Raw genomic sequence first — 144,179 nt, 5'->3', positions numbered from 1 at the left:
TCTTGTTCTCCTGACCCTTTAGTGGAGAGTGGTGTCCTCTGTACCTAATGGTCCCCTACATTTGTACCTCTGATCAAGTACTTATATATTGCTTGCACTTTGAGGTCATTGTCCTCATTTGCTGCACATTTGTTCAAAGATTGTTTAAATTTTTAGTATGAAGTTTTAGTCTTTAAGCTAATAGGTATTAAGAATTATAGGTCAATAGTCATCCATGTTTGCCATACTTACAGTTAGACTAGTCGGGTTCTTTAGATGCATAGAGATTGTATTCCACATAGATAGGTAATCTTCAAACACTTCAAATAACTGTAGAATATGGCATTTAAATAATTTAATTCTGTTGGCATGAGACATGATTGCTCCTGGCAGCACCAATCTATTTCCGAGAGAATGCTGGGCACCAAAGACACCACACTTGGAGCTTGTTTTCTTCTTGGCAAAACAGGCCTTTGGGCAAAGAACTGCCCCTGCCTTGACTACTGACAAAATACACATTGTCCAAACTGGACAAGCAGGATACTAGTGAAAAGACTGCCAAATCTTGCCAAGATAGGGTAAGACAGTTTTTCAAATTTTCCTGCCTCTGAAAATGACCTATCAGATACTCTAGACCTTAGCGAAAGTTGGTTGCTACAACATTGCAAATGAGACTTTGGGTGATTGCCCAGGTAGCCTGTTGTCTCTGTCATTTCTTGCACCTTTTGGAAGATTGTACTTCCTGCTTACTCAGGTAATATTATTTCCCTTCTCAAGACTTTGATGGGGTTGAAGACTAGATAGTCATAGTTATTTTCCTCTCATGACTTAGCCAAGCCATTTTTAATGTAAGGGGAAGGTGTTGTGGGAACTCCTTCACTCAACAGCCTTTAAGATATCAGCCCACTTTGGCTTTGATCTCATGTAGTATAAAGGCAGACACAAAGCATGCATGGCTTTCTTTGCTGCTGGATTCAGTTCCAGTTTCCAGCACACACAGAGGACTGCAAATTGCTACCCTTACTGCGAGTTGATCCCCAAATAAATAGACCTTTGTTATACTCCATTCTGAGCTATTGTGGAACTCTCGGGTACACCCTCCATCACCTCTTGGAGCTTTCCTGGAGGTGCTTCCTTTACACTTAGGAAAGACTCAAACCCATAACAGTCCATCAAGCTTCACCCAGCCAGAAACTGACCATGCAGCTCTCAACCCATACCATGCCTGTTACAGCTGTGGAGATGATCTACCTTGTTGGTTTTCACATAGTCTGGTGAGTAGTTTCCACTAAAGGCCACTTTTTAGGCCAGGCCATTATACAGAAAAAATACCGAGTGCCTCTTTTTACTTATTTATTTATTTATTTATTTATTTATTTATTTATTTATTTATTTTTGTTTTTTTCCAGACAAGGTTTCTCTGTAGCTTTGGAGCTTGTCCCGAAACTAGCTCTTGAAGATCAGGCTGGCCTTGAACCCAGCCACAGAGATCCACCTGTCTCTGCTGGGATTAAAGGCATGTGCCACCATCGCCCAGCATCAGGGGCCCATAGTTTAAAGAGATTCCAATGGGTAAGGTCACAGTCTTCCAGAGGATCCTTTACATGATGACTACTCAACTGTAACACAAAATAACATATTTGGGGGTGTTTTCCTCTGGAGATACACTGATATGGGTATGGATACCTGTAACCCCTCCTTCCTCACTAGTGACCACAAAAGAAGGGGAGTTTATTCTTATCAATAAGACTTTTTAATACACTGTAACCTCAATGAATTCCTAATCATATCTTGCATGTATAAGATCCGCCATTCAAAATCCTCCACAATAAGCATTCTCTTTGACCCCTCTCTAAGGCCTTGGAGTGGGTAATTTCCCATCATTTAGAGAATATGGGATGTTCTTTATCCTTTGCCTGTTTCTGTTACAGGAACTGAAAGGTGTAAAAAAGGCATGTGTCTAGGGCATGACGGGGCAAAAACAAAGGGGGAAAGAATAGATAAAAACAAGCAAACAAACAAAACCAGGCTTGGAGACACTGTGCAGAAAGAGCAAACATTAAGGCAGGGAATCTGCTGAAACAGACACTTTCTGCTCGGGTGTTTCATAGGGGTCACGGGTCCTCCCTTTCCCCCATTGGTCCCATTTAGAAACCCACTCCCATGCCTTCTCACCATTTCTCCTTCCCATAGCTTCTGGAAACAAGAAGCCACCATCTCGGGGAGCTCACTTTCACTCTCTTTGTCCATCTATGTCCCCCTAACTCTCGTTAACAGCCATCTCTCCAGCCTCTATAATGGATTTTTTTTGTTTCACCATGAAACACAAACAAATAGACAGAAAACACTCAGCAAATAAGGTTGGGTTTACATAAACCTCAGACCAAAGCTTAAGGATGTATTAGCAGGCTTGCAAGAAACTGTCATGTGACTTACAAGTTGAAGCCAGCTGAGCAGTGAAGGAATTTCTTAACTACCCTCTAAATGCAGGGGGGATTCTGCTGTGGTAAGAGCCTTGCAAAAGCAGCTGAACTTGTAAACATGTAAGGGCTCTTGCAAAAGAAAGGATTCATAGCAGATTGCCAGTCATTGAACTGGTAGTGTCCTCACTAGGAGACTCCAGATCCATTAGCTTTGCTTTTGAACTAGAATAAGATGCAGAAAAAGAAGAAAGGGATAAAAGAAAGAGGGAGGGAGGGAGAAGAAAAGGAAGGAAGAAAAGGAAGGAAAGAAAAAGAGAGTGACAGGGAGGGAGGGAGAGAGGGAGGGAGGGGGAAGGAAGGAAAAGAAGGGAAAAAAGGAGAGTGGGAGGAAGGGAGGGAAAGAAGGAGGAAGGGAAGGAAATGAGGGAGGGAAGGAGGGAGAAAGGGAAGGAGGGAGGAAGGGAAGAAAAGGAGGGAGGGAAGGAGGGAAGGAGGGAGGGAAGGAGGGAGAAAGGGAGGGAAGGAGGGAGAAAGGGAGGGAGGGAGGGAGGGAGGGAGGGAGGGGAGGAGGGAGGGAGGGAGGAAGAAAGGAAGGCAAATCTATAAAAGATGGTTGGGGATCAGGATGGGGGGGGGAGGGATGTGGCTCATCTGGCAGAGAGCTTGCCTAGCATGAACAAAGCCCTGGGTTCAAGACCCTGCACTGCAGAAAGTGGTATAACAGGAGCACTCAGAAGGCAGAGGCCAAAGGATCAGAAGTTCAAGGTCAATCTGGTTTCCAACCTTGATGCAGATTAAGGAATAAGATGTTGACATCATCAGTGATCACTCCTCCTGCGTGTCCACTATAAAGATACAGTGAGTGGCTTAGCCTGTGTTAGGCCATATTAGGACCACTGACCGGGCTCAGTCATCTCTGTCTTCACTTTCTCCTGATGACTTGGTATGAGGGCCAGTTCTGGCCAGGGAAGTCGTGAGTATTTAAGTTCCACCGTTTGCGTTGTCTCGTTTTCTTCAAGTGCAACTCGGGGGGAGGCAGTTTCTAGGTTCATCCGTGCCTCCCAGGTGCCATCACCTTTTGCTCCCTTCATGAGCTAGGCAGCAGCACTGCTACCTGGAGTTAGGAAGAAATAAAAGCAAGGAATCCAAGGACTTTGTCTCCCCTGCCAACAGCGGTCAGGCTCAGAGGGAGGAAACCCTCATAGCAATAGTTTAGGGACAAAGCTTCTCTAATAAGGGAGAAATTTAGTACATGGCTTCAATAGAGAAGATCTCTCTCTCTCTCTCTCTCTCTCTCTCTCTCTCTGTGTGTGTGTGTGTGTGTGTGTTATTTTTAATTTGAACATCAAGTAAAAATAGAATTTCCTGTTGATCAGATAAGAAATTCCTGTTTTTCTAGCAGCAGGGCAACCTCTGTTGGCGGGCACAGACAGTGGGGGTTACCAAGTATTTCCGAGATGAAGAATTAAAGAAAGCAGAGGCTGGGTGGGCCCTGGCTCACATCTTTTTATTTTTTGAAGTGCAGAGACAGCTCGTAACACGGGGTGCAATGAATAATTTCCTACATGCGTTACACTGAGAACTCGGGCTGCCTTCGGAAAAGCTCACTCCACCGGTACCCTGGGGCCTGGATATTTTTAGTTGCTAGGTGCAGTTGGTTTCAGACTTCTGAGGCCTGAGCTGCTAGACCTGAGAATGGTGCGGTGTAAAACGAAAGCTTCTTACAGGGACATGCAGGTATGCTCCCTCCAACTTCCCAAGTCTTTTCTCTCCAACTTGGGCACATCTCTCCTGACTGGGTAGTCGGGTGCCCTACTCAGTGTACCAGCCTGTATTTGCTTCTGCGGAGGAGGCTTCAACAAGCACATCTCCAGTGGACCACCGGGGACTTTGGGAGCCTTGAGCATCTGTTTTCCTCTGAAAAGTAGCCCCCGATTTCAGCTAAGGCAATCACCTCTTCCTCAGTATGTAGTCAAGGCTTCTAAGTGTCTTCCTAGTTAAGCCTGCCCATCACTCATCCCTTCTCAAGGAAATTAGAGCTTTGGTGGAGTGATGCAGAGACAGAAAAAGGACCACAGCTTATCCACTACAGCAATCAGTGCTGCGCCTGGACCCGAGGCCTTGTTTTGTCCCTGCCCTTCTGGACCAACTATTCCTATCCACACCAATTTCTGTGACTTCTCGGTGGCCTTCTGGCAGATCTCCATTCTCCAACACCCACGAAAAAGCGCACTGACACCAGGTGACTCACAGGAAAGCCTGTTGCCATGAGTCAGTCAGAAGTGGCACCTATGTGACTCTTAACGGGATTGATAGTCACAGCACAAATGTGTGATCTTGTTACCGCTTGAGAAACACCCACACGTGTGACTGCGCCTTTGGCCCTGTTACAGCTCCGTGTGAGAAACAAGCATCCAGCCCCTTGGGAAGGAGGGGGAAGCAGGGATCTAGAAACCTACTTTGCAGCCTGAGATCTACAGCACTGTCTCTTAAACTCCAGGATATTTGCTGCTCCAATCCAGAAGGCTCTCAATCAGACCACACGCCTTCTCAGGCTACCAAAGCTTGAGCAAAACTTGAGTGAGTTCCCTGGCTTGAGGGTTATACAGTCTTTAGCCTATACTGTTTATGGAGATTCATGGCTCACCAAAATCTGAAGGTAGAGTCCTGACTGCTTATATGTTTCAGAAATTTTGGCTTGCCACAGCATCCAAGGAAGAAACTTAAAAAGACATGTGAACATTTAAATTTGTCTTTAAGATGTCACCAGGACAGAGTATATAAACACATATGTCCATCCTGACTATTTAAGTGGTCAAATGTAGAAATAGACCAAATGCCCATTAATCGGTCAATGAAATAGCCAAAATGTGGTATATCCACACATCAGAGTAGTTTTTGGCCGTGAAGGACAACGGAGTGTTGATGCAGACCATAAACTCCTTCTCAACCATGCCGTGCCATTGCCAAAGAAGACAGAGACTCAAACCTGCACATATTGTATGAGTCAATTAATATGTAATGTTCAGAATATGTCATAGAGATCAAAGACAAATGGGCAGTTCTCAGAGCCTGGAGGGAAGTATGAGTAGAGAAAATATGTAATGACAGAAGTTTTACTCTATGATAACATTTGGAACTAATAGTGGTAATGGTGGGCCTAACACTGTAGAAATACTGAATGTCATTGAACTGCTCACTGCAAAATGATTGATTTTATGTTATATGAATTTCACTTGCAATTGTGTGTGAGATTTAAATCAATGAATCATAAGACAAACTAAAAACAAGTCAAAAAGATGACATCAAGGTCTTTCCCTTAAAGTGTATAGAACATCTATCCAGGCCCTAAGTTAGGTGTTACTCTAACGGGGATGCCTTTAGAGGAGAGTTGGTCTTTTCACTTGAAGCTTTACTTTGTTTTGTATATTTAGTGACTTTAGAATTTCCTTTCTGGTCCTGTCTACTTGAAGTTCTGGACGCTTCTTATACCTTGATAGGCATCTCTTTTTATTTAGATTGGGAAACTTTTTCTCTATTATTTTGTTGAAAATATTTTCTATGCCTTTGGCCTGGGTTTCTTCTTCCTTTGGGGGGAAGGGCAAGGAAGGAGGAGGTTTTAAGACAGGGTTTCTCTGTGTAGCCCTGGCTGTCCTGGATCTCTGTAGACCAGGCTGGCCTCAAACCGAGAGATCCACCTGCCTCTGCCTCCAGAGTACTGGGATTATTCTCCTTCCTTTATATTTATTATTCTTATGGTCTGTCTTTTTATAGTGCCCCACATTCCTGGAATTATTTTTTACATTTACCATTTTCTTTAACTGAACTATTTCTTCCACTTTGTCTTCAACTTCTGAAATTCTCTCTTCCATATCTTTTAATCTGCTGGTGAGTTTTTGTTTGACATCCTGAGTTTTTCATTTCCAGGTTGGCAGTCACAGAGTCTAGAGATGAGCTAAAAGGAATGGCTGAAAAGGGCAGCAGGGGGACCTTGGGGCACCCCAGGACCACACACACCAAGAGGAAGTGCCTAGTGGATGGAGGTGGTCTGGGAGGAGGGGTCAAGACTATTTGTTTTAACTAACCATAATACTTACTTTCTGGTGAATGAACCTAGTCATAGATGGTCGAGAGGAGGAGACGAGGGGACCCCTCTGGACCAGGTAAGACATGACAGTGTTAATTGATGTGAATATGTCCCTCTTTTAAGAACTATGGGAATTAAGCTGTTCTGAATTCGGCACTTGTAGAGAAGGCTCTAGAACTAATTCTGTTCTGGAATCTTTCATGTTCCCTTCTGTGTTAGGTCTCCCTTGCCCAACATGTCTCCCAGAGGTAGCCTTTTGACTTTTGCTTTCACCATTCCTTAGTAGATATATAGTGTTATTCTTTCGATCCCGCCCTAGCCACGCCCACTCCTTTTTTTTTTACCTGTGACCTCCGCCTGCCTCTCTCTCTCTCTCTCTCTCTCTCTCTCTCTCTCTCTCTCTCTCTCTCTCTCTCTCTCCCCCTCAATAAATGTTTTATGGCTACCTTTTGTGTCTATGGGTCTGCTCACATGCGCCCGCTACATTGGGAATTCCACCGCGTGGCTCCCCACCGCTCGGACGGCACCCACCCGCCCCGCTGGCATCTGCCGGAGCTCGCTGCTGCTCCGTGAGCCCCAGGGGGACTCCCCCCACACACACACACATATTTTTCAAGAACAACATATAGGATTCATGTAGCTTGGTTTTCTGTGTGACCTGCTAAGACTGGACAATGACACGGGAACCAAGACACCAGGACAGTCACCTACCATAAGAACATAGCAGGGGTGATGTTGTGTTGTGTAGAAGCCAAGTGTCCTAAGAAAAGACAGAGTGAGTTCTCCCCATAACAAACCTTTCTGACTTGAAGAAAAAGATCCCAGGAGTAGACCAGCTTCCACTCCCCATTGCTGAACTGAGGGCATGCCTTAAGGGGTTGAGTAGTAAAGAGTTATTATGTAGTAAGGGGTTATTTGCATGTTATTTTTGAGGATGCTTGCCAGGCTGTTTCTTTTTCTCCCTGATTTGTGCACTATTTTTTGCGCATATAGCTTTAGGCCAGTCTGTAAAGTGCTCGGCTGTGGTTCACAGACAGTGTGAACTCAGTAAGAATTAAGATTCTATAGCCAGATTTCCAAGGATTATAGCTACTAAACATAGAAAAAGAAGAGAACATTTTAGTATTTATAGTAATCATGATTTGTTAGGTGGATAACCATCTCCATGGTACAAATGAAGAAATGGAGGCTAGAGATGACTCAGTGTAAAAAGCATGGCTGCTCTCACAGAGGACACGAGTTCAGTTCCTATCACCCACACAGCAGTTCACAACTGTCTGTAACTCCAGTTCCAGGGGATTTTCTGACTTTTGCTAGCACCAGAAACATATGCATGTATGTATGGTACACATACATACTCATAGGCAAAACATTCACACATAGAAAATAAAAATAATTTTTATTAAGTGAGGAAATAAAAGCATAGAAAATTCAGCAAAGTTTTCCAAGTCACATAGTAAGTAGATGGGGAATTAAAACTGAATCCAAAAGTCCTACTTCTCTCTCCACTCCGTCCTTAGTTTCTCTTCTCTCCTTTTAGTCTTCGTGAGTGATTGTGTGTGTGTGTGTGTGTATGTGTGCGTGCACGCAAATGCCCATAAGTGTAGGGAAAAATCATGTGTGTGCATGCATATGGAGGCTAGAGAATAACATTGGGTGTTATTTCATACTGTCCTCTTTGAGTTAGGGTCTCTCATCAGCAGGGACTTTGCTAAGCAGGCTGGACTGGCTGCCAATCATTGTACCCCAATGATCTTCTATTTCTGCCTCCCCAGCACTGGAATTTCAGAAGCACACCACTATGGCCAGCTTTTTATTTATATGGATTCTGGGAATCAAACTCAGGTCCTCCTGCTTATAAGGCAAGCACTCTAGTAGGTCAGCCACATCCCCAGTCTCCCTCTTCTCTCCCTTTTCTGGGAGCTCTTCTGAGAGTTATCTTGAATCTTCAAGGACAAAACAGACTTCTTGGGGAACACAGTTGTCCTGTTCCCTCTGTCCCAGCCTGGCCTCACAAAACTCTGGACAAAGAGAAAATAGCAAGAACATCACCCATTACTGTAACTGGGGGACTGAAACGGTTCTTAAAGGTGTTCTCATCGGAACTAAGCCACCTTTAGAAATTCCCCTAATGGTAAGAAGAGGCAGTGAACAAAGATATGTATTATTTCAGTGGACTTCATTCTGCCCAACCCTTTCTGCCTTTAGGTAGCATCTATAATTTCTTTAAAGATATGAAAAGAATCCATTCTTCAAGAGTTTGGGAATCTCACAGTTCCCGAGTTGATAAATACTCACTTGGAACTAACCTGAGGGGCATGCCACTATGCTTTTTTTAATGAAAAAATTTTATATACAATATATTTTGATCATATTCTTTCCCCTTACTCTTAACTTCTCCCAGAGACTGGGAATTCCAAAATCTTTATATTTTAGAGAGTAGATATGGTATATGTTTAACACATCCCATAATGACCCTAGCAACATCGATAGTAAGACGACTCAATTAACACTTCCACAGTGAAACATGTGTGCACTCGTGTTGCCTGGGATAAATGGAATCCCACTACAGCTATGTGCCAGAACAGGATTTTACTTCCAACCCCACAACTGACAAAGGTCTGATCTCCAAAATATATAAAGAACTCAAGAAACTAGACCGTAAAGGGCTAATCAACCCAATTAAAAAATGGGGCACTGAGCTGAACAGAGAATTCTCAACAGAAGAAGTTCGAACGGCCAAAAGACATTTAAGGTCATGCTCAACTTCCTTAGCGATCAGGGAAATGCAAATCAAGACAACCTTAAGATACCATCTTACACTTGTCAGAATGGCTAAAATAAAAAACACCAATGATAGCCTTTGCTGGAGAGGTTGTGGAGAAAGGGGCACACTCATCCATTGCTGGTGGGAATGCAAACTTGTGCAACCACTTTGGAAAGCAGTGTGGCGGTTTCTCACAAAATTCGGGATCAACCTACCCCTGGGCCCAGCAATACCACTCTTGGGAATATACCCAAGAAATGCCCTATCATACAACAAAAGTATATGCTCAACTATGTTCATAGCAGCATTGCTTGTAATAGCCAGAACCTGGAAACAACCTAGATGCCCTTCAATGGAAGAATGGATGAAGAAAGTATGGAATATATACATATTAGAGTACTACTCAGCAGTAAAAAACAATGACTTCCTGAATTTTGCATGCAAATGGACGGAAATATTTACTTATCTATTTTGAGACAACGTCTGTCACTGAACCTGGAGCACACTAGTTCAGCTAATCTGGTTAACCAACAAGCCCCAGGGACCTTGTCTCCCTCCCCCCTCCACCTGAGATTATAGACGAACCCTACTTGGCCTCTTGCATGCATGCTGGGGATGCTTTTCCTCTTGCATGCATGCTGGGGATGCTTTTCCTCTTGCATGCATGCTGGGGATGCAGCCTCAGGTTGCCATGCTGGTACAGCAAGCTCCTCACCAGCTGAGCCCTGGGTTTTACAAGCTCTTCAGCACTTGGGCACGCTGTACGATTTGAGTGAAGAACAGTCAGGAGTGGCCAGCACAGGCCGTGGAGGAGTGGCTCTTTCCTGGAGGTGGGTGGAGGATGTCTTCACCTACTCTCTGTTGCTGTAACAGAATACAGAAAGCTGGGAACTTACACAGAGAAGAGGCTGGAAAATCCAAAAACATGGCACCTGGATGTGCTTCGATTCTAGCAAAAGCTTTCTGTTACCCTAACTCCTGGCAGAATATGGAAAGGTGGGTGGGTATGTGTAGAAAATGGAAAATATAAAGGATTCCTGGCCCTGGACCATTCACTCTTTGGTGGCTAATGCAGTCCTGAAAGAGTGAGGATTTCAAATAGAAACCCAACAAAAACTTCATCAGCTCTTAAAGGCCCCACCTCCCAATACTGCCCCAGTGACAATCACATTTCAATACAAGTTTTAGAGGGATTAGTCACTCAGACTGGGACATGGTGAATTAAGCCAGCCTCCACAAAGACCTTGGGCTTAATCCTCTGCAGCTCACCAGCTCTAACACAGATGAAAAGGTCATTTCTCTTGTTGGTTCCTGCTCTTTTAAACTCTCATGGAGTGACTAACTGCCCGGGATTTTCCTTCCGAACTCCTGAGACTAAAGCAACTGTCATGGTGTCATGAAAAACCACCTTGGGCAGTCAAGATGACCCAACAAGGTTGTGTGTCTTCTGCCAGTATCTTCCCTGGAGGCTCCAGGATCACTCCTAGGACTGCTTGGGCCTGGGTTCAAATTATACATGATGCTCATGGAGTCACAGCATCCGTGGAGCCACAGCACCCGTGGAGCCTATATCTATTCCATAAACTCAGGGCCAGGACCAAGAACCAACTAAGAGGAACAGAAAGGATCCATGAGAGAGAGTATATGACTAATTCACCATTGTGTCTTCAAGAAATAAAAATGTTTGGTGAGCAATTTTGACCCTTAATCAACATTTCTTGAGTGAAATAAATGCAAAAAGACACATATCTTATGGACAAACCCGTGCATGGCTTCACTTCCTCTAAGGGGTACCCCAGACTTGTCCCACCCCATCCTGGCCTCAGATTCCTCCTGATCAGCCACAGAGTTCAACTGAGTCCCATGTCCCACCCCTGAGACAGAAGGGAGAATAAAGCCAGAGCAAGAACACACTGCCTCAACTGGTGACGGTTGGCTGTGATCTGTCATCTCCCGATTTCAAGCTCAAATGCCTGCTCTTGTTCCACAGACAGGAACCCCCCCCCCCCCATTAGGAGTGTTCCAGACCCAAACCAGCTGCAAAGGGCAGTAATTAAGTCAGCAGACCATGATGTGTGCTTTCAGCTCTTTTCACACCTGCCTGCCAAGAGCAGAATTACTGCAGAAAGAGGAGCTCTTGTCTGTGCCAGGACTGGTAAGCATCCTACAAAAATATCCGGATCTGGGGCCAGTGGGGAGGGAGGTGGTGGTCAGTCACATGTGGTCCTCCTTCTGAGAACCACACAGCAGCAGCACGCAGCAGCTTGCTGACATTTCTTCAGGGCTGCCATGTGGCCAGGGAGTGAGTACTTAAGATGATGAGGCCCTGGGATGTGGCTGGACTGCAGAGGAAAGTGGTGAATGTGTGGTCAGTAGCAGACTATGAATCGCTCTGAATAGCATTTACTTAGCGCTTTTTAGGTACTCCTATACGGCAGTCTTTTCCCATGTCCTTGTCTTAGACCCTTCTCATGTGGGTAGCAAGGATATCCAACCTTTTGATATCGTGACACAATGTTGTCATGTAAAAAAAATCTCACCCAAGAACTGTGTGATCAAGTTACAAAAAAAAATAATAATTCTCAAAAACCAAACTTCTCATAATGGTTTCTTTTTTTGAAATTTTTGTATGTGTGCTATGCACCCGCTTGCCTGTGTATGTAACCAGGAGACTTTCAGCACACAAGGGGGCTAGAAGAGGGCATTGGATCCCCTGGAACTAGAGTTACAGGCAATTGTGAGTGGCCTGATGCAGGTGCTGAGTGAATTTAAGTCCTCTACGAGAGTACTAAGTGCTCTTAGCTGCTAAGCCATCTCTCTGGCTGACCCCACGCCTTCAGTAACGTTTGAAGCCAGTATATATAATTTTGCGTTGGGTCGTATTCATAGCTACCCTGCAGGCTTTGCGCATTGATTTGAACATACCTGGAACTTGGAAAGTTCCCCTTGGTTGAAGACAGAACAGGAGTGCTCTAAAATGACGTTCTGAAAGTCTTGTGGAAGTGGGGGTGACATCCCAGAACTTATGGGAGACTCTGCTGCTGAGGTCCCCTTTCTCTACTGCAGCTTGGCCAACTCTTCAGCATCCTGGCTTAGGCAACAGACTGGAGGAGGCAGGAAGAAGTGTTCAGGTTCCTCAGAATGGAGGTCAGTATGGCCAAAGTCCATAGTTTACAGTAGGGCTCATGCTTGGAATTGTATAGCTGTATCTAACAACACAATCCGACATTACAGTCTTATATAGTTTTTTTCTGCCCTGAAACCCCTCCCCCACGTTGTTTGTCCTTTCCTGCCTCTGGGCCTCTGCTATTTGCTCATCTTCGTGTTGTCTCACAACTTTGCCTTTTCCAGAATGTCACATAGCTGGATCTTGGCCACATGCAGTCTTTTCAGATGAGTTCTGTTTATTTAGTGACATGCAGACAGCGTCTCTGTGTCCTTAATGGACTCATAGCTCCCTTCTTTACAGGGCTGGATGATATTACATCGTCTAGATGTATCATGGCTTCTTTACGCATTCACTTACTGAAGGCAACTTGAGTTGCTGCCAAGTTATAGCAATTGCTGATGTTTTGGCAAATATCACCATGCAGGCTTCTGTGTGGACCCAAGACTTCTTACTCGGTCAAACAGCAAACTGCCCAATTTCTCTATTACATGTACTGTAACTCTCCTGACCTCCATCTTCAGGAATGATAATAACCCTATAGGACAGTTCTGAAGCTGACTTTTCGATGCACATGAAGCTCTTAGCACAGCACCGAGCACTTAGGTGACCTGGATTCTGGCTGTGCACAGAAGAGAAAGCTGTTTTCCCTAAAGCAAGCATGGTGGAGATAAGGCCTGCAGTGCATATGACTCCATCTTGCTTAATTTCTGTTACTGTAAAATACTCTGACAAACGCCACTTAGGACATAAAGAGCTTGGCTTAGTTCATAATTCCTGCCTTAACTACCTCGCCATGTGACTCAGAAGCAGCTAGTTACATCTGAACTGAGAAGAATGCATGCGTGCATACATGTGTTCTACAGTAGTGTAGTCCATGATCGTATGCCTAGGGAGAGGGGCTGTCCACAAGGGACTGAGCTTCCCTACATTAATTAATTTAGTAATCAAAGCAATCCCCCCACAGACACGCCCACGGGCCAACCTGATCTAGACAGTCCCTTGCTTCCTTCTCACGCGATTCTAGATGGTGTCAAACCCACCAGGGAAACCACCACAAGCCCCAGCTCCTGTCAGAGGCTGTGGAAATGACTGAAGGTCACAAAGTTTTACCATCTAGAGCTATAGCTAGCAGGTGTGAGGGACCAACTCCTTGTGATCCAGGTCAGCTGTCTCTAGATTTGAGAAGAACATGGAGATTTGAGTCAGTTTACCTGGATTTCTGTCTTACTCAGCTCCTAACCAACCCATGCATGCTACCTGCCTCTTTGCCTATGCCTTTGCCCAGCAGACAGGAATGATGCTCAGATCATAATATTACTGTGAGATAAAGTTGCTCGTTTAAATACAAGGGTATTTGTGAGGTTTGAAAGATGTCGGTCAGGGGAATGATGGCGTGAAGGAGGAGAACAGTACTTGCTGTTGAAGAGCCTTCAGCTATGGGCACCTTCCTTGTTATCCTGTTAAGTGTAGTGACGATTTAAATGTAGGAACAATAAGCATGAGTATTGACTAAGGGGTGGAATATATGGAATATCATCACCACAGTTTATCTGTCCACACTCCACGAAGGCACAAGAGCTAAGAAAGGCTGTAAGATTGTCATGGTGCCCTGACTCTCCATAAGGTAAACTCAAGTGTCTCCTACAGACATAACTGAATCGTTCAGTCCTGAGCAGCCTGACCTAGGGAGGGGAAGTAGAGATACACCCAGTGTCACGCAGTGAAGCCTGTTAGTAAGACAAGAGGGCTGGTGTACCCCTGGGGGTACTTCCTCCTTTCACTGCGTGTTCATCTCCTCCCAGGGATGCCTCTCCTGCTCTTCTACTGCTTCCTCACGAGAAATAAAGTCATGCCCCATACCTGAAGCTCACAGGTGTGGAAAACCAGGCGGCAAACCTGTAACCATGGTGATGGTTAGATGGGAGGAGACAACAGAAAGATTCAGAGAAGCTTGTGGACTAGGTAGCCCGGCTTCTATAGCAACAGTCCAAGTCAATGAGAGACACTGCTTTAAAGGTAGAAATTCTTGTGGGCCAACACTTAAGGTTGACCTCTGACCTTCACACATTGCACTGTGCACATGTGCAGCCCCATGAACGTTCACGTGCACAATACAAACATATGTATGTGTATACATATATTAAAATTAATTGCCATCCAGCAAGATCGACAATTGAGCTCCTCAGTCACATTGGACATAATTCAACTGCTCGGTAGCCACATGTGCTGTGACCATGAGATTAGATGGCACAATACGGAATGTTTTCATCATTACAGAAAACTCTTTTGGACAGCAAAGTTCTGGAACATTCTTCCCCCGATTTCTTATCCATCCTTCAAGTCTCAGCTTAAATATCACATTCCCACAGAGTCCTTCACTGACCCTCCAGGCTAAATTAAGTCTCCCTACTTCCTTGCTCATACAGCCAGCAATTTCCCTCTTGAGATCTTACCACTGTTTGCCAAGTGAGGGTTGAGCCTCTGGTAATTTCCTATCCACATCCAGAGCATACTCCTCTGAGCGACTGCATCAGTCTCAGCCCCTGCCTCGGTGCCATTAGTAAGAGCTGACCAGATGGTGGGTAAGTGGAATAATGAACTTGCACATGGTGGACGAGTGATTACACATCAGTGTCTTCATTAGGAAGTGCCTGGTAAGAAGCAAAAGCTTGGGGACCGCATGCTGCTGGACTGTAGCCCTGACCTCCCTGCCTGAGTTAGCCTTTGGAAACCAGCACCTCCTTCTGTGGAGAGAGAGAGAATGTTCTCACCTATCCCTGACGAGCGTGGAATGAGTGCCAGAGATGTGTGCGTCCACCCCACACCTTGGTTTCCTCAGCCCTTCCGCCCTTCCCCCAAGGTCCATTCCATCCTCTCTGCATCTCTGGCTCTGCCTACCAAGTCTCATTCTTCATGCTTGCCTACCTCTAAAGGCCTTTCCTTCCTTTTAAGTTGCCACAATTGAAAGATCAAACCCAAAATTTCCCCAACACAGACAGCCCACTCACTCTGTCTAGACCCTATTCCTTTTGTGGCCTCCCTGTCACTATAGGAACCAGCCTAAGCCATTTTCTCACTCAGAATGGGCAGAGGCAACCTTCATCCATGGGCTTGTTCTTGGAACAGCCAGAGCCCACAGAACTTGGCCCAGTCTCCTTAGGCAGGTTCTTCAGTTTGTGTTTGTGAATACCCTGCATCAGCACCCCCACTAATGCTTCCTTAAAATGCAGCCCCCTGCCCCCTCCCCATAGACTCATTGGATCTGAATCTCAGTAACAAGACCCGGGAGCAATGTTTTCAACCATAAGCTCAGATGATTGGATTGCTCTCATCAAAGCTTCTCAGAATATACTTAGCCCCACAGAACGCTGAAGATTCCTTTAATAAACCACTGATCCTTCCTTAATTTTCATTAAAAGATCATTTACAAAATACCTCTCTAGTGAGTTTTCAAGTTTCTTTTTATTATTCAGAACTCACAGGCTCCAGGCTGGATATAGTCTTATCTCAAACATTCTCCAGAGGTTTGACCCCCAAAGCTGTGGCATTATGGAAAAAAATGTCAGAACTTTTTGAGGGGTGGGGGGCTAGTTGAAGAGAGTCCTTAATGGTATATCCTGGAAGGGATGCTAAGACCCTGGTGAGGGTCTTCCTTTATCACGTGACCCCAACACATATACACATACTTTGTAGCCACAGGCCCAGCTACTACGTACTGAAGCTATGAGCCAAAATTAGTCCTTCCCCTTCTAAGGATCTCAGATGTTTTGTCCCAGATAGAGACACAGACAGCATTGTACATGAGGAACTTAGCCAGGTTTACAGTGGACTCCAGCTTACTGCTAGAAAAGAAGGTAGCTGCGCAGTACCAGGCCTTTCTGTAACCGCCACGGAGACACATGCCAACAAAATTCACTGCAAGACCCCGTTTGCACTTAAAGGTCCCACTGCAGTGAGAGGGCCCTCACTATTGGTTTGGAACCTCCTTCCTTCACATTGCTGCGCTTCTTGGTGGGTTCTGATAACCTGTGGCTGGTTCCTCACTATGGATTCATGTTGCGGGAGGTCCTTCCACTCCTCCAGCCAATAGCCACTGAGATACCAGCCCATTGGGGCGTGGTCTCTTTCCCTTTAAAAAAGCGGCTACTTCCCTCCTTGCTCTCTTTACTTCCTGCTCCGGTTCCGGCGACTAGACTTCTTCCTAATTGCGCAGAGGGCTGTTGTCTGGGACGGTGATCTGTAAGTTTATTCCCCTTTAAATAAATACCATCCTATTAATCACAATTCCAAACTGGTGTGGGATTGTTTATGACTTGCGCCTTCAGATTCACAGTGGAGAGATAACACGATCACAGTAAGTGGATTGGAAGACAGCTTCCTCCTTGTCTTAGTTAGGGTTTCTATCGTTGTGACGAAACACCATGACCCAAAGCAAGTCGGGGGAGGAAAGGTTTATTCAGTTTACACTTCTGCATCATAATCCATCACTAAAGGAAGTCAAGTAGGGGAGGAACCTGGAGGCAGGAGGCCATGGAGAGGTGCTGCTTACTGGTTTGCTCCCCATGGCTTGTTCAGTTTGCTTTCTTATAGAACCCAAGACCACCAGTCCAGGGATGGCCCCACCCACAATGGATTGGGCCCTTTCCACATCAACCACTGATTAAGAAAATGCCCCACAGGCTGACCTACAGTCTGATCTTATGGAGGCATTTTCTCAATTGAGTGTCCCTCCTCTCCAGTGGCTCTAGCTTGGGCCAAGTTAACACAAAACTAGCCAGCAAAACTGACCCCTGTCAACTTGACATACAAACACATCACTATTAATCCACAACTTTTCCTTTCTTATTCACCCCCACAGATAGCATATTAATATAAACATAACAATATAAAATATTCCAAATTTTAAAAGTTCCACAGTCTTTAAAAATTCAGCCTCTTTAAAATTCAAATGTCTTTCAAAATTCAAAGTCTCTCAACTGTGGGCTCTTGTCAAATGAAAAATAAATTGAATACCCTCTTACTTCAAGAGGGAAGAACCAGAGCACAGTCACAATCAGAACAAAGCAAAACTCAACTCCAAAAGTGTAAATCACTCAATGCCCAGCTATCCATAATTTACCCACGATCTTCTGGGCTCCTCCAAGGGGCTGGGTCACTTCTCTGGCCCTGCACACACTGGTTGCCTTCTAGGCTCAGTCCAGCTCCTTTCCATACCTGTCACTTTTCTTGGTGGTTGTCCCATGACTCTGGCATCTCCAAAATGCTAGGCTGGTCCGCTGCAGCTGGGCTGCGCTTTCACCAATTGGTTCTCCTACACTCTCTCCAGGAACTCCAGCCCCGCCACATAGTGCCAAGCCTGTTCCCTATGATCTCCCCATGCCTTCAAAACTAGTACCACCCGGGTGACTCTTACACGTTATGAAGTTCATCTGTCAGCATGAGGCACCACTTTGGCCTCCTCTGGAACACAGCTTCTCTGGCCCTGAAGAAACAATTTCCAGAAGATTTTGCCTCAGTGATGCTTAGTTCCAGCTGACCAGCATCTATTGTCCCAGAAAAGCAAAGGTTTCACACTGGGGGCTCAGGTCTTGGTGATTCTTAAGCCCTGGCTCACCATAAACCTCAGATTCTCAACTCAAAATAACAAATGGTACTGACAGAGTTTTTAAGGGGCTCTCGAAACTTCCCTCTGAACTTCACAAGCCAGGCCTCCTTCGCCTACAGTGCCTTCAAGTTTTTATCTTCCAAACTCCTGCAGAATAGGTCATCAAGTTTTGAACACTCAATGAATTTTCTTGCCCAGAGTTCCAAAGTCCTCCCACAGTCTTCCCAAAAACACATGGTCAGGTGTGTCACACAGCATTGCTGTACTGTCCTTGTACCAACTTGTCTTAGGGTTACCACTGCTGGGCTGAAACACTAGGCCCAAAAGCAAGTTGGGGACGGAAAGGGTTTATGTGGCTTACACTTCTACATCATAGTTCATCATCAAAGGAAGTCAGGACAGGAACTCGAACAGGGCAGAAACCTGGAGGCAGGAGCCGATGCAGAGGCCATGAAGGAAAGTTGCTTACTGGCTCGCTCTCCATGGCTTGCTCAGTCTGCTTTCTTATAGAACCAAGAACCACCAGCCCAGTGACGACACCACCCATAAGGGGCTGGATCCTCCCCATCAATCGCTAATTAAGAAAACACCTTCTAGCCGGATCTTATGGAGGCGAGTTCTCAACTGAGGGTCCCTCCTTTCCAGAGACTCTACTTGTGTCAAGTTGACACAGAACTAGCCAGCGTCCTGCTCAAATACAAATAACACCAAAGCTGGAGCAAATGAGTGTGTACACAATCATTCCTAATTGGGCTTTGTATTTATATTCTTCACTTGTTATAGAAATCTGCCCATTTTCCACAGTGAACTCTAAAGTGGGGGAATGGAGGAAGTAGATAAAGACTCTTGAGTAGCCCTGAGTTGGGTTCTGGGTATAATTGTTGTCGCTCCTTTCTTTTATTGCCCTGGTGAAGCGGGGGATCCTTCCCTTGTACCTTAGGCCAAAGCTCTTCCTTCAGGATTGCCGACTCCATGCCCCCCGTCCTGTCTTTCAGAATCTTCCTATCATCTCTGCCCTCAGGCGCCACGTTGGACAGACACAGCCCACTGAACTGGTTGAGGTTTCTCTGATCCTCAGAAATAAGCAGCTTCTAGAAGTCCCAGCCCCTATCTCCTTTCCCTTCTTGCTAGGGCAAACCACAGAGTGCAGTGGCAGCCAACCACTGCCAGCACAGCTCCTGGAATGTTCCTTTAGGTCCTGACTAGCTGCCCTGTGTGGACTCCCCGTCCCTAGTCAGGTGGGCTTTCACACATGGAGCACCCCATGAATCTGCTCTCAGGCTCCACACTGGGCAGATACAGCCCACTGACCTGGTTGAGGTCTCTGGATGCAGGAGGGAACAGAGGCAGGAGCTGGAATAACGTGAAGTGGGAGGTACCGTCTCCAACTCTGCTGCAACACGGAAGCAAGAAGCCTTTAGTATTTGTTTATTTATTTTAGTGGGTCTGAAGACCAAAGCCACAACCTTGCACATCCTGAGCAAGTGCTTCGTCACTGAGCTTCACCCCAAGTCCTGCAAACAAGCCTATTGCCACTTCCTTTCATCCCAAAGGAAATAACCTTCCAGGACATCTTCTTGGCCACACCCTTCACCAGCTCAGCAGCCAGCCAGTCCCACACCTCGGGCTGTTCCCAACCTGAGCCCACTGTACTCTGCATCTGGCATAGTGATGCCTCTTCCTCCAAGGAGCCCTCCCCCAATGCCACAGCCTCAGCACCTTATCTTTGTATGCCAAGGTCCTGCAGGAGCCACTGGGTCAAGTTAACACAGAACATTACATGGTGGTTCTACCAAAAAGTCCTCTGCCCTATGCAGGTACAAGGCAAAGCACCCCTTGGCTGTGACTACAACAGGCCCCTCTCCACATTCCTGCTGAGGGTCTAATGACATCCTGCTTCACAGGTCTGTAAAAAGTCAACTTTGTTATGATCATCTCAGTCTTGTTGATATTACTAAGACAACTTGGGAGCAAGCCAAATGTCAACACTGGGAGAGTCCTTTAAATAAACTACAGTTCAAGCTGTACAATGGAAAATTACATGCCCATTAAAAATAACATCGAGGAAGGCTATAAATAGGCACGGAAAACTAGGGAGATACATTTTCAAGTTTTAAAGGCTTGTTACAAAACACCCAAGTGTTAACAGGCTTCCTCTCTGGAGATCAGCGTTGCGGGTCATCATCTCATTCATACGATAGGTTGTGCTTTATGCAAGGCGTGAGGAGTATCAAATGAAAGTTATTTAATGAAGGTGCCCAGCTTGATGCTATAAGAGCTGGAGGGAAGAGCAAGCGCAGAGTGTGGGAAATGTTACGACAGCAATCCCTGTGAAGAACTGACCCCAGTGTCCCCGTGAAGAACTGACCCCAGTGTCCCCGTGAAGAACTGACCCCAGTGTCCCCGTGCAGAATTGACCCCAGTGTCCCCATGAAGAACTGACCCTGGTGTCCCCGTGTGGATTTGACCCCAGTGTCCCTGTGAAGAACTGACCCTGGTAGTCCATGGTTGCCCGCGCCTCCTTCAGGTCTTTCGCTGCTCCAGGGCGCAGCTCATTCTTTGGAGGTTTGTATCCAGAGGAAGGCTGATTGTTCATTGCTTCTCAGATATGGCTTCTTGCTCCATGGTTTTATTTGGTCCCCCTCCCTTTCCCAAAGAGCCCTTCTTCATGACTCAGCAGACATAATCCACCCATCCATAGCAGGCAAGTCAAAAACTCCTCAGAGATGTTCCATCCCCAGTCCTCTGGGTCTAACTAGATTACACGGTTTCACAAAAGTGACTTTGCAGATGTGATTAAGGTGACAGACCCTCAACTGCTTGAGGCTCTTGGGATATGCTGATGGGTCTATAAGATGGAATCATGTGAGCACATGAAAGCACAGAACTTTGTCCAGCTGGAGTCGGGGAAGACACAGCAGTAGTCAGGGAACCATGAGAAAGACTGTCTCCCATTGGAGAGCCACAGGGCAAGTGTGAGGAGTGTGGGTAGCCGTAGGTGACAGGCAGCAAGGAGGTGGGGCCTTTAGTCCTAAAGCCACCAAGATGCAGCCAACAACCTGAATGGGCTCAGGAGCAGACGCAGAGTCGCTCACAGAGGAACACATCCTGCAGCTCCTTGATTTCAACCCTGTGAAAGCTTAAGAGAAGGACCAGCTGGGCCCCCACTGCATTCTCACTGCAGATAATAAGTAGGTATTGTGTTCATCTATAGTAATATGTTATGCTAATGATTAAAGGGGGAAAAACTTAATGCCCTTTGAAGGTTTAGGTCAGCATCCCCTAAAGCAACAGTTCTCAACCTTTGACCCTTGGGGGGGACAATGATCCTTTCACAGGGTTATCTAAAGCCATCAGAAAACACAGATAGTTATACTGTGATGCATGACATTAGCCAAATTGCAGGTGTGAAGTAGCAACGACAATAGTTTTATAGTTGAGGGTCACAACATGAGGAGCTGTATTAAAGGGTCACAGCATTAGGAAAGTTGAGAACCACTGCCCAAGAGGTCTGTGAAAGCTTCCTCCCCAAGGTAATGATATTAGAAGTTCTGTGGACCTTTAAAAGGTGTGTCCTGGAGGCTGAAGAGATAGCTCAGCAGTTAAGGACCCTTGGTACACAATTATGAGGATCCAAGTTTGGATCTCAACACCACCATTCAGCTTTTTATTTTACCAATCACAGCAATACATTTTCACATAGTGTACAAATATCTCACAACAAGTGCCCACAAGGATGTCACCAGCTAGGGGACACCTGGAAATAGGCTAGCTAGTGGGACCAGAGGAACGCAAACATGGGCCATTCAGCCCTTAGCCAAACAGGGACATGCCACTCAGACTCTCAAAAAGGCACTCCAGCAGGGAGAGTGGAGGTGGGAAGCTAGGAAGAGGGGAGGGAGTGGAAGCTTTGGCTAGAATGTAAAATAAGAATAGATAGATAGATAGATAGATAGATAGATAGATAGATAGATAGATAGATAGATAGATAGATAGATAGAAGAAAGGCACTCACTCTGGGATTGGGATCCTGGACTGATGCAGAAGTATGGCAGAACAAGAACAACTGTGTCCTAAGAAGAGAACCCTTGGTCTTGGTCCTTCACGGAGCATCAGGAGAGAAATCGCTGCTTCTTTCCCTCCATACTAAAGGGGGATGGGCTAGGAAGGGAAGACATCAAGTTGCGTCGGAGGACTCAGGACATTCCTCGTGGGCCACACTGGAGCAAGCGACCTCGTACAATGTTTCTTTTTCCCACTGGAGTGCCACTGAGTGTTCAGGTGGTCCTCTTGGGTGGCCCCACTCTACCATGGCCTACTGGTACCCTTGTGTGCCTCTGCAGGAGTGTTCCTCACCCCGGTCTTGTCCCTCTCGCTATCCTGATGCCTCAAGATGACCTGACCACAGCTTACCAAGCGGATCTTTTGATCTGGATCTCCAAATGATCCACATGGCTCTCCTCCCTCCCTTCCCAACACACACCCCCACATAAATGCACACCTACACATTCTCTCCTCTCTTTGTCAAGGACAATATACCCCCTTCTGGCTCCAAAAGAAACCTCTGTCCAACCTTTCAAATGTCACACTCAGCTACTTTATTCTTCTGATGTTGATGATGAGCTACAGGAGGCAAAAGTTTCCCACCATTCCTTCCATAAGAAGGAATGACAGTTTGGCCCCTTGCTTTTGGAATGAGATACTATTTCTACACTTCACGTTTTACTTCCCACTTGTGGCTTATGGAAGAGCTCTGTTTGAGCGTCTTATCCCAGCAACACAGGCACAGAGGCCCAGAAAGCAAATATCCCCTTAGCACAGTGCTCAGCTTGGGCTTTAACCTCCCTAACAGGGTAAACCAGATTTCTGTCACCTACCAGCTCTCTGAGTAAAAGCTGCAGAAGAGAAAACCCATCTGCCTAGCAGATGCATGGTTCTGTTGCAAAAGCGTGGACTGAGAGACTGTGTGGTAAGGCTGGCTCTACCGTTAAGGGGCTATGGGGAACGAGACAAAGCCAGTTACTGACTGTGAGCTCTCATTTTTCTTTTTTCTTTCTTTTTTTTTTGATTTTTTTCTTTTTATTGTTTATTTATTTATTAAAGATTTCTGCCTTTTCCCTGCCACCACCTCCCATTTCCCTCCCCCTCCCCCATCAAGTCCCCCTCCCTCATCATCCCTAAGAGTAATCCGGGTTCCCTGCCCTGTGGGAAGTCCAAGGACCACCCACCTCCATCCAGGTCTAGTAAGGTGAGCATCCAAACTGCCTAGGCTCCCACAAAGCCAGTACGTGCAGTAGGATCAAAAACCCATTGCCATTGTTCTTGAGTTCTCAGTAGTCCTCATTGTTCGCTATGTTCAGCGAGTCCGGCTTTATCCCATGCTCTTTCAGACCCAGGCCAGCTGGCCTTGGTGCAAATCATGAGCAGGAGACAGAGCACGAGCAAGGAACTTAGGACCGCGAGGGGGGCACCCACACACTGAGACAATGGGGAGGTTCTATCAGGAGCTCTCATTTTTCATCTCAATAACAAATGAGTTGAACTTGATGGTTCCCAAGATTTCTTCTAACTTTAGGATGCTGAGTTGGTCTGGGGGATTACGCAAGGCCAACGCCTTGGTAGTTCAAGGACAGAGATGACGTCAGAATCCCTTAGAAGAGAGGCTGCCACTTCCACCAGTGTCAGTGGCTGTTTTGTTTCAGGTGACAAATTGTCATGGGCCTGTCTTCTGACTTAGGGACATGTCCTTCTCTGACTCAAGATAGAGACGAAACAAAAGGGCAATTTCCTGGGTCTGGGGGGCATCAGGCTGATCTCAGGCCTCAGCCGTTGAAGGAAGCTGCAAGGCTCATCTGGGGATCCAAAATAGGCAGCAAAGGGACTGCTTTCCAAGTGCTCCCTCAGCTAAAGATAAAAATATCCCAGGCTCGGGGATGTTCCCAGTCATAAATCAATCAGCCAGAACTATTTCTGTTCATATCCTTTGCCCAGGATTCCCCTCCATATGACTTCCATCCTGTCCTCTCCACTCTGGCCCCAGTCACTATACCCCCGGTGTAGGATAAGGATTACAAGATTCTCTTACCACAGGTCACCATCTTGTCCGTGCCAGTATGGGAATCCTTACCTCGCCTACCGGTGAGTGGATAAAAATACTGGTCCCTCCAACGGCCTCCATCATTCTACACAATAAAAGGTCATTCTGACGGGCAGACTGATTTCTCCAGGGCATGCCAGATCTTTCGGCCTTCGAGGCAGAGGAGTTGCTCCTGGGTTGTGGTGGGTTTCTAGGAGTAAGCAATCTTGACTTTGCCCCCACCCCACCTCCGGCATAGCTAGAGTACTTACAGGGAATAGTGTCCCTACCCCTTAGGGCCACTTGGAAGATTAAATGAGGCTCTGTAGATAAAGCATTAAATTTGGCACACAGCATGTTGCAGATGTTCAAAAGACAAAAATTGCCTTCCCCTGCTAGCCTTCCATCTGGCTCTCATCCTCCCACGGTTGACCCACGTCTTGAAAAAGCTCCTTTGAGAAAATTTTGTCAGCCTGTCAGGTTCAAATCTAGCTCCTGGGGAGGCCCTTGAGGATATCTGATCTACTCCGAGATCCTAAATCAGTCTCCTAGTAATAATCACAGATGCCATGCTGCTGGGCCATCTGGAGACTCCTGCCTTATAGTCAATCTTTTACCGCCCTCTACAGGCTATAGTGATACACTGCAGGCCATGTGGGCTAGCCCCAAAGGACTGGCTGACCTCACTCTGTAGATCAGAGGCACTCTATGGATTAGGATAAAACAGGAGCAAAGCAAGCTATCTGAGGCAGTCAACACTTCAGAAGAAATCATGAAGATTTCTACTTCACAAATCACTTGCTGGGTGAGTTTCCATGGACACTCTGCTGTTGCCTCAAACCAAGTACACAAGGGAACCCAGTCATTCATTGCTCATTCGGTAAAACCTTATTAATGAGGGCTCGCTCCTACCTTATAACATTACAGACAATCATCTGAAACAGACCTGTGTAGTTCCCTGTAAATGCCATCTTGGGGACTAAAGTGTTGTCAACCTCATCCATGCTGTAAACAACGGCATTACCTATAACACACTGAATTGTGTTTGTAAAGCGAGGAGGTGGCCCCATTGGTCAAGTGTTTGCCTAGCATGCACAAAGCCCCAGGTTCCAGCCCAGTATTCCACAAATGGGACAAGGTGGCAAGTGCCAGAAACACTAGCAATTGGGGGATAGAGGCAGGAGGACCTGAAGTTCAAAGTTATGCTCAGCTACACAAGTTTGAGGCCAGGCTGGGACACTTGAGACCTAGTCTCAAAGAGGGGAGAGGAAGGGGGAGAAGGGATGAGGGAAAGAGGGAGGAAGGGAGGGGGGGAGACAGGCAGATGGGGAGGGAAGGAGATGGGAAAATGGAAAGAGAAGGAAAAAGAATGTGGTGTGTGTGTGTGTGTGTGTGAGAGAGAGAGAGAGAGAGAGAGAGAGAGAGGGAGGGAGGGAGGGAGGGAGGGAGGGAGGGAGGGAGGGGGAGGAGAGGATCGAATTACACAGTTTGGAAACAATGATTGGCTGCAATATGGAAGATGCTAGCATTTGACGTGATAACTCAGAAGCATCTTTTACATGCCAACCAACTGGCAGTTGTATTTGTTAGTATCATCAAACATAGCTGGGCTGCATCATTTCTGCCTATCCTTCCATGGGCAGAAACGCAGGCTCTGTCTGGCAGACCCCACCATACTGTCCACCCAGGACTATGTTGTGCTGGAACCTCCTGCCAGGACAATGAGAGGGGATGTTTGTCTTTTTCCTGTTCTCCCCACCAACTGCAAGCACGTGAGGGATTCTACACAGGGTTCATTAGGCTCAGACATTGCATAAGAGTGAAGGAAGCCAAGGCTTTGATAGCTGCAGCTCCGTTATGTAACTGGAGTTTTCGGGTCATATATTTATAGACTTAAGCTGGGAGATCTTAGTGATGACTGTAGTTGAACCCTTTCATTTCCCAATAAGATGAGGCACAGGAGGAAAAGATAACACTTGAAGGGCGCATAGCTGTCAGACTCGGGCTTTTCCCCTGGCTGATACTGATGTCAGTATCATCATTTCCAGGTGAAATTACTCCAAGGAAAGTTCTGAAGCCAAAGCTTTTATATATAGATGGGGAGGCGGGGAGAGACCTAGCACACTGTATGGACTGAATAATTGGAGTTTTGCATCAGAGAATAATCTTATTTTAATAGTCAATAATACTGGAGCTAAGCTCAAATTCATTTTATTCTTTATTATTGTCTTCCATGATCCAAAGTAGTCGGAGGTTTTAATCTCCTTCACTGTCTCACAGCAAAATAAGAGTGTGTGGCTCTGAGGTTACAATGTGGCATCCTCTGGTCTTAGGAAAAGCTTTCTGAAGACAGCATTTGGATCTGGAGAAACTTTGGTTTGAGCTGCAGGAGCTGTGTGAGAGTCCTTCGAAGGTGCTTAACTCACCACTTACACCCGGCATCTCTCCATTTGCTCATCATTTTGTTTGCAACTCTTATTTGGATCATGACTGTCTTAATGCATTCCATTTTCCTAAAAACGCCATCCCGCTGAATCAGCTCTCCCAGGCAGCAAATGGGAATCTGGATACTACTGTACGGAATTCCAGCTCCACGGAAGCCCCGCTGTAGTACAAAACACTGTTGAGGACTCTCTCTTCAGACCCTCACAGACCAGGGTTTACAGTTGTTTTCTGATGTCCCAGTGACACACTAGGGAGGAATAAGAGAATTCTCATTGACATTTTTTTTCATGGCGTCCCTCCCACTCCACCCATTACATGCCATCTCCTAGCACAGACAATACAACGCTAAGATCAAATCCCATTTTACAGTCTCATTCACAGAAAATACCCCCAGCACAGGACCTCTTAAAATCCTACTCCTTCACATATTTTAACTGAGTGCTCGCCAGGTGGCTACCATTCCAGCGGGCTCCGGGGAATGGCACTCGCAGTCCTTAGAAAGCACAGCTGACATGTGGAATCAGCTGTTCACGCAAGTCCACTGTAGGGGTTTAGCTACTGGGGTGTTGGTACAAAGAGTCTTGGTTCTAGGTTGGGGGCCTCTGCAGACATCTTTGAACAATTGACTTTTGCTTCCCATTCCTTGCAGGACACTGACTATGCAGCCTGTTCATAGGTACCACTCTTGTTAAAGATACAGAGCTTGGGTAACCATCGGCAGTGGGAATCATGGTGGGTTCTGGGTAACTGGAATGAAGCCGCACATCTGCAGGAACCTCGCACGTGCTTTGTGGTTCTTACCTCCTAGCTAAAGCTATCCGCAGGCACAGGAGCGGCCTGACTGGGAATCCTTCTCACTCAGTACTGAGATCTAGATGTCAGGTTCTCTTCCCTTGAGGACTTACCCTATCTATTCCTCATGCCTGGGATATTTGGAAGTAGTAAGTATTCACTTTACCTCTCAACCCAAAAGTTATGAAATTGCAAAACCTTACCTACCTGCTAATCAAACAGAGGTTTTGAGTACTACTAGAGATCTCTGTGTGTAGCTACTCTATTGCACAGCTCAGGCTGGGCTGGCTCTGAGATTCCATGGAGGAAAAGCATGTTCCTAGCATGTTCTCCTCTTGCCTGGCATCGCCCACCAAAACATAAAACAAGGGGACTTCCCAAAGGGATTCTGAGAACCATAGAATGCCTCTATTGCAGTGGTTCTCAACCTATGGGTCACGACCCCTTTGGGGGTCACTTATCAGCTATCCTGATCCTGCATATCAGATTGCGATTCATACATGTGACTCATAAGAGAAGCAAAATTACAGTTACGAAGTAACAATGAGATAATTTTATGGCTGGGGGTCACCACAATATACAGAACTATATTAAAGGCAGCAGCACAAGAAAGGTCAAGAACCACTGTTCCATCGCCTGTCCCGCCGGGCACCACATGGTCCAGTCATCTGGGTCCCAGAAGGCTGGGAAGTCCTTGAGGGTACCTATGGCCCCAGTGCCAGGAAGGCAAATGGTAACGTTGAGAGATTTGTCTTTAGCCTTCCCTTTCCCTCTCCACAGCACCTCACACGGTGTTTTTAACAGAGGAGTCCCCCAGATGACAGTGATTAGCATAAAAGACTGGGCTGTTTAGGAGATGTAGCCGTCACCTATAGCCAGCTGAAAGATGAAGTCTCTGGGTAACGGCTATACAACACGCAACCCTCCCGCTGCGAGAGCAGTCCATCTGCAAGCTGCAGCTTCAAAGCGGGTGTTCATTATTCTCTTGCAAAGCCAACTCGGTGTCCCAGATGGCTCAATGAAGGCAGTCCTTGACCCAAGGCTACCCGGGTAAAACAGACCCGTGGAACAAGTTTGCCAGTCGGCGCCTGTCCTCCCCTGGGTGACATGAGAATTTGGGGAAGTATCTTACCAGGGTGGTGAATTGATCCACGCAAGCATTTCGGATCTTCTCCGGGGTGGCAGGGCTGTCTAGCTGGAAAAGTTGTTTTGCGTTATCACCTCCGTGCTGAGCGCGAGCTGCACGGATAGCATCCTTGATGGCGAAGAAGATAGACGAAGCTAGGAAGAGAGGTGGCTCCCCAACAGCCTGAATGGGTAGGACGTAGAACAGGGAATCAGTCAGAGTGGTTCCGGACCCTGTGTCTTCCCACAGACTCTGGAGGCCAGACCACAGTCCCACACCAGGATGGCCATGGGTGCCCACGAAGAACTCCACCCAGTGCTAATGGAACCACGCCAACTAAGGCAAGAGGAGGCCGTCAAAACTAACAAAGGCCTGAGAAACTATTTCTTAAATGACTGAACTTCATAGTTCTGTTTTTTTGTTGTTTGTTTTAACTCATCCTATGTCATTTTCTCTGATGACAACAAAATACACATTAATTATATAATATACCTTTGAAGTTATAGTAAATGATTATTTTTATTACTCAGACAGGGTTTGGCTTTGAAACCCTGCCTGGTCTGGTACTCACTACGTAACCTCAGTTGTCCTTGAATTTGCAGCAATTTTCCTATCCCAGCCTCTAAAATGCCAAGATTACAGATGTACACCACCATGCCTGGCTACTGTTTTATAAATAAAACACTTGGCACGAGTCTTAGCCCCTTCTTCAGGTACTGGCCTAGGAGAATCGTCTGTCTGGAGCTCTGACAACAATGTTTAGCATGCACTGCAGTTACAAGTTCGGATTTCTAGAATTACAGGCACCTCCTAAAAGAGGTTGGCTTTTCTTCCCCATGGGGCAGAGATTGAAGACCACCTACATCAGAATCACCAAGGATACTTACTGTTAAAATGTAAGTGCTGATATTCTACATCCTGGAATTACAGGCTCAAAATTTCTGGGGTTATTTATTTTAATAATCTTTTTTATGTGTATTCATGGTTTGCCTACATGTATGTCTGTGTATGCATGTCAGATGCCCTAGAACTGGAGTTACAGACAGTTTTGAGTTACCATGTGGATGCTGGGAATTGAACCGGGGTCCTTCTGGAAGAGCAGAAGAGCAGGCCGTGTTCTTAACCACTGAGCCATCTCTTCAGCCCCAGTTTCTGGGGTTATGATCCTCAGAGATGGACTTTTCTCATGAGTCTCATGACCTTAACATATTGTCCTTTGTAAGAATCAACAGCTAAGGTCACGATGTATTCCAGACCCTACCTGCCCACATCAGCATAGCAAACCCTGACAGAAGCAAATATTTCATTGACTACAAGTCATGATTTTCCTTCCTTCAAAGATACAGGACTATGAGAATAAGCTATGTTGATCTTCAACCATGTTCTGCACTCCCTGAGGACAAGAATGAAGAACATTCTCTGTGTATAATTCCCTAGGCTTGTTAGTAAGGTTTTAAGGTTTTAACTAGAGGGGGTGATGAAGTATTGGAAGGTGGTCCACTCCTCTACATTGAGTGTGTTGGTTTTTATAAGAACATGGAGATGCTGGATTTATAAAAATCATCTCTGAGAACCAAGAACCATGGTGCATGACTGCAGACTGAGCATTGTTCAGAATTTGACCCTTGGGATTTGGTTAAGGAATCTCTCTGAGGCTCCCAGCAGGAGCTAGCTTCAGTTAAGAGCTCAAGCTGTGCCCTCGGCCACTTCCAATGTTTCTCAGCTCTGCTGCCTTCCCAGAGCCGGTGTCAATCCTCTTCCTTCTGTAGGAGTGCCTTGCAGACCCTCCAGGTGGGTCACCCACTGTGACCTCCCATCCCACGGGTGAGAAGGCAGTACAGACCCACAATCGCAGTACCTTGGAGGCATAGATGGCCTTCTTGTTGGGACAGTCACGGAGCAGCGACACTCTGAACTCAATGGGGATGCTGCCAAATGCAGGGATCTTGTAGGTACTGGGGCCAAGAGTGTGCAGCTTCCCCTCAGGAGAGTAATGTAGCTCCTCCATAGTGAAGAGACCAAGGCCCTGGACAAACGCCCCTTCTATCTATAGGACAAAAGGAGACCATGGTTACCACCTCATCTCTAGCTCCACTTCCCCCCAGGAGAGATACTGATAGCTACAACGGATGCAAAACCTGGCCTACATAGTGAGGCCTGGAAGGAGGCTAAAACAGCCTTCAACCGCCTGTCTGGCTCTTGCTTCAGTACAAAGGGGTCTCGAATAACATGTCACTAAACTTGGTCTTAAGACGAACAGAGACCCAGAACATGCCATCACAGTGGCAAGTACCGTTTCTCATCAAAACCTGCCACTGCGTAGATGAAGATGCTGTGTCCATGGCATCACTGGTGAGCTAACAGTGAGAAACAAGCAGGTAGGAGGGGTTTCTTGAGTAGCAAATTCTTAAAAATTTACCTCCAGCCTTGTTGGGTTTTCTCTCCTGCCTGTCTTCTGGAGGAAGTGTCCCCTCCAGGACTTAAATCTAAAGCACCCTCTACACTGTATGCTGGTCCCCATCGGCTCCCCATCCCCTATTCAGAAGAGTGATATGGATGCTGCCAAAGGCTGAACAAACACAACACCAGGCGTTGTCAATAATCTTTGCATCCATAGTACTTGATACAATGCCTGCCTACAGAGGATGTCCCCTAAGCAGGTGTGTGTGTGTGTGTGTGTGTGTGGTGTGTGTGTGTGTGTGCTGACTACAGAGTAGATTAGCCTTTTTCTTTTTAAAAATACACTCATATTTTCTATCAGATGTCACTATGTCTCAATCTCAAATTGTGATTTCTCCCCTCTGTCTTCTCCAGCTTGGCCTATTCTATTAATTCCATACTTTCCAAAAGTGTTTTTCATTGGGCCATCTTTTCTTCCTCTTGGTTGACCCCATGTCTTATGGTGAATTCCTCCACCCCTCTAGTCTCGGCACTGTTTACTACCTAGAAAGTAATTTATCCAATGTCCTGGGTCAGCAAGAAATGGGGAGACAGTCGGTACTTCTGACCTCAGGTCCCACTGCCTAGGACTCAATTCCAGTGTCTCTTTCCTTCCTACATTATGCTGATTTCCAGCTGCTCAGTCCCTCTCTCTCTTTCTCTCTCTCCCTCCCTCCCTCCCTTACTCTTTCTCTCCTTCCCTTCCTCTTCCTTCCCCATCTCCCCCCTTTCTCCCTGTGTGTGCCTGTGTGTGTGTATATCACATGTGAGCATCCAATGTCTTCTCATGGACCACACTGGTCTCTGGGGTGTGTGGCCGCCCTTCCTAAGTTCACTTAGATTTGCTTGTTTTCTGAGAGTTGGGTGGATGATCATCACTCTAACTCTTTCTTACTCAGAATGAGGGTCTCTAAGCACTGTGCTCTGGCCAGGTTAAAAATGACAACATGCTGTGTCAGTGGAGGCATTCCATAAACAGAGTGAGGGTGGGCACACACTTCTGACATATTCTGTCTCCACCCTGCTCCTCCCACAGACCTTACCTGTCCAATATCAATAGCAGGATTCAAGCTGGAACCGACATCCATGACGATATCTGTACGGAGATTCTGTGGATGGAAAACAGTTTGAGAAGAAATGCCTAGATTTACACAGGTGTGTCTTGATAACACTGAGTGTAAATCCCAATCCAAACAGCACTTTCTCAAGAGCCCTGAGCATGCTGAGACAGCGGTTTCCACCACATCTGACTGCCACTATGGATAGTTTGAGATCTTAGCAGCTAAGTAAGGGGTGGGCTGGAGACCTGACCTCACCACACATCCACCCATGGGCGGTAAGAGAGGGTCTCCAGGTACTGGGGCTTTGGACCTGAGTCTGGGTAAAGCATATGAGAAAGCAGTCAATAAACTGTATTGTGGCTGAATCCAAAGCATCCTGGGTTTGTAGATCCTATAAGGCAATAACTATATGATGGAGGAAGGTCATTGGTTAAAAAATAAAGAAACTGCTTGGCCCTCATAGGTTAGAACATAGGTGGGTGGAGTAAACAGAACAGAATGCTGGGAGGAAGAGGAAGTGAGCTCAGACTCGATAGCTCTCCGCCCTGGGGCAGATGCGATGAACCTCCGACCCAGGATGGACGTAGGCTAGAATCTTCCTGGTAAGCACATCTTGGGGTGCCACACACATTATTAGAAATGGGCTAGTCCAGGTGCAAGAGTTAGCCGAGAAGAGGCTAGATATAATGGGTCAAGCAGTGTTTAAAAGAATACAGTTTGTGTGTTGTTATTTCGGGGCATAAACTAGCCAGGTGACCAGGAGCTGGGGCAGCAGAAACAAACCCCGCAGCTCCCTACAACAAAATGGCCCCCAACGTGTGGACAACTATATCCACAGAAAGCCTGAGAAAGCTTGGGAAAGAATAGAGTACAGCATGGCTTCTTGGTAGCAGCAATCTCTTGGTTCTGCTCTGCTTGCCAGAGGCAAGCAAGCACTCTCATCTAAGAGAGGCTTCCTGTCTCAGCTTTAGCTGCAAAACCTTGCAGCTCTTTTGAGAGGTCCTGCCACGAAACACTTAAACGGTGTTGATGAAAAGCTGACTGCATGCTTGTTTGTTTTCCGCCGTAACAGGAAAAAAGTTGTGCTGTTTTAAAATGCTGGCTTTCTAGGCCGTCCTGCCAGGGCAAACTCTGACTCTTTCAGACAGGCAGGCCGAGTGTGGTCTGTGAACAGAATGCCGCAGCTTGCTTGCTGGCAGGGACATTGAAATGCCACAGAGTTGTGGTGATAAACATGGCTACAGCCGCCGGTACCTCCGCCATGAGGCTGGAAACCTAAGGAATGGGCTGCAAAGCCATGGCTTTAGTCCTACTGATATTGCTTAGTAATTCAAAGGCTCGTGTGGTCAGAAAAAGAGAAAATATACAGTAAAGAGAGATTCAAAGATAAAGAAAACCTTTAAATGATTTACAGTATGTTTAAAAATATATGCAGGCTAAAAGTTAAAGTTCTTAAAAGTAAAAAAAAGGAAGAAAGAAAGTAGTTGAGTGTGGTAGTACACACCTTTAATCCCAACACTTGGGAGGCAGAGAGAGATTGACCTCTGTGACTTCAAGGTGTGGTAGCACATGCCTTTAATCCCAAGGCCTGGGAGGCAGAGACAGAAAGATCTCTGAGAGTTCAAGGACAGTCTGGTCTACAGAGTTATTCCAAGACAAAGATATACAGAGAACCTGTCTCAAAAAGTCAAAAAAATATATAAAAATAAATGAAATAGAGTTAATATAAAGCTGTACAAAGATGGAAAATACACTGAGAATTTTGATACTGTATGCTATTATGCTCTCTTTGAATTGTTTGAATGCTGAGGAAAGAGCAACAGATGCTAAAAAATATTTGTTTAAATGCTGCTGAACTAATCCAACATAGATATTTGGAAAATACCTTGACTTCAGAATTTGGATCTAAGGATATGATACTTTGGAAAAGAGTTTCTTCTTTTGTTTTCACAGAGGATGAAACCCTGTGGATTGTTTCTATGACAATATGGTATGATGGACCATGCCCTCCCGAAAGGTTGCTGTGAACACCCTCAAAAAATTACTTCACTCAATTGACGACTGAGATGAACCTAGCACACAGGTTATACCCTGAAATATCTGATTAACAGCGCCCCCATTCAGCAGGAAGCAGTTTGGAGAGAAATAACTACGTCCATATTCCCAAATATTGTTTATAAATGTTCTTTTACATTTAAAGGGGGATATGATATAGGTATGAATAATTTGCATTGATATGGATTTTGCTTTAGTGATTTAAATTTAAGGTCAATTTTGTTATATGTATATGTATTTCTGATATTGATTAAGGTATTGTGATTGTGTAACTCATGTAAAAATGTTATGTATATAAGTTGTTAATGAATAGTTATCTATAATAGTCAAGTTTGTAGTCATGTTAGATTTTCTAGATGTACATAGATATATTTTAGATAGACATTCTTTATATCTTTCAAAGACTACGGAATATGCTATTTAATATTTTAATAACTTAGGACTTTTCATGACAATGAGACACTCTGCTCCTGGCAGCACCAATCTACTTCAAGAAGAAGATGGGCATCGAAGAGGATCCTTATGGAGTTTGATAGCCATTTGGGCAAGAAACTGCTCTTGCCTGGACTGTTGCATAAACTGGACACAAAGAACCTGCAGAGAGAGGACTGCTGAACTTGCCTAAAGGTGAGATGATCTTTCGGGGTTCCTGACCCATGAAATTGTCTGCGAGACATTCTGCAGGACACAGCAGATAGTGACTGAACTGCCTTTGAAATTTCCTGCTTCATGGAAATGCCTGCTGGAAATTATGGGCCTGTAGGCCAAAGATGGATGCCCCAATGGTACAGAAGAACTTTGGATGACTGTCAAGGCAGAGAGATGTCTCTGTCATTTCTAGAGTTTGAAAGTTGCTTATTTCTTGTTTGTTTAGGTAATATTGTATCTTTCTGGAGTCTTTGATGGAGTTGAAGAATAGTTAGTTATAGTTATAGTTTTCCTTAGTTATGATAAAGATAAAATAGATGTAAATATTGTAATTTTTACTTGATAACTGTTTTGTTATATGTAATTTTGCTATGTTAAAGTTAAAGCCTTCCTTTTTTTTCTGTTTAAACAGAAAAAGGGGAAATGATGGAAGAAGGTCATTAGTTAAAAAATAAAGAAACTGCTTGGCCCTCATAGGTTAGAACATAGGTGGGTGGAGTAAACAGAACAGAATGCTGGGAGGAAGAGGAAGTGAGCTCAGACTCGATAGCTCTCCGCCCTGGGGCAGATGCGATGAACCTCCGACCCAGGATGGACGTAGGCTAGAATCTTCCCGGTAAGCGCATCTTGGGGTGCTACACACAGTATTAGAAATGGGCTAGTCCAGGTGCAAGAGTTAGCCGAGAAGAGGCTAGATATAATGGGTCAAGCAGTGTTTAAAAGAATACAGTTTGTGTGTTGTTATTTCGGGGCATAAGCTAGCCAGGCGACCAGGAGCTGGGGCAGTAAGAACACAGCCCGCAGCTCCCACAACAACTATATTATTAAATAACTGGGGAGGGGACTTAGGGTATCACTTAGTTGGTAGAGTTCTGGCTTGTATGCGTGAGGTCCTGAGTTTACTCCCCCTAATAAAATATATATTAAAATAGATAAATGATTGAAATAATACAGGAAGAAGATTTTGTGGGGGGACAAATGATCCGCAATTTAAATCCAGTGTCCATTAGCAGCAGCTTGTGGAAGATGTCCCACTCCCACTCAGTGCTGCTTTCTCTACGGCAATGACCTTCACTGAGCGAGGGCTCAGGCAGAAACTACGTGGCTCATGGCCTAAGGTGGGTACTTGTTGGTCTTCATGGGCATTCCCCTGCCTCTGACGTCAGGCCTGTTTCCTCACCAGAGAACATGCCTCAACCAGCAACTCAGACGGCAGCAGTGCGGCTGTTTTTCTTCTCTTCCCTCTCAGGCTAAAGGTTTGCGCATGTCTTACCTTATGGTCCCCTGTTAAGCAGTCGATTTCTACTTCGGAGCAAGCCACCCCATAGCTGAAATAGTGGAAGGGATTCCCGGAGTTTGTCTCAAAGCTATAGCCAAGGTTAGGTGTCCTATACAAGAAAAGAGGAAAAGGCTTGTGTTAGGCAAACTCACCCCTCTCCATCCATACTTCCCACCCCATAAATCTGTAAATCCTAAAGGTCCTTTGTTTTCATTCAGCCATCCTCCCCAAAGCCCAGGCCTTTCAATAACTCTGAACTTTTAATGAAACCCAGATATTCTAGAGCATTTGACTTGTGTGTCATTTTTCCAAAAACCACAGTATAAGCATTCTGTACAACCTGGCAGCATTTAGCAGAAGCGTGTTGGTTTCTATGTGGTAGCGACAACAGTGACAGACATGCCTGGTCTCTTGAAGGGTGGGAAAATCACTTCCTCCAAGAGTGAGCCAGAATTCAAGGTCCTCAGCACCGCGACTCGGCCTGGGATGGTTCTGAACTGTTCTCACAAGTGCACCTGCTCACCTTCCTCCAGGTGAAAGGTCACATGATCAGGGCCTCAGAGCAGTCTGGGAGCAGCTTAAGCAGCCATTTCCCATCTCCTGGCCCCTTTGGAACTTCAATGAGTGATTTGAGAAAAATGTTATTGAGAGAAACAGATTTTGCATTATGTGTGTGTTTCCTTTGCAGAACCTGATTGTCCTGTACCATTGCCATAACATATGTGGGAACCACATGCATGCATATTTACCACCCCAGAGCTTAAAGTATACTGTCCCTACAGTATTCCAAATTGCACATATACTTACTATATAATGTATATTTATTTATATGATTATATGTTGTGGAATAATCTTGTTGTACACTGTGAAGATTTGTCATTTGGATTGGTTTAATAAAAAGCTGAATGGCCAAAAGCTAGGCAGGGTTTTCGCGAGAGAGAGAACTCTGGGAAGAAGAACAAAGATGCAGGGAGTCGCCAGCCAGATGGAGAGGAAGCAGGATGGGTATATAGAACAAAGGTAATAAATCCATGAGACAGCACGTAGATGGATAAAAATGGGTTAATTTAAGTTGTAAGAACTTGTTATCAGCAGAGCTTTCATACTAATAAGAAGTCTCTAAGTGGTTATTTGGGAGCTCGTAGGAGGGACCAAAAAAATCTGCCTACAATTATATAATGTAAGCACATAATACTTACACACACATATATATGTATACATAATAATGTACATATAATAATATATGTGAACTGACATGACTAGAACTCACCCTCAAACCAAAGCAACACAGGGCTGAGGGACAAGACTATTCCCCCAAGGAACTTCACTGTCTTTGAGCTCTGAAGTCACCTTGCTTATCTAGGTGGCCATTTAGAAACCCTACCTGTGCTAAAGAGTCAGAGGAAGTAGGAGGAATTAGTTTGCATTTGTGTGGGATCACTGGGGTGGATGGCCTTCGTTATCAGCAGCCTGAATGCATTAAAGTCACCCAGGAAACAGAGAAGCTCAAGTGAGGCAGGGAGCCCCTGTCTGAATGTGGACGCACTAGCCCATGGACTGGGGTCCAGGACCAAATAGAAAAGGAATGGAAAGGGTGAGCAGAGCAGCAGTGTGCAGCCCTTTGCCTCCTGACTCGGGCTGCAAGGGCTTTCTGTGCAGCCTCAGACTGTGAGACCCTTCCTTTCCCAGCTTGCCTTCTCTACAACAAAGAGAAAAGTAACCGATTCCTCTGTTATGAGCAAAGCATTTTATTCTCATATGAATATAAAGTGCTCATAATAACCACATATTCATCCAAGACATTTTAAAACAAACATGAGATGTTTTCAGTTAAATTTCCCAGAAACATTATGATGGACATTTGTGACATTTAATTTTAATTGTCAACTTGATATAATCTGGAATTGCCTGGGTAGTCTCAGTGAGGAGCTGCTTTGACTGGTCTGGCCTGTGGATACATCTATGAAGGGTTTTCTTGGTTGAGTTCTATGGAGGGGAAAACCCATCCTGAATGAGAACATCATCATGGCATGGGCTGGGCCCTGGACTGTGTCTGAGAGGAGGAGGTGAGCTGGGTGCAAGCATGCATTTCTTCTCTGCCTTTAACTGTGGATGCGCGGTGGCCCAGTAGCTCAAGCTCCTGCTACCACAATGATGGACTGTAACCTAGAACTATGGGATGAACCCTTTCTTCCAATTGTTTCTTTTATCAGGGAATTTTATCATAGCAACATAACAATCAATATAATCATACTTTTTTAATAACTTCAAAAACAGATGGGAGGGGTCTCCAGCTAATCACACTGTGACATACTTTTAAGACTGTAGAATGTGTGTGCTCTCTTCTATGTCCCTTCTTCTGTGCTCACTGCACTAATAAAAGTTACACCGTACTCTGTATGTTGTAAGAGACCCCTAAACCCTCCTGTTCTCCCAGGGGTGAGTCACTATGAAGAAACCCAATGACTTCACAAGGAAACACACAGGTTGCCCAAACACCTGTCATGGTGTGACTGAGCATCATATTCTGCAGAATCCAGGACAGGACTGTCCTCTCTTAGGAAATAGCACACTCAAAGGCCAGGACTAGAACTGGGGTCTTCTAATGCAGTGGCTCATACATAGTTGGTAATTGAATGTAACAAAGCCTCTTTAGACACAAGGCCCACTGACATAATGAGAGATTTAGGGACACTGCGTTTTTTTGGCTGTGGGATAACCAACCTTCAGAGCTGTTGGCACACAGAAATGGAAGGGAAAAGGATCATACTTACTTATAAAATCCAGTAGCAGACAAACTCACTGCACTCGTGTAGGCAGCCATGACCTTGAGGAAGACAATGGCCATCAGGAAGGTACAATAGTGGTTTCCAAAGACCCAGCCCACCACTAAGTTCTTCTTATTCCCATATTTCAGATGACAGAACTAAGGCTTAGAGAAAGCAGCCTTTTGACCTAGGATCTCACTAGACACATGATGCGTGTTGGTGTCATCCGCTCATGATGGATGCTGGACTACAAGGCTGGCGGCAGAGGACAAAGCTCAGAACAACAGGTTGAGTGGAAGGAAATTATTGTCAAGGCTATTGTGGAAATGTTACATTTGCCTGACAAATGCACAAGTGACCAGCATTAAGCCAGATTAGCGCTTATAGTACCTCATGCACGTGGAACTTAATGAGTGTGGGAAGGGAAGTTAAGATCACATAAGACATGGAAAGAGAGTAGATGGGACATGAGAGCTTGTTTTCTCTAAATCTGTTGACATGGGGCTATACTATCACATGGTTCATGGACAATCCCATTTTGTTACTTTTGCCTCCTTGTCCCCTCCCGTGTGTGTGTGTGTGTGTGTGTGTGTGTGATGCTAGAGCTGAACATAGGGCCTTGCCTACTCCAGGTAAATGTTCTATCACTGAGCTATATCCCTAGCTCAGGCTGGCAACTAATTCACAATCCCCCTGCCTAAACCGAGAAATACAGGCATGCAACACTTCTGAGAATTCTTAGCATGCAGACATCTAGTCTAGAATTCAGACAGCTAGGCTCATTCTTATTGGAAGTTTCTGTTTGATCACTCCTGGCGTCTAATGGGACATCTTCTAGGTCTCTCACAGATGACATAATGTTGGCCCCTAGATGCAAAAGTTGGGTTAGGGGAGAGGCTGCCAAGGAGACCCTCAGAGACATGGAGTTTTGAGAAGACACACCTCTTTTGGGCCTGCTGGACATATGTGTGGATCCATGCCTGAATGAGCCATGACATCACGAGGAGGTGCTTAAGGCACTCACTCCACCCTTCTAAGCTTGGAAGGCTGACCCCTAATCCAAACAAACATCAAGATCTTGGGTCAAAAATTTTCCTCAAGTCACTCCCCTCAAGGGCCCCATGAAGCATAAGCTTGTCCCTGCCCTGTGACTCAGGCATAGCTTCCTCTACTTGTGTGTGACTGAGTTGTCATCTACATGTGTTAGGTAGGGACAGAGGCACTACTGTTGTTGATATACTTCTTTGCAAAAAGTAGCATGAACCAGCTCAGACTTACCCAGTCTTCCCAGGAGCCTTCGGGTTTCTTTTTCTTGAAAGGTTCCAGCCTTTTCAGTATGACCTGGCAAGCTTCCTGGAGGAACCCCAACACACACCAGGCATGTCAGTGTTTTGCCCTCTGTAGCCCAGGTGACATTGTAAGCCACTTGTAAAACCCAATGCCCTGCAGCACTACCTCCAAGCTACCCTCTGACCCTGATAGTGGGCTGCCATTGGCCTTTGTCTAGAGAGTCCTCCTGATACTATGCCTAAACTACAGAGAGGGAACTGCTGAGGGAATCCCAGGGAGGCACCTTCTCCCATCATGCTCCTTGTTTGAGTATATCTCTCATGTGACAAAGAGGCAAGTAGCTGGAACTCAGCTGATCCCTATTAATTTCAGCCCATTATCTTGTGATAATCCTGGGTTCTAATCCTGGGTAGAGTGATTTCCCAGAAGCCCCTGCTTGCCTTCCTATCCCCCTCTCATTCTGTAGCCAATTCTCCTGGCTTTGGTAGAAACAGTGGTGCTGGAGTTTCTCTATTGGCTGGGTATATGGAGGGATGGCAGCCTCACGGGTAGCAGAGCGAAGTCATGACCACGGCCAAAGAGCCTACACGAATCTACTTTCTCTTGAGACCCCAAACTCAGAGCCCATTCTCAGACACGCAGGCTCCCCTAGGTGTGTCACTTACATAAACAGCCTGGCCGTTGATGTCAGCGCTGGCAGAGGCAGCCGTGGGAGAAGTGTTGGGGACAGTGTTGGTGCTCGTCTCGCTGATGTAAATCTTGGAGGTAGGGATTTTCAGAGCTCTGCTGGCCACCTGAAGCAAAGGAGACGCGACTCTGAGAAGGAGGTTATCACAGAGCAAGCTGCCTTCTTCCCAGGGCAAAGTTTTACTGTCTGAGGCAAGAAACAGTCTCCTACGCTTTATTATTTGGCCTGGAATGTTGTCTCACCTGACTGAGTTTGAAGGAGTACTTTTTAGTGGGGTCTGGTTGGCTTAGACATCCAGAAACCCCTGTGAGCAAATACTGGATTTTTTTTTTAACCCGGATAAACTTCAAGAGCCAAGCAGATATTCCGACTACAATCCAGCACCATTAGCCCAGCTCCCCTGAGAGGTCCAGCAGAGTGAGGGAAATGAGCTGTTCTCATACATACGATGAGCTCAGAGCCCAGCATGGCAGTGATGGACACTTCCTCAGAGATTGCATAGTCAAACATTTAGCCCAGATATGTAAAGAGACCAAGATGGGGAAGACTTGCCCAAGGCCATGTATAAATGTGCTCTCGGGCCTGTCACTCCTCCTGGAACATCACACTCCTCAACTTCCCCCAGCAACTTCCAGACTCCAGACATCCCAGACATGGTCCCCAGGCTTCTCACCTGAACCATCTTGGTGTGAAGACCTTGGCCCATCTCAGTACCCCCGTGTGTCAGCAGCACCGAACCATCAGTATACACATGGATCAGGGCACCTCCCTAAGGAAGAAGAAAGGCCAGACACAACATTTGGTAAATTCTGCTGCAGTTCAAGCTTTGAAACTGAAGGTACAGAGTCCAGGAAGGAGAGAACCATCAGCCAGGTTTTAGATAGAAACCCAGGCAAAACCACACAGCATAAACCTGGTTATTTAATTAAGTAGCCCTTCGGGAGTACGCAAAATGCTTTCCTCCCCGCCTCCCACCTTATGCTGAGAAGAAAGTAGGTCATTCCTCTCTGTACCAATGCTATACCTGAAGAAACAGAACGAAGAAACGGAGTATCTGTGTATAATCTTGCAGTCATAAAGGCCAGAACTAGAAGTCGCCCCCATCCCTGTCTCACTGCTCCTTCACACACTACACCAACGGGGTGTGCAAATTTCACTTTATTTCAACAGCAGAAGAGCCCTGGTCAGATCTGCAACCAGTGATGAGGGATGCCTCTTGTCACACCAGAGGATGTGGCCAAGTCATTTAAGTAATTACCTGGTTCAGAAAAGGAACTGTGAAGCTTATTCCAAACTTGGTTGGGATTATGCACAGTCCTCTCTTTTTCCAACAATTCTCCCTGGAGAGAAAAGAACATTCCAGATCTCATTCTGTGGACAGAGATCCACCTGCCTCTGCTTCCCAAGTGCTGGGATTATTTCAGTTAACATTTTTGTATTAAATCAGAACAGGACATCCTCGGAGCCATAAACATAGTCACTATCATAATTAGAGGCAGAAATCTAAGTTCTGGTCTTCCAGTGCAGGTGGTACAAACTTCAAAGTACTATAGACTATCCTCCCTAAGTGACTTTGCATTCAGACAGTGTACCCTAATGACCTTCGACTGTCCTTGTCCCAACGAGGATGATAATGATCCTTTCTCAATATATTTGTTCAAACAAGTAATTCTGTGAAGACGATAGAGCCAATATAATTATCCCGACTTTAGAGATAAGTTAACTGAGGCCCACTTCAGAGACATAGGATAACTGCCAATATCAAATGTATTTGCTAATGTCAAAGTTATCTGTGTTGGTCCCCAACCAATTCTTTCAATAATGTGGTACTCTCAGAAAGTGCACAAATCGATACAGATGAACCTCGATTGATGGACTCTGATGCTGAGTGAAAGCTGACAGTCCCTTGTTGCTGGGCTAAAAATCTTCATCTAATATCAAGGAGATAGTTATCAATGAGCTAATTGGTTCAGTAGCTTCAGAAGTTGTCCAATGAACCATCAGCTTGTTATTTGGGGATAAGTAGAAAGGCTGAACCACAGCCAAGCGAGAGCGCATCAGAACAGTAGACACCCCACCCTGCACCTACTTGTTGAACTTCTCCACTTCCTTCTTGCGAGCATAATACTGAGAGCTCTCTATGCATTCATCCCAGCACCTGGGCAAGGTGAACACCTCCAGCTTCTGGTTGAAATGAGTCAGGTCTCCTTCTTTGTACATGTTCTTCTTCCGTACCTTCCCAAGAAGAGAGACACTTAGGTCTTACAGCTTCCGGGTGCTTCCTGTTTATACTCCCTGCCCCAGGAGATGTCCTAGATAAGAGTCACACACACACACATACACACACACACACACACATACACACACCCCACCACCACCACAACAACAACAACGCCGCTGCCAAGAATAAGCTTAGGCTGTTAGGCCAGCTCACCTCCTCTGCGGGTAGTCCACAGGTCACGGCAACCTCACTCATCCAGTGTTCTGCGATTAGCATCCCCTGAGGACCCCCGAAGCCTCGGAAGGCTGTGTTGGAAGGCAGATTGGTCTTACATATCCTCCCAGTGCCCCGAATGTTGGGTATCTTATAGGTGTTGTCCATGTGGAATAGAGCTCGATCCATTATCTGAGGCAGAAGAAACCAAAGAGCATAGGAACTAGAAATCCACTGACTTCTCTCACGTGTCAGCACAGGAAATGAACTCATGACTGTGTTCCCTAGGCCAGCTGTGAACATCTCTGTTTCAGGCCGTGTTATTTCTCCTCTAGGTAACTTATCCTCCTATGCAGGTCTCCAACTGGTCTCCGTCATGGAAATCCTTCCCAGGACCTCCAGTTGGAACTGTTTGCTCCTTTCAAAAGTAAAAAGGTGATTTTTTTGGTCCACTGCAGGTTTGTTCTCTTTTAAAGATTTGAGGGTGTGAGCCTGCATGTGCCCATGTGAAGGCATGTATGCATGCGTGCATGTGCCTATAGAGGCCAGAAGAGGCTGCCAAAGCCCCCAAAACTAGAGTTGCAGGTGGTTAGAAGCCATTTGACACAGGTCTAGGAACTAAACATTGGTCCTCGGGAAGAACAAGTGCTCTTAACCCTGAACTATCTCTCTAGTCCTATAAAATTGTTTTATTTCCACTAAAATTGCACTATAAAGAGTCAATCCCTATGTAAGTCACGTTCTGTGAGCCAGCAGTCTCTTCCAAGGTTTTTCCTCTACATTCCTGAAGCAGCAAGGCACCTATAGTTTATAAAGCTGCTGCTTCTACGGGTTGGTTGGTCGGTCGCTCAGTAGGTCTAGTGTTTGTACATGTCTGTGTGTATACACATTTGTGCATGTGTGTATCTGCTTGTGGAGGCCAGCGGTCAATGCTGGACATCTTTCTCAATCATGCTTCTCCTTCTATTCTGAGACAGGGTTTCTCACTGAACCAGGAGCTCATGGATTTGTCTAGAATGGGTGATCAGGAAGTTCCAGGGACTCACCAGTCTCTGCTCACTCCCTGTCCCCAAACACTAGGACTGCAGGCAGGTGCTGTGGTATCTGGCTTTTATGTAGGTGCTGGGGTCAAACTCAAACCCTCATGTCTGTGCACCATGTCCCCAGCCCCTTTTCTCACATATTTAGGTCAGCTTCTTCATATTCATATCATATTTCAGGGTCCAGTTCCAGACTGTCTCTTTCTTTTTTTTTTTTTTTTTTTTTTTTTTTTTGGTTTTTCAAGACAGGGTTTCTTTGTATAACCCTGACTGTCCTAGAACTTGCTCTGTAGATCAGACTGGCCTTAAACTCACAGAGATTCACTTGCCTCTGCCTCTCAAGTGCTGGGATTAAAGGTGTGCCGCCACTACCCAGCTTAGACTTTCATAGTGCCTTCCCAATTTGGAAAGGGGAAGTTTTGTCCCTGCCTTGTCCCCTTTCCTCCCCAGACATACTAGCTTCCTATCTCTCAATATAGTTGTATTTTGGTCAAATCAAAATACTCAGTTTGCTATTATAAATCTGTACACATTACAGCTCAATCAGGAAGTTACTGTGTGATCTCTCCCTCTCTCTCTCTCTCTCTCTCTCTCTCTCTCTCTCTCTCACACACACACACACACACACACACACACATTTTCAGCTCAAAGATAATCATTAACTTTAGTTTTTCATTGGTTTTATTTTCTATGTATATATTACTAATCCTTGTAAAGTTTCTCTTAATCTTTTCAGTTTCATCAGATTTTTTTCATTTGTTTCATAGAAAAACAAGAAACTATTTCTGGAGCTGACTGACCTACTCTAGTTTAGCCCAGCAACCTGCTAAAGCCACTGTCCAGCTGCTGCCTGTGGTGTCACCTTCATACCCTCCCCGGTTCCCCTTGCCTCTATATTTTTCTGTTCCTGGAACTCCAGTGTTTCTCTTTCAGTTCCACTCACTCTTCTTTGGGTGCGTTTGTTAGCAATGCCTCAAGAGTGGGGGTACGTCTAAGCTCAGAGTCAGAGGAACAGGATGCTTGCTATGGGACTGCATCTCCTAGATACTTCTAAGATGCTACACCCCTGAAGTCTCTCCAGCATGGCTGCCTAAACAAGACCTAAACAACAACACTTACAGATGCGCTAATGTGGAAAATGGAAATCCCATGGAGCCTCAACCCTAGACCAAGCACTACAGGCAGCCAAGGGGCGCTGAGAGCAGAAGAAACAGTCTTCCCCAGGGAAGTGACCCACTTGACTATGTAACATAATAGAGACTAAGATGCATTGATGTATTTAGGAGTGTGTGTGTGTGTGTGTGTGTGTGTGTGTGTGTGTGTGTGTGTGAAACAATAATCTTTTAAAAAGAGGCCATGAATTTGAGAGAGAGCAAGGAAGGGGTTAAGGGGAAGAAAAGGAAATGATGTAACTATATTTTAATTTTTAAGAAAAGAATGACTATACACATTTACTGTGCTCTCACTCTTAACTGGCTCTAAATAAGAGTCTTCATTGTAAATTTACTCATTTCCCATTGTATATCAATACACATTGTATATTCTAATTCCCCAATACTGAGGAACAACAAAACACCTTCTCAACTCTGGAAAGAACTGTTTTTACTTTCCTAAACAACTCTAAAACTCAGTATCCAGTTTTCTAAATTTCATTGTGAGCCCATTTTCCTCTATTGCACTCGCTAAAGATGCTCTTTTTAAATCTTAAAACCTATGTCCATTAGTTTGGGGCTATATTTTTACATTGTTTCTTGATAGCGTCTTTCACTGTCTGTTCCCCTTCTTTGTTTTCTGAAACATCCATGATTTGCACTTCCCGGACTGCTCTGAGTTTTCTCGGTTCTTACCCCGCAGTGTTCTCTCTTCAGGGGACGGCCATCAGGTTTCCTTCAGCCTCTCTTACAGTTTTAATAAACAAGAGCTCATTTTCACTCTTGGACCAGCCTAGTGCTGCGCCGTGCTGCTCCCTCTCCACGGCGCAAAGCCCAATCTTCCTGAGGCGACAAATGCCGCCGTTCATTGCTTTTGCTGGTTTGTTTCATTTTGGTTCGAGTTTCGTTCCCCAAGTATAGTTTCATTTTTCCATGAATAAATTGCTTTTTGTGTCCTTCTTCTCAAGTCCATTTTGCTTCATTTTACAATCCTATTAACTCCTTCCTTTCTTTCCTTCCTTTGTTCCTTCTTTCCTTCTTTCGCTCCTTCCTTCCCTCTTTCCCTCCTTCCTTCCATCCTCTCTTTCTGTTTCTACCACCTACGGTTTCTTTGTGGCAGAAACAATGCCACCACCTAGAGCTCGGTGCTCAAAGCACATTTATGGGACTGAATCACAAGGTTTTACGACCTTTGGGGATAACTGCTGCTTGCTTGTCGTCTGATTTACCCTAAAACACCAAAACCTGTCACCCATGGCAAGAACATTAGAAATACTTTATGTTGTAAACACTTGTAATAGTAGGTAGGAAGTGTAACATTTTCTAACTGAAGTAATCAGCTCCTAGCACAGGGGGAGACCCCAAAGGGCATAACAGGAAACCTGTTTTTTCTGGATTGTTACTTTAAAAAATAGGAATCTATACAAGTATAGATATATAGTCTGGTCATAAAATTAGGATAATAACTTTTAGAAAGTACTACCAGCAAGGTACATTTATTAATTCTCACAGATGATTTCATTTCACATACTGCCCCTACTTTCTTTCTTTCTTTCTTTCTTTTTTTTTTCCTTTTTAAACTACAGTGATTGTTTTACTTGGGGGGGGCGTGTCACCGCTTGCATGAATAAGTCAAAGGACAACTTGTGAGAGGCAGCTCTCTCCACCGTTCCAGGATTAGACTCAGATCGCCAGGCTTGGTGCCACACACCTTTGCCCACTGAGCACCACCTGGCAGGCCCTATTTTATTTTTGGATTTTTCGAGACAGGGTTTCTACGTGGCTTTTGGTTCCTGTCCTGGAACTAGCTCTTGTAGACCAGGCTGGCCTCGAACTCACAGAGATCCGCCTGCCTCTGCCTCCTGAGTGCTGGGATTAAAGGCGTGCGCCACCACCGCCCGGCTGTTTATTTTATTTTAATGACCAAGTATTCCAAGCTCATCAGCCACTGTGGCAGCAGTAAGCCATGGCCATTTCTGCTGATCTTGTCCTTGCTTAATACAGAAACACCCAAGGACCATGTTCAACATTACTCAAAGTCCTATCCCGGGAGACAGAAAGCCAACACTGATATACAATATGAAGACTTCCCCCTCTCAACAGGCATTGCTAAGATACTACATAGATGTGTAGGTAGGATAAGGTAAGATATATAGATGTTCCAAGTAAACAGCAATGCCAGGGCATGTCCTTGATCTCCCAGTCACCCCTTAGGACATACTGATCCTACTTACACCCCGAGAGAGATCCTCAGTGTTCCCACCATTGCTGAAGTGAGCCACCTCCAGAGCCACTATTTTCCCAGTCTTCATGAAGCCAACCTGATGAAGAGAAAAGCATCCTCAATAGAACCCACATCTCTCTGTCTCTGATCCATGTCTGTCTGTCTCTGGTCCATCCCACCTGCTTACACTACCCACGGGAACAGAAGACCAAGAACCTTGTATTTAGCCAGGAAGGGATGTCTGCCACCAGTTATCAGCATGTCCTCATCACGGTCCAGCATGCAGCGCACAGGGCGGCCTGTCCTGGGACAGGGAGAGACCAAGAAGGTTAGAAACCTGTGAGCCTCCAGAAGCCCATGAGTCTCATGGATGCTAAACAGGAAGGAGTTCATCTTCGTCTGTGCATTGAGCTTTGCAATGAAGATACTGTGCTATGTAATACAAGGAGTGCCAGGCTGAGTCCTCTCCTCACTCCTAGGGAGATTACAGCCAACTATGGAAAATAAGACATGGACACACAGGTTCATGTGCAAAGAGACTAGTTAGGTTGCCCTTGCCTTTATGTCCAAGGATTCAAAACAGAAAGCTGAGAATTCAAAGCATCGACAATTACTTTCGGCAGGAGGAGAATCTAAAATGCCTTCCTGACCCAGCTGGCCTTATTCTACTTCCCAGAGACTCTAATTATGGTACAAGAAGAAAGCCTAAAAACTCACTTGTATGCGGCCAAGGCCACTGCCGTGGACAGCACAGTGCTCCGGGTCTCCTTCCCTCCAAAGCCTCCTCCCATTCTCTTCACTCGGACTACAATCCGGTTATCTGGAACGCCCAACATCTTTGCAACAAAGCTCTATGCAGAGGGGAAAATAAAGTATATAGCCTTGCATTGATGCGTCCTCTGACCTTTTTCCAGGGCTGACCTTAACCTACTCAACGTGCAAGGGCCTAAGCACGGCTATACATTCTAGTATTCCTGGCATAAAAATCCTCCTCACCTCCCAGTGCTGTCTGATGCCAGGGTCTAGCACTCACTGGTCACCTCATACCAAATCAGGCAACTCAACTCGCATACTTGCATTTAACCATTTAACCACATGGACAAGATCGCAGCATACTTTCAGAGCAAATCATCATCTCATCTGGCAAAGGCTTTTACATCAGAGAAGTAGGAGCAGATACCAAAAACTTTGGCAACTTCTATCATACTACAGGTCATCAAGAAAAATCCCAGCTGTGGCTGCTAAGTTAGCGGTCCCCATGACTATCACTTAACACCATACATGATTTTAAAAGATGAGAAATGTGGGCAGAATATGCCCTGGCCAAGGCCACGTAGCAATAAAATGATAAAAAAAAAAAACCCCGAAGACATAATAGGCTCTACTAAAAGTATTAAAATGTATCTAATTGATGCAATAACACTCACAAGCTCCTTACTCATGAGAAAACGGAAGCAGAAAAAGTTAAGCGATGAGTTCAATGCCACCTTGTTGGTGACAGGGTCTGTTCCCATGACTAATACTCATGCCCCTTTTAGCACCCGTATCTACTTCCTCCCATTCCCCGCCCTGTCCACCTAGTTTGCTAGGGGATCTCTTGTCACTGCCACGACTGCTCTGAGCTGACCTGGGTCTTCATGGTGTTCTGCGTGCCCACAAAGAGCTCCATCTCTCCTGACTCGCCTTTGGGGACAGCAATGGTGCAGTTGGTTTCCAGGTAGAAGTGCTCCTGGCCACCGATATACAATTCTCCTGGAAAAGCAACCAGAGACCCCTGATGAGCCCTGTGCTGTAGAGGGGTATGCCTGCTGTGATGGCTAATCTCAGTTGTCAGCTTGACACATCAGTTGGAGAACTCTCTCCATCAAGTTGTCTTGTGCACACATCTGTGGGGCATTTCCTTCATTGGTGATTGATAGAGGAGGCCGTCCCCGACTGTGGACAGTGCTGCTCCTGAGAAGGCGGGCCTGGGTTAGTTAAAGAAGGCCGCTGAGCAAGTCAAAGAAAGCATGCCAGTTAGCATCATCCCCACTTGGCTGCTTCCGTTCCTGCCTCTAGGCTCTCGTTGGCTTCCCTCGATAATGGACCTGTAATCCGAATAAACCCTTTCCTCCCAAGGTGTTTCTAATCAGTGTTTTACCACAGCAGCTGAGAAGCAAAGCAGAACATTTGCCCAAGGAAATATTCCACCAAGGAACCACCTGCTGGCAGGTGACCGCTGGGTTTCCCAACCGGATGCGGATGCCAAAGTATCTTAAAGCCCTAGCACTCTGGGAGTTACATCTGTTCCTCTAATCCTCCTCCCATCAATGAAGCCAGAAGAGCATTAACTACATCAGGCTCAGTCTTCTCACCGCAGCCACAGGGCATCTGGGATTTCTAAAATGATCGTTGTAAAATTTTTAGAAAAGGCGAGAAAAAATTGGCAGCTATGACTGAAAACATGACTATCTTTCAGAACAGAAGCAATCACTCTGTTGGAGACCTAGTGAGCCTGCTGGTGATTTAGCAATGCCCAATGGGTCAAAGTAGAAAGGTATTCTAAGGGAGCTAATGGGTAACCTTGCCTTGGGCTGGGATCTGGGATCTAATTGACAGAGTCAGAGTTCAGGAAAGAGAGGGAAGGGCAGAAGCTCACTGATGATGGGTAAGGAGCATTTTCAGGCATCTGGAGAGAGTCTGGAATTTGTCCCAAAGCTGGACACATCTGGGGCCATTGTCCTGGCTACACAGCCTTCCAAAGACATAATGTAGGATCACTTAGGTACATCCAGCATTAAGATGGGAGAAGGGAGATAAAAATGAGAAAGGCTCCATCCCTGCTAACTGCCTCCAATTTCATTCCAAACATCAGAGGGCATCTTATGTGAGAAAATCAATCACTTCCTTTCTCCAGGGCTCCATGTGTTTCTCTTGGATTTAACTGACAAACCAAGGTCCCCATCCCTTCTTCCACATGGTGCCACCATACCTGAGACCACGTTGTCAGCTTCAGAAAAGCCTTTCTTGAGATCACCTTTCTCAATTTTTATCTCAGAGCCATAGAAGGAGTTGTTCTTTATAGCATCCTGAGGGTCAGAAATGAAACTTCAGTAACAAGGCTTGGGCGGGGTGGGGGTGATGGGAAGATGATTCTGACCAGGAAGAGAGGGGCTTTCTGAAATGCTGCCTCTCTCTCCTCTCAAATTTGCCTCTATGTAGTTATTCATACTCTTTAAGTGTGTTCTACTGGAGCTTAGGGAATTGTGTTCTGTCTGTCACCTCAGTGGCAGATAACCAGCTGAGTTTTCTGGAAAAGAAAAGAATTCCAAGGAAAACCAACTGCATCTGAAATGTGGGGCAAGGGGAGCTCAGTTTGGCCTTTAGTGAACTGAACACAGGATGGTGAAAGGTGAGGTTTCTCTGGAGCATAAACTCTAGGACTGCAAGGAATTCTGAAGTCTGTTAATTTATGATAGGGTTACATCTCAATAAACCCATCATATTGAAAATATCATAGGCTAATGATTCAGTGTACCTAACACACCAAGTGAACAACATCGCTTCAACTAGCTGACCTTAAACAAAGTCTGAAAACCTCTATTAGCTCACAGTTGGGGAAAAGCCATCTATCACACACCTGGTTTTCACATGCAGCGTGGGCTATCGTATGTGATTCGAATACTGTACTGAAAGTGAGAATCTGTGCATTTGTGGGCTATGCTTGTACGCTGTTGGAAATCTGAAGAACTGATGTAATTTAAACATAACCAAGGGAAGCTGGGTGCGAGCTGTAGCCAAACACCCATGTGCTGATCAAATTGAATGTTCCATCTCTGCCAGGTCCTCCAAAGGAAGGCTAAGAGGGATAAGAGCTGACTCCTCTATAGGAGCAGCCCGTTCTCCATTACCTCGATTGTGATAATGGCCGGTAGGTCTTCATAGGTTATTTTCACCCCGTTAGCAGCTCTTTGAGCATGTTCTGGGGTGTCAGCAACCACAGCACCAATGATGTGCCCGACACAAGTAACCTAGGATCAGAGACAGGTTACTGAAGTTCATCAAGTTCCTCAGGAAGCAAATCTCCATGGATACTCTAACAAGGCAAAGGTGGTCCCCACCCTTCAGTCAGAGCACATTGTTGGGATGCTCTCATGCCTTTCCATTTCCTGACCCTCCTTCCTGAGGACATGAACCTCCTCACAAGACCACTGGTACCACGATAGAAAGAGATTTGAACTCAATGCCCAATTCTTATATTTTCACTCTGGTAGCTTATTGAGAAGCTGCATGGGAGAGAATGTGGACAACAGCTTTCCTTGTCTGCCATGAGCCAAACGGGAGGCATGGCCCCAGCAACTGTCTGTCAATGGACAGAGGGCTCAGTGATTACGAGCATGTGGCTCTCGGAGAGGACCTTTGCTCTATTCCCAGCACCCACATGGGCTCACATTCACCCACGAATCCAGTTCTAGGGGATCTTCTGATCTCTGCAGGCACCAGGTATGCATGTGGTACACAGACGTATATGCAGGCAAAACCCTCAGACACATAAAATAAAAATAAGTAAATTTAAAAAAAAATTAGAGATAAAGACAGATCCGGGAGACAACAGGATGATGACCAGATCACAGCTAACTAAATATTGATTCTCTCAGCTTCGGTATCTTCCCACCAGACGCCTTTCTTTTATGTCAAATCTTCTCAGAGTCTACCCTGCGTCTTATAATTTCATCTAGATCAGCAGTTCTCAACTGGGGGGTTTCGACCCCTTTTCTTGTATCCTGCGATCAGATAGCTATCTGCATTGTAATCCACAGCAATAGCAGTGAAATAATTTTTTGTGGTTGGGAGGTCACCACGACATGGGAACTGTATTAACGGGTCACAGCATGAGAAAGGCTGGAAACCACTGTTCTAGATGCTCCTAAGCTGCCATTTTGGCACGAAGTCTCCTATTATGCCAGAACAGCAATTATCAATTAAATAACCAAATAGCACATTCTGTCCCTTTGTGGGTTACCCTAAATACTGATCAATTACATGATGACCACAATATATGCATGATTAGGGATTTGGATCTATGAGCACAAATTAAATCTATGACATTTATTCCAGTTATTTCTGATGGCAAGTCTAAATATACCTTATCCTTTGCAAAGACAGTCTCGTCATTGAAAAGGCCAGTTACGTTACTGTGAGGAATATCTTCTTCAGTGAGAAAGCAAACAAACCCTGGCACCTTCTTGGCTTCTGAAGTGTCTATGTACCTGGAGAATGAGCAGAGTGAGAGGCCAGGTCAGCAAACTGTGACAGGAGACACATCATGCTTGCATAGCCCATCTCATCAAATTATCTTTCTCTACCTTCTGCCTTCTTCTATCCTGTCCTGAAAACAGTGATTGAATGCCTTCCACTGTGCTAAATACCGCTGGGGATATAGGATGGATAAAGGATCACTTATCAGATGTTAGTCCAGATAAAGTGGACTCCAAATACAGAAAGTCTTATCCAAGAGAGCAGCAGTAACTCTGGAGAACTCTGGTTAAAATATATCTAAAGCATTTTGGGACCTTTGCTATACCATGGATACAGTGGCCCTGGACATCTGCTCACAAACCAATTTCTCTTTATACAGCAATAGTGCCATGCCTATAGCAGGGAATCTTACACACAGTTAGGCAATGTTGGCCTAGAAAGAGGATGCTCAAGTTGATCAAGTTTAACAGACTACAGAGCAGAGGCAGCTCAGGGAAAGTTCTAGAAGTACCTTGAAGGAATCATCTTCAAAACAGTTAATCCTCATTTAAAAGAAAACAAAAAACAAAAGAATAATTACCATTATCTCCATGTTACAGTTAAATTTGGGGAAGTCAAGTAGCTTATCCAGTCTCCCAGCCAGAAAGCAGCACATCTGGGGTTAGAGCCAAGGGTAGCCATGGGGATACTAGGCAAGAAAGCTTCACCCTTCCGACCCACCCATTCACACATTGATGGGATGGAGGTTGCTGGAGTGTAGACAATGAGTCATGACACTGCTAACATGGGCTCAAGGAAAGGACCGAGGAAAAGGACTCACACTTAGCCCTAGCTGTCAATCAACCATTACAAACACTTCTCCCAAGGCCTAGGAAAGTTGATTACCTGGGTAGATATTTTGTCTCTAGCTCACCATGCTCAGAGCATTTCTCTAGGTTAGGAACCCCAGGAAGGGAAAGACTGATGGGGAGGGCTGGGTTTGCCCCAAGGCAGAGTGAGAGAGGAGAGAGAGAGAGAGAGAGAGAGAGAGAGAGAGAGAGAGAGAGAGAGAGAGATTGATTGATTCCCGGCTGTCCTGCTCAGTCAGCCACAGGTACTGTGTCCAGTGCTACTAGAGTCCAAAGCTCAAAGCTCAGTCTCTGGCTGTAAACATGCAAAGGTGTCGGGCCCAGTTCCTAATGCTCCCTGGCTTCAAACACAGTCCCTGCTACCTGCCAATCACATCACCTGGATCAGGCAGCTCCTCCTGCCTATGCCTTAGCTCCTCGGCTGCACCTGCCTACAGGGTTGTTGTAACGAAGAAATGAGGCAATATATGTAAAATGTGTGAAACTCGGTGGCATACACCAAGCGCTATGTTGAGTGTTAAGTATTATGCTCACCGCTACTGTGGCTATGGTGGTAATTCTTGCTGTTCGTCTCTTAGCATCTAACAGGTATGGATGACTGTTTTCTCTGCTAGGTGTGATGTTGCTACATTTGGGGACCCTCACAAACACCCTGATACAAAACTCCAGAGCAGGTACAGGTCTCAGCAGCTATGCCTGCCCTGTAGCTCTGCGAGGATTCGATCCCAGCTTTGTGAGGCTAAGGCTAGACTCTTTTCTGTAGTGCTAGCTAGCAGTTTTTGGGTTTTGTTGTTGTTGTTGTTGTTTGTTTGTTTGTTTTGTTTTGTTTTGTTTTTGATGTTCTGCATGTGTTCAGTCCGGTCTCTGAATGTACGTCCTACCTGGTCCTGTTAGGAGCTTATCACCGATACTCACAGGTTTTCAGGCCAAGAGTGACCTCCTTGCTCAACCCTCAAACTGTCCTCTTACCCTCCCACTGGAGAACTTCAGGTACCATGTGTGGAACCCAAGCCTTCCTGCTGCTCTCTGATGGGTTTGAGAGGATTTCCTACAAGCTTTGTTTTTCTATCCCATTCCCTCTGGATTCCCTGCTTAGCCTAGATATAATGGGGAGGGCCTTGGACCTTCCCCAAAACAATGTGCCTTATCCTCTCTGAGGAGTGGATGGGGGGTGGGGTAAGTGAAGGGAATGGGAGGAGGGAAGGGAGTGGGAACTGAGATTGGTATATAAAATGAAAAGAAGATAGTTTTTCTTTTTTTAAAAAAAAGAATATATGTATAGGGCTTCCTGACTCGGCCTATGATGGAGAATCCTCAAGCGGCCTTCATCTTCACTTCCAGCAGAGCGTGCTTCTCACTGACTCCTTGGGACACAATACTCACGTGATCTTAGCATGGGCCTTGGTGCTGGTGACCAGCTTGAGAGACAGCTCATTCTCATAGCGGGGAATGTCATCACAGTACACAGCCTGTCCTGATGCCTGCATCTCTGCAGCCAGGTGAGGCAGGGGCCGACCCACCATATCCTCCTCAGACTGATCCTTGGGCACCTCCTGAAACAGTATGTTCACCAGTTAGACTGAGCTTCTGAGGACAGACACTGATCCTCTATAGGCCCAGGGTATGTTGAGAACTAGGGAAAGCCAGAGGGCAATTAAGAAGTCACTGACAAGGTATTCATAGTATAAATATATCAAGAAACAAAAGAACCTAAATATACAATGAGCTACCAACTGGGTTATACTGTATTCATACAGTGGAATAGTATGCAACCTTTAAAACATAATTTTTAAGAATTTAAAGCAGAAGAAAGAATGCTAATATCAAGTATAAAACATTCTATATGTGTATGTTTATTAATTTTATATAAATAGCACATGCTACTAACATGCATGTGTATCCACATAAGCAAAAGAACGAAACAAAAATACAATGACTTTCTCTTGGAGGTGAGATTTTGAGAGACTTTTATTTCCCTGTTCATACTTCACTATAGTTCCCAAAGTGTTTTATTAATTTTATTATCAATTTCTTTCCTATGTATTTTTCAGAGTAGTAAAGTGTGTAATATTTACTGAGCACTTTTGTGAGCCACAGACTTAGAAGTGGTTTAATTTTAGTTTTGGTACTAGAGACGGATCGAGGCCTTACTGTTGCCAGGCCAGTGCTCTAGCACTGAACGCCAGTCCTCCCCCACTCTGTGAAACAAGTCACCATTGGCCACATGTGCAGAAGGGTCTAATCAACTTTCCTAAAAAGCTCAGTGGCGGTTTGTCCGAGGTTACAGAGTCAAAAAGAGATGGACTTTGGACTCTGATCAGGCAGCCGTGTCCTAGAGTTCATCCGTGGGCCACCAACTCAGGGCTCAGCAAACTGCTGCCCGTGCTTGGTTCTTTAAATAGTTACTGAACTTGTTCACTCAGATGATATGTTTTGTTTTTAGAGACAGAATCTCCTGTTTCCCAGGTGGTACTCAAATTTTCTATGTAGCGGAAGACAGGCTCAAACTCTTTCTGATTGCCCTGCTTCTACCTCCCAAGGGCTGGGATGATAAGGTTGCCCCTCCACGGCTCTTTTACGTGGTTCTGGTTCTGAATGTAGGGCTTCGTGCGTAAGTGAGCACTCTACCAGCTGAACAATAGCCCCAACCCATCATTATTTATATGTTTACAGCTGTTTTGTGCTTCAGCGGCTGAGCTTAGACATGACAATACACTGTATGAACCCCAATGGCAGTGTTGATGGGAAATGTGCTGACCTTGTACCTAGTGCACCCCAAAACTTGTTAGAATGATGTGTTTGTTTGCATATGCTCATCCGTGCGTACATCTTCAGGAAGATTTTTAGGCTGGCACATTAGGGGTCAGGAAGGACAAAATAGGTTTTTCTTTTCCTTAAGGAACAGGTGCAGTTTATCACCCAGTCCTAAGAGAGAAACAGGCGAACTAGGACAAGAAGCTGCATTGCAACAATGCGACCCTGGTGTTTTTCCCTGGATGTTCATGTATGGGACTTCAAGCATCTGCACACCATTTAGTCAGCCATTTGCCAAAGCTCAGCCTTGAGTCATCGTGTGTGGCCGCGGGGCCCCTGAAATTAAACATGCCTTGTGTACTCACTTGGAAAAGCTGGACGTTAGCCGGAGGGTCCTTCTGAAAGAGCAGAGTGGCACTGGCAAAGGTGGGGTCCAGCTTACCACACATCTGTGGAGGTGACAGAGGAGGCTAGGATTACTTCGTGTCACTTTCCGTCTTCCGTCCACGAGTAATAAAGACGATGCATCTCCTCCCATCTTGTCACCCCCATTCCCTTACCCCCATTCCTTACCCCCTCATCTCTCCATTCCCTCACCCCCACCCCCTCATTCCTCTATCTTCTCTTCCTAGCATTTTGAGTATGATGCTGCATCTGTCTCAAAATTCAAATGTGTGCTCTTGGGACTCAGTATCCAATAACCACACCAACTACATCCCCAGCCTCCTTGATCTTGTGCCCTGGATGCTAACTTCTTTCTCCAACACCCCTGGCTTTCCACATTCATGCAAGATGTTCTCTTTGTTGGAATACCACCCCTCACCACACCTTCCTTAAAGTCTTCCTTACTCCCTTTTACTCAGGAAGTATTTAAAGATACAGAAGGCAGTCACATGTAACCTCAAAAAGAACACGCTGGTGTATAAATCCCTTTACTCAGTGTGATTCCAAATCTGCCTAGAAAGTGAGACTTCCAGGCCCAAAGGCAGACATTGGTAGGTGAGGTGGGTGCACTATCCCCAGGTTTCCCCGACACCTGCTCTTTTATTCTCAAATGTTGAAAGGGGAGGAGCAACTTCCCGCCCAGCCCAACCTGCTGCGGCCCCAAACATGGTGCTCACATTCTCGAGGTTCGCTTTGCCCAGCTTCTGGAGGACTGTCAGGTAGAACTTGAAGAAGAAGCTGAGGGTCAGGGTCCGTCGGAACTGGATCATACCACCAGGGGCATTGGGGGCCAGGTGCAGCTCCTCTGCCAGGCCAGCACACACATCCTGCAGCAACTCCTCATTCCAGGACCTGGAAGAGGGCAGAGTGTGGGCTTGCTTCCCCCCATCCATTTCCATCACTCAGTGTGGGGCATAGCACCCAAGCCTCTGCCGAATAGGCAGGCAAAACTCGACCTTCTGGTACCTTAGTCCCTCATCTTTAAAAGCATATACAAAGATAGATAGATAGATAGATAGATAGATAGATAGATAGATAGATAGATACATAGATAGATACATAGATAGATACATAGATACATAGATAGATAGATAATACATACATACATGTATCTAGATATATAGCAATCTATATAAATAGAAAGATATCAATTTTTCTTATTTTAACTTTTGAGATTGTAATATAATTGCATTTTTTCTTTCCCTTTCCTCTCTTCAAACCCTCTCATATAGCCCTCCCCACTCTCCTTCAAATTTATAGCCCCCTTTTTCATTAATTTTTATTGCATGCACATATAGGTATGTGCATACATACATTTTCCTATATATAACCTGTTCTGTTTGTATAATGTTACTTGTACATATTTTTTTTAGCTCCAAATAGAATAGTTACTCTAGGTTCTTACAATATACTAGGCAATTGCCTAAGTACTTTATATGAGTTGCTAGTTTTCATTTAATTAAACACTGTGGTAGGGAGAAATCTGATGCCCATTCTAGCACTGAGAAATTTTGACATAGAGGGACAAAATAACATGATTCTGCCCCTCATCTGGTTAGCGGTGGAGCCAAGGAATCAGATTTCACAAGTTCATCTCTGTCTCTTTGATGTGGTCATTCTAAGGCTCACATAAGGTCATACCAGTGAAGCCCCCAGCACAACTGCTACCATGTGGTGGCCATCATTGTAGTGGTAGGATTAATAATAGAGATAGGAATAACAGTGGTGATGGCAACAGTAAAATAGTGGTAATGGTGGTGGTAGAAATAATGGTGACACCGCCACCAGCAGCAGCGGTCCTATTCATTGTAATGGTTCCAATGGCAGTGAGAAGCGCAGTGGTAATCATAGCAACGGTCACACTAGGCACAGACGCAGCAATAGTAGAAGCAGTGGCGTCAATAGGCAGGGCGCCAGAAAGCTGCTGCCACAGAGTTGGTAGTAGTGATGACAATAATGCTATCGTCGGTAGTAACAGCAGCAGCAGTTGCGACAGCTGTGTAGTAGGAGAGACAGTGATGGCAGAAAAGTGACCGTACTAACACGCTGCTAGCAGCAATGGTGCAACGGTGCTCATGGTTTGCACTGGTGCTGGCAGCACTAGCAGCAGTAAGAGGAGCAGCAGCAGGAATGCTGCTAAGATGACCCCTACAAGCGGGTGGTCAGTGTCTGTTCCTAGCCATAGTCAATGGGAGTCGCAGCAACAGTAGTAGGAGGTACCACCAGTGTTAGCTATGCAGTGATAGTAGAATGAATGAGAGCAGCTGCGGGACCAGCCGCAGCAGCAGTCAGAACTAACTACACTTAGAAGCATCGCCAGGAGGAGCGATGGGAACAGCAGCACCAGGAGCTGCGATGGTGACACCCCAGACGCCACTGCGGCAGTGCAGACAGCTTCCCGGTGCAGCCCGTGCTTACTTGGACGGCTGTCTTGAAGCGGTCTTGAGGGCTGAAATGGTTCTATCGGCCATCCCTCCGTAACAAAGGGACAGTTCCTGCACCTCGGTGGTCCCTGGCTTGAACAGGACTCTCATGCCGCTAGTCACCTTGGCAATGTCATCTTCTCTCCGGGAGGCCTGCTTGAAGGCTGAGAAAAACTCACCCTAAAGATAAAAAGAAAAAAAAAAAAAGAATTGGTCTTCCCCACAGTTCACAAGCATAGTGAATGGCCAGCATGAAGCATAAGGACTAGATAGGAGCAAGAGAATTGGGGAGGATGTGGCTGTGCCTTGGAAATTGGTGGGGAGCAAAGACAAGACATATTCTTAGACTACATTTTTATAAGTTCCAAGTCACATTCTCAGAAGCTGGAAAGAATCCAGACTTCATTGCCAGTCAGGTGACTCAGGGATGGGGTGGCGTCTACAGAGCGTACAACTGGAAGAAGAAAGATAATGCCACAAAAACTCCCAGAAAACCATCTTGGTGCCAGTATCAGAATCCACTGTCCCCTCCAAAGACCTCAGTGAGAACTCTTTGGCATGTTGCCTTTCTAGTTGGGACAGGATGATGTGGTACACCACCTCGCCTGTGGCTCCCAGATAACTGTAACGTGTTCCTCCCACCAGGGTACTGTGGATTGACACATCCTGGTTACTGTGAGCCTGCGTCCTGCTATTAGGCAACTGTTGCTTTATGCTAGAAGCAAGCTTCTCTCCTGGGCCTGAACCAGGTCTGTTTCTATGGAGAGGAGGGTAAAATGAATCACTTTCCAGGAAAGAATCATGTGACGTCTGCCTTCCATGTCACGTTGCTCCTCAGGTTTGTGGTCACCCTGGGTCTGCATATTTGTATTAACCCCAAAGGTCCTTTGTTCTGAAGGAGCCATGGGGATTCTCCCAGGCATCATTCTTGGGTGCTGACATGGTCTGGAGCACCTCACCCAGAGTTTTAACTGTTCTAAAGCAGGCAGTGGTTCCATGTGCTCCCTCCCAGGGTCACACTGTGCCACCAGCTATCAGGGTACCAGTGTCCTTTCTTGACAAAACTCTCTAGTTCCCAGCATAAAACCTCCTCTCTTTTATCAAATGATAGATTTGTTAAAGACCCTTTCTGAAAAATAAAAGCAGAGCCACATGAACCCTGTCCTACTCAATTAAAAAAAATAGTGATCTGTGAAATTCAGAATAATAAGACTCGCTGCTCAAAACAGTCTATAATCACAAGCTGGAAAATCATTAGGCGGCCATCTCAGGGGCATTGTTGCTTGAATTAAATTAGCATTCTCATTAAAGAGGTCAAAATCTGCCAGGACAAACTCAGTTCACGCTGACCAAGCACTTCCTGTAACCCGAGGCTGTCCTGACAGCTGTTTTGCTGGCCTCGCCCAGAACATTCTTGTAATGTGTCTATGGCATCTGTGTTCTCAACTGGTGACTGCTGAGAGAGAACTAGAGCCAGCCAAGCCCCGCAAGGCGCCACATCTGCCCAAACAGATGAGAAAGCCTGCTTGTGACGCCCACATCCAGCAGTGGCCAGCCAGAGTAAGGTCAGTGAGCCAGCACCTCAGCAAGCCCAAGGCCAGCCGTGAGGTCTCACCACAGCAGCTTCTTCACTCAGCCAGCAGGACTTAAACACTTGACTCTGGGAAAATAACATCACTGGCACAAGGCAGGAATACCCAACAAACAGGGATGCCCTTGGGACGGTGACGGCCACCACTGGCTTCCATACACCTATGAGTTCTGTTCTTCAGTCTTCCCTGCAGTCTCTACAGTGGGTAACACTGTGCCTGCTTTACAAAGAAGACACAGAGGCTCAGAAACGTGAGACTAGCCCTCTAGTCCCCTGTCAGACTGCTGAGTTCCATAGTCCATGAGCCACAACTTCTCCTTGTCCAGAAATGATAGAGTTGTTTCATCAAAGGCAATGTCAGAGAGAATGGATCCAGGTTAAAGTTGAGATTGTAGGTTGTAGTTGCTAACTACGATCCTGAAACTGTCTTTTGGCTTCTTATCTGCAGCCTGGTAGTGGTATAGTTTGGGCAGAGACTGAAGCAGCTCGCAGCCTCTTACCTCCCTACTGTAGGGGATCTCGATGGACAGCAGTATCTCCTCTGGGCTGAGCAGAGTCTTTCTGTAGCCAGGGAAGAAGGTGTGGTCCATCCGAACAGTCCTCTTGGTACCTACATGTAGACAATATGATGACAGTGACATGTGGGTGAGGCTGGTGATACTCTGAAAACAGGGGACAGTCACCAGTGGGACAAGTTCTTCTCTGCTCTCTGATGCCACGGTCAGAGGAACCAGCAGGCAAAACTGGAACTAAGTCCCTTTCTGAGGTCCTTAAATAACATGTGCGCATCAGTATCTGACAATCACCCTTTCTGAGGGAGGAACGACCTGGTCTGTGAAATGTGTCGTTTTATCGTATAAATACACTCACCACAGCCAAGCTCAAGCAGCCATGCAAAGGCACTGGGTGTGAAGTCAGAATAAGGGCAAGAAAGTTGTATCAATTCCTTTTCACTGTCCTCAGTCAAGAAAGCTAACAAGGATTGCCTTCGGGAAGCTGGCATCTGGGAACTAGATTGTAGGAGGATTCCTACCATTTCGGGAGTGTAGCATATGTAACTGGCGCCCAAGAAATCTTGGGTATTAAGTCTCTAACAAGCTTCTCTGGCAGACAGTAGTTCTCCCGTGTTTTCACAGTTCATTGCTGGGGGAATCGTCATATATCCTGGTCCCAACACACCCTCATCCACTTATCTAGTCCAACTGTGAATCCCCTAGAAAGACTATGGAGACCAATGTGGAGGTTTCAGGAGAATGGAGCTAGAACTACCATATGACCCAGCAATAGCCCTTCTAGCCAAATACCCAAAGGACCCCACAGTCCACGAAATTCAATGTTTATTGATGCTCATTTATAACAGCAAGGAAATGGAGCCAGCCTTGATGTCTATCAACGGATGAATGCTTAACAAAACTGTGATGCATGGAGAAAATGGAACTTTAATTGGCCAAAATGGAATTGTAAAACTTGTTGGAAAATGGATACAATCGGAAAGTATCCTATTAAGTGAGGCAATCCAGGCCCAGAAAGACAGACACTGCAAGTTCTCTCTCATCTGAAGCTCTGAGCTCCTGGTGTTACATATGTGAACTAAGTGTGGGTAGAGGCTAGGAAACCAGGAAGGGACCCATGATGAGGATCAAGGGGCTTTAAGAGGCATGGGTAAGAAGAGTAAAAGAAGACACACATGCGGTACAAAATAGAGGAGGAAATACTGGGGGTAAAAGGGCACAATGAGGACAGGGCGGGGTACAGGAAGATAGAGGGGAGGCCCAACCAAACTTAGTATGTCTAAAAATTCTGTAAGGAAACTTGCTACTTTGTATACTAATTAAAAGATTAAATTTGAAAAAGAAACAAAAAGAAAGAAAATGCTTAACTCTCTCAGCCTCTAACCTGGATTGATCCCCCTGCAACTTCTATGAATGCAAACCTTAAGCATTAGGGACCTCTGAATATGGGGCTTTGTTTGTCCAGAAAGTGATCTGGGTGGTAAAACGTTCCTCCCCGAAGTCATTCTTTATGAATCTCTGCCTCAGTTGCTCACCTCTAGACACGAGGGTCAGTTTGGCTCCGCTGGCCATGAACACAGGGTTGAGGTCAGAGATGGGGCTGGCGGTGATGATGTTCCCTCCGATGGACTGGTGAGAACAAGCAGAGAGTGAGAGCATGCAGGGCAGGAGGTGACAGCTGTGGCAGGGGCACTGGAGGACGTGACTGAGCAGCCCAGGGAGACATGGTCATTCCAGGAAACACAGAAGCCTGAAACCAAAATGCTTGGGACGGGTTCTTAGTTTGGAAGCATACGCATGTGTCTGCAAACTTTGGCAAGTTCTTCTGAATTGTTTTCCCTCAGCCAACCTTTTTTTCATTCTGAAAGGATCGAGGTGAGTTATCACCAGGGCATGAGGAGCCAGGAAAATGAAGCTCAAGATAGAGATCAAGGAAAAAGAGGACAACTCAGAGATGAACAATTGGTTCCTTTTGCAGCTGATCGTTCTGGCAATTCAACAAAGAAAGGAAATGGAACAAGAATCAGATAGAGGTTCTTGTTGCCGAAACCAAGGAGGAAAGGCAGTGTGAACTGGGAATGAAACTCTCTCAGAAGCACGCTTAGGAGAACTAGAGGACACAATGGCCTTTTCTGCCTCTGTGTTCCTTCCTCTGAAACCAGAAGTGGCACGTTCTTGGACAGGGCAGGGGCTTGGAAGTGTTCTGTGCTATTCTGTTTTAACTTTAAAAGCAATTTTTCAAAGAATACAGTGGGACAGGATAGGCTGTCTCCCAACACCACAAACTGTGTGAAGCCCAAGCAAACCAGGAACCTGAGTGGTACTAGTTACAAACCAGAAATTCCAGCAGACTGACAGAACAGGCAACAGACGGACCCTTCCCTCCTCTGGAGGGAGCTCTGAGCCTCTGGTTCACCCCTAAACTCTGAAGGGACCCAGATCTGGCTTCTCTGACATGTCTCTCTTTCACTTACTCAGAATCATGGACAGCTTGAGAAAGAGAGAGGCAGAACACTGGGTCTTCAACCTTGAGGGAGAACTGTGCTTCTCAGTGACCCACAAACCACCTTCGTGAGTAGTACCCAGGCACTTATAGAAAATCTGATCTCCACTCCTCCTCTCTGCCTGTGACCTGAGGACTCACCGCCACGGACTTGACCTGCTTGCCAGCGAACCAGCGCAGCTGCTCCAGCACACCTCTGAAGACCTCTGTCTTCTGTTCTGGAAGATTAGCAACTGCATCCACCAGCACACTTTCCACCAAAGTAAGGGGGCAAGCGGCTCCAAAGGAGATTCCTGTGGATACATGCCGGATGTAAAGTCACTCCTAGCTGGAAAGACCTGTGATGGGTAGCTCCTGTGAAACTGGAGCCAAGCTAAAGTAAGGCTTCTATCTTTATAGGGCCCAGAGAGGTGACGGAACTAACCGACTCTGCTCATACCTCTGGATCCTATAATCAACACACTTTCCTATAATCCAGTAGTTCTCAACTCAATAAAATCAAGACTTCTGGAGGTGAAGTTCTGGCTTAAAGGAAGAAAAGCAAAAGCACACAAACACTACCGTCTCCGTCTCTCTAGTTCCACCTCCATGCGATCTGATATGTCATCAGGACCAAAGGCAGCACCAAGATTCTTGCAGCGTCTGCTAACACTGGCCACATACACTTGGGGTGTGGGGGGGTGAGGGCTACCTCCTTCCCAGCTCACCCCCTACCCTTGATGGACTCCAGGGAAAGCAGGGGGCAGCCTCACCCTCAGGCCCATTCTTCACTGAATTCAGTTCCGGGATCCAGGCTGGGCAGACAATCAGCGGAAATAACATCTTCTTAAACTTCATTTCAATGCCTTTGAGAAATGAGAAACCTGGGTTAGAAACATTAGCAGTTTCCCATATCACACACAGGAGGCAAGCACATTTTACACCAGGAGGAGGTTTGGAAACAGAACAGATGAGGAGGGACTAGGTCAGTCATAATCTCTGGATTTCTCTCAACAAATAAAAAAAAAAAAATGAACTCGGATTCACTTCCATGTGTCATGCAATGGCATTTGAAAACACAGGACATTAAGGAATGTCCAAAATTCTTTCAAGTACTTATATTTGAACTCACTTCATAGTCTTAATCGCCCTGTGAGGGACTGTATGTTTCTTTTTATGATGTGGAACCTGAGGATCAGAAATGTCCAACATTTTAAAAATGGTTATTTACATGTATGTATGCAATGAAAGCGTACAAATGACATGAAATATCAGAGGCCAACTCTCCTTCCACCAAGGGCTCCAGGGATTGAACTCGGGCCATCAGACTGATGTAGCTAGTGTCTTTTCCCCACCCAGCTATCTCATTAACCCCAACTGTTTTGCTCAAATCCACAGTTAATAACAAGCGCATTTCAGTTTTGGGGCCATAGTTAGGGGTGGGATATACTAGCAAAAATGTCATATCCTTAAAACCCAAGAAGAAAATGAGACACAAAGCTTCAAATCTGTCTTCTGATCTCCAGTAGTTCTGTCTGGGTTCAAGGTGCATGGCTTGGTGGGGCGACATCTTTGTCCAGTGTCTGTCTCCACCCCAGCTAATCACTAGAAGCCTCTGCTGATGCTGCTCCTCCATTCCCTCTAGGTTTTGCCAATACCATCGTAGATGGGGAATGAAACAGAAACCCCAGCTCTCCATCGTGATGTGGCTTAGGGCTTCAAAGGGCCGCCGCTTTGAGGAGTCCACTCCCAAGACAGGCCACTGACACAATGAGCTCCATCTAGACTCACTCCCCTCATGGCCGGCACTGGCTGTAGCTAGGCCTTTACTTTGTGCGGTGTGTGTACAAGGAGCGGGGAGTAGAGTAGATGGAAGGTCTTGAGAAATTATTTGTAATTGTGGAGCTCATAAGATCTTATTATAATCCAGAGCACTGCCTGACTCACAGAGAGGAGCATGTCCAAAGTCAAAACATCACCAGAGATCCTCTAGACACTTCAAACCATGCTACCCTTGGTCCGTAGAACTCTAGTTAAATAGACAAAGGATCTGAGGGCCACAACCATGTGGACAACAAGAGCACCAACCACCGTGAACGCTACTGAGCCACAGCCTTCAAAATTACACCACAGAAACATGTCTCATACCCTGAACACAGTGTGTCACAAAGCTACACATGGAGGCCTTTGTACCCCATTTGTGCTTCTGAGGACAGATTTAGTACTGTGCTCCATCACTGATCCCAGCAAGGCTCTCCTGGGTGGACTGGGGATCCAACCAGAGTCAAATTTAAGGAGTTGAGCTCCTTCCGAAACCAGAGCCAGACTCCGGGCAGCTGTTTTGATTTCTCAAGCATTATCTATCAACCACCTCTCAACACATACACTACACATACACTACACATACATACATATACACATACATACACATACACTACAATACACATACACTACACATACATACATATACACATACATATACATACACTACAATACACATACACTACACATACATACATATACACATACATACACATACACTACAATACACATACACTACACATACATACATATACACATACATACACATACACTACAATACACATACACTACACATACATACATATACACATACATACACATACACTACACATACACTACACATACATACATATACACATACATACACATACACTACAATACACATACATACACATACACTACATTATGCACACATACACATGCACTATATTACACATACATACACACACTACACTACACATATATACACATACACTACACTACATGTACATACACATACAATACACTGTACATGTATACACATACACTACACTACACATACATACACATACACTACAACCATGAGTCCTTGGGTTCAAATCCCCAACACCCATGTAAAAGACTAGGAGTGGCTACATATACCCTTAACCCTAGTACACTGTGGGGCTTGTTCAGCTTAGCTCCAAGTTCACTGAGGATATTGTCTCAGGGGTATAAGGCACCACATGTAAGAGCAGGACTCGCCCTATCTTCCTTTGACCAACACACACATGCACGTACACACACACGTGCACTACACACACACACACACGCACACATGCATGTATACATGCACACATGCATGCACACATGCACACAATGCACACATGCATGTACACATGCACACATGCATGTACACATGCACACACACACACATGCACTCACACCATTTATAGACCTCTAACATTATCAGACACTGACCTGAATACTTGGCCAGCATTTTTCCCACCACTCCTAGACCAGGAAAGCTGTGAAGGAAGGAACTTTTCCTCTTAGATTTTTGTGTCCCTAGCTCTTCCCAGAAACGGGAAGGGTCACAGTTGGCACTCCATGGATGTCCACGGAGAAACCCAGCAAGTGTAAGGATCACACCTGATATGCAAGCAGCCCTCTGAGATGTTATACCACCCCATACACAAAATGAGAAGTCAGGAACCTTTCCTAGGATACACAGTAAGGGACTGAACCAGGCCTCCCTGACTCCAAAGCTAATGTTCTGGGAGCCCTTATGCCCTGAGTTCAGTGGGCTTCTAGTGAGCAGTCAGTGAATCAATGAATAGAGAGTAGGGGACACTCAGGGAGGAACTAGAAAGCCATAATGAGCCCAGCAATGCTCAAAGGTCCCAGTGCAGCCTTACCTATCTCTGTGTTCCCCACCACCAGCTTGGCATCGGGGTGCTGAGCTTTGAGGTCGAGCAGTTCTTCCATGGTTGAAGCCTGGATCCAGGTCACACGCTCCCCTTCAAAACGCAGCTGCTTCTGGGGAGTGTCTTTCAGCCTCTGGGAAGTATAGTTAGCTTACTGCACTGTCTCCTTCGTACCACCCTTCCCCCGAGGAACCATATTAAATCTGCGGTGGGATCAGCCTGTTTACTGACTTGTCTAATACCGAATTGAGAAGGAAGAGTACATGCCGAGAGAAAAGTGTGTGTGTGTGGGGGGGGGGGATTACATGCAGTTTCTGTTGACCTTATTCAGTACATCATAGCACTCTTGAGAAGAGCTCAGTGAGAGAGGCACTCTGAGCCTTGCGGCTACCACTTAAAGAGCAACCTGAAGATCAAGGTTATGGTACCTGCTAAAATCCACCTGCTAGGAGGAGCCTACACCAGAAATCTCAGATTCCACATTGTCACCAGGAGGCACAGTGGACACGGAGTGGGAAGGGTTAAAGGTCAGGAAGACAGGCGTTCAAAGAGCAGGGTGCATGTGAAGGAGGCCTGAATCTAGCACATATGAATGACCCTTGGTGGAAAGAAATCCCAGGCATCAAACAGATGGTGTCTTCAAGGGTTCACAGTCCAGGGAAGGATAGGCCAGTAGCACTGATAATCTATCCTCTGACCTTTGAACCTACATCTCCAAGAAACACTGGAGAAGGCTTGAGTCTTTCCTTGCAATAAATATAAATGAAAATGAGAAAGTCGGCATGAGGACGTCTCTAAGACAGAAACTCAATGCATGCTCATGTCCTTCTAGTGCAGCTGTGTTTTGTTTCCTTTAAAGAAGTATGCTGCTTTAGATGGAGAAATAGAAGGTTTGATGGGTTCACACTTAGAGATAGCCAGGAGGTCCACAAATTGATATAGAGTGGAAACAGATATAACAATATAATCGACAGATAGCATCAATAACAGTGCCTGCTATTAATAAACAGTGTGTAGCAAAGAACAGTGTCAATCTCGTGGGGCTCAAAGTTTATCAAGAAACACAGACATGGAATCTGTAACTGCATGACCCATGTAAGAAGAAGCAAAGAATGGGATGGGATGGGATGGGAGCATGGGACAGAAGGCCTTTACCTCCTAGAAATGGCAGAATAAGGAAGGAGAACTAAGCTAAAATCTAAGACAAAGTGGTACAAAATTCTCAGCCTTCCGTGTAAACAAAGTAGAACCCAGGAGTTCACAGAACAGGTGTTTGACCAGACGTCCCCAGCATCACCTACCAGCAACTCTGGGGGAAAGATGGGCTCTTGAGTGGGATCTAAGGGCTTGAAATCCTCTGGTTTGAATAAAGATGTTGAGGGAGCAACCTGCAAGGAAAGAGAATAGCAAGTGTCAGATGCTCAGACGCATTGACCTGGCTCTTCTTCCAGGTGAGCTTGTTCCCAGAAGAGGGCAGTCAGCTCCAGGAAGAAGGAACAAGTAGGCTTGCCAGAGAACCCAGAAGTAATGAGTACCATGGCACCTTCAACATCTGAGTGCCACAGCCTCTCATTGTTCCTTCTTCCAACATCACTGCCAAGGATGTGGAAAGAGCGTAGCAAATCCCCCAGACCTTTGACTGCCCCCCCCCCCCCCGCTAGGCTTCCAGAAGGCTCCGGTACCATTTGGTCTTTCATCTGGTTCATGCAGCAGTTTGGGTTGTTTCCACTTCCTCCACAGCACCCGCCATCCTAAGAAAATGACACATATTCGCATAAGAATATTTTCAGTTTCTCAGAACCTAAGGAAAGTCAGTTATCCTTATTTACTCAAGCCTGGCTCTGGTAATCTCAGCCTGCATCAACGAGAGAAGCATGGCCTATCCCATCCATTCTGCCTCCATTTGGAGGGCTGAGGTCCCTGCCACATGCTCACTTCACTAATGGGGATTAAGGAAGTCTTTGGAGCAACAGGGAAATTTTATTTTCAAGAAAATTTCTCCACTAAAGCTAGGTTCTACTTTATGGGAACATATGTCTATACCCACTTTCCTTCTTCAGCGTTGCTTCCTTAGGAAGTCCCTAAGGGAAAAAAACTTACCACTTCTCATAGGACACAAGAGGCTCTACTTTGAGACCAAATGAGATCTGTGATGCTTGGCTGGGAGTCTCTGCAGCTGGGGTCTATGGATGTCATATGTCAGTACTGGTCTCTAAGATGCATCCAGCCCATGTGCCCAATGACCTCCACTACTTACTGTGTCTTTATCCCAGAAATCTAAACACTCCACTCCTCACTGTGACTGGGCTCTGGATAAAGGGTATGGGTCACCCATCGCTTAGGGGAAACTACTTCCTCAGACCTCTCAGGATGTCTGTGGCAAAGAACAGACAGAGATTGCTGTCTCCCTCAGCTGAGGGAAGTACATGGTGGAGTGTGAGTTCACCTGACAGACCCAACTGAAGAAAGCAGGAGTTTCCAAAATCATGAAATTGATGTTAAGAGACAAATGTAGGGGAACTCAGTCTTTTAATATAGTAGGTCCTGAAGGAGCAAGCTAAGGGCAGGCAGCCCTTCTGTGTGTGAGTAAGGGGGGAATGACTTTCCATGCTAGCCTTTCCCCAAAGAGGAGCTTCAACCCTCTACCTCTGTCCCCCAAAGTCCCAAGAACGCCATGGGGTTGAAGGCGTGGCTTTTGAGAACATGTAAGCACCGCCAAGAGAAACATTTGCTAGTTCATACCCTGTAAGTGTGCAGCTCCTTGTGCAGAGCATCTCAGGTGTGCACACCAGACCCAATCCGGTTAGTCCACATACACAGCCTCTCCCATCTTGCCCTTTTCTATGCTTAGATGGGAAGAGATATCCCTTAAGGTCTCTTTAAGCTCTCTTCCTAGAGAAGGAATGATGAAACTGTGTTCTCAGACTTTCTGGAAGCAAGAGGAATTTGCATAGAGCACAGTATCGCCTTACTCGCCTGGCTTCCTTAAGGAAAAACGCATGTTATACAGGCCACTTTTTCCAGACAACCAATGCACCAACATCATACCACTTAAATCACTTTCCATGATAACTCAATGGTATATTTATGCTATAAATTATTGTGGTGTATAATAATAAGTCACTCAAGGTCTACTGGAGTAAGACTGCCCTTTTCCATCCACACCCTCCCGGGCTCTCTGCTAAGAGGTAAGCAATAAGAGAATTGACTAAAATACTGGAACTTGAGAGAGAACAATCCTACCAACTTAGAATTCTGTATCAGGGACTAGTATGTAAAATGTTAAACAGAAGAAAAGAGCACAGTGACACACACACACACACACACACACACACACACACATGAATGTTCTTCAGTGCTTAGGACACAGAGGCAGGAGAATCACTGCCAGTCAGAAAGGGGAGGTCCTAGGTACAACAACCAAGTCAAAGAGACATAAAAAACCTTTACATGGAAGTTGGTCATGGTCATGCATGCTTTTAATTCCAATACTCCGAGGCAGAGGCAGAAAAATATCTGTGAGTTTAAGGCCAGCATGGTCTAAATAGTGAGTACCAAGATAACTAGGGTTCCATAAACAGATATTGTCTCAAACACCCACCCCCAAAAGAAACAAAATAAAGGAAGCCTTAATGTGTTGTAGATAACAGCAGGGCATGGAAAATTCCAAGCTACGTTTTTAAGCACTTTAAACTGAAGAGAATTAAACAGAGAAGTGCAAGGACAAATGTTTTAAGTAGAGATAGCAATACTATTCCATCGGAAATGAATACATCCTGCAGGTTGAGAAGTCAGTATGGACGTAACTAACATAACATCACCTTCCCCTTGCGTGTGACTTTGAGAATTCAAAAGCTAAAATAACACGTGTGCAGAGGTAAGTCAGACGCCTTCCTTGACAGGTACTAATTATAGACGTCATCATTAGCGCACTACTTGTTCTAAAGAAGACATTTTTCCCATTTAACAAGTATTTATTCTTGCTTCATGGGGAATGGCCTTTGTTGATGCCAATCTATTTAACATTTGTTGGAAACCTAGAGATCAAACCTCAGATTCAGACTCAGTGTCACCAAGACTTGAAAGTCAGGGCAAAGTCTGATTCAGAAGGGCCCTCCCAAGTCACATCTGATTATTTTTGCTTGGTTCATACATCGCCAAGCACGCATAAATACCTGTAATGAGAGCAGTCACATCCCCATCTTCTACCCCTTCAACAACAGGCAGAACCAAAGCTATGAGATAAAAACTAAGAGAAGTCATTGAAGCTGAGGCTACAACGTCAGGGTCCTGAAGGCGGAAGGTCCCATGGAACTGTATATATCATTCCGTCTGTTTGCAGTGTTCACCTCCTGCAGCTTCAGGTGCTAAGGGCAAGAGATGACACATGACCCTGCTTTCCAGGAAGCAGCCACGGTGGAGATGATCTGGAGATTTTCCTAAGTCCCCCTCATTATCCTCTTGATGTTTATTGTTCCCCAGTCGCAGTCTTTCTTTTGGTCTGACTTAGCAATCTGTATCATCTCATTCCTCAGACAGGCCGGATCAAAGCACACTGCTTGCATCGAATTTCTTTTTAAGAACTAGGTTTTGCTTTGTTGATTTATCTCTATGGATTTCCTGGTTTCAGTTTCATCAATTTTCTGCTCTAAATATTGTTTCTTTTCTTCTGCCTCTTGTGGATTTAATTTGCCTTTTCTCATTTTCCTCAGGTGGAAGCCACATATTGATTTTTAGATCTTTTTTTCCCTCGCCTAGATTTACATCCCCTGCTCTAAATTTCCCTCCAAGCAATTTGACAAAATATCTTTTCAATTTCATTCAGTTCAAAACAATTTTAAATTTATTTTAGGATTTCTTCTTTGCCCCATCTGTTATTTGGACGCATGTTGTTTAATCTCACAGAAAGCATTTTTGGAATTTCCCAGCTATCTTTCTGTTTTTGGTTTCTAGTTTAATCTTACTCTAGTCCCCAAACAGACATTGTGGGATTGCTATTATTTTTTATTTGTTTTATAGTCTTGCATTCATGAGAGTATGAAAAAAAGTCTTTTTCTGTCATTTCTGGTTGTGGTGACAAAGAGACTTTTGTTATATGCGGTTCATTGATAGGACTGTTGAATTCACCTATGTCTTTTCTGGTTTTTAATCTATCTGCAGGATATGGCCATTTCTGATAAAATAGTGATGAAATACCCATTTAAAATATTAGAATAAATTTCCATTTTATATTCAATTTATTTTAAAATTTATCTTGGAATTTCTTCTTACCGTGTTCTGCTCCTAGTTGCATACATGTTAAGGGTCTCTGTGTCTTTCTAATGTGACTGTTGGACCGATGAACTCACAGCAGAAGTGACTGGATACCTGGACATGACCAGCACTAGACTGGACCCACCAACACCCCATCCTGATGAGAGGGGGCTCACGAAGCCCACCCTTCCCTGGGGAATTGTAGGCAGCTAATGATGGTTGTGGTATGGGGAGTCATAGTTCTCGGTGATGTCGCCGCTCTAAGTTTTATTTGCTTAATAAACCCTCACCCATGCTTTAAAAAAGGATTTATATGTCTTCTTAAAGCATCTGTCCTTTTATTGATCCACTAATGAGTGGCCGGGAATCATTACGTAGCCTGGAATTACTGGCTTCAAACTCGGAGTCATCCCCCTGCCTCTTCCTCCTGAGCACTGAGATTACAAACGTGAGCTGAGCTGCCATGCCTTTCTCCTCTGCTTTAGTTTTAAAGAATAGTTTCACAAAGTACAGAATTTTAACTCAGTGGGATTTTTTACCTTCAGTGCTGTTAGTATACCCCTCAATTCTCTTCTTGCTTACGTGGTTCCTTATGAGGTGAACATGATCCTTAGCTGTGTGCTTCCACAGATCAGGTGTAGCCTGGATCCTACGAAGGACTGTTTCTTTAATTTTTATTTTGTGAAGCTTGTCTTTAATATATCTTGGAGTGAACGTTGTGGGAGAGGGTTGTTGTTAGTTTGGTTTGGTTCTTGTTTTATTTTGTTCTTTTTTGGTGTTTTTTTTTTTTTTTGTATTGTTTTTGTTGTTGTTTGACACTGATCTCAGTGTTCCCTGAGATGCCTGGTTCTGTGGTTTGGAGTCTAACATTCATTTGGGGAAATGCTCATTCATAATTGCTGAACTATTACTCCTGCCCCTTGCTTTCTACTTCTGGCATCCCCCTTACATGCATGCTACACCCCATGGTTCCAAGGTGCTTGGTCTTCTGGGTTTTTTTCCCCCTGCTCATGTCTTCTCTTTGCTCATTGGCTCTGGAAGTGTGAATTTTCATATCCTCTGTCTTAGAAATGCTTTCTTGAGCCACACCCAGTTACAAAGGAGCCCACCAAGTGTATTCTTCATTCCGTTACTGTGACTTTGACTCTAGTGTTTTCTTATAATTTCCTTATGGAATCCCTATCACTCTGATTACATTATCCGTCCTTTATTACTTGTCTATTTTTAACATTAAAACCTTTAGCATAGTAATTATATTATTTTTAAAACTCATGATTTCATCTTTCTGACATCTTTTTTTATATCAATTCCAATTCTGCTCTATGATTAGTCTCTTGAAATTGTGTTTGCCTCTGTGTAGGTCTTGTGAATTTTTTTAAACTGAAAAGCAGATAGTTGTACTGAAATCAGAGGACCTCTGTCAATATGCCTTCAGTGATGTGTTGGTGTCAAGGAGAAATACTTTATAGCTCTAGGCTTAATGAGTCTGCCCCTACACTGTGAATTCCACAAGAGTCTTTCTGGAGTATATTCCTCCCTTAGATGGGTCAAGATGGCTGGAGGAGTCTGAGGTTAAGAATTCATCTTCTACCCAGTAGGGTAGGCTCCAATATGGCATGCCCTGAGAAGGAGAGGCTCTGGTACAATAGCTTTATGTGTTTCTTCTTTTTCAATAATTTTTGAGACTATAATATAATTACATTTCCCATTCCCACTCATGTATTTCTTCTTGTGCCTGTGATTTTCTGCACCGTTCCATCTATCTTCAGCTTGAGGTGCAGCATCTGGTCCTTGAATTTCCCTTCCCCCAGAAGACCAGAGAGGGGCTCTTCATTACCTTTCCACGGTCTGGCTTTGCTGTGGTACTTAACATGGTGTGGAACCTTCTAAGTTCCTCACACACCAGAGCGGGCAACAGAAATCCCACTTCTGCCTGTTCTAACTGCTTGTCTATTCCCCTCCTCTCTGCTCGATGGGACGCAATCATTCTTGATGCCAACCATGTGCCCAGCTCTGCCAGACTCTGCTCATGTGTGCTATGTGGGGGCAAATAGGAAATCCAAGCTCCATGCAGTCATGCACAAAAGTAAACAGGCTATGGTAAGAATCCTGGAGGCCTCCGCACAGGAACTTGAAGGCACTTCTACACGCTTGCTTTGTGCCAGACTTTTGGGCTGTTTAGAGCTCTCAGCTTAATGCAGAAAAAAACTGGGTCAAGAGGGACAGAGCACTGCTCCACGGTGGAGCCATGCACCATCTCAACTGGATGAGCCCTGGGAAAGAGTATCGTTGTTGACATCCTTCTCTTTTGAAGCTCTCTCAGGGCTCTTTAGATTGGACATCTTTGAGCAGGCTCCTCAGATGGGCATGCAGAGACAAGCTGAACAATCCTTGTTTCTCAGAGAAGCCTGAGCAATTAATGAAGACCATATGGCAGATAAGGGAAGGTGCTGTCACTTAAAGCGCCTCTTGTTGATGGCCTAAATTGTACTAGGAATTGTCCTAAAAGCTCTGCAAGAGGTACTTGATTTTTTTTCAAACTCTTGTCATTTATTGCCTCTTTTCAAAGACTTATTTTTGGCTAGCCTCAGAAGCAGTTGAAGCTGTCAGCAAGGACACATCTCTTGGCACTCATTCCTGGTGTTTTTCTTTAGCTTCCTTCATCCGCTTGACCAAAAGTTTAGCATATTCTGCAGCCTCCTTGCTTTGCTTACTGCGTTATCTCTTCAGTACAACATATCAGCATTGCAACGCAAGACACATGAAATGGCAAGATGCTGACTCTTGGCTACTTTGGTTCTGGGCTTGCTTGCTTTGTTTGAAGGCTTTCTGGCAACACATTGGTGGGCTTCTTCTTTAGAGAGACTGAAACACTTTCAGACTCTGCTAAACTTTTTGGGCCCCAATTATCAAATCATAGTAGCATCTCTCAGTCCAGGGATATCCTTCTCTCCTCCTTTTGTCTTCAGTAACCAGGTTGAAACTGCTCAGTTTGGCATCCACAGTGCATCCCTGAACCGACTTGCACTTCCTCCCTCCAGTTCTCCTTGGTCTATAACGAGAACTCCCTTTCCTCAACAGTAAATGTACCTTGGCATGAGTCAAGACTCATTGCTTGCTAGGAGAACCTTCTTTGTCATTCCCACCACTGAGTCTGACTGCAAAACCCTTCCATTTTTCACCAGGAGCCTTGGCAGCAACAAGAAGTACTTACTTTTTATAAACACTACATGGTAGGCATTATAATTCCAGTCTCTGAATCTAACATTCCCATCACTGCTACCTAGCTCAACCTCCATGCTTAGTTTTTGGGTGTGATGAGGCATTGGCTGTCTTTACGAGGCTTTGTTGATACCTCCACTCAACTTTCTTGTGTTACGCAAACCCAAGACTTTCTCCCAATGTGCCCACCCTAAAGGTGAGCGAGAAGCTCCTGGTGTCTCACATCTCCTAGACCCATGATCAAACAGTGACGAAAAGGTTTGGGTGAAATCGGGATTCTCTTAACCCAGAGTCAGGCAAAAAACTTAGGTGTGTGTGCCAAGAGCAGAGGTGCCAACATTCTGTCCTCACCATATGGGCAGGTATGTGTCTGTGTTTACACAACCAGTGACCACACACTTAGCTACGATTTCAGACGAGAGGTTTATGAACTCCGCAGGGGTTCGCGAACTGTCTGGAGATCTAATTATCAGCTTCACGAGGCCAGCAGAGTGCCAACTGTGACAGCAGCTAAGAGAAGGAAGGAGGAGGGGGGCCAGGCTGAGCCAGGCAGGGATACTTTAAAATACCACATTTGGCACCTGTGTAGGCAGAGCCTGCCAGTCTCCAGGGAAAGTGGCCAAGCCTCGAGGCATTATGGGAAGGTAGCACTTGGGCAGTGTGCACCTTCCCAAGAATCTGAGTTACAGGCCTTCCCAGCAGGAGATCCCACACCATGAATAAGACAGCAGCATCTGTTTGCCCTAGCACATGTCCCAGCTGGAGGACTCACTCACTGACTTGCCTCATCCTCCTTCCCTATAGACCTGAAGTCCTTGGCATCCTTCCCAATTGGGCTCTCTGCGAGTTCCTGCTTTAGGGCAGGGTTCCACTTACCCTGGCGAAGGTCCGGAATCCCTGGAGGATGGGTCTGTAGCCTGTACAGCGGCAGAGGTTTCCTGCAGGCCAAGGGGAAAGTTGAAGTGTCACTGCTCTCTCCAAGTGGTGAGGGGCGTGACCTTTGGACACTCTATATCTCCTGCCTAGAAAGTCCTGTTCCTCAAAGCACCTACTCTGATGCTCTTCCAGAATGCCTAGACCAAGTACACACTGGCCTTCCCAGGGTGTCTGCTCACCTTCTCAGCGTGTCTTCCAAACTATATCACCAGTACGCTTCCACTCTAGAATGGAAATCCCTGGAGGAAGGACTCCCATCGTTTGTCCTGTGCCCCTTACACTCCAGATAGTGTGTAACAGGACTCAAATGAAGTCTGAACAGATGATTGACTGGGGTGCTGAATGAATGGGGAACCTTCTGGACTCAGTTCTCTAGAGAGATTTGATTCACTCACAGGAGACCAAACAGGAAGGCAACGACTACCGTGACTGGGCATCTACCCTGAGAAAGAGTAAGTGAACAAACCATGTTTTATGAGTATCTAGGCCAGTCGTTCTCAACCTGTGGGTCACGACCCCTTCGGTAAACCTCTGTCTCCAAAAACATTTATATTACGATTCACAAAAGTAGCAAAATTACAGTTACAAAGTAGCAATGAAAATAACTTTTTGGTTGGGGTCAGTACAACATGCAGGAAAGGGTTGCGGCATTAAGGGGGCTGAGAAGCACTGATCTAGTCTGTTTCCCACATGTCAATAGTCCTTCATGCTAGCTGTCCTGGGACATGGCTGCCCCGTGAAAGATAGGATGCAGACATCCCAGGAAGCAAGAACCAAAATGGATAATCATGGATAACCAGGAGAAGATCTTGGCTACCAAGTTTTGGCAGCCAGAGCTTTCCAAAGAGCAACACCTGGCGTTCCCTGCCCATTCTTGACTGTCACCATGTTGCCGTGTTCAGGACCCATGTCCCATCCCACTCCCAGGGCTGTGCCTGAAGGTTCACACCTTGGAAGGCATTCTCGATCTCCTCAATGGTGGGCTCAGGCTGGTTTCGGAGCAGTGTGTACATGCTCATGACAATACCAGGGGTGCAGAACCCACACTGGGAACCATGGCTTTTGGCGATTCTTTCCTTAAAAAGAAAAAAAATAACAGATTAAAAAAAAGACAGATGCCCCATGCTTGCGTTATCAGAAACCCCTCACTGCAGCTCCATTGCAATTCACCTAAAGCTGTGGGGGTCACCATCAGGTTACCAAACCCCTCTGAGGTACAGTTCCTCATCCCATGACTTACAGCCAAGGATTTAAAACCAGGACACATAGAAAACTCTTTCCATCCTTTTCTTTACTCTCCCCTTTCTTTCTGTTGTTTACTGGTGACTGACCCTAGAACTTTGAACGTGTTAGGTTGGGTCTCCATCACTGAACACTGCCAACAGTCCTTTTTGTACTATTTGTCTGTGATAGTGTCTCACTGTGGAGTGTAGGCAGGCCTTGAACTTGAGGTCCTCCTGCCACAGCCTCCCAAACAGCTGGACTACAGGCACAAGGACTACACGAAACTCCTGACGTTGTACTTGGCATTCTGTAGGCATCCATCAATATTGGCTATTAGTGGACAAGTCCCTTCAGGGAGCAGGGGCTGTTCTCACTCAGGGGACTTAGGAATTTACCCAGGTCCATGCATCTTTAATAGAAGCACTGTGCTGTATTATTTTGGCTGCACGAGCCTGTTGTGAAATTCAAGCACCACTCCTGAGGGACCAGAGTGTGTCCTACCCACCAGTACATTTCTGGGTTGTTGAGTGAAGGTACCCTCTGGGCACAGTAAGAACGCAAGAGTTGGAACATGAGCTAAACTGAGTTTACTCTCTGCATGGGAATCACAAAATTCCCACCCAAAACAAGTAGGTTTTGACTACAAAGTCTCTTTCCTCATCCGCATGACTTTCTCCTTTTTCTGCTTCTTGAAAATGTCTCTTGGTACTCAAGTGAAACTCACAGAAGTTATAACATCTATATCTACAGTCTATTCATTAATTTTGTGAACCCAGACTATAAACCTAGCATGCACTAGGCATGGAAAAGTCCTATAAACAGAGAAGAGAGGGTACACAAAGCCCATTCTGTAACAGGGAAATACTGATAAAAAATTGGAGTAAGAAAAATGTCATGTGGTGTAGAAAATTTGTACAAGATGACGTGGTCCAGAGAGATTGGTATCCACTGAGCCTGGTCAGAAAAGGCCTCTCTAGAAAGTATCTTGAGTCTGGCTTCAGTATCACAGTCTGGATCAGGGAAAAAGAACAGTCAGCAAGAAGGCCCCACACAGAATGAGCATGGAGTGCCAGAACTGCTGAGAGAATATGGGTGGAACCTGCTGGTGATAAACACCTTGGCTGGGAAAGCAGCTCCTCCCAGGCCAGGGCAGGATACGGAACTCTCTCTGTGTGATGGGAAGTCTCTGGATAATTCAGTGAGCAGCGATGTGATTCATGGCTTGACAAAGAAATTATGCTGGGCCACTGGATAGAAACTGCATTCTCAAAGCAAGCATGGAAATGGGGCATTGGGATATGGTACAGCCAATCAAACAGATGATGGCATGGGCCGAGTTTTGCTCAGCAAGAGTAAGAACAGATGGGGGAAATGTCATCTATGGCTTGGGCTGGAGAATGGACCACACTTCTGGATGGATGGGTGTAGTATATGAGAGAATCAAACTTTACTCCTACATCCTTATCTTGAAAAATAGTGTGGATTGTTTTGCCATTGGCTCAGGTAGAGCAACACCCAAGAAGAAAGACATTATGGGCAAAATAGATTCCTAATAAAGTTGAGATCAGACATTTACACAGTGTTGTCAAGTAGGCAATTGGAACTGAGTCTAACTTTCTGAGGAGGTGCCAAAGCTGAAAGCCACATGTGTGTGCCGCCTGCGGAGAAGGGCAGGACTGAGGCCTCAGCCTGGATACTGTAGCAGTCTATGGCTGAGTCAAGGAGTCATGTGATACCAATGGAAGCTGGGAGGAAACATGGGAAAGTCAGAAACCAAAAAACAACAAACAGACCAGGAGTAGAATCTGGCCCTGTGGTTTTTATAGATATTAAAATAAGAACACCAAGAATAAGACTTTGTGCTGCTGGAAGGGAGGGTACAAAAACCTGTATTGAAACTACTCATTTTTTATTTAGCTACAAAGACTATGACAGGCTCAAATTAAGTTCACACTTCCTGCAGGTTGGGCAGGTTTAGGGGGTGCCCCCTTTTCCTGCCTAAGAAACAGCCTCTCCCTGCTCTGACCTCACACAGGATTAGAGGCTCCTCCTGTGGAACAGAACCTGTTTGCTCATCTGGAGGTCCCTGAGCCTGTTGTCATGGAGGGAGACCAAGGAAGATGTGACCCTCCCGAAAGAGAGGACTGAGGTGCGGATTTAACACTGGAATCATCTCTGGTTGCAGTTTTCCAAAGAACTCCGGCCTTAGTTACCCCAGTGGGGAGGAAAATAATCTGCCCGCTGTTCTCTACTCCCACCTGTTTCTACTTGACCTAAGAACATCCAAATTCTCCCTTCAAACCCCCCCCCACATTTGTACAGAGATCCCTCACTGTCCCTGCCTTCAAAATATTGCCAAGTGGTCTGGCTCCGCAAAGGAGAAAACCCCAGTCGGGCATTTCTGAGTTTGTATACCTGGCCTTAAAATTGCTGTACTTGTAGTTAACCTTGAACTTCTGATTCTCCTGCTGCTTTCCAAGTGCTGGGATTACAAGTGAGTCTTGTGCCATACCCAATTTATATGACACTGGGGAGCCAATCCAGAGTTCCGAGCATGGCAGGCAAGTACTCTGTCACCTGAGTCGCATACCCAGCCCTCTTTCTTATCTTATCCTTTGTTCTCAAGAGAGTGAAGGTCTGGCAGTCCATAGCTGGTGGGTAATACTGATTAATAACTTGATAGGACCTATAATCAAATAGGAAATGAGCCTTCGGGTCTATGCTGGGAGGGATCATCTAGATTAGGTTTGCCTCTGATCAAGGCTAGGGGAGATTCTTTAGATTAGGTTGAAGTAGGGAAATGGCAGGATCTAGGACTGAATAGAAGGGAGGAGCTGGCTGGACTTGAGTCTCCCATTGCTCTCTCCTTCCTATCTATGATGCACTGTGCCCAGTGCCTCAAGTCCCTACCACCATGACTCCCCTACCAGAGTAGTGAGAACCCCAATAAGTTCTTCCTTCTTCATATTGCTTCTATTGGGCATTTTTACAACAGCAATGTGTAAAGTAACTAATTCAACATTGTATTGACCAAGGGTGGGAGGTGAGCGGTGCAACTGGAATTAGCACTCCACCCATAGGGGGTACCTGGGCTTATTATCTGGAATCCAGGAGACTGTGCTTGTCAAACCATATTCAAGGGTAAGGTGTCCTTCCCTGCCTTTCCGGGGCTGGCGCAAGGATGCTTCTGGATGTTAAATTCAGCTGATTTTGTTGTTCCCTTGTGTCATGCAATGTTATATCATCCCGACCCTGGTGATGGGGAGCCTTGGGTTTGGAGGGAGCCCAGGATCAACCTCCTTTGCTCAAGCAGTGAAGTTTCTGCCAACAACCCAGAGCAAAGCTGCAGACTTGGCCGAGGCCTCCCTGTGAGATGTTCTGGCTTCATATTCACCACCCTACTCACCTGTACAGGGTGCAGCTTCTGGGTGTTTCCTATGCCTTCCACGGTTGTCACAGCAACATGATGCAAGGAGCAGATGGGGGCCAAGCAGGCATTGACAGAAAAGTGACTAAAACCACAGATTAAGGTCATGTCATTGCGACTGAGGTCATCAGAGCAGCGCAGGCCATGATCAGACCTGGAGACCTTCCATTTCTCTCTGCTCTATGCTGTGTTCTTGTGTCTGCTATTGTCGCCATTGCCTCTCCATCTAAGACCCTGAGACAGGAACAAAAGGCGCTCTATTCCAGCTGAGACTGAGCCTCACTGTTTCATGAAAATAGCCAACATCGGTTTCTATTGCCATCAATATGCCAGCTTTCTGCTGGGGCCTGGAGGCTGAGGGAGTAGGGGTGAATGAGATGAAATCCTGACCCTGCACCCGCTTGCAGACAGCATGGGGGAATAGAAGTGGGTATGAGGATGCAGTGTAAAAGTCTGACAGCAAATGATTCAGGGGGCTGTGCTGAGCTCACTAAGAAAGCCGCATAAGTATGGAGGATCTAACTCAACCTTGGGGAATCAAGGAGCATTTTGTAGAGGAGATGCTGGTTGGGTCCAGTATTTCCAGGTAGAAAGTCCTGGATGAGAAGACATGCAGTGCAGGAAACAGTTTATAGCAAGATCAGGAAACAAGTAGACCCAGGCCATGAGTTCTTCATATCGTTTTTGAGCAATATTAGGTCCTTGGTGGTAAAGGAAACTGGGAAGGAAATCAGGGACATACTATAGAAGGTCGGAAAAAGATTTTATAGGATGGCATATTTGCCTGGAATGCAGAATAGTCATTGTTTGTTCCCTATTCATCAGCCAGGAAAGATATCCCATAAGACATCATTCCATACTCCTTGTTGACGATTGGAGTTGACTCACACACTCACTCACTACATCTGACCCTCCCATGGATCACTAGGCAGCAGGCAAAGGATACAGGATCTTGTTCTGAAGACGGTCATACTTAGAGATCATCACTGTGCACGCCCCGCAGCCCCCTTCTCCACAGCCAAGCTTGGTCCCGCACAGCCCCACTGAGCAGCCGCTTGTTAAGGATGCAAATCCTGAGAAAGGACTCCACAGATGGACGGGATGCCAGGCAGAGCCTCACAGGCAGAAATCCAGAGAAAGGACTCCACAGATGGATGGGATGCCGGGCAGAACCTCACAGGCAGAAGTCCTTGACCCAGGAACCACAATCCCCTCACTCCGTGGGACAGGACTGTTCCCTACAGATGTGAGAACAGATCACCTCCACTGCACAGGTGAGCCAGAACTCACGTAGCACCATCTAGGACACAAGTTCCAGGGTCAGGGTTCCCACAGGGTCTGAGCAAGAGGGTCATGAACCTCCAAGCCTGAATATATGGTGTGTCTGAGTGGTGAAGTACCTCAGCCAGGCGATGATACATTCTGGGACACACCAAGTTCTGGATTTTGCCCTGAAATTTTCAAACCAATAAAGTCCCAGAAACCAAAGCCAAAGCTGGACTGGGCTTTTGAATCTCTCGCAAAATATATACAAGTGAAAAATAAAGAGTTTTAAAGATCAGGAACCGATAACGGATCCAGCCAGTTCTTAGACATACTGTGTAAAGACAATCTATTCCAAACCCACAGATGTCATGTGGCCACCTTCCTCGAATCACAGAAGCCTCTTTGCTGAGTTTCTGTCAGTCCCTAGGCCCTCACATCTCTTCTGAAGGTCGGGGACACGGATGACTTAGCAGCTGGCCCTTCCTCCATTGTCAAGATAAAATTAACAAGGAGCAGCAGTACCGCACCTTACACTCGAAAGCTCTTGTTTTCTCTCAGCAGTTTGCTTAGCAGGCAAGAGCTACTACTTCTCTGCAGATTAATATGCAAAGCAAAAGCAAGCGGAGACCCACACTGTGGTATGAGCAGAGTGTCATCTTGCATGTTCCAGTCCTCTGACTCAGAAGTCTCCTGACGCCAGACTTGTGTAATCCTCTCTTCCTCTTGCTACCTCTCTCTAAGCCAAAGAGACTTCTTAAGAACTAAAGTTTCATTGTTCGCTTGTTTGTTCTCATTAAGTAACGTATGTGCTGGTATTTACACCTGATCCACCTGGGAAGTGTTTGCCCCGAGAAGGTGGCCTTCTGCTCTTTATCTTCTAGCCTTGGCATCTTTCTAGAAATCCCGAATTTGAAGCAAGGCTAGGAACATTTCTCTCTCACAAATTAACTACCAACCCTGACTGCAATAATGAAAAGGACTTTATCCTTTACACGGCAACTCTCCGTTCTAAATTCCATTTGAGCTTTGCTCTTCAAATCAGTCCAGCGTGATTAGGAGTTTCTGGGGCCCTCAGGTTTGCAAAACCTAAACTGAAACTAGGGACTCAAATTAGTTTTGTTTTCAGTGCACTGAAATCCATCTCAACAACCTCCTCGTGGAGCTGGACTGGAGATGGTGTCCCCTTTGCCGAGCCACCGAACCCTCTGCCACAGAAGAGCCACCGTTCTGAGCCTTCAGTTATGCCTATACCAAGTTGTCTGTCATGCTGCCTGATAGGAAGAGCATGAACTAAAGTCAAAGCCTTGATTCTGGGCTCGCTTCTGTGAGGACTGAGCAAATGGTTCCCTCCACTCAAAGGAGCCGCAGGCATAGCTCTGGGAGCGGGAGGAGTCCACCATGGACAGATGTCAAAATGAACGTAGTCCTACAACAGCCCCTGGCGCCGTTCCAGCCTGGGTGAGAAGCAAGACACACGGCCCTCCCTAGACTTCCATGCAGGCTCTGCCAGAACCTGCACAGAGTGTACTCAGTGGAAAACAGGCTCCTTAATCTGTGTGGGCCTCACTCCCTCTCAGAAGAGGAATAATGTTACACGTCCATGGGATCTCTGAGAGGATTATGTGAGATCACCTGTACAAACTTCTTTGAACTTTGTCTGCACATAGTAAGTGTTCACTAAATATCAGCACCTATATTTTCTGCTATCCAGAGTCCCAGAATATTTTAATCACCTGTGGGATCCTACCGAAGCCTTTCCCCCAACACAAGAAGACCAGTGACCCAGAACACACATCTCCACCACTTTGGGGGTTGGTCAAACAAAACCTTCTCAGGTGTCACTGTATACTAGATATTTTACATTACAATTCAAAGCAGTAGTAAAATTAGTTATAATGTAGTGATAAAAATAATTTCATGGTGGGGGGTCAGGAGCTGCATTAAAGAATCGCAGCACTAGAAAGGGCGAGTACCACTGCTTTAAGGAGTCTCCTGCCCACGATGTCTCTAAAGTCTGCCATTAAGCAGTTGGGACCTTACACAGTTCCCAGAGCAATCATTCTTTCCCAGTATACAACCATTGGCTGGGAACAACCAGCAACATAGAACTTACCTAGTATGTGGAAGTAGGTTCAATGCCCAGCAATGCAAGAAAATTAAATAGAAACCCCTTCCCTCGTCTCTCTGGGTCTCTGTGGAGCCAGAGAGGCTACTGGGTAGTCTTTTATGTGCTAAGCAAATGTCAATAGAAGACAAGCCCACTGCTCCTAAAGGGAATGACCATGAAACTCACATGGGCGGATGAGGAAGGGCCTTCTGGGTCCCAGAACCAAATCCTGGAATTATTAAACTCGTCACTGAAGAAAGATGAAAGAACACACTACCCGTCCTCTCATTTGAGAACTGGGAGGTTACGGTCTAGGGAGCCAAGGACTGTACAGGCTCTCCCAGCTCTTGATTACTGCAGGTGCCCAGACTCCTCCAAGGGCACCCCCTGATCACTGGGAAAGCATCTAAGCCTCAGAAAACAGTCCTATCGTCCCCTCAGCCTCATTCCCACCGCTGAGCCAGGATACGCTTCCTTCTCAGGTAGACCAGAAGTGTTGTTTCAGGATCTGCATTTTTCTCCACCACCTACCAGGAAAAGGAAAGAAAACAAAACACATCAAGAAATCGCCTACCCATTCTTTACAGTTGACTTTCTGTAGTAGGGGCTGCGGGCCTCTTCCCACAGCCGGGCTCATGGTTGCCTGGCTAGCTTATGCCCCAAAATAACGACACACAAACTCTATTCTTTTAAACACTGCTTGGCCCATTTCTGTTCATGTATGTAGCACCCCAAGGAGCGCTTACCGGGAAGATTCTAGCCTACGTCCATCCTGGGTCAGAGCTTCATCGCATCTGCCGGGGAGAGGGGAGCATGGTGCATGGCGTCTGCTCCAGAGAGCAGAGCAGAGTCTGAGCTCACTTCCTCTTCCTCCCAGCATTCTATTCTGTTCACTCCACCCACCTAAGGGGTAGCCTATCAAATGGGCCAAGGCAGTTTGTTTATTGACAAATGACCTTCCTCTATCAACTTTCTCTCTTCCAAATCTCACCCTCAAACACATAGAGTGGATGGGCACATACTGGACAGACAATTACTTGACAATTCCAAGCAATGAACAGATGCGCTCTAAGACATGATCATGATCCTGCCCTCAAGTCCTTGAATTCCACCTAGACACACCACGGAACGTCCAGGTTCTATGCTGGCAAGAGTGCGGCAGATGCGATATCATCACATTTCTCCTGCCTCATTCCAGCTACAAATTCTAGGGGTGTCTGGAGCTGTCCGCATGCAGACTCTGACTTGGTTTTCTTGAGCATGCCTGCTCAGACTCCATATGTGGTGAGAGAAAGCTGGTTATATAGTCCGTGCTCACAACGAAGTATCGTGTGCAGCGAGCTACCACAGTAGTGACATGGTTAAGCTCGCATGGAGGAGCCACCTCAGGTCAAAACCCATCCACATGTTCAGTAAGGTAGAAAAGGTCGTCTGCCATGTGAGATTCTCTCCCCAGATGTGAGCCTTCAGAGGAGCTCTGAGAGCCCATTTCAGTCCTCCCCATACTTTAAGTGTTCTTTAAGGCAAAGAATTTATGATAAGAGATTCTTTAAGAGAACTGTGCTATGGGTCCTACTGTTTCTCCAAGGGAAAAGAAGGAAATATCTGCCTCACACCTCAAGCTAAGAGAAGGGACAGCCTCTGTACCATACATAAATCCACCGTTCCTCCTTTGCTGTATAGTGTCAACAGCCAGACCGACCCAAGACTTTCTCAGAGGCCCTGACAGAACAAAGGGAACCTTAGTTCTGTGTTCTTGTCCAAGAGTGGACTTGGCAAGGCCAGTCTAGGGCTGGAACCAGTGTCTTCTCAGAAGAGGCAAGGTTGTGGCTTCTGGGAACCTGAGCTCTGGTTATCAGTTCTACGACAGCTGTGTCTAAGGAATTGCAGGTTCTCTTTGCCAGCATTGCCTGACTTAGCTTTCTGCTGGCCTTGGTCACATTTTCCCCCTACAAATAGAATATATGATGCTGTACTTTTTAACAAATTTGCTTGGTGTGAATCATCAGCTTGTGCAAGACCTCCTGGTCCCAGATATTGCTTTTGTCTTCTTTGTTTCTTGTTCTCTCTCTTTCTTATCCCTGGTCCTCCCACACGATACATCACCATAAAGAACCCTTATTCCTGCAGGTTCAGGACAGCATAGGACATTGAATAGTCTGCCATACCACAGCTAAAGAGAGACCTAACATCGTGTTGTTAACTAAAACTGATGGGTTTAAACTCCCACTTGAGCTTTCAAAGGGGAAGAAGTGCAAGTATTGGTTCACATTGCCAGAATCTAGTAGGTCCAAGAATTTTGATAGCAGTGAACGTACTATAGACATCCATAATGTAGACAGGGTGGACTTGAGTGTGTTTAAACCAGTCTCCGGAGGATTGCCTAGAGAAAGTGATGGAACCACTAAGAGGAGGCTTCTTTATACAGTGGACCAGCCATGTTGGAAGCTGAGAGAGAGAGCAGAGAGCCTAAGAAATGTACATCACTAATACCATGGGGTGTGTGAGCAAATGTTCCCTGCAGTGGTCTCTGAAGAACCCTTAAATCCATTAAAAGGGTTCACTCTGAATAGTTGAAAAGCCACCTTAAAACAAAGCCAGTGAAGTGAAATCTTCCTTGCTGTCTCACGGCATCATTCTAAGTTGAGACCGGGGAAACTTTACTGGAAAATAAAATTTTGCATGCACATATGCGTGTCATGTAGTGGTGGTATATATGTGGGCAGTGTGTGGTGCATGTACAGAGAGAGAGAGATCACAGTAGGTCGTCAGGTGTCACTGTCTACTGCTCTCAGTCCTACTGTTTGCAGACAGGGTCTCTCACTGAACCGGAAGCTCACCATACACTGACTGGTCCATGAGCTCTTGGGGTCTGCCTGGCTCCAACCCCCAATGCTGGCATGTGCAACCAGCCCTGGCTATTTTTATGGAAGCTGTGGGTTCAGACTCAAGCTCTCATGCTTGCAGAGTTCTTACCTACACAGCCATCACTTCAGCCCAAGAGCAGTGTTTTTGGATTGGATTCAAAAATTATGGATTCAAAAAATACATTTCTGAAACTTCAGGATTTCCCCTTCAATGGGGTTTAAAGAAAAGTGGGAGATAGAAATTAGAATTCTTAGAAAAATATTCTGTTCTCTCCTTTGGAATCCATAGACTTTATTTACCCATAAAAGTGTAAGTGTATGGCGTGACTGCAGAAGTAAACTACGTGGGGAAAGGGAACAGACAGGAGTGAGGGGGGAAGGAAGTAGAGGGTGGGGTATGAGTAATATCATCAATGCACAATACACACTTGTAAAACATTTTAAGTTTAAAATTAATGTTTTTTGAAACTTCTCTTTCTTTTATGATAACACCCCAGGAGTCCAGCTTGCTCAATATATCCTGGTTATTAAGTCTACATAAGGTGAAGCTCCTTTCATTGGAGAAGAAATCATGAATGCAAATAAAATTGATCTTTATCACCCTTCTGGTGGGTATCAGTGACTTTAAGCTAGTTTTCTCTATGTTGTACATCACACTAGACACACATACACACACACACACACCTGCTGTGACTACCTATAAATTCAAGGTAAGCTTCTTAGTGCCCCTCAAGACCCTTTTAGATATATCCTCAGTCTTCCATTATAATTATCCTGCCTCCTACTTCCCTAGCAACCTTATCTGATTGGATTGAAAAATCCCTCTCATCTCTCCCAGTCCCATGCCTAGATCATGTCTCCCTCTTTCTCACACATCTTGGCTTGTTGGAGGACATCATACGCTCCCCTGTTCAAGGTTTTCTACATCACCACAGCTGTAGGCCTACACTTCCTTGAACATCTACAAAGAATGGCTGACCAGGCTACTTCTGAGGTGTGGCTAAGGGCTTGCTTCAGTGTGCCCCATGGAACACTCTTAAAAACCGAAAGGCCAAGGGGACAACCCTTGGCAGGTGTCACACAGATTGAAACTGAAAGGTTTCCTGCAGGGTCATGTTTGGAGCACTTGTTACCACCCCGATGACATGATGGAGCTAGGGTAACTGGAAGGTCATGGGGGGAGAGGGGGAGGCTTTAAAGGTTATCCCCAGCCTTTGGCTCTTATTTCATGCTATGCTGTAGATAACTGTTTGCCATGATGGTCTGCCTGTGTAGTCTAAGTTCTCTGAAACCACAAGCTGAAACAAATCCTTCCTTCCTGAAACTGAGTCTGTGGGCACTATGGTGACAGTGGACACAAGCTGCACTGTGAGGAAGCAGCTTTATAAAAACTGTGGTCAATGAGCCAGCAGCATGGCTTAGGTGGTAAAGGGGCCTGCCACAAGGCTGGATGTCAAGCTTGATAACTTGAGCTTTGTTCCATTCGTATCCTCTCTCTCTCTCTCTCTCTCTCTCTCTCTCTCTCTCTCTCTCTCTCTCTCTCTCTCGTCTTCTCTGTCACACACACACACACCACACACACACACATACACGCACACAGAGAATAAACACATACAATGTAGTGATAAAAAAATTAAAAGAAAAAATGAGTGAGTAGATTTCTCTGGGAATTTGAGCTTTAAAAGAAATAATAATGCTGGGTGTGGTGGCAGGCCAGCCTGGTCTGCATAGTGAGTTCCAGGACAGTCAGACTACAAAAATGAGACCCTGTCTCAAAAAGCAAGGAAAGAAGGAAGAAGGTAGGTAGGTAGATGGATTCTAAGGGGTGATAACACACTATACACACTTAAATATGTAACTTTAAATGATAATTAATCAGTGAATAAATAAACAGATGGAAGACCGACTACCTCTGATACTAATAAATATAACTACCTAATAACTGGCACAATAATTGAGCCAGTTAATAAATAATGGTGCTGATCAGTGCATGAAATCTTGACGAATGAGATAGCCATATAGTTATATGACCTCAAAGTACCTGTTCATAAATTATTAATTATGAAAGAAAAAAGAGTTGTCTTTTGAGGAAGAGAGTTAATGGACACCGCCTTAACCTAGAGTTGAAAGTCCAGGTCACTAATGGCAAGGCTGCTATGATATAGCCCTTGATAGAATATGCCACATGAAAAGGCATTACTGCTGGGGTAGTCCTGCCCAAACAGCAGACTGGGAACCAAATTACAAGACAGCATGAGGGAAAACTCAGAATTAGTGTCATCCTAAGGAATAGCTCGCCTGTTCTCTTCAGAAATGCCAATGTCACTAACGACTAAGGAAACACAGGAGCTGTTTAAAGTTAAATGAGATGAGATGGAAAAGCCCTAACATCCACAGCCCAACTCTTCAAGGGGATGATAAATGACATTAATGGGAAAATTATAATAAATTTGCGTGAGACACACAGTGCTTTTATATCAAAGTGGCATTTTCTGAATTTCATAAATTAATTGTTGGTCTCTAAGAACTAGAACATCTTTATTCCTAGGATAAAAATAAAGAGCTATGACGTCTGAAACTCTCAGTTGTCCAGAAAGAATATAAGTGTCATATATTTATACATATTTGTCAAATATATAAAATTATTTGTATGCTTACATACATATTTTCATCTGTGCTCATATATATTCAGTATATTTATCCTGGAAGAAAGAGATAGAGAGAGGGGCAGGCAAGATGGCTCAGAGGCTAAGGCACTTGCCTCCAAGCTTGACAACTTGAATTTGAACAAAGGGGCCCACACAGTGAAAGAAGAAACTGGCTCTGACATGTTGCCCTCTGTCCACCTGCTCCCAGATGAGAATGAGCCACCATCTTTCTACAGCTTCTTTGGTAACATCTTTGCACAATATCTATGGCCCAATGCCCAGAACATCTTGAAAAAGGAAATTAATCCAAAGTTGCTCAAGCCACCGCTACTCGCCCCAATCCCCCTCGCTTGCTCTTGCGTTTATTACGACTGCGTTTGTCCTTACTCTCCACATTGCCTCTTCATCCTTCTGGCACCTTCCCAAGGGCCCACATCTTTTTAAATGACAAGCATGGCTGGCTATTCAACGTGAGAACATGACAGGGGCAGAACCTTCCGGAGATAGAAGGGTCTGGCATGATACTACTCTCTAATGAATCTAAACATCGCTCCGCTGTGGTGCAAATAAAACCCAAGGAGAAGCAATTCCAGCCAAGTCAGTTTACCTCAGAAACACTCCTTTGCAGACACAGAACCTGACGGCCCTTTACAAGAACAGTGGGTCACATGCAAATCAACAGCTTAAGAGATAATAAAACCAGAGTGAGACATGACCTTAAGAGTCCTTGAATCCCGCTATTAACTCGCTGGAAAAACCATTTATGAAAGCTCCAAAGGAAACGTCTTTGTGTACACAGCAATTGTAAAAAGACAATTCAGCAGCTGTTTCTACACCTGTATGATGTTACTGCTGAATGCAAAAGAAGTTTCAAATATTGGGTGCAAGGGCCTTACTACCACCAGCGTAGGCATTTCGACCTAGCTCTGGTAGGTACCAGCTGCTCAACTCAAAAACAGAAGCATCTCCAAGAGAGGATCTTGGACCTGGAGACCTAGAGATGAGATCGCTCAATCTGAATCCAAGAGTCTTGACAGAGTTGGTGTTGAAATGGATCCCAAAGTTTCCATGTTAGTTACCCAAACAGATCCTGGCAGTTTAAGTCCTTAGGGAGTCTCTGAAGCACGTGTTCATTCTTGCAAATTCCTTCAGAAGTTACTCAGCTTCTCCAACCAACACAAAAGTATCAACAAAAAGGCAAGGAAAATCATTCTTCTTTGGGGACACTTTGGCTTACTAATGGTTTAAACTGTCCTTATAGCCAGTCACAGATGGGGCGTGATGGGTCTTCTCCTACAGTCTTGTTTATTCTCAAGCGTGGAGCTGAAGTGCTGTGAGTATCTTGTGGAGAGGTAAACAGAACTTGGAGACAATACACTTATTGCGGCTCCTCTCCCAGTATGGCACAGACATAGCAAAGACTCCCAGGCTACCAGGGATTTGTGGTCCCCATGTGCTTTTTCTACATCTTCCTGCACTGGTGATGTTTAAGGGGTTTGCAATATTTATTTGAATGACTGAGAGATGGTTGAGGGGGATTCCTTTATGAAAATAATAATGATGTTGGCTTGCCACAAGGTGTCAGTATATGTCCCCACACAGTAAATCAGTTCTAGCTGTTAAATCTATAATACGGGATACATCAGAATCGACGGCTGTAATGTGTTGTATAGCCTGGCATCAGCGTGAGAACACATTGCTGCCGCTGCTCTCAGCAAGCTGTGCCATCAAAGTACTAGGCTGGGTTTACTTAACCGGGGAAATAGAGGGGTGTTAATGACTCCCCACCTCTCCTAGACTGTTCTTTTCCTGCCTCTAATCAGTGTGTTCACTACCATAGTGTGGACACCCTTCTGTCCTCCCTCTCCCTCCCTCCTTTGCCCTCTGAGTATCTTGCCTGTTTTCTTCTTGCCCTGAAGTTCCTGAACTACAGCAATACCTTTTAAGGCATAGAATGAGACCAGATCAAATCAGAGGGACCAGGTAAGAGAGATGACACACGTCCCTTTCCAGACAGCAGGAACTCCAAACCAAAAGGCAACTCCTGCTTACCTTTTTACCATTCACAAAGAACACCAACTCGTCTGCAGTCATCTTGGCTGGTCGAGTCACTGAGTTCCCAGGGGGTACTTGCAGATATCACTGCTCTGAGACTTGGAAGATACGCCTCCCAGCAAAAATGAAACTAACTCGGCCAATGGGAAAGAACCAGCCCCAGGCATGGACAGTTCTTGGCATTAGTCATAGGTTTACATAATCCACCAGGAAGGACCAAACAAACACACAGCAGCTCACCCTCTCTGCTCCTATGTCAAAGTACACAGAGGAAAATGTGTGCCCAGATTAGTGAGGGCTGTGTCTTGGCACCAGATGTCTGAATTCTGGGCACCTGCCCTTGTGGAACCTGCTTCATCCTCCTCCCACTTGCCATACCAGGAAGAAAAGGGAAGGAAGCCTTTGACAGTCACTGCCAATAAGAGCTGATTCACTCTCTTCCCGTCCACACTTGCTATTTCTCCAGTCCGGCCTACGCTGATGCAGACTCGGCACTGGCATGCTTAACTCATTCTCTCGTGGCCTGGTGAACTATGCAGGTCACAGACAGAGAACTCAGTGTCCAGACTCAAATCCTGGCCACTGACTACAGCCTGTCACTTATCCCCTGCAGAACTCAGCTCTTCATCCCGGAAAAAGGAACACAAAAATGATACCAAAATCAGAGAGCTGAGAGACAAATAGTCTCTCGGATGCGCCTTATAAATTTGTAGAAAACCAAAAATATGTACGCTTGTTGCAAAAGTATCTTCATCATAGGAACAATCCTGAGACAAAACATGCTTGAGACTTGCACAGACATTGTCAAATCATCAGAGGCATTCGCAAAAATTAATAAATAAACAAACAAATAAATTTCAAACACCAAATAAATAAAAATGCTCATGCAATATAATCACAGTCTATTATTTAGTTAGTGTCCCTAACTCCTGGTGTAAAGGTCTATGCACACAGGCAACACCAATGGGCTCTCCCTGCTCCACCCCTCCCCGTGCTCCCTTCCACCCCACCTCCACCACAGCAGCCACTCTGTCCTTCCCCAGCCCTGCGGTCACTCAGTCACTCAGCCAGCCTGCAAGAGAACACATCCAGTGCTGCTGGAAGACCACAGGAAAGGAAGAAAAGAGCCTGAGTCAGATGTAGCCGGCACAGCAGCATCTCGAGACACAGTACTACTGGGAGAGTCACGCCATCGACACAATGTCCCTCAGCCAGCACAGCCCAGTCAGGACCAAGAAACGAATTTCTTTGTCAGTTGATTGATATCCCAGTTTGTCCCTAGACTGTGCTGTGTCTCAAGTGTCAAATCCTATGAGTTTTTCAGTCCAGGACAAATGGGGATGCCGATGGCTGTGAGACAGTAGTTGTTGGCCGGAGTGGAATTCCCTACAAAATGAGTCATTTGGCTGTCTGGGACATGTTAGTGACATGATCAGTAGAGAGGTTGTTGCTGCTGCTGCTGCTGCTCCTGAGACCAGGAAATGGGACTAAATATTCCAAGCTCAGGACAATCCCTCACCACAAAGACTTGTACAGCCTAAAATGTCAATCAAGAAGAGACAGAGAAATCCTGGTCCAAAAGGAGAAGGGTGGGGTAAGGGATTAAGGCTGATCCTAGGGCGTGTGTTTCTACCTCTCCCTGTTCTTCATATTCCTATGATTGACTGGCTCTTCTATTCACTGGCGCACCCAAACTTACATCTTCATGAGCTCTGTCTAGGCTGTCCTGCACAGTCCCAAGGAGAGTTACGTAGGCTGGATTTAGTATTAGCTCCATCATCTTTGCAAAAGTCACTGCCTTCTACAAAAGTCCAGTGTCCTCATTTACAGACATGGCTTGCCATGGTTACAAAAATCACCTCTTCTGAAAATTTTTATGAGGTTTAACTGTTCCCAGCAGACATTGGACAAGTGCTTGAGATAAGGAATTAATATAAATTATTAAGTTGATTTAAAACACAGAAAGGAAGTTGCTAATACAGCATGACTGGAAGAACCAATAACTTGAAGGGAAAATTTTAAAATATGGAAGAAAAAAATCACCAAGAAAATTCAGATTCTTCAAAAGGAACAAACAAAATTCTGGAAATGAGAGAACCAATCAAGCAAATAAACAACACATCAGAAAATGTCATCAACAAACAAGAGCAAGCCAAAGAATGAATCTTAAGAGTGGGTGACAAGGTTGAGGCAGTGATGCATACAGGCATATCAAAGAAAAAAATGGGTTGGGAGAGTTCTCAGTGATTAAAATGTTTGTGTAAGTTATGGAGTTTGGGTCCCCAGAGGCCACCTAAGTGGCAGGTGGACATGGAAGCCCTCCTGTAATTCCAGCCTGAGATGATAGAGACAGAGAATCTCCAGAGTTGGCTAGCTAGCAAGTCTAGTCATACTGGTGAGCTCTGAGTTTGATTGTGAGACAGTACATCACTGGACCTCAAATGTATGCCCGCATACTCAAGAGAACAACCCGAGTGTACACAGGATAGAAGAAGGAGATGGTAGAAAATCAAATGTCTTAGACAACCTAGTCAATGAAATGTTAGCCAAGCATTGCCAGAATCTAGATAAACAGACATCCAAATAGAGGAGGTCTTCCAAACCCCAAACAGTCATGACCAGAGAAGAATCTCTCCAAGATGTATCATAATCAAAATATCAAAAATACAAAGCAAAGAAACCACAAGAGAAAAATGCCAACATACAGAGGCATAAATATCACAGTAACATCAGATGTGATGTCAGCAACCATAAAGCCATAAAAGCATGGAATGATATACTTCAATCCTTAACAGAAATTAATGTTAACCAAAACTGTTATACTCTAAAAACAAGTATTTATTAAAAACAGATGGAGAAGTAAGAATATCTCAAAGAACACAGACACATACCACATACACACACTAAACAAACAAATAAGATAATAACTAAGCCAGCTGTAAGAAAATCTTCAAGAATTATTATACACAGAGGAAGGAGACAGTTTCACACATAAGAACACAGGAAAGAACATATTTTATGAAAGCAACAGATCAACAAAGGAGACCTAGGAACGAATCAATCATATCCAGCACAACAAATGTCCAACACTACCAGGAAAGGAAGAAAAGAACTGCCAATCAACCAACCAACCAACCAGAACAACAAGCAACAAAAGCATAAATAATAGCAAATCCTTCTCAATTATAGCCTTGAGTGTAAATGGCCTTAAGACAGTAATTAAAAGAAACAGATTGATGGACTGGATTGAAATACATGATTCAATTATCTGTGGTCTCCAGGAAACTCACATAGCTAGGGAGAAACTGAGAGTCGAGTTGGAAAGCAAACTGTCAAGCAAATAGAAGCCACAAATGGTCTGGCAGAAGAGCAATTCCCTGATCTGATTAGGTCGATCTCAAACCAAAACCAGTCAGAAGAAAGAAGAAATGGGGTGGTCCATTGAGTGTTAATAAAAGAAGCAGTTCATCCAAAGGATATAACTACTATAGATACTTATGCTCTGAATCTTGAGGCCCCCAATTTTCATAAAACAAACACTAAAAGGCATAGACGATCACATAAGTTCAGATACAGTAATAATGGAGGAGTCCGTATCTCACTGGTATATCTAGATAGGCCTTCCAAACTATAATGAGCAAAGGGACCTCAGAGCTAAACTACATCCATAGATCAAATGGAGCTAATCAATCTACAGAACATTCCACCCACCCGATAGAAATGTTCTTCTCAGACACGCTTAGAACCATCTCTAAAATTAATCACATCATCGGCCACAACACAAGCCTTAATAAATTATATAGACAAAATAAAATGAAAACAAAATTATCCCACAATGTATTAGATCATGGTGGACTAAGACAAGAAACTAATATCAATATTAACCTTAGGAAATATACAAAAGTTTAGAGACTGAACAGTATGTTTTTGAATAGAAAATGAATCATTGAGGAAACCAGGAGGAAATGGCGCACGCCTTTAATCCCAGCACTCGGGAGGCAGAGGCAGGCGGATCTCTGTGAGTTCGAGACCAGTCTGGTCTACAAGAGCTAGTTCCAGGACAGGCTCCAAAGCCACAGAGAAACCCTGTCTCGAAAAAAAAGCAAAAAAAAAAAAATCCCCAGGAACAAACAAAAATAAGAACATTAATGAACAGAATCTTTAGGGTATAGGCAAGTCCTTCCTAAGAGAGTAAGCACTCACATTAAAAAAAAAAAGCAGAGGGATCTTGATCAAATAACCCAATGAGACAGAAGCCTACCCCAAACACAGCAGACAGGAAGTTGTGATAAAGACCAGGGCATAGATTCATGACTTTGAGACTGAGAATACCATCTATAGAATTAAAGAATTGCTTCTTTGAAAGTATTAAAGTTTAAAATTGAACAACTTCTAGACAGACTAACCAAAAGAGATACAAATTACTAAATTAGAGATGAGAAGAATATTGTTACAACAGCCTCTAATAAGAGCACATTATCAAGGATTACTTTGAAAATTTATATTCTGAAAAAAAATGAAAATCTAGAAGAAATGGATAAATGTCTAAACTCATATAGCCTACCAACATTAAAGTCAGAAGATATAAATAACTTGAACAGACCCATGATAAAAAAGGAAGGTAAAGCAAAATTAAAAGTCTCCCCCACAAAGAAAGTCCCAGGGCTAGACCTATTCATTGTCAAATTCTACCAAACTTTCAAGGAAGTCTAAGACCAACATTCTCAAACTGTTCTATAAAATGAAAATGTAATGAACACTACTTAACACATTCTACAAAGCCAATGTGACTCCAATACCCAAACCAGATATAAACACAGCAAAATAGAAAACCACAGAACAGTCTCCCAGATGAACACAGAAAATTCTCAAAAACAACAAGAAACAAGAAACTGAAGAACTTCCGTATCTCTAGATCGGCAGAATTAATATTGTGAGGATGGGTTTATTACCTAAAGCAATCTACAGAGTCCATGTAACCCTCATCAAAATTTCAGTGACATTCTTGACAAAACTATAAAAGAATACTCCCAAAATGTACATGAAAACACAAAGAACATGATAGCAAATGCAACTCTACGCAGAAATAATACAGCCTTGACTTCAAGCTATACTATAGAGCCATAGTGTCAAAGACAGCAAGGTACTACTGTCTACAACAGATATGTTGATCAGTGGAATGTGGTAGAAGACCCAGAAGTAAACTTACTCAGCCCTAAACACTTAATTTTGGCAAAGGTGTAAAAAGGCATGCAAGGGAAAACCAACAGCCTTTCAACAAATGGTGTTGACTAAACTGGGTTTTCTTGCCAAAGAATTAGATCCATGTCTCTCAGCTTGCACACACACACACACACACACACACACACACACACAAAAACAAACCTCAAACTCAATCAAAGATCTTCATTTGAAACTAGTAATGTTGAAATCAATAAGGGAAAACACTTCAGGATGTAGGCACAGGCAAGAAATGTCTGAACAGAGTTTCACAACAGCACAGCAAACACAGTAGCACAACAAGAAACAGCCCCAAGAACTGATAAATGGGATTGTATGAAATTGTGAAACTTCTGCACAGCAAAAGAACTATCAGCAGAGTAAGCCATCTACTGAATTTTAGAAAATCTTTGTCAACTATGCATCAGAAAAAGGAGTAATAGCTAGAATATACAAAGAACTTTAAAAAGTAAACACAAAAATTAAAAATAAACAATGGGCCAATGAACTAAGCAAACAAACAATTCTCAAAAGAAGAAACGCAAATTGCCTATAAATATTTTTCCAAGTGTACAATATCCCTAGCCATCAGGAAAATGCAAATTAAAACTATTTTGAAAACAAGATAGAGAACAATAAAGAAAGACAGCCAGCATCAACCTCTGACATCCACATGCAAATGTATACACCTGCACAAAACACACGCCCAAATACACCACACACATTTTATATGGTCTGTGTGTCTGTGTGGGTGTGTACCTGCCCCAGAGCACATGTAGAGGTCAGAAGACAACGTGTAGGAGTCCATTCTCCTCTTCTACTATATTGGTCAAGGGAATAGGACTCAGGTTATTAGACTTGGCAGCAAGTACCTTTAACATTTAAGTGGCCTGTAAGTTTTTAAATAAAATAAAGTGCATGGAATTCCAGTCTGAAAGGTTACCATCACACAGGCACATGACAGCAAATGCTGGGGAGAATATGGGAAGGGAATATTCACAGCCACTGTTAGTGGGGGTAAACTGGTGTAACCAACTATGCAAATCACTGTGGAAACTTCTCCAAAACAGAAAATAGATCTACCATATGACCCAGCTGTCTCACTCTTGAGCAATTTCCCAGATGACTCTACATCCTACTGCAGATAAACCCGTACATCTGTTTATTGCATCTCTTTTCATAATAGCAGGGAAATGGAATTTGCCTAGATGTCCATCAATCGATAAACAAGTTGAAAATATGGTACATAGAGACAATTGAATTTTATTCAGCCATAAAAAATTAAAATGTGAAAATTTCAGGACAGATGGAACAAGAAAATGTCTTAATCTAGGTAACTTTAGCTCAGAAAGACAACTATCATGCACCCCCTCTTATATTCATATCTAAGCTTCAGATTGTTAAATATGCGTATCTAGGCAGGGGCAAAGGTGGTGTCTAAGTTACTGGTCTATTGTTGTGATGAAACCATGGCCAAGGCAACTTAGAAAAGAAAGAATTTAATTGGGGGTTTGCTTACAGTTTTGAAGGGTTAGTCCATGTAGTCGGTGACCATCATGGCAGGGAACATAGCAGTAGGCAGGCAGGCAGGCATGGCACTAGAGCAGGAGCTGAGAGTTTACATCCTAATTCCCAAGCAGTAAGAGTCAGGGGAGAGAAACTGAGCCTATCACACTTTCCCCATCAAGGTCACACCTCCTGTTCCTTCTGAAACTAGGGGACAAATCACTACTAGAGGACAAGCATTCAAACATATCAGCTTCTGGGGCCCTTCTCATTCAGAGCAGCACAGTGCCCAAACAAATCAATGTGAGACAAAATGAAACACACAGGACAGACAATGGAACACAGGAGCTATTAAAGCAGAAAGAAGGATATTCAGTGTAAAGGGGAACATTGGGGACATGAAGAGAAGGGGAGGAGGAGGAGCAGAGTAAGAGAATCGATCAAAACGAAGTACATATGAAAATGACATAAGAACACTTAATTTGTAAGCTAATTTAAATAAATAATTACTTTAAAAGAATGTTGAATAGGACATAACTTAAATACGTTATTTATAGTAGGAGCAAAACTCCACAGTACCTCTGTGGAGCACGGAGGGGGAAAGGGAACTACATCTTAACTCTGGGTCTACACTGTCATTCGGAGATTCCATCATTACTACTTGGAAGTTCCAGTACTAAAATTCGCCAAACACTTTGACTGACTTGATTAATCCACATTTGGCAAAATATTTGCAACCACTTTCTCTGTGACTTTGAATTTCTTTAATTGACAAAATTGTATATGTGTATAACATGTTTCAAAATAGGGGTGTATTTTGTAAGGGCGCCTTTGAGCTAGTTGTGCAACAACTCGTTGCTAACATTTATGGTTTGAACACATCTGATAATTTTCAAAACGCAATGCACTGTTATTTAACACAGCCGCTGCTTTGTACTGTAGGTCTCTTGAATGTGGTCTTCCCACTTAACTGGGGAAAAAATGTCATTCTTTTACCAGCGTCTCCTTCACCTCTCCCTCCCAGCTTCAAGTGATGGTTCTTCTGTCTCCATCTGTAAGATCAGCTCTGCACACCCCCACACATGTGAGATCCAGCGCTAAGTAGCACAAGAAATGTACCTCACTTCTGTCTCACATAGGAGCTTCCTGGGGCGTCCATTGTTTCTTTTGTCGTACAGTAGCTTTTAGTCTACCGCAATCTTAGCTTTCTATTTTAGCTTTTGTTGTCTGTGCTTGCGAACTCACATAAAAAGCCAGTGTTTACGGCAGTATCATGGTTTGCTCTGCGCGACGGTCAAGTGGCTTGTAGTCTTGCTGTCTTATGTTTCGGACTTCTAATCATTTTCAGCTGATTTTTATATGGTGTGATGTAGAGGTATCATTTCATTTAAATGTGAATATCCAGTTTCTCCAATATCATTTATTTAAAACCCTGTCATTTCCTCATTGTACAGTCTCAGAATCTTTACCCTCTCCCCCTCCAAAATTAATTTTCTGTGCATCATTGGACTTCACTTTATTCCATGGGGCTAGGCAGTTTGGATTTTTGTTTTTTTGCTTTATTTTTTTTTCATGCGTGTACAGTCTGATTACCAGAGTAAAACAATATTCTGAAGGCAAGCAGCATGGTGCCTCCGGCTTTATGAACTTTTGGTTTTGCTATTTTTGTTGATTTTTTTTCAATATGTCTTTGCCTATTTGGATGCCTTGTGATTGATTATGTGTGAATTTGTTTTTAAGTGATTTGAAACTGGAGAGATGGCTCAGAGGTTAAGAGCAGTTGCTGCTCTTCCAGAGGACAATTCAGTTCCCAGTCCCCACACTGAGCAGCTCACAATCATCTATAACCCGAGCTTCAGTAGATCTGACACCTTCTTCTGGCCTCTGGGGACACCTGCATACACATGTGTATACACAGGCATAGACATTTACTCAGACAGAGAAACACATATATACGTAAATAAAAAATAGAAGTATTTAAACATTTATAGCTTCAGTTTCTTCAGTATTTCACACAAAGATATTTCCATTATTTCCTTTCTAATGTTTTCCAGTCTTTAAATACACACACACACACAGCCAGGCAGTGGTGGCACATGCCTTTACTCACAACACTAGGGAGGCAAAGGAAGGTGGATCTCTGAGCTCGAAGCTAGCCTGGTCAACAAAGAAAGTTCTTTGTACATAAGCAGGACTGTTACGCAGAGAAACCCTGTCTCAAAGAAACAAACAAACAGATATGCATGTGAGAGAGAGAAAGCGTGTGTGTGTATGTATGTGTATGTGTGTGTGTATGTGTGTCCTAATCATATCTTCCCTCTCACCCCATCTCTAACGTCTCTCTCTTCAAGCTTCAAACCTTTTTTTTTTTTTTTTTTTTAAATAACCCACTGAGCACACTTAGTGCTGCCTATAAGCACAAGGTGCAAGATCATCCCCAAAGCCATGGGCAATCTGTCAGTGACCACCCTACCAAACCAAGAGGAACCCCTCCCTCATTAGCAGACAGCAGGTTTCAACAGCTCCTCAGCTAGGAACAGGGCCTCCGGAGCCCACCCCACTCCGTGTTGGAATTTTTAATGAGTTTGAATGAATGCAGGTCCTATGCAGATGATAGTTGCTTTGAGTGCATCTGTGCCACGGCCACGTCGTTTCCAGAGGGCGTTCACATCTTTGTGCCCCCTCTTCCATGGTGGTGTTAAGACACATGCCATTTAAGTTAGTCCTCAGCTTAGGTCACTAATAGAAAACAGACCTGCCTCTCAGGAAAACAGCAGGCCCCAAGAGGATGCTGGTGAAACTGCTTGATTGTCCAGCTCCCCGGTTGAGCTGCTCACTCCCTGGGTGTTCTCAGCTGGGAAATGAAACTACTTGAAATTGTTTCAGGCGTAGGAGACCTTAGATCTTCAATTGGAAATTCTCAAAATAGTGGTTAACATTCACTTTAAAAAGACAGATGTTGTACTTTGTATTCATATATATTTTGCGTTTGACTTTGAGGTTAATCAATGTGATTGTTTTTCTCAGGTGTTCTCTTGTGTCCTTAGCCAAGAACTGAACTGAGTCATCTACTACAAAGTCATCTTATTTTATCCATGCATGTGATTGCCTAATGTTTAATATAGAACTGCACCCGAAAAGTCTGTCGGAGCTATAAAGAAAACTAAAAAGATATTTTCGTTACAGTTTCACAGTCCTCTGAAGTCTGCTGAACAAATGTATACAGTGTGTGTGTGTGTGTGTGTGTGTGTGTGTGTGTGTGTGTGTGTGTGTGTGTGTTGGCTTTTTGAGACAGTGTTTCTTTGTGTCACCCTGGCTGTCCTGGAACTCACTCTGTAAACCAGGCTGGCCTCAAACTCACCAAGATCTGCCTACCTCTGATTCCCGAGTGCTAGGACTAAAGGCATGTGCCACCACAGCCTGGCTCATATATATAAGACCACATATGCATTAACCTGTTTGAATGCCAAAAGCTTGTTATTTGTTCATAATTTCCATATGACTCCTTCAGAAAGGGCTTTGTCTGCCTTCATGAGTGCTGTTAGATGGAGTTGGGAAGACAGCTCAGTGGGTAAAAATGCTTGCTGGACAACATGAGGGTCCAAATTCATGCCATACTAAATGATTTCTCAACGTGATGTTAAACGCAGTTCACCAAGAGATTTGGGGCAAGCTGTCTAGTGTTTTCTGTGAGCAAGCTTGCCACTGGTGTCTTTCAATCAGTTTGATACCTTGGCCAGCAGATGCGTGGGCCTGGCACCCAGGTCCATGGTAGAGGTGCTTATTTGATCACAGTTGGTAAACTGTAGCCTGAACTTCTGAGTGTAGACCTGGGTCCTGTTTCCACGGGGGCCAGCCTGGGGCTTGAATCCCCAGAAAATAAGATCACACAGGAGCCTTTAATCTTAGTCTACAGGGATTGGCCAAGTCCTGATGTAACCTGGTACTCTAGACTCCGCCTTGGCTTTTGACTGTGCCAGGAATTACAGCCTACAGTTGGGGCTGGAGAAGCTTTCTTGAAATGGATGTACTGGACTAGATCCGATGTGCGATCCACGGGAAACAGTAGTTCTCACTTCCCTATCTTCCCCAATCGGAAGGTCTCTCCCCACACTGAAAGCAGCGTTGGAGAAACGGAGACAGATAGTATAACAACACTGCCTGTTCATTCCCGGACGTCTCCTCCATCTTGCTTGTCCAGCTACTGTGAGCCTGTACTAGGTTTCCTCAGCCTTTGTGAAGGTCTTTTCAAGTCAGACTTTTGTCCTAATCCATGTTTTTGCCTGAGTATGAACACTAGGGTTCCCTATGATGTCATCTTCCTAATATCAGTTCCTTCCCTCTAGCACGTCTCAGAAAATCAAAAATTAGGAGCAAACAACCTAAAATGCAGACTTCTTTCTAACTAAAGGCTCTAGAAGTGCTTTCAATGAATCCCAACATTTGAGGTGTATTCGTGGGAAATTCATGGTCTGAAAATAGGCCAACTATAACTTATACTGTCTTGCATTAACTCTTCCCACTTTCTTAAGAGACAGCTTGGCTTGTAATACACACCACTTTATCCCAACGAGTTCCAAAGTCCCCAGGAAACCCAGATGAACCCCAACTTCTCCTTCAAACAGGCTCCTTCCCCACGGGAGGATCATTTTCAGGAAATCGAAAGTAATGGGAACTGTGAAACGCTGCCAAGGACACATTCTTGTTTCTGAAAACAAGACTTCCCTCATGGCCAAGCAGTCCCTGGAGAATAGGCCATTTAGACACGACTTTAAAGCTCTCCCCAAAGGTCAGAGCTGAACGACCAGCAAAAGGGCGAAAGTCTTTTCTGGTGTTGAGCTTGTGCCACGGCCATTCACACTCTGGCTCTGTCACCAAGTCCCTGTAGAGTTTGCAGTGCGAGCCTCTCTTGTGGTCTGCACACTCCCTGTTTGTATCTTGATGCCCATTCTTGTCTGTAATGTCACGTTCATTTTCTCTGCTGCAAATTTTACTTGGAAGGCAAATAAAATTTCTCTTTCAATATGTTCCATTGTTCTGAACAATCTTGTGCTAAAACTGATTACACTCTTACATATACTTCACTCTGGATAAAAGATCTTGCTATGTTCTCCAGACATCTCTGCCCAATGTTCAGTTCCTCCTTGACCCTGCCAGACTTTTATGTTATTAAACTAGTCTTAATAATAGTCCTTGACACCTGAATAGCATTCTTCTCATCCCTTGAATTTATTTGATCCCTATAATAGTCCTGTGATGTGAGCAGGGAGGTTATTATTATATCCCCTTTTTAGAAAACCAAATGAAGATGGGCAATGTGGACTTGGCAACTGTTGTGATGGAGAGTGCCAGTCTCTACATCTGTCATCAACTTCCCAATAAAGGAATCATCTCTTTGATGGAACCTCAATAATAAACCAGGATTTAGCCCAGCGTTCATGGCATCCTCAGTCTGCCTGAATTGCAGCCTTCTGGTTGGGGAGTATCCCCTCCAATGCCTGAATGGCAAGCCCCTTGGACCAGGAACAGACTTTTACCATTCTCTGCCCGGGTCTAAGATAGAGCCACATGTACAAGAAGTCTCAGTAAGTCCTTGCTGAATTGGTCCACCATGCAATGGATGAGCTAGGCTCTCAACAGTGCCTGAACCTCTGTTTTCTCTGAACATAGGGTTTCCCACACCTACCATTTTATATATTCTTAGCAGCAGCTAACTTCCCTCACCAACTTTTGTCTACCTAATTATCTGGTAGGTAACCAGCTAGTCTTCCCTAGTATATTCCATCTCTCTTTGTTCTTTTTAAAAACATGTCATGTAAAAATAGACTCATTGTCAAAGACAAAATATTTTTATCTTCACGTGATTCTATTCTGCAACATATGGAAGCTCGAGGGTTCAAAAAGCCTCAGAAGCAAATTTAAAGCCATTATTGCTTTTTAAATTGGAATTTAAATGATTTAATTTAATTTTAGATTATTGCATAAGCCTCCTGTTTTAACAAAGTCTTTTATACTAAGTAAACGGTATGATCCTGGGGACATCAGTAATGTCAACCGTGTGTTAGTGACTGACTGCACACCTAGGAAGTTTCTCTCTCTTCCTCTCTCTCTCTCTCTCTCTCCCTCCCTCCCTCCCTCCCTCCCTCTCCCTCTCCTTCCCTCTCTTCCTCCCTTTCTCTCCCCTCCTCTCTCTCTCTTGTCCCTCCTCCCTCTTCCTCTCCCCTCTCTTTCTCCCTCCATCTCCCCCCTCTTCCTTCCCCCTCTCTCTCTTGTCCCTCCTACTCTCTCTCTCCTTCTCCTCTCCCTCTTTGCCTCCCTCCCTGTCTCTCTTAACTGAGCGCTCTTGCATCCTTCAGGAAGGAGAATCTTCACTGCATCCTTCACTCCCCCACTGGTACTGTAGGCAATACTGGCCAGATGGAAATCGGGGGTGGGGGGAGGGACATTATCTGCACAGCTCTTGCACCTCTCGCCTCTCCCTACGTGGTTTATTTTCCATATTATCAGCTGAAATGCTACACAATGGATGCCCATATGAGCGTTGTCTCTGCTTCCTTGCACCCAACGGAATCCAAACATGAGGGCCGACCTACCCGCCCATCAAATATTCAAGCTATCTTTTCCTACTGGAGAGTTTCTGTATGTAGAAAAGCCCTTGCACACATAGTGAGAAACTGCGTTTCCTGATTCCTCATACCTGGATAAAGCCGTGTGGTGGAGGTTGAGGAGGAAGGCAATGGGGAGACTGTAGTGTGCAGTCTATCTTTTTGTTCTTCCCCAAAGCTGGACATCAATACCAATGCCAGAATGACCTTGGGAGCCACATCCTGGAGATAACACCACTTCTAGCCATCTCATTCCTTAAAGGATACCTTCAGTTAAATGTCTCTCACCCTCACTTGCACATATCTGCATAAAAATTTAATTTAAAAGAATAAAGATCGAACCATTGCCTAGATGTAGTAGACATAATACACATTTAGCTTTTCTCATCCACAGTTTAGCTTTTCATAATCTCAGTCACTCATGATCAGCCATGATCTAAAAACATCAGTGAAAAATTAAGAAATAAGCAATTCATTGATGGAGGAAGGTGATTTGTCAATAAACAAACTGCCTTGGCCCATTTGATAGGCTACCCCTTAGGTGGGTGGAGTAGACAGAATAGAATGCTGGGAGGAAGAGGAAGTGAGCTCAGATGCAGGGCAGCTCCTCTGAGAGACAGACGCCATGCTCTCCTCTCCAGAGCAGACACGATGAAGCTCCAACCCAGGATGGACGTAGGCTAGAATCTTCCCGGTAAGCGCACCTTGGGGTGCTACATACATGAACAGAAATGGGCCAAGCAGTGTTTAAAAGAATAGAGTTTGTGTGTCGTTATTTTGGGGCATAAGCTAGCCAGGCAACCATGAGCCAGGCTGTGGGAAGAGGCCCACAGCTCATACTACAATTCATAGGTTGGAAACCGCCTGCTGTTTGGAATAATACAGAAACGTCTCAGGCACCCTGCTCTACTCCACAGAGTGTGAGTCATCTTTTTGTCTAGGACACACATCTGCACAGTGTGTACCAATCTCACATTGTTTATGTTCGGAGAGCCTTTGTGTTGATGCTCCCCCAAAGCACAAGCCTAGTGGTGCTGGAAATCAAAATACACCACAGAGAAGCCAGGACACGCTTTATAAGTGAAAAAGTTTGTATGATGGGAACACACATGAAGAATAGAGGATTCAGTACTACCCATGTTCCAAGCACCTTGGATATGTCCCCTACATGCCAAAAGGATTAGTATAATGCTGCTATATTTATTCAGGAAATGTTTGATGACCACGAATGAAAAAAAAAAGTGGTCATGGCAGAACCATGAGTGGGAAGCCTGATTTGCTCACGTGCGAAGTCACACAAGCCAGTGTTGTTGCCAATGATCATGAGTTCCTATAAACACTTTGATCTTGTCCTTAAGCCCTAAGCCATAAGTGTCCCAATCCCTATACTTTTTTTTTTTTTTAAGATGGACTCTGCACGCCTTGTACATTAGGCAACCTTCTCGCAGCTACTTATTTTCAGCTGTGATGAGATTTGGTCCTTTGTCAGGCATTGTGCTGAGTACTCATTAAATCTAGGCTCAAAGAGGTTTAGGGGTGTTATTATTGTACCTGATAGGTTACCCATGATGCTCTGGGCCAGCCTTGCAGGAACTAAACCTTGAGCTTGCTACCTGGCTTCCAAACATCAATATGCCTCCAGCAAGGGTACAGAATGCAGATTTACATATTAACATATCTAAAGCAGCAGTTTCTGAGACATCAAAAGGCTCCAAAAGATCAGCTGTATCTAAATGTGTTTGTTCTAGAACTTGCCAAGGGAATGCACTATTGTGACTGCCTTTTGTTTTTCCTCTAAAAAGGGAAACCTATTTCTGTCCTACAAAAAAAAAAAAGGCTCATAGGGGCTGGATAAAGGGTGGGCTGTGGTTAAGAGTGCTTGCTGTTCTTGCAGAGGATCAGGGTTTGATTTTCAGCATCCCTATCAAGAGGCTCACAACCTCCTGTTACTCCAGGTCTAAGGAATGCTAACATCTGACCTCCATGGTACACATAAACTCACACACGGGCACATACATGCATTAAATAAATAAGTGAATAAATTAATACTTAAAAGAACAAAATCCACTGCTTATATTCCCAAAGGAGAAAAGCTTTCAGAGCAAACTGGCCACCTCAGACCTATTCAGTTGAGTACGTTCAGTGTTTACAACCCCAAGAGAGAGAGAATAGAACTTTGACAGACTTGCACACTACCTTGTATTCTGTGCAGGGTACACACTGATGCTGTTGCTCATGTTTACCCCTCCCTCTCTCAGAGGATCAGACATCTCTTTGCAACTTGTATCACCCATTTGAAATGCATTGATTCCTCTCTCCAGAGCCTTAAAGACCAACCAGTTGACACTTGGCATTTGTAGATTAAGGTGGGCCCATAGTTCGTTGAGAGGACTCTGGCTCCCTCAGATCCCGACTCCTTCCATGGCCAGACCTGAGGCTGTGTCATGGATGGATGGATGGATGGATGGATGGATGGATGGATGGATGCCCCAACCCCCACTCCACCTTCCTGCCTTTGGGTGCCCATCAGTGTTGGGGAGGATTTTAGCTATTCATGATGAAAGACCTCCGGTGTGGGGAGACTCTCAAGTCTCGGAATAACACAACCCCCCTCCCCCCTCCCCCACCAGTAACTACAAGAGACCATCCTTGCTGCAATCACACAAGGTTTATTGACAGGTACCAAAGCTGGGGCCGAGACTCATAACTCACGCAGGGGAGGAGTTCGACCTTGAGAAGCTGGGAGACAGGGTATTTAAGGGAAGAAACCATAACCCAGTAATCCAAAGGGGGTAGGGAAGGCATCATTAGAAAATTCCGAAAATACCAGCAATCATTGAAAATTCTGAAAATACCAGTGATAACCACAAGGGGGAAACTCCCTGCTTCTCAAGATTATTCTCAAGATTACAATCTAACTCATCTTCAGCTAGTTCCTGAAACAGAGTCACTGAACTAGCTAATCCTAGACTTTTGGCTCTTCTCTTCCTGCTAGAGGGGGTCTGAATTGATCTGGGTCTTTAAATGACAGTCCTGAAGGTTTAGTTCTTGAGCATAAAATTTTTCTCATGTGCTATGAGGATAGAGAACATCTCAGCAATAAGAAACTGTCGCTGAGTCCTGAGAGAATGACTTAGATTTCTAGCTTTGTTTTAGGACGTTAGGTAAGGTTTTGGACTTTGAGATTTTTCCCAATCTACCAACTAATCTCAAAGTCTTTAGTATATATAACTCTTATAGTAGACATTACAGCTGAAGATCTCAAACCCTGAAGTTTGGCTGTGGTCGGTAAAATTGTTTTCACAGTGAGAGGCATTTTGAAGAGAACAAAGTCTTATGAAGCAGCTAGTGTGTGTCTCATCCTAGGTTAGGCATTCCTTGTGCATCTCACTTTGTTTTTCCAAAAAAAAAAAAAATCCCTAAAGCATAATGTCTTCATTTGGGTTTCTATTGCTGTGAAGAGAAACCATGACCACAGGAACTCTTACAGAGGAAACATTCAACTGGGGTGGCTTACAGTTTCAGAGGCTCAGTCCGTTAGCATCATGACGGGGAGTATGTGGCATGCAGGCAGATGTGGTGCTGGAGGAATAGCTGAGAGTCCTACATCTTGCAGGCAACAGAAGTCAACTGGCAGTCACACTGAGAGAAAATTGAGCAAAAGAGACCTCAAAGCCTACCCCTACAGTGATACACTTCCGCCAACAAGGCCACACCTCCTAATAGTGTCAATCCCTTTGGAGGTCATTTTCTTTCAAACCACCACCATAAATTTTTTTATCTGTATAACTTTTATTGTACAGATATGACACTCAGAGAGATTAAGCTAGACCACAAAATCATGTGGGTAGTAAGGTGGAGCTAAGATTTGAACCCAAGTCCTTTGCTTCTAGAATCTCCCAACAGCAAAAGAGAAGTGGTGCCTGATTTTTCCAGCCAGGAACTATTCAGAACAGACTTTTGACCTTTCTAGGAGAAAGGGCTGAAGAAAGGCTATCCACTGGCAGAAGCTCGGACTCAGAGTTGGTATAAATAGTGAGAGCTTGGCTTGAAATTAAAAATGAACAGAGAGAATGGAATAATAAGGAAATTAGCGTGTGTTGTGGCTCAGACAGGCACAGGGTCCCTTGGGACTATCCCAATGGAGAGGTCATTTCTGTGTCTACTCCTACAGTTACTATAAAGTGCTTTGTGGATGGGACTACCTGATTATCAAAATTCTGAGAGCTGACTAAAAGAACCTGCTAAATTGATTTCCAAGATTCTTGCAGGAAAGAAAAACCTTTGTGGGAATCAGTATAGGCTTAGTTATCCCTTGTGTGACTCCTTGGCTCCTTGAGGACCCCTAAGAAGGTCAAGATCCCATGTTCACTCTCCTGGGAGAAGCAGGTGGAACAGAACTTGTGAACTCTTACTACTTTCCCAAAGCCCAGGCCAAGAAGATGCAAAGGGAACAGAAGAGAAACACCTTTGTGTGGTCTGCCCAACACTTGGATTCACTCCTCAGTCTCCCAGGGGGAAAAAAAGATGATTTTGGAAAGCAATTTTCACTGGTGGCTTGGAAGTTTCCAGGAACATAAAAATTATATGAACTTGAATGGGAAAAGTTTTTATTTTTTTAATTCTAGAGAATTTTATACTCACGTACAATGAAATATGATCATATCTATTCTATTTGCCTCTCTTCATGCCCCTCTTAATACATTTTTCTCTCAACTTTGCCTTTCTTTCTTTCTTTCTTTCTTTCTTTCTTTCTTTCTTTCTTTCTTTCTTTCTTTCCTTTTAGATAACCGTCTATGTCCAGTGCTGCCCATGTTTGCATAGATGCGGAGTCATCTGCTGGACCATGAAAAATCTACCAGTGGCCACACCCTCCGTTCCATGTGTAACACCTGTGGGTCTGAGCAAAACAGAAGTGATAGACTTGGGTAATGGCAGAGAAGAAAGAAGACAGGCTTCCTAAAGGAGGGGTACTAAAAGAGCATTGAGTCTGGGATGAGCTCTTCTGAGATGATGAGCACAGAACAGCTGGCTATAGTTACCTCAAGACAATTCTCTTCCTCCTAATCAAACTTTCTACCCTGGAACTCTTGGCTGTCTTCCCTCTTCTGTTGAGCAGCCAGACCTGACTGCTAACAGTCATTACTAATCTGCCAACTGTGGTTTGCCAGTCCTGATTACTATCAGTATTTTCTCTATCTCAAAATGTTCCTATTCATCATCTCTATCTTTTTAATCATCATTATTCCAAGAATCCCACGGTTTTAACTGAGGTAATAAGAATCTGGGTGTTGACTGCCTTGTAACTGGATCACATAGCCCCAGTGGTCAAATCTAGGATTCCGAGGAAGAAGTGTGTGTGTGTGTGTCTGTGTGTGTCCTAAAAAAAATTCTTTCCACCTTTCCTACACAGTGGTTCTCAACCTTCCTAATGCTGTGATTCTTTAATACAGTTCCTCATGTTGTGGTGACCCTTCCCCACCACAAAATTATTTTGCAGCTACTTCATGACTGTAATTTTGTCCTGTTATTAATTATAATGTAAATATCTGATATGTGGTTCCCCCAAAGGTTGAGAACCACTGGCCTACAACCTTCACACACACTCCTGTAACTTTAAAATTATTTGCACATTATTTATAATATTAAATATAATTCAAGTACTACATGAGTAGTTACACTTCTTGGTTAAGAGAGGATGACAGGAAAAACTGTACTTGTTCAATACAGAACTTTTTCTAAATAATTTCTGTCTAGAGCTTATTAAATCCATGAGTACAGAGGGCTGATTGATTGAGTAGGCTATGATAGTCACTTTTAATTGTCACCTTGACACAGTCTGGAATTACCTGGGAAAAGTCAGTAAGTAATCATCTGCATTGGCCTTTCAGCATGTCTGTGGGGGATCAATTGACTGTCCTGACAACCTTAACTGACGTGGGAAGATTTCCCCAAAACCAGCAACATCAGTCCCTGGTTTGGGGTATTATACTGTATAGGACCAGAGAGAGATAGCTGAGTGACAAGCATGTATCCATTTACTTCTCTTTATTTTTGAATGTTGGTGCGTTATAACAAGCTGCTTCAAGTTCCTGCCTTGACATTTCCACAGTGATAGATTATAACCTGGGATTGTAAGCAAAAAACTTATCTCCCCTGACTTGCTATTTGTCAAGAACATTTTATCACAGCAATAGAATGAAACTAGGAAATTAGTCCCAAGAATGAGGTAATTGCTCTAGTAGACCTAACCCTGCTGTTTTGCAAGGAGGAATATGGAAGACTTTGGAATTTGAGCCTTGAAAGGTTTATAGCTTAATGGGCCCTTTCTAATGGGGCTTGGGAGATAAAAATGCTGAGAAAAAGTGCAGATAGTGGGGGTCCAGCATGTGAGGTATCAGGAGGGTAATAAGGACTCTATCAGGAACTGCACAGAAAACGTTTATGTGATATTTTTGGCCAAGGATTTAATTTGTTCTGCCTGTGTTCTGAAAATCTGAGTAAATTAAATCTAAATTTGAAGATGATAGAACACTTTGGTAGGAAAAAAATTCATAATAAAAGAGCATTCAGACTGGTGCTAAAGAAATAGCTATAATTTATTTTTTTCAATCCCCCCCCCCAATTGTAGAGGAGCCTCCTTATACTGCTCTGGGGTAATGGGAAGGTGTTTCCTCAGGGTCAGCACACAGAAACTGATGTATGTATCTGTGGTCCAAGAAGGCCAGGACACATCTCAAGCTGACAGCAGACCTTAGCATGTAAGAGTCTTCGACTTGGTACTGGTTTTTTAAATCATAAATACAAAAGACTGGGAGGGGGGTGACAAGGTTGGAGTCCCTGAGAGAAGCTCAGAGGATGTTCTATAAAACTGTGAACATAAAGCCTAAACTACAACAAGACAGAATTCTGGAGATGCCAGGGCTGTGGAATGTCACCAAGGAGATCTACTGGTGTGGAGCGGAGCTGGCCTAATTCTAAAAGAAAAACTATTAATGTAGGTAGCAGAGCTGGAAGGGTGTGGCTGTCTGGGACTTTGGAGCCCCAGAAGATTTTATTGTATGGCCCTGATGCTAGACACCAAACTGTAAGGTTTGTTGGTCTCCCTGCTAAATTTTGGTTTTGGCTTGGTGTGGGTTCTTCACTTGCTATGCCTTGTCCTTCCTTCCTGGGATAAGAGTGTTTATTCTGTACCATCCTACGCATAAAGTATCTAAATTGCTTTTATTTGATAGGATTTCAGGTGGAAGGACTTGGGCTTTTAACGTGCTAAATTTGCTAAAGACTGTGAGAACTTTTATTGTCAGACTGCATTTTACATTCTGAGATAGACATGAGGCTTATGAACATGAGTTAAAGGTTATGGTTTAAAGTAATGTGTTTATGTATCAATTGATAAGGGATGGAGCTGTGATGATGAGTTTTAATTGCCTGCTTGACAATTAAAGAAAAACCAAGAACTATTATATCCCAGACTTCAGGCCTGGGCTTGATAGAACCCTATGTGTTTGAAACCGTAAGTTTCTCTTTCAAAGTATCTCCATGGTCTCTCCTCCTTCTTCTCGGCCTCTCTCTCTCTCTCTCACACACACACACAGACACACACACACACACGCACATACACACACATACACACATGCACACATACACAACACAGCTTTCATAAGAAATAGGTTTCATTGTGATATTTTCAAGTAATTAAACTTTGTTCTTTTAACTGAGTAGCTCATAGAGACACTGGCAACGAACCAGTACAGAGTTCCAACCAACAGTGAATTGGAGCCAGTAGGAAGAGTTGGGGAGGAAGTCCTCAGAGTTACAAAGCAAAACATCCACTGACTTCAACAGGAGTCTAGGGACAAGGAAGTGAGTTCCACTAAAGATAAACTCTGTCACAAAAAGTGCTGGTTTCAGGGAAGCAGAGCTTTCCAGAAAGGGGTGGCTCCATGGGTGTCAGGGTTCAGAGCTCCATCATAGTGACGGTTGGTGGAACATTCCTAAAGGGCTCAGGAGTAGCAGCCACTAAGGGAAAGGAAGTTGGCTAGAGCCGGTGAACACAGTATGGACAGGGACGAAGTAGACAAGTGGGAAAAGTGACCCTGAGAGAGGGCGAGGAAGGCAGCAGATAAGTCCTTGCCTACCTCTGCGGCCTCCTGGTCTCCTGTTGCATGATGCCAGCCTAAGTCTTCATTAGTTCATGTGAGTCATTTATAGAAAGAAACGGTTACTGAGAATGGCTTAAACCTAGGGCTGCTGTACCCATCTATAATGAAAGCCCCAGAGTAACACAATGGCTCTCACTGCCAGGGGAAGCTGCTGTTCCTGCAGTAGAGAGGTCCCTTCACCCCACAAAGACCCCTCTGCTTCCCTTCATCCCTCTATGCAAACAAAAACCCCTCACCAAGCCCCCTCCTGCAGGCAAAGGGCATGAACTCTCTCCACAACTTTTACACTGTCTGGGAAGCATGATGCTCCCGTGGACATTTGGAGAACGAGTTAATATATTCAGACTCCAGTCCTCTCAGTAAGCCCAGTTTCCCAGAGCCTAAGAACAAAGTAAGAGAATCCGATATCCTGCCAAGAAGCAGTAGTTGTCATATTATGATCTAAAGTACCATTTCCACATGCACGGCCCCCTCCCGCTCCTTCACTAAGGGCCTGGAGCTGCAGATCCTTTTGGCCAGCATCCACAGCAGTCAGGGGTGGAAGAGGAAGGAAAAGGAGGAAAGGGGAGGGGGGGAGGTCGTGTATTGGGCGGGGAGACATTACTCTGAACAAACAAAACTCAGATAAGCTATTCATGCTCCCACCAGGAGCTCCTACTGCCAGCTGCCACAGGCCCTGAAAGACCCAGTGCAGCCACCTGCTGAGAACCAGTCACCAACAGAAGTTGTGAATCAGTTTGAAAGCTACAGCAGGCAGGAACAGGGGCGGCACTGTCTGAACTGTGGATGCCAGTGGGTGCCTTGGCATGCTCCCTAATTATGATGTTCTTGCTGACTTGAAAAAGCCACAATTAGTTCTAGAAAGAGCCCTGGGAAGATGGGTCCTGCAGCTGGTTTCTGCCTCTTCTAGAGCACCCTAGTAGTTAGGCAGATATTAGGTGATAGCTGTGGGTATCCGAGGAGACTCCCTAAGAGGAAGATATCAGGCCAAGGCATCATCTCTGAACTCCTGCATCAGTCCAAGGCTTGATCCTGTCAGCCTGGCCTGTACCTTGGAGGATGTGCATTCTTTGCAGCAAATAGGTGTGTGTGACTGGAAGTCAGGAGTGGGAAAGAAAACTTGCTATCCTGATTCCCAAATCTTGCTCACATCACACTTATAAGAACAAAATTTTGTCACAAAGAAAGTATTTCCAAGAGAATTGGGGTGGAGGTGTCATCTTATCCCCAGGTCAATAGGAAAAGCTATTAATAAAGGGTCCTAGGGTGAGAGAGCAAGAATGATGCAATCTCAGTGGCGATAACATTCTTATAACTAGCTTGCCATGTGGGGTGAGAGGGCACGGAGAGGGGTGCAGGAAGCATAGACCTCAGATATTTGCAAACCCAGGTTCCCACTCACAAACTCTGCACCCGTGAACAAGATCCACATGCTCTCTGAAGGCATTTCCCCAACTGAAGAATGGAAACAAAGTGTTTTTCTTAGCTGGGATTTTAAGATGGTCATTGTCAGTTGTCAGGAATAAGAGACGCTTTCTGAGTGGGAGCACCAGAGCTTGGCAGTTGTTATATGGTGTTTTAAGTCACTCTTCCAAAAACTCCCTGGTCATGTTCACTAGACTTGTCTCAGGGGAAAATAATCTCCTGCATTCCACATTGAGATACCAGTGGCCACCCAGGTGGTAAGGCGATGTTGGCTCCTTCTACCAGGTCCATCTGGAGCCACACTGCTCACGGAAGTACATGGTTCCCATTCCATTCGTTTCAGTTGCTGGGGACCAAGCAGAGATTGAACTGAGTGGTTTCTAACAGCCGTGCTTCGGGGACCCTTAGGGGATGAGATGGGCAACCACACTCCTTCCAATGACTCAGAAACACCTGATACCCTTAGCACTGTGTTTCTGCTTCTTAACTGCGCATGGTGACATTGAGTTCTGACATGCAGAGATACTTGACCAAGCTACGCCTGCCTGGATGAGATACACCTTTCTTCTGGTAGCATGCTATGCACAAAGCCAGTCATGTGGCCACCTGTAACTTCAAAGAAATGAGTCCATCATTTTGACCATAGGTTGGATCCAACTGTGGTCATCAGCCCTCAAAAGATTTGGTTGCCGCCTGAAGGGTGCCTGAGGGAAGCAGAGAAGTGGGGTGATGGCTAAAGGGGATTAGGATAGCAAGGGTGGCTGGAAGACATCTGAGTGTTTGCCCAGTGGTCCCGTAGTGAAAGTAGAGATGGCAACAACAGAACAAAACACTCGTCAGGCAAAAATGAGCTATGAGAATCAGAGCATCACTGAGGACCTTGGCTTCAAGGAAGGGAAGAAGGAATTACCCCTTTCAGAGTGGGAGGGAAGAAAAAAGCTGGGTGGTGTTGCCACCAAGTGTTTAGATTTGGTAGTGGGAGAAAAATGCTAGAGTATTAAATCTCATGCTGGGTTTTGGAATGGATGTTGTTTTGTTTACAATAAATATGGAGCAATAAAATTACGTGATAGAATCACGGGGTGGGATGAATGAAACAAACAAACAAAAAAGCCGGGCGGTGGTGGCGCACGCCTTTAATCCCAGCACTTGGGAGGCAGAGGCAGGTGGATCTCTGTGAGTTCGAGACCAGCCTGGTCTACAAGAGCTAGTTCCAGGACAGGCTCCAAAACCACAGAGAAACCCTGTCTCGAAAAACCAAAAAACAAACAAACAAACAAAAAAAAAAAAAACGGAGATGAGTGACTGTTCCTTGGGGAAGGCAAAGAGCTCACCTCAGCAGCAGGGAAGCTGGCAGTGCCCACCTCCTATTATACTGAACGTCATGAGCCTGAAGTAAAAAAGGTTATGGGAGAGAAGAGTGCCATTTGGATCTACCCAGCTGGGGAGACTTACCCAGAAACACTCATCTGCATGCCTATGTTCACACAGGACTAAGTCACAACCATGGGACCTAAGAAGGAAAGAAAGGAGAGAGTTGAGGGTGTTTAGGTGTTTGCGGGGGAGTGATAATAACACAGGAGAATCATGGGATGGATTGGAGAGAGGAAAAGAAAGAAGGGAAATGGTGTAACTATATTTCAATTGAAATACATTAAATGAAAAAAATGGGCCATTGCTCTGACCTCAAAAAGAGATGTAAAGTCAAAAAGTGCATACAAAAAAATATGATGTGGTCATTAACATGGACAACTTCGTGAAACCAAGGAGAGCATCATCAGGGAAAACAATAAGTGACTTCATGTTTAAGACTTGAGGCAATGGTAAGTGGGTAGCCCGAAACAGAGTTCTTAATGCTTTACCTCACAGACTATTAAACTTGTCACTACTTCTCCCCAGTAGTGTCGAGCATCGTCCCAGTTGCTGCTGCTGCAGATGACACTGCTGTCAATATAATCGTACAGAATGTCTTGTTTGGGATTTGGGTTCTTTCCCAAGTAATGAAATTAACCCTTGCTGCTCTATATGCCGGTCATTCTTGTTTTAACTGCTAAATGGCATTTCCTTGGGAAAATACAGATGAATGTTTAACTTCGTAAGAAGTGTCTCGGTTGTCCTCCAAGATGAATGTCACATTATACACCCCAAATATGGATGTTGTAAAAAGTCTTAGCTACTCCACATCCTGTCCAACATTGAACATTTTTAGCCTTGTTGATTTTAATGACTTAATTGAAAATAATGTTTTTGTAGTGTTTGGTGCTTTGACCTCCAAGCTGCTGCTACTTTTGATAATCACCATGTGCTTCTCTCGCCATCTTCCTATCTTGTTTTATGCAGTGTCCATTTTCAGTTGTTCTTATCTTTGCTTGCTGGGCTGAGGAGCTTCTGTTTATTGATTTTTGTAAATTATGTGAATTATGGGTGTGATTCAATTTTCCTGTATAGGACCTAATTGTCCCCTTAAACTAACTTGCACAAAGTGGATCACACTGGATTTTTTGGCAACTTGATTTAAAAGCCAATCGATTCTCCATATGAGGACCTGTTTCTGGATTCTCCCAAGCATGTCTAACTTTCTAACGTCATGACATGGCATTCATTGTCACTGTGATGTCTAATTTTATGTCAACTTGACACAAGCTGATCCTCAGAGAGGAGAGATCCTCAGTTAAAAAAATATCCTCATAAGATCAGGTTGTAGGCAAGCCTGTAGGGCATTTTTTAAATTAGTGATTGATAGGGAAGGCCCAGTTCATTATGGGTGATGCCACCTTTGGGCTGGTGGTCCTGAGTTCTATAAGAAAGCAGATTGATTGACAGTAAAGATGAACATACTAAAGGGTAAACTGTGTGACTCAATGGGCCACACTACAGCTTCTATAAGATTTCTCTCTCTCTTTTTGCTTGTTTTCTATTTTGTTTTCGTTTCTGCTTTGTTTTGTTTTAGTTTTCAGATTTTCTTTTAAATTTGTTTTTGTTTTGAAGGAGAGGTTGCAAGGGCAGAAGGTGGATGTGAGGGGACAGGGAAGTAAATGGGATCAGAACACATGGTGTGAAATCCTCAGAGAATCCGAGAGAGAGAGAGAGAGAGAGAGAGAGAGAGAGAGAGAAGAAAGAAGGCAGAGCAAGCCATGGGGAGCAAGCCAGTAAGCAGCACCCCTCCACGACCTCTGTATCAGCTCCTGCCTCCAGGTTCCTGCCCTGTTTGAGTTCCTGTCCTGACTTCCTTCGGTAATAAACAGTGATATAGTAGAAAGAGTAAGCCAAATAAACCCTTTCCTCCCCAAGTTGGTCATGGTGTTTCATCACAGCAATGGTATCCTTAACTAGAACAGTCATCTACAAAGTTCATGTATGGGAACCATGCAATTGAGTTGAAAAACAAAACAAGCAAAGCAAAAACCTCACGGTGTTTTACATTGGTTTGCAAATTGCATGGGGCCACCTTCATAGCTATCCTGGGGTGCGTGTGGCCAACGGACTGCAGGTTGGCCATTCGTGATTCCAGTGTCTGTTTGGCAGTCTGTGCCCAGGCTCTGAGGTATTAATCACTCTTGCTTTGTAAGGACCTGTTGCTAGGAAGCAAATGTTCTCCAATATCACCTTTTTCAAAATTGTTTTAGCTACTCTGTGTCTTTTGTAATATTTTCTGTGTTTAAAATGCCAACCCAAGTGTCTAGTGGGGTTTTGTTTGAGAGTGCATTCCTTTAGAATGATTTAGGAAGAAGTGAGATCTCAATATTTTGTATCTTTGAAATTATAATTGATGTTACTTTAAAGTTTTCATTTCCCAGTATTTCGTTGCTACTATGAAGAAACATTTATATTCTATATACTAATTCTTGTATATAAATTCTATGTTCTAAAATTGAATTCTATAAATACCAACTTTCTTTTACATTTTGTTTTAGAATAAGAAGTTTTAGTTATTCGTGAATGATACTTATGACTTTCATTTCTCTTCATCAGTGTCCTTCATATTGGCTGAATAGATGACCTTGCCATGCCCTTCTTCTTGTTCGTAGAAGGAATAAACTTGTTTTTATGTCTCTCTTATTTCTCCCCCTGAACAGTAAAAACCTTCTGAGTAGGAATCAAACTTCTTACAGTTGCATTTGTCACAGTACAAGTCTGGCATTTCGGAGACATTTGATAAATACTTGCTGACATGTTTATTAGGTGAGCTACAGATTGCAAAAATGCCTTGGGGCCGCTATCTTGATTCTTGGCCAGATTTCAGTTCTTAAAATGAAGTGACAACTCATAAACAGGCAGCCACTGATTAAAAAAACTACTTTAAGCAATATTAGTAGTTTCATATACTGATCTTTACGTAAACATTGTGATAGAATGCCAAGGCAAGCCCAAGAGTTCTCTTTGATGCGGCCTGACTGAAGCAACTTAAAGGAAGACTGATGGAGGAAGGTCATTGGTTAAATAAAGAAACTGCCTTGGCCCTGATAGGACAGAAAATTAGGTAGGCGGAGTAAACAGAACAGAATGCTGGGAGGAAGAGGAAGTGAGCTCAGACGCCATGCCTCTCTCTCCAGGGCAGACACGATGGAGCAAGCCGCCAGGTCAGACATGCTGAATCTTTCCCGGTAAGACTGGTGCTACACAGATTATTAGATATGGGTTAAGGAAATATATAAGAGTTAGCCAGAAGAGGCTAGATATAGTGGGCCAGGCAGTGTTTATATGAATACATTTGTGTGTTGTTATTTCGGGGCATAAGCTAGCCATGTGGCCAGGAGCCGGGCAGCAGGAACGCAGCCGCAGTTCCTTCAACAGAAGACGAAGGACACTGTTCGTCACCATGGAGAAGGGATGGAGGCTGGAGTGCCATCCACCATGGCAAAAGCTAGTGTGAACAGCTTAGTAATTGATGGATCAGAAAGCAGAGAGCTGAACTGCAGCCATGGGTACTATCTTCAGGGTACACCCCCCCAGTGGTCTATGTAACCCAACTATGCGCTACATCCCAAAGGCCCCACAACCTTCCAAACAGACCTACCAGCTAGGAGGCATGTGTTCAAACACATAAGCCTGTAAAGCACATTATACATTCAACCCAGAGCCCTGGTTATTTTGAACTAGATGTGAAATAAGACACAACACGCTATTTTAAGTCTGAAGTTCCAGCACACAAAGGACCATTACAAGTAGTGCTAGGACTCAAGTTCACCAACAGTGATTCCTAAATATGTTAAAATGATAAAGATTTTGGAAAAAAATTAGATTCACCTATTCAATACTCATACACAGAGCACAATACTTACCTATGATAAGGTTATTAAGACTTGATCATCAGTTCAGTAGCTACTGTTGATTCAAAGATTTTTTGTAAAATAATAGGTAGCAATAATAACTACTAATTATTGAGAATTCATGCTAAAAGCTTCAACTGTTGATGCTATATTACCTATCAACAGTTAGAGCTAGGCATTACATCACATCCTGTTGGTGAGCAGGTTAAGGTTAAATTACTTATCCAAGCCATGTCACTCCTGTGTGCCACAGGTCCAAACTGTTAACTAACTAATAAATTGTGCCTTTAACTTTCATTCTGTGTTGAAGAGGTGTCCCAGTTCTCGGTGATGAATTGTATGATTCACAACTTCAGGGCCACATGTGTATGTCACCGTTCTAAGCTTTGTCATGAATAGAGTCTACCACTAAATAGTCACTCAGTAAACTCAAATAAGTAACATACCTATCCATTAATCCTAACCATGGTCCTAATATTTGGCTGTTTTACCTCTCAACAACTGACAAAAAGCTTTCCTCAAGAACCTCCATTCTGAGACTGACTTGGTCTACTTGTCCTGATAATTATAGACAGCTCATCTTCACTTTCTGGTCTTAGAACTATGTTCAGGCTTATTTCTAATGTTTTCAACTTTTTAAATGCTGTGTAATGAGATCATTGCTACTAAGGAAACTTCTTAAGATCTGTTTTACCTGAGCCCTGCATCATTGCCAGCTTTCTTTGTGTATTTTATGTCTTTCTGTCTTTCTTACTATTACCTAATATTCTCAGTCTTTAAGTTTTAGGGGTTTTTTTTGTTTTTGTTTTGTAAGAACTTTATGTTATCATTTTCATATCCATTCTATTTAACTACTATATTTGCCCCATTTATTGTAGTAAAATATTTGAGATTTTTTCCTACCATTTTACCTTGTGCTTCATTTTTCTCTTTTCTCCTTCCATTGTCTTATTTAGTTTAATAACCAGCATGTGTTGTATTTTTCTTATTTTGTTTCTTTTTCTTCTCTAGTTTAAAGGATTGAATTGATTTCTAAGTCTTTCAATGCCCGTCTCTGAATGTTACCATTTACAAATGTTTTTGAAACATTGTTTTGTTTCATTTTTAAATGATTTCTCTTTCAAATAATTCAGAATTTTAAAACATCCATCTTTTCTAAGAACAATCTGTCAAAAACTTGGCAACAAAGATGACAAGAGAAAAAGAGAATGGTTCTAAAGAGAGGTGTCTGTAGGTAGGAGATATAAAGTATATGAGGCTGCAAATGTTCATAAAATAGAAAATGACTGCATTTCAAAATTTCATGAGGTAAAAACAGAAATTTTGACTTGCCAAGAAAAAAGAAAAATTACATTTATTTGGAAAAAATGATTTTTTTTGACAAAAGAAACTTTAAATATTTTTAAAGTACTGTGTGTATGTGTGTTATGCAAGTGTGTGCATGCCATAGTGCCTACTGGCATGTCAGAGGATAACTTAAGGGAACTGCTCTCTCCTCCCATTACGCAAGTCCCAAAGATCCAACTCAAGTTGTCAGATCTGGTTGGCAAGAACTTTTATGGTCTGACCCAAGTTCCTTCTTTCCAGAGAACAGAAATGTTCTGCCTAAATATTGATTTGTGAGCATGAGACACGCTGTGAAAGAGCCTTTGCTTCAACAACTGTTCTTCGATCGAGGTGGAGAGGAAATGTGAACATGAGACTTTGCTGTGAGGATAAGAATATTCCAAACATAACCTGCCCCTCCCCCTAGGCAGAACCAAACAGATAAATTTCCTTATCTCAGACAGGGTGGAGAGAAACCTAATCTTACCTTAAGAAGAAGAAGAAGGGGGAAGGAGGAAGTGAGGGAGAGAGGGAAGGAGGGAGGGAGGAGAAAAACCAATTACCAATTGTGCAATTACAATTGTAGTCACTTGGTTGCCTTTTTTTAAAACACATCACATGAGTTCCAGCATCCAAGTCACATGTAGGCGGCTATTGCCCAGTTGATAATGAGAGGTTCCTCCTTTATTTTCTGAAAAATCTACAGGACTACTTTTCAAGCTGACAGGTTAGTTCACTGAGAGTTTTTTTTTATCATTTAATTAAAATTTTACATACCAATCCCAGTTCCCACTCCTTCCCCTCCTCCTGCTCCCACCACCTTCCCCCTCACCCCATCACATCCACTCCTCAGAAAGGGCAAGGCTTCCCAGGGGGAGTCAACAAAGTCTAGCACATCGCTTTGAGGCAGGACCATGGACCTCTCCACTATATCTAGGCTGAACAAGGTATTCCTCCCAAGAGAATGGGTTCCAAAAAGACAGTTCAAGCAGTAGGGATATATCATGATCCCACTGCCAGTGGCCCCGCAGACTGTCCCAAACATACAACTGTCACCCACATTCAGAGGACCTAGTCTGATCCTATGCTGGTTCCGCCACTATCAGTCCAGGTCAGCGGTTTCAGTGGGTATCCTCATGATGGTCTTGACCCCTTTGACTGTGCTTTGAGAGCTCAGCCCAGTGCTTTGTTGTGAATCTCTGCATCTGTTTCCATCTGTTGCTGGATTTATTTATTTATTTATTTATTTATTTATTTATTTATTTATGACCAGTGATTATTAATTCCTGTTATTTTCCGTGGTAGTGTTTGTGTATTTCTCTTCTTTGGGGTTTGCTGGTGTGAGGTTATCTGTTGCCTGTGTTTTCATGGGTGCAGCTACTTTCCCTGGGTTGGAGTTTTCCTTCTAGTACTTTCTGTCAGTCTGGATTTGTGGAGAGGTATTGTTTTAATATAGTTTTGTCATGGAATATCTTGTTTTCTCTGTTTATGGTGATTGAAATCTTTCCTGGGTATAGTAGTCTGGTCTTGCATCTGTGGTCTCTTAGTGTCTGCAGTACATCTGTCCAGGACCTTCTTGCTTTCAGGGTTTCCATTGAGAAGTTGGGTATAACTCTGATAGGTCTGCCTTTACATGTTACTTGGCCTTTTTCTTTTGCAACTCCTAATATTATTTCTTTATTCTGTTTGTTTAGTGTTTTAATTGTCAAATAGTGAGGGGACTTTTTTTTTTTTTTTTTGCTTTTTCGAGACAGGGTTTCTCTGTAGTTTTTGGAGCCTGTCCTGGTACTAGCTCTTGTAGACCAGGCTGGTCTCGAACTCACAGAGATCCACCTGCCTCTGCCTCCCAAGTGCTGGGATTAAAGGCGTGCGCCACCACCGCCCGGCTTCTGTAAGCTTCTTATATTTTTATAGGCATGTCCTTCTTTAGGTTGAGAAAGTTTTCTGTATATTTTCTGTGCCTTTGAGCTGGAGTTCTCCTTCTTCTATCTATATTATTCTTAGGTTTGGTCTTTTCATTGTGTCCCAGATTTCTTGGATCTTTTGTGTTAAGAATGTATTGGATTTAACATTTTTTGGACCAATGTATCTATTTCCTCTATAGTATCTTCAACCCCTGAGACTCTCTCTTCCATCTCTTTTATTCTGTTGGTCATGCTTGCATCTGCAGTTCCTGTTCATTTACCCATATTTTCCATTTCCAGAATTCTCTCAGTTTGTGTTTTCTTTATTGCCTCTATTTCAGTTTTCAAGTCTTGAACTGTTTGATTCACCTGTTTGATTGTGTTTTCTTGCATTTCTTTAAGAGATTTATTGCTATCTTCCATTTTTTTGTTTGTCTTTTCCTCTATTTATTTAAAGGAGTTTTTCCTCTTAAGTGTCTCTATCATCTTCATAAAGTTATATTTAAGGTCATTTTCTTCTGCTTCTTCTGGGTTAGGATGTTCAGGTCTTCCTGTTATATGACCACTGGGACCAAGAGTGGCTCCCTAAGACAGAGACAGCAACTGCAAAGATGGGTACACGAGAGGATGGCGAGACACAGACACTGACTGCAAGGATTGGACCAAGAGGCAAAAACACTGCCTGTACCAATTGGAGGAAGAGATGGGTAGGTGCCAATGCATGAATACATTCAACAACCTAAAAAGCAACATAGCAAAACTGTCCAAAGGTCAAGCATGCACAACATTTATGTTTTAAAATAATTTACTTATCTTTATTTTATATGCATTGGTGTTTTGTCTGCACGTATGTCTTTGTGAGGATGTTGGATCTCCTAGAATTGGAGTAACTGACAGTTGTAAGCTGCCATGTGGGTGCTGGGCTCAGGCCCTCTGGAAGAACAGATAGTGCTCTTAACCACTGAGACATCTCTCCAGCCACTGCATTTATTATTTTTTTTTTAAAAAAAAAGAAGTCTTGTGTTGAGGCTTCCCTAATTGATCCAAACAGTAGAATATCTTCTCTGTGTTGTTTTGTGGAACACAGATTAAAGTTATAAAGAAATAACAGATTTTTTTTCAGGACTGGCCAATGACTCAGTAGATAAGAATACATTATAAATGTGAAGACCTGAACTCAATCCACAGCACTAATGTAAACAGCCAAGTATGTAGAAAGAGCGGTGGGCAGGCCTGCTTTTTGTCCTACCCGGCTCCCACACAGCTAGCTTTACACCCGAAATAATTACACAGAAATTGTATTCTTTTAAACACTACCTGGCTCGTTAGTTCTAACCTCTTACTGGCTAATTCTCACATCTTGTTTAACCCATTTCTAATAAACTGTGTAGCACCACGAGGTGGTGGCTTACTGGGAAAGATTCTAGCCTAATCCATCTCAGGTCGAAGAATCATGGCGACTGCCTCACTGCCTTCTTCCTCCCAGCATTCTGTTCTGTCTATTCCACCCACCTATGTTCTGACCTATCAGGCCAAGCGGTTTTCTTTATTAATTAACCAACAAAAGCAACAGATAGATAGAAGACACTCCTACATCAAAGTATGACTACATGTGCCTGTAACTTCAGCTTTCAAGATTAGAGACAGTAGATCCTGAGAGTTCCCTGGCCAACAAGCCTAGCCAAAATGGTGAATATCCAGTTCAGTGATAGACACAGTGTCAAGGCAATAAGATAGAGTGCAATAGAAGACATACAATATGCTGCTCTGGCCTCTGCTTGTGCATACATGGGCATGCACATCCACGTATTTCCATGCACACATGTATATACACACACAGTATGAAATTTACAGATAACACATTATCTTTTGCCACTGCTTTTCAAATCTGGTAAAATACAAATGACATAGGGCTCAACCATTTGAATCATTTTTAAACATACAGTTGTTAGTGACCGACGGATGTCCAGTCCCAATTGGTACATCTACAATACAACCCCTACACCTAAGGCTCATGGAACATTGTCAAAGAGAGGGTGAAAGATTGTAAGAGACAGAGGACCAGGTGTCTGCTGCTAGACAACATTTTCTAGACATGACAGGGATGCTGTATCCATGAAATCTCAACAATAGGGCAGGAAGCATAGAAATGAGGTAAATACAGTGCACTCAAGAAATTCTCATATAGATAATGTAAATATCTATATGAGGTGATGCCAATATCTAATATAGTAAATGTAAAAAATTAATGTAAATTAAAAATACAGTTCAGTGCCACCAAATGCATTTGTGTTGTTGTGCAACCATCATCATCATCATCATCATCATCACCATCCATCTTCAGAACTTCTCACTTCTTAGAAATTAAACTCTCTGGTCTCTACATAGCACCCCTCATTCCTCCCTCCTTCCAGGCCCTGGCAATCATCACTCAGCTTCCTGTCTCTATGATATAGACTGCTCCAAGTGGCTCCTGTAAGTGGAGTCATACAGTATCTGTCTTCTTTTATGACTGGCTGGTTTCTCTCCTTATCATAATGCCCTCCCAGCTCACTGGCATTGCAACATGTACCAGAGTCTCTTCTTCTATGGTAAAATTGTGTTTTACTGTACAGATCACATTGGGTCTGATTTGCTAGGGACACCTGAGCTTTCTTCTGCCTCTTATCTGTTGCAAAAAGGGCTGCTATAGCTCACAATGCTTTATTTACTATACATTTCACTGTGTTTCTATTCCTGGCACTGAAAAAAGTTAACCCAAAACTTTTTTCCTACAATATGCTTTCTACTGATTAAAGCTCCCTACCTCTGACTAAGGCACCTAAAAGCCTTATACATTGTGTGTCAACGTTTTTCACAAACAGTGTGCGCCACCCTTTCAACCATCTGGCAGCCACATAGAACCTTCTAGAGAGCTGTCTATTCCTCCTTCCCCCCACTCAGCTTCTCTTTGTCTATAACAAGCTTCAGATATCCACACATGCTCTCAGAAGGGAAAAAGAGTGACTGGAGTTTAAGGGCCTTTTTTTTCTCCAATTGGAAAAAATACTCTCCTCTCAAAGGAAAGAGATTTTCATCGAGCGTTTGAAATATTGCAATTGCAGCCTTGACCTGGATGAAATTTTATTGCTCTCCATCAAAATTCCTCCAAGATTTAAGAGCAAAGAGGAGGCACCCTGCTTTCTCTTAGAAGCAAAGAAGCATGAATTGACATGATCTCAGGTTGTTTCAGCGAGGAGAAAGCACACAGATACTCTTAGGAATGAGAAATCGTGCTGCTCAGTCAAACCACACAAGGCGGGAGGGAAGGGCTACATGGAGAATAGAAGCAAAGCCTCAGCCTCCACCTCTGGAAAGGTGCTGCTGGCTGGAGGACATTGAAACGCTTTTTCTGTGTACAGGACACAAAGCTCACATTACCTTCTCACTATGCTTGCATTACGCCCTGCAGCTCCAGGCAGACCCCTCCTCCCTTTAGACAGCTTACAGATTCTGATTGCCTGGAATCTAGTTCTCCCAAGCCCTCTCCAGCCCACCTCATTGCTCTGACCTTCAAGATCTAACTAAAAGCAAACAAAACTAGATCTTTGCCTAACACCCCTGCCTGTCCCCTTCCCGGCTCTCTCAGCTATAGTTGCTGAAAAGAACTAGAAAAGTCTCTTTGCTCGTCATTGTTGACTACAGATCTCCCCCTTTCACAGAATCCTTGAACTTTGAGCATCTTCACTTCTGAGCCTTTTTTCTTCTCCACTTTGCTTTAGTCCGGACCTAGAGTTCAGTGTCTTTCCCTTAAACTCTCAAAGCACCATTCCCTGAGCAGGTTTTAAAGGGAGGTAACAACCCTGACAAACTCTCCAGAACTGGATACAGAAGTTTTTACCTTCTCTGTTCTGTACATCTTGCTAGGTCCTCTCCCTGACACATCTTTGGTTATGGAAGGAATACAGAAGGACGGAGAGGTATATTCCCCTTGTGCACCCACTCAAAATTGTGCTTTAATTCAGTCTTATTCAGTTGATGGCAGCCAACCCTAGAAATTCTCCAGTGACCATGAAACATCAAAAACAAAACAGCGCACTAAGATGCCTTACTACAGCCCGTTCTCTAAGAATCATCAGAATCAGGCCCACTCTGTCCACCCAGGTCTAACCTTCCGTGGGGTGAATCAGGCCCACTCTGTCCACCCAGGTCTAACCCTTCCATGTGGTGTTGCACACTTTTATAAAGACCATGAGAGTCAGCCACAAATCAAGGAGAGGTCCTGTTCAAGATGTAAACTCTCCAAGATGAGTCTCTTGTTGGCAGAATGCCTATAAACGTGAGATCTAGATCTACATGACAGCTTTCCCCCAGTCTCCTGCTCGTCCATGTTTGGATCAGATCATGTATAGACCCACTGGGAGTCATAGAACTTGCGAACTCAGACACGGAGTCCATCCAAGCAGTATCCAGGAATGAGAACCTGGAAACCTTAGTCTAGTCCAGAGACAGGCCTGCCCCGACATTGTTCCTCCTTTTTTCCCAGGGCCTGCCCACTGAATATCCCTGGAAATGAGAGCTCTCGTGTGAGTTGACCACATTAGAGGAGCCCTGGTCAGGCTGGTACTCGCATTTGTTCATCCTCGTACTGCATCCCTCACTGCTATAAATGACTCAGCTAGCATTTGGCTTCACAGACTCTCTTCTTGCAAGGCTTGTTGGATTGAATCAGCACCCCAGCCCCAAGCACCTTAATCCAGGGCCTAACCTAGGCCCAGTGCCTTCACCAAGGCAAATGCCACATTGTGATGAGTCAGCTGGTCCTTCCCAGACTCCCCCCTCCAGTTCCCCCAAATCCTGTTGTTAAGTCCAAAGAAATAGAAAATATTTTTAAAAACTCAAACAGGAAGGGATTTAGTTCAGAGAATTATGATGAAGGAAGGTCATTGGTTAATTAAAAAAAGAAACTGCTTGGCCCTCATAGGTTAGAACATAGGTGGGTAGAGTAAACAGAACAGAATGCTGGGAGGAAGAGGAAGTGAGCTCAGATGCAGGGCAGCTCCTCTCAGAGACAGATGCAAAGCAGCTCATCGCCAAGGCAGATGCGATGAAACTCCGAGCCAGGATGGACGTAGGCTAGAATCTTCCCGGTAAGCGCCCCTTGGGGTGCTACACACATTATTAGAAATGGGCTAGTCCAGGTGTGAGAGTTAGCTGAGAAGAGGCTAGATATGATGGGCCAAGCAGTGTTTAAAAGAATACAGTTTGTGTGTTGTTATTTCGGGGCATAAGCTAGCCAGGCGACCAGGAGCTGGGGCGGCAGGAACACAGCCTGCAGCTCCTACTACAGAATTAGGTCTTTTCAAGTTCATCAAAAGGACTTAAGGATCAGGTCATCCTGAAAAATCCCTGGAGAAATCAAGCTGGTCCCCCTTGAGAACTACTCCTCCAGACAGTAACTGTAGCCACAGAAAAAGAATTGCAACACCCCTTCAACTGTCTTACTTACCCAGAAAACCGGCAAGCAGACACCCCAATCTGTAACTAAAATTCAAAATTGAGCAAGAAGCTATGAACAGCATCAAGTGTTCTCCATCTCAGGACCGTGGAGAATGAGCCCTGACACCATCTGCTGCATTCTTACATGTTTCTACAACCATCTCATGCGTTTCTAGAACCATGTTTTTCTCAGGGGACGGAGAAGGAGGGATGACCTTCATTTCACTTCTAACTTAAGTGTGTGTTTGTGCACACCAAATTGCATGGTTGTCAGTGTCAAATTACATCCTCAACTCTGCCTACAGGAAGCCTTAGAAATGTAGTTTGTAGTCTTCTAACCTTTCCAACAAGAAGAAAGCTGAGATAGAAGTGGGATGTCCCACACAAAGGATTCAGCAGCAATTCCGTCACCCCTGCTTTACAGATAAATGCTCCATGACTCAAAGAAGACAGATAAGTCCATACCTAAGACATAGAAAAACTTTGAAAACACATCCAACTCATGTGTTGTTTATTCTGTTGTTCTGAGATTCGTTCATGTAAATGAGTGGTTTGTTCCCAGAAAAAGCCTTTTCCCTTAGATCTAAGGTGACTGCTGTAGCTCCGTTACAGTCGTCTGTGGAGTCTTGCTTCTTCTAATGCCACTACACTTGTTTGGGACTCAGAATTACAGAAGAATGAGCAGAGGATGTGGCTCTAACTGTGTTGAGCCTCTCCCATGGATTCCCTCGCAGGTATAGTTTTGATTTCTCTCTTTGGTATCTGCTATGTCTCCCTTTTCGGGTCCTAGAAAGTCCTCTCTGCCATGGCATCCCTTACCTGTCCTTCTAACCATCATGACACTTGTATGTTGATTCCAGCTGAAGCCTCTTCATGTATATCACTCACCTACTTCTTTAAATTAGTGGCCTCCCATCCTCATGATAGCCTTCTTGGCTCCTGTTCATCCCTGACTAAAGGCCACCTTAAATAATACTAGGATATCTGAAAATTAAGGTCAGAGAGAGGCAGGGGCTGTATCTACCAATCCTGGAGAACATGGTAAGGAGTTTGTACTTTATTCTAAATATTATAGAAAATTATTAGAGGAGATATTAATCACACAGCTTTTCATATGTTAAGATCGTTCTGGATGCTGTGTGGGATAAACCATAATTCTGTGCATGTATGTGTGTGTGCATTGAAGGGGCTAAAAAGTACAGAAACATGGAGATCTGCTAAGAAACTCTCGTGGTGAGAAATGTGGATGCTTGGGTTGAAACACAGTCCCCCCTAAAATATAAATCTACATCAGAACTCTGAGAACCTATAAATATAAAATATTTGAAAATGGGGTGTATGAAGGTGCAACTAAACTAAGAATATCAAGATGAGACAACCCTGAATCATCAAGCAGAGCCCTAGATGTAATGACAGTGTCCTTATATGACAGAAGAAGAAGAAGAAAGAGACAGAAGGAAAATTCATGTGAATACAGGGACAGGTGAAGCATGTCGAAAGTCGGGATGTCTGGAGTCCGCAGAAGCTAGACCCTTCTGAGTGTGGCACACCCAAAATCTTGAATTCAGACTTCAGAAAGAAACTCTGGAAGGAGTTTCTTCAGGGGGAAAAAAAGGTTGATTTTGTTTTTTTAAGACAAGATTTCCTATAAAGCTCTGGCTGTCCTGGAACTCACTCCATAGACCAAGCAAGCCTTGAAATCAAGAGATCTGCTTGTGTCTGCCTCCCAAGTGCTGGAATTAAAGATGTGCACCACCACTGCCTGGCAAAAATCTACTGTTTTAAGTCACCAAATTGTGGTTCTTTGTTTGGGAAGTTCATAGAGCACATTTGTACTTCTGTTCAATAACTAATTATCTCAAAGTTTATCGGGTTAAAACAATAAACGTTTCTGATTCCATACGTTTATGTTCTGGGAGTGACTTATCTGGACATGAGGCTAAATCTCCATTGTCAACCTGACTGACTTTAGGCTCACTTCGGACACATACCCCCTAGGAGTGTCTGTGAGGGTGTGTTCAGAGAGATTTCACTGAAGAAAGATGGCCCATTCTGAATTCAAAAAGCACCATACAAAATGGCTGGGGTTCCGGACCGGGTAAAAAGGAAAAAAATAAAACAGAGAAAATAGACTGAAAAGAGCATGCACTTCTCTTGGCTTCCTGACCATGGGTGCAATGCCTGCAGCCACCTCACGCTCCTGCCACTATGATTTCCCCACCCTGGTAGACTTTATCCTCTCAAACTGGGAGTCAGAATAAGTATAGTTTATGTAAGTCAGAATAAGCTCTTTTTTTCTGTGGGCTACTTTGTCAGTTATTTTATCAGAGCAATAAGAAAACTTATCAGTGTCCTGTAACTGTGTCAGGCTTTCTCTCCGTGTGTGTGTGTGTGTGTGTGTGTGTGTGCAAGCATGTGCGTGTTTGCATGTGTGTTCATCTGTGTATGGGTGCACATGAGTGCATACACAGGTAGAGCTCAGAAGACAACTTCAGAGAGTACACACCAGGCAGCAAGCTGCCCCCAACCATCCCCCTCACTCACTGGTCTGTAGCACACCAGGGATCCTCCTGTCTCCACTTCTCCAGCACTGGGATTACAAGCACATGCCGCCACACCCAGCATTTTTACATACGTTCTTCAAATAGGACTCAAGCCTTTATTCTTGTCATCCCATTAAGCCTGGGTCAGGTTTTCTCATGAAGTTATAGTCAAGGTATCGGCTATCTTTATCTGACTTTATCTGAAAGTATGGCTAGAGATAATGGTTCCACGTCTCAGATACGGCGATCGCAAGATTTGTTGCAGACTTCAGTTTTTCACCAGGGGTATTTGTCCAGAAGAAAGTCTGGGTATCTTTGTGACATAACAGTCAGGTTCTCCTACAGCTGGAGGTTACACCCTGAAACTCACCACAGTGTCAACTACAGTTTCGAGTACCTCACACTCGAGGGATGGGAAATTAAAATGAAAACTCATATAAAGATGAAGACAGATGGCATGGTTTGGGATACATTTCAAAGATATTGTGAAGATTTATGATTGCTTGAAAAAAGAGAAGTATTAAAGTGTCTACAAAGTTTTGACCCACAGAACAAGAAGAATAATAACACCATTTAACAAACGAAAAAGAAGTTCAGAAGGCAGGAAAATCAAGTTCTGCCTTGGCCTGTTGTGTTTATGACTAAAGATGCAAGTTGACATATTGAGTAAACAAATAGACTTACAAGTTTGGGGACAAGAGATGTCAAAACTTGAGCTAGAAATGTAGGCATTATCAAAAAAGAAGCCTATTAAATTGTGTTATTTGAGATTTCCTGGGAAGTAAGAAGACAATAATAGATCTTAATATTAAATCTAGGAAACTCCAAATTTCATTATGTAAGTTGATCAAGAACACTAAAGAAGACTAAGAGGTTATGACCAGAAAGGTAACAGAAAAAAACAAAAAGAAAGGTAGATTCCTTGAGCCAAAGCAGTTCATGGTTTCGAGAAGCGAGTGTTATTGATTCAAATAAAAAGTTGAGTACTGGTGGTAACAAGGTGGATGTCTTAGTTGGGGTTCCACGTCCAAAAGCAAGTTGGAGGGGAAAGAGTTAATTTGGCTTACACTTCCACATTATAGTCCATCACTGAAGGATGTCAGGACAGGCACTCACACATGGCAGGAACCTGGAAGCAGAAGCTGGTGCAGAGGCCATGGAAGGGTGCTTCTTACTGGTTTGCTCCACACGGCTTGTTCAGTCTGCTATCTAATAGAGGCCAGGACCACCAGTCCAGGGATGGCACCACCCACAATGGATTCTATTCACCTCATCAATCACTAATTAAGAAAATGCCCTACAGGTCTGCCAACAGCCCTGTCTTCTGGAGGCATTTTCTCAACTGAACTTCTCAGATGGCTTTAGCTTGTGTCAAGTTGACAGAAAACTATCCAGCTCAATTGATGTCCTTGTTGCCCTCCCCAAACATGGTTGGTATGGAGGAGTAAGTTAGAGCAGCTGAGGAGACAATAGGAGCTAGAATATGAAGAAATAAAACAGATACAAGCCTCTCAAAGAGTGTTACCCCCAAATGACCAGAAAATGGAACAGTAATTAGAGCTGTCCCACAGAACTGGAGGCTTCTAAAAGGAGGAATCTTATGTAGAATCAGGGTATATTCGCACCGCGGCAGGAAAGAAACTGTTGCAAGTGTCTGATGGATTTTGTGGTGTGAGTATAAAGCCATTGTCTCTGTGTTGGTTCCTGCAATAGACCCCCAAAAGTTCTGAGCTTGCAAGACCTAAGGGGATTCATTCTGTTTCAAGAAACAAAACAACAACAAAAAACAGAGCAGTTTCCCACATGCCCTAATGCCACAATTGCTTGATAGTCCTTCTTTCTTGGAGACTGTCAGCTCAAGAAAAATAGGATGGTATTTGATTTATTCAACAGTGGCTCTCCAGTGCCTGGAGCATGAATTGCGGAAAGGCAGTTAAATGGGATTAATTCACCACTTGGTCCAGCCAATCATCATAAGAAACAAATGCTAGCCTTTACTTGCCAGTCCTCACAGAAGCTCTATAAAGCCAGTACTATTCTTATCCTCCATTTTGGGTAAACAGAGGCACAGAGAGATGAAACAATGTATCATCTTTGCGTTGCTATAACAAAATACCTGACTCAGAAGTCTAAAATGACGACGATGACAACGATGATGATGATGATTTTAGAGATCTATTTAGCTCATGATTTTGGACTTTGAATATCCAAGGTTCAGTTGGATGACCTCATTGGTTTGGCCTCCAGTGTGGCCAGTGAATGGCAGAACATCCCTGTGAAAGGGCATGTAGGAATATGTAGTTACCTCTCGGGTGGGAAACAGAGAAGATCTGGTGTCCCACAAACCTTTGAAGAACATGCCCCCAGTTTATCTAAAAGCCTCTTGTTTGGCCCCACCTCTTAAAGGTTCCATGGCACTTTCCCTATAACTAAGCCTCTAATCAAAATGGGCCCTTGGGGGGCACTAGAACCACACCCACAGCACAGCGAGTAATTTGGTTCTGGCTCCAGAGTGAGTAGGTAAAAGACAAGATCCTAATCCAGCTCCAGGGTCTGCCCTTTAGGTCGTAGGCTGATGAAGTCATTGTAACATGCCTGTCACGCCACATACAAGGTGTATTTAGGCACTGATTAAACACCTGGAAATCAACAGTCCTTCACAGAGTAAGAATAATGAGCTGGGCTCCCTGCCCTTCTCATTCACTCTCCAAGAGGGAGACCCTGCCTGAGAAACCACTGCTGGCTTCCCTGCGTTTGCACACAAGAGCATTTATAAAGGTAGCTGCGTCAGATGTAGGCAAATCCCCAATTGTCCCACTAGGAACCATGACCAACTTTCACGTTGGTCTCAGAGAGGAGAGCACACAGTAGCTGAGTCATCAGTCTCGGTAAAGAAGAAGGTAGGTTCTGGAAGGACATACAGAGAAGTAGGCAGGTGCACTGAGTTCTGAAAGGCACACAGACATTGTAGGTGGACGAGGAGAAGAAAGGCTGCTAGACAGAGGAAATAGGAAGCCCAGACACAAGGGCCTGGTGAGAGCAGACACAGCTCCCAGTGCTGGGGCCTTGAGGTGTGGCTACGCTGAATCCTACACTCTTGTGTGTCTAAATGTGTCCCATGCTGGCTTTAAGTTTGCTATGCAACCATATCCTTGAAATTTTAACCCCCCAGCCTCCACCACCCAAATATTGGGATTACAGCCATTTGCCACCATGTCCAGTTTATGCTGTACTGGGGCTCAGATCAGAGCTCTCTATATGCAAGGCTCTGACAACTCTACCAACTGAGCAACATGCAGCCAAGGCATTTGACCTCGAAGTGGACCCTGAGATGAGACTATGCTCTTAGACCTTTTAGCCATCCAATCAGGATAGCATTGTGGCCAAAGGTCAAGAGTCTCCCTCTGCCTCCTGTGCAGCACTATTCCAAGAAACTCCCCGGACTCACTAGTCTACTGAGAAGGCTAAGCTGAGCTATCAAGATCTCAGAGCTGTCAGAGAAGAACGCAACTAGCTCATAGCCACTGGTATGCACAGAGCTGCACATGACCCAGAGTCCCATCAAACCCACAGCCACTGACTGATCTCTGCCACGTAGTGTGACTGTCATTGAGCTCCCAGGGTTCAAGATCCCTTCATTCAATCTAAGACAATTTTGCTTGCTTTTTTCCAAACACCATGCACAGAGATACTGCAGTGTGAGGAAGACAAGCATAATCCTGGCTTTTCTGGATTCTTTATTATGAAAGATAAGAATTAAATGGCTCGCCTTATAAGTACTTTAATCACACTGTTAAAAAAAATGATAAAAGTACAAAGTACCTATCTGGGTTGGATCTCAACCAGAATGCCATTTAATCTGAGACTTGTTTTAGTGAAGAGGAAAAGGGAGAGAATTCTAGAGAATGGAATGACATGTCAGAAGACTTGGAGGTAGAAGGCAACTTCACATGAGGGACTGGGATGAGACCAGTAGAGATGGAGCATAGTGAAGGAAGCCACAGATGGGACAATGAGGCTCAGGGGATCGGAGACTCTATCTTACAGCATTTAGTTCAATGTGAAAAGGATTACTATAGTTCCTGTACAGAGGGTGGTTCCAGTGGGATAAGGAAACTCAAGTCTCTTCAAGGAACTCAGAGACGAAAGAAAGGGAGGGAGGGAGGGAGGGAGAGAGGGAAGGAGGGAGGGAGGGAGGAAGGAAGGAAGGAAGGAAGGAAGGAAGGAAGGAAGGAAGGAAGGAAGGAAGGAAGGAAGATGAAGTTGTTTGTCCATGAATCCCCCTCAGCACAGGGCTTTATACATGCTAGTCATGAGCTGTATTCCTAGCCTAGCATATTACATGTTAACAAAGAAGAAGCCTGTGGAAAGAGAAGGACAAGGATGCTACTGAGGACTTCAACTGACCTCATCTGTATTGCTACACCCTCACTTACTCATCCCCTTACAATAGTGAACTCTAAGTAACAAGCTCAGATGGACTTCCCCCTCTGTTGGTAATGCCCCATTAATGCATGTGGTTACAGTCTGTTACCAGAAAGAGCATCAGAACAGTTAAGCATGTATACAGAACCCCACTGAGTCAATTCCCAGCTTTCTTCTTTTCTGTCTCAACCTCTATATCTCTAGCCTTTAATTTGTCTGTGAGAAAACTGAGAAATAAATGGGCCAGGGCAATGTGTGTTTCTACTCTGCCCAATAAATGGGATCTTCAAATTTAATTTCTTAACCAAGACTTTCTGTGCTCTAGGCTTTGGCAAACCTCTGGTGGGAATGGCAAGTGGAGATTGTTAAGTGATGTGGTTGGGATAATAGATAGATTAGTGTGAGCTTACTCACACTAATAATAATAGTGATTAATAGAGTGGATTCTTGTGAACTATTATTTATAGGCAATTTACATTGGTATAGGTTCTTATATATTGATACAAATTTAAATTATATTAAATATGCTCCTATTTCTGTTTACAATATTTGTACACCTAGGCAAAGTTATTTTATCATATTGTATGCATGCATGTTTTTACCTCTGCTTAGGACACTTTGTATATTGATACAATTTTAGGATATATTTATCATATTGCACTATACATTTCTATCTCTGATCAAGATACTTATACATTGTTTACATTTTGACTTCTTTGTCCTCATTTGCTGCACAGTTGTTTAAAGATTGTTTAATATTCTAATATAAAGTTTTAGACTTTAAGCTATATAGGTATTAAAAGTTATAGGTCAATAGTCATCTATGTTTGTCATACTTATAGTTAGACTAATCGTGTTCTTTAGACACATAAAGATTGTATTCTGCATAGATAGGCAGTCTTCATCCACTTCAAAGAACTATAGAATATGGTATTTAAATAACTTAGGATTCTGTTGACGTGAGACACAATTGCTCCTGGCAGCACTGATCTATTCCTAAGACAATGTTGTGCACCAAAGACACTCCACTTGGAGCTTATTTCCTTCTTGGCAAAACTGGCTTTGGTCAAGGAACTGTTCATGCCTTGACCACTGACAAAATGAGACTTTGTAAGCTCCAATGTTGTAAATGAGACTTTGTGTGATTGCCCAGGTAGCTAGTTGTCTCTGTCATTTATTGCACATTTTGGAAGTTGCTTGATTGCACTTCCTGTTTACTCAAGTAATATTTCCTTTCTCAGGTCTTCAATGGAGTTGAAGACTAGATAGTCATAGTTACTTTCCTCTCATGACTTGGCCAAGTTATTTATAATACAAGACTTAAGACTTCTTAGGATAGGATAATTATTGAAACTTTTATCATATGTTTCTTGCTTGATATTGTTTATGCTGGTTGGAATTCTAATTTTTATACTTGATATTTGTTCTTATTGTATATAGTTTTTAATTAGGCTTAGAACTATCCTATTTAAACAAAAGGAAGAGGTGCTGTAGGAATTCCTACAGCCAGTAACCTTTAAGATACCAGCCCACTTGGGTGTGGCCTCTTATACTATAAATGCCAATGTAAAGTGAACATGTGCTCTCTCTTCCAGCTGCCAGAACTAATTGAAGCCAATCATGTGGGGTGGCCTTATTGCTGGAAGCCAATGTCTTTATCATCTCCCTAATAAATGCTGAATGCAAGCCATCAGATACTACTGCTTGCTTAATTTCTTTTAGATTATTCATACATATAGGTATCTGTCTACATTCTTTGAATCCTTTTGGATATTTAGAACTTGATGCTTTTTTCAGAGTTGATTACAGGGTAGGAAGCTAAAACTCTGGGTAAGTCATCTCTGACTCTGACAGGTACTGGTGATGTTAAATCCTGTCCTTGTACTTTCTTTCCCTGGTCATCAGCTTTGATAATTTCCTCAATCGTTTCAAATATTTATACTACTGTCTTTTGTAAAGCCTGAATCTCTTGGCCTGTATATATTTCTAGTGATTTCAGTGAGGCACCCAGCCTCTGGTCCTCATTCTGTACATGTGGAGTTTCTCCGTTAAAGATAACATCTCATCCTTGGACATTATTTGGATAGCATGCAGGTTGGCTTCCTGGATAGATACTCTATCTGCTAACTTACCATAACTTTTTAACAGATTTTTATTGTCAGATTCAACATTATGAATTCTTTCATATAATATCTCAGTACCCTTTGACATGTATTGAATTTTGTCTGTCAAATCGATGTTATCCTTTCCAATCGTAGTAATTTTTCAGCTAAATTTTGATTTGCTATGGTATTAATCTTATCAGCTAACTGTTCATTATTAGTCTGTAAAGACTGCATAATTTCTAAAAGTGCCTCTTTCTTGGCTCTGTTGTCTAACTGTAGTAATAAGAGCGGCGGGCTGCGTTCCTGGCACCCGGCCGCCCACACGGCTGAAATAATTACACAGAAACAGTATTCTTTTGAACACTGCCTGGCCCATTAGTTCCAGCCTCTTATTGGCTAGCTCTTACATATTGATCTAACTCATTTCTAATATTCTGTGTAGCACCATGAGCTGGCTTACCAGGAAAGATCTTAACCTGTGTCTGTCTGGAGTGGGAGAATCATGGCGACTCACTGACTCGGCTTCTTTCTCCCAGCATTCTGTTCGGTTTACTCCACCCACCTAAGGGTTGGCCTATCAAATGGGCCTAGGCAGTTTCTTTATTAATTAACCAATGAAAGCAACAGATTAATACAAGACCCACCTCCATCATTTCCCCTTTTTCTGTTTAAACAAAAAAGAAAGGCTTTTACTTTAACACAGTAAGATTACATATAGCAAAACAGTTATCAAGCAAGAATTACAGTTACAATATTTATATCTATTTTATCTTTTATCATAACTAAGGAAAACTATAACTATAACTAACCATTCTTTAACTCCATCAAAGACTCCAGAAGGATATAATATTACCTAAGTAAACAAGAAATAAGAAACTTCAAACTCTAGAAATGACAGAGACATCTTGCTGCCTGGACAGTCACCCAAAATTTTTTTGTACCGTTGGGGCATCCATCTTTGGCTTACAGGCCCATAGTATCCAGCAGACATTTTTATGAAGTAGGAAATTCCAAAGACAGTTTAGTCACTTTTTGTTGTGTCCTGTAGAATGTCTCACAGACTCTTTTATGAATCAGGAACCCCAAAAAACCATCTCACCTTTAGGCAAGTTTAGCAGTCCTCTTTCTGCGGGTTTTCTGTGTCCAGTTTATGCAACAGTCCAGGCAAGAACAGTTTCTTGCCCAAATGGCTATCAAACTCCTTAAGGAGCCTCTTTGGTGCCCATCTTTCTCTTGAAGTAGATTGGTGCTGCCAGGAGCAGACGTGTCTCATTATCATGAAAAGCCCTAAGTTATTAAAACATTAAATGCCATATTCTGTAGTCTTTGAAAGATATGAAGAATGTCTATCTAGCTGAAATATATCTATGTACACCTAGAAAATCTAACTAACATGACTAAAAGCTTGACAATTACCGATGATTATCCATTAACAACCTATATACATTACATTTTTAAATGAACTATACAATCACATTACCTTAATCAAGATTAGAAATATGCATATACATACAACAAAATTGACCTTCAAATCCACACCAATGCAAATTATTCATATCTATATAATATCCCCCTTTAAATGTAAAAGAACATTTATAAACAATATTTGGGTATGTTCCAAATTGCCTATCAAAAATGGATGTTGAGAGCACACATTCAAAAGAAGACACAACCTACTGATGAGGTCTCAAGGTTTCCAACACATAGTTTCAATCCAGTGGTCACACAGATGGCCCTGGTTAAACTAAGTGGATCACAAGCTTAAGCCAAAGTCATGAATCTGGGAAAGAAAATGGCAAGAAGTGAGGATGTCAAGGTTTGGTAGGGATAGGAGAGAGATAGGGAGATGGTAAGAGAGAGAGTAGTCACTATGCATTATATACAATGTATGAATCTGTCAAATAGGATACATATTGTCCAGCAACATTAGAGATATATAAAACAGGTTTTAACCAAAGGAGTATTATGTTCAATGTCCATAAAAAGGCTAAAGCCTTTTATTTCAAGAGAGCCAAAAGAGTAAGAATTATACATAAGAATGAATATAAGAAGCTCTTTCTTGGCTGATATTTTCTTATAGAACTGACTAGAACTAGCCTGGACAAATGTGATGCTATACTCTGCCACACATAACGAGCCTGACTTACTCAGACTCATTGACCAAGAAGCTCAGAAGGATGCCAGATATAAAAACTGAGACTAAGACAAGACTACAATTAGTCCAATTAGTCAAAGCTACTAAGCCACTTGGGCCTTGTAATTTAGAAGAGCCAATAATGTTCATGTGTCTGTGACAGATAATGACACTGATAATATATCTGGTGAACAGTAGTGATCTAGATGTCACCTCCCAGCAAAGTCATGCCCTCCTCTTCAAATAACTATTCTCCTTCCAGACAACCCCTGATGTACGACTGAGCCCTAAATGAGGCTGAATGCACGGCCGTGGGAATTGGAAACAGCATTCATTCACAGTCTTTGTCTTATCTAAAAGTACATGGACAACCTTGGACATACACAGCTGCACACCACAATGAAATCAAAACAGTCCCCAAATGGCCAATTGGATGGCAGGGGATTCTGGTTTCCCTTAGCACTATTTTCATTTTACAGTTGGTGTAACTGAAACCACAAATGATAAAGTATTTTTTTAAACGCACCATTCAAGACCAAGACGCCTTCTGTGTAAGCCAACAGGCATATTAAATCAAAATATCAGAAGAATCGTCATCCTTTCATCAAAATATCAGAAGAATCGTCATCCTTTCATCTTTCAAGTCTTTGATGATGGGGCTAACTAACATCTGCAGTCATCCAGATGTGTGGCATTGCTATGATTTACTAGGGGTAGAAAATGATTTCCAGGGCCTTCTGCTTAGATTTCCAATCCTAAAAGGCCTCAGGATACATTCCAGGAAACTAAGATGGGATAGCCCCAGTGACTAGCTAGTCTATTCCAATCACAAGTTTAGAAACTTTGAAACCAACCCTGAAACAAATTTGAAGACTTTCCAAAAACTCTATGATATGGATCTAGATTAAAATTCCATTTATCACCCAACTTCCTTAAGCCCCAACTCTGGTGGAGAAAATATGCATTTTGAGGTACCCAAAGATTAGCATTAACTCCATTTTCTTACCACAGTTCCTAAGGATATTGTCATTTCTCCTCCAACTTGCTGTTGTGCAGATACACATATTCATGTCTCCTGGAGAAACATGGGACATCTTTCATAAAGATGGGTCTGTAGATTGACAAACTCACGATAAGAGTCTGGGGGAGGATCCAGTGTGGTCTCAACCACATAAATAGTGCAAAGGTCACCAGGCTACTAATCACATATCCTCTCAACCTCCTGGTCAGAAAACAGTTATACATCTTTCCCCTTGAAGAGACAGCCCTGTATGCCTAACAGTCCTCGTTCTCCTCCTGCTTATCTGTGGGCACAAGAACCTTCATGCCTCCCAAAAACATGTGCACATGCACACACACACACACACACACACGTCAGTATCATAGACTCAATCTCTCCTCAAGAGGTATCAAGTCTCAGACAAACTTGTGTCTGCAGTAACAGTGAAAGTTCATCATTTTCAGCGAGGCTGACAGGTTGTAAGTGCCACTGCCCTTTGCTTAGCTCCCAGTGTTACTAATTATATTTCTAGTTCCCTTGGCTGCATATCTAGCGGTCCTAATGTCACTGATCAAACAGGCAAACTGGGCACAGCATTCTGATTCCCACTCCATCCTTGTCAACCATCTCAGGCATCCAGGTCACGGCCTCCCAGGAACTTAAATGCTGCCAGTGATTTAGCCACTCTCAAAGCACATAGTTATGATGATATCTCGCACTTTCATCTGCAACTGGCAGTAGACACATGCTATGGATCTTTGGATGATGGCTATAGGTCCCTCATCAGTGCATCTCTCAATATTTCATCTTCCCAGAGAAATAATGAGAGTCTTGCCTGGAAAAATAAAATCCATCCCAATTTTTTTCTATTAGTCTTTGGATTTCTTCTTATTCTTGATTAACTGATGTTATGGGACATTGACCTTTTTGGATTAGTATTTAATATCTATCAGGTCCAAGTTTCAGCAAGCTAAGCACACTAATAGTAAACTGAGCTGGCTTCTCAGATAATATCCATTGTGAGAGCTCTGGCATCTGCCCCACATCAATCTAATATCACGTGCTGACATTCTTGATAGCAAATACTGTGTCAGTCAGGGTTTGGTAGGAAAAAGTAAGCTCCCTTAGTTTAAAGATAAATGACTTAAGAGAGTCATTTTGCAATATGAACAGGACCAGAGTGAAGAGTACAGTACTGAGAGAAGCCATCTCTGCCTGGATGAGTCTCTAGGACTATTTAGCAAAGTGCAAAAGCAGAAACCTTTTCTCATAGTCCTGAAGGGCGAGATGTCTGTAAGGTGTTAGCAGGACAGGCTTTGCCTGAGACCTCTCCCCTTTAACTGGTAATCAGTCATTGTATCAGTCGAACTCTATAGAAGAAAACAGAAACAATATGATGAAGAGATGGATAGATGATTGATGGGCTGGTTGATTGGTTAGTATTATAATGTTGGCTCAGGAGGTTATACAAGATAAGAGGACCTAAAATGTACAGACAGCAAGCTAGAGACCCAGGAATACTAAGAGAATAGCTCTAGTCATGTTCAAAGACTTGAGAGTCATGAAGCTGAACTGTGCATACTATTCCAGCATGAGTCTGTGTACAAAGGCAGACAACGCATATTCCAGGTAAAATACAGGCAGAGAGTGAATTCTCCTTGAACCCCATGCTTTGCTCTGTTCAGTAGATGGAATGAGACCCACCCATGTGCAGAATGGCAATGAGCTTTCCTTAGTCAGAAGGCTTGACTGCTAACCTCTCCCACAGACACACCCAGAATAAGGTTTAATCAGCTATCTGAGCACCCCATAACTGAGTCAAGCCAACACATAAATTCTCTCCCTGTGTCTTCACAGACCTCTCTCTAGATGATTGTGTCCAAATTTTCTTCTAAAGACAGCCGTTACATTAAGATAGGGCCCCATCTAATGACCTCAATCTAATGCAATTCTCCCTCTAAGACTCCAAAGTCTCCAAACACAGTCCTGTTCTGATGTGCCAAGGGTTATCACTTGAGTGTGTAAATTTGGGGTACTGGATTCAGGCTGTAATCCATCTGGTAGTTTTCTCTCTGCTGTTATAAAACTCTCTGACAGAAAACAACTTAGGTTGAGAAAGGAATTATTTTATCTCATACTTCCAGGTCATGGTCTATCATTGAGAAAGTCAGGACAGAGACTCCAGGCAGGAACCTGAAGGAAAAGCAGCTTTCCATTTCATGCAAAATCACCTTCCAACAGGATACTTATAGCCAAGGAGGTGTAGCAGAAACTATAGAGGAATGCAGCTTGCTGGTTCACCTTCAGGCTCACGCGTAGCTTTCATATATAGTCCAGGACATTTGCCCAGGACAAGACACTGTCCTCAGTGAACTTGGCACCCCCACATCAGTTAACAATTAAAACAATACCCACAAACTTGCCCACAGGCCAATCTGACCTAGGCAGTTCCTCTACAGAGTCTTTTGTCTCAGATGGCTCTAAGCTATGCCTAGTTCACAATTAAAGCTAGTAGGACAGCCC

At 44.1% G+C, this 144,179-nt stretch overlaps 1 protein-coding gene across 1 annotated transcript; it reads right to left on the bottom strand.

Moving 5' to 3' along the window:
• Positions 1-26,301: 26,301 nt before the first annotated feature.
• On the bottom strand, positions 26,302-92,871 carry Xdh (xanthine dehydrogenase). The gene is made up of 36 exons (XM_057780168.1): positions 92,548-92,871; positions 85,450-85,507; positions 82,554-82,650; positions 81,587-81,692; positions 77,906-78,032; positions 76,897-76,958; positions 69,228-69,296; positions 68,847-68,933; positions 67,537-67,678; positions 64,612-64,704; positions 64,001-64,152; positions 62,892-62,985; positions 61,345-61,454; positions 59,249-59,433; positions 57,508-57,682; positions 56,752-56,835; positions 55,016-55,185; positions 52,672-52,795; positions 51,437-51,556; positions 50,518-50,614; positions 49,174-49,298; positions 48,264-48,397; positions 47,763-47,850; positions 47,557-47,643; positions 43,132-43,323; positions 42,787-42,932; positions 41,956-42,037; positions 41,371-41,466; positions 40,675-40,803; positions 39,998-40,072; positions 38,726-38,778; positions 35,946-36,060; positions 31,952-32,017; positions 30,328-30,516; positions 28,476-28,652; positions 26,302-26,798 (listed from the first exon to the last, which is right to left on the bottom strand). Exons 1-36 carry the CDS (start codon positions 92,587-92,589, stop codon positions 26,745-26,747), a joined length of 4,002 nt encoding a protein of 1,333 aa, XP_057636151.1. The 5' UTR covers positions 92,590-92,871; the 3' UTR covers positions 26,302-26,744.
• Between the last annotated feature and the right edge of the window lie 51,308 nt (positions 92,872-144,179).

The sequence above is a fragment of the Chionomys nivalis genome, chromosome 1 (assembly GCF_950005125.1).
Source record: "Chionomys nivalis chromosome 1, mChiNiv1.1, whole genome shotgun sequence".
NCBI lineage: Eukaryota > Metazoa > Chordata > Mammalia > Rodentia > Cricetidae > Chionomys > Chionomys nivalis.
The sequence above is the reverse complement of the archived record's forward strand: the minus strand, read 5'-3'. Positions and strand labels throughout refer to the sequence as shown.

Bases quoted from the DNA above. Each gene is read 5' to 3' on its own strand.
- Xdh (XM_057780168.1), bottom strand. From the start codon at position 92,589: ATGACTGCAGACGAGTTGGTGTTCTTTGTGAATGGTAAAAAG. The intron at 76,959-77,905 runs GTGTGAACCTTC...CTTGGCCTGCAG, and splicing joins GATCGAGAATGCCTTCCAAG to GAAACCTCTGCCGCTGTACA. The intron at 61,455-62,891 runs GTGAGCAACTGA...GTCTACATGTAG, and splicing joins ACTGACCCTCGTGTCTAGAG to GTACCAAGAGGACTGTTCGG.